The sequence below is a fragment of the Sminthopsis crassicaudata genome, chromosome 6, assembly GCF_048593235.1.
Source record: "Sminthopsis crassicaudata isolate SCR6 chromosome 6, ASM4859323v1, whole genome shotgun sequence".
In the NCBI taxonomy this organism is placed as follows: domain Eukaryota; kingdom Metazoa; phylum Chordata; class Mammalia; order Dasyuromorphia; family Dasyuridae; genus Sminthopsis; species Sminthopsis crassicaudata.
This window is the reverse complement of record NC_133622.1, coordinates 53285710-53389641: the sequence shown is the minus strand read 5'-3', so window position 1 is coordinate 53389641 and position 103932 is coordinate 53285710. Positions and strand designations below refer to the sequence as shown.

General features: G+C 32.7%; 1 protein-coding gene across 1 annotated transcript; it reads left to right on the top strand.

Annotated features, from left to right (window-relative positions):
* The first annotated feature begins 27231 nt into the window (after window positions 1–27231).
* LOC141547262 (transmembrane protease serine 11C-like) lies at window positions 27232–101204 on the top strand. The gene is made up of 10 exons (XM_074275744.1): window positions 27232–27249; window positions 33601–33718; window positions 40186–40304; window positions 47256–47323; window positions 55736–55899; window positions 70919–70957; window positions 79765–79936; window positions 83064–83323; window positions 88763–88905; window positions 100989–101204. The coding sequence occupies exons 1-10, from the start codon at window positions 27232–27234 to the stop codon at window positions 101148–101150; spliced, it is 1263 nt and encodes a 420-aa protein (XP_074131845.1). The 3' UTR covers window positions 101151–101204.
* The last annotated feature ends 2728 nt before the right edge of the window (window positions 101205–103932 follow it).

Genomic DNA, 103932 nt, shown 5'->3' with positions numbered 1-103932 from the left:
TATATATATACATTAATCAATCAATATACAATTATTAAGTTCCTTCTACATTCAGGCATTGTTATAAACACTGGGGATACAAAAAGAGGCAAAAGACAGCCTTTGCCCCTGAAACACTGTTGTGTCCCCTCAAAGAATATAAGTTCCTTGAGGGCAGACCAGTTTTATTTTTATTTTTATTTTGTATTTTATTTTTGTCTAGCACAATGTCTGACACATAGTAGGAGCTTAAGAAATATTGGTTTATCATATCATTTTCCATCATTTTAGTATAGTACTATTCTAATAGTAAAATTATACTTAGAATCACAGAATTTTGCATAAATGCTGAAATATAGCAAAACCATTGAAACATCAAATTAAAAGATGCACCAAAAATTTTAATCCAGTTTTAAATTTTAATGTATTAGGATCTAACATAAAACTATTCAATTCTATTTCATACAACAACAAACAAGGCAGTATACTAGACAATTGGGATTAAAAGACAAAAATGAAATTGTCCCTTCTACTTGCATAAATATTTTATTCTTACATAAATCTTATATAAGTCTTTGTGGGAGTAAATAGTGACATTTTAGTTCAATTTTTATTAATTGTCTACTCTGGGCAAGATAATATTCTGGGCATAATCTAGAATAATGCTAGTTATATTTTAATTCCTTTCCTGTCCTCAAGGATATAATAAGTGAAAAGAAAATGGAGTGACGGCTTTGGGGGGGGGGGAAGGTATATTATAAGACAGTTCTTCAGGTTCTAAAGTTCAGAGTCAAAGTAGGTAATTCTTCAAATGAGATCAGAAAACAATATTACCTGGCAAACCTGTTGATTTCGTGATAATTTTCACTACTTTAAGAAGCTTTATTTTTTTTATCTGTAAATCATTTTAGATGATTTCTACTGATCTGATATGTCAGTTTTCTCTGTGGAGTTTAATACTTAGAATCACAGAACTTTCGGGCTACAAAGAACTCTAGAGATCACCTAGTCTAACAACTCCCAGCTGTAGTCTGAGTCAGCTCTACAACATCTCCAATGGATGATCACCTCATTTATCCTTGAAGATTACCAGTGACAGGGACCTCACTGTTTCCCATGATAACCAATTCCATGTTGGAACAGCCATAATTGTAAGGAAGTTGTCTTAATTGAGCTAAAATTTATCTTTCTAGGATTAAACCCCATTGGTCCAAGATCTGCCTTTTTGAGCAAGTACAAATCTGATCTCCCTTCCATATAAAACATTACATTTCTTTGCATGAGCTATGGCCATAAAGCCTGCTCAGGTACTTCAGAACTCTGATGGATTTTGTTCTTATAATGAGAATCTATATGAGATATAATTTCTTGGGGGGCGGGGGCAAGAACCAAACCTCAGAGAAAGGAACTAATTAAAGAAATTCAATGAACCTCAGAAGCCAAAACAGAAATATGAGAACTAGTGAAAAAAGATTGGGGGAGAGTGGAAATTAAAACCCCCAAGATGGTTAAAGCTTAAGCCAGTTAATAGCATCAACTTTTTTTTAGGATCATTTTGTGGAAAGAAAGCACTTTACTTTCTTTTATATATTCCTCTTTTCCATTCCTATCTAACCACTAACATGGAATAAAGGCAGAATCCTGGATCTAGAGTAAAAAAAACTAGATTTAACTCCTCCTAATTTTTAAGTTTTGAGACCCTGAACAAGTTATTTAATCTCTATAATTATGTGCCATAGGGTTTAGCGGTAATGTTCTCTTTTCTCTAAAATATAATTGTTCTCTTGTAGCAGATTCCTTGAGGAGCTTCTGGAGGCAGTCTTAGTTTCAGTTCAGTTTCAATAATTACCTCAATGCAGCCAGGAGTTAAAGTGCAGATCTTTTATCGTCTCTTCCGAAATCTTATCTCCTTCACTTGGGGCTCAGCTAGTTTTCTGGAGGCCTTTCTCTCTCCTTGGTTCCCAAGAGCTCTTGTCCGAGTGTCTCCAGCCAGCACAAAGGCAGAAGTGGGAAATGAATCTTGATTCTGAATCTCCCAGAGAGTGGGCTTATGAATCTCCCGGAAGTCAATCCTAGTTGTGAATCTCTTGGAAGTCCATGAACAAGCTTTTCCTTTCCTCCTTATATATGCTTTCTAAAGGTGTGAAATCTAATGTGTGGACCAATGAGTGAACTCCTTTAAAGGTATGAACTAAGTACATTACCTTGTCTCAAGTTCTGACCCATAACATCTCCTTGTAGGATCAGATCAATCATACTGAACCATGCTAAATTAGATAATTATATCCATTCCAGTAATTTAGCACCTTGTAAGAATTCTAACACTTAACCAATTAGGTCATAGACCCCTTGGGATCTTCATTGCAGAAGATGCTCATGAAATCACATATGTGTTCCTGCCTTAGCACAGCACTTAGCACAGTATATTGCCAAAAGTGGGCACTTAATGTCTGTTGAACTGAAATATCACAGATATACAAAGACTGTAAATTTTGTAAAGTCCATAGAAAGTTTATTTACATAGAAATTTAAATAATCTGTTAAAAATTAAATAATAAAAATTATTTAAATAAAATATAATAATATTTTAAATATTATCAAATACATTTACTACTTAGCTTTAGTGCCAATCTCTATTATGAAACTCATACATTTTAGAATCATTGTAATAAACATCACTTCACTCTTATTCAACCAAATTTGGACCCTAATTTTTTTTAAAGAGATCATTCTATTTTTATGGAAAATATTCACTAAAGATTTAAGGAAATATATAAAACAATGAATATTTTCTAATTCTAATTTTTGGCAATACATATGACTTAAAATCAATTTTAAGAGTATGTTGCTTAATTTTGGATGAAATTTAAGATTTCTGGAAGAGTGTCCAAACCAACTTTTTAAATTGGTTCTCAGGTTTAAAAAGTGTCATTTGACTCTGAGGACTTCACACATTCTGCTGCCTTGTAATCATTCCATTTCTATAACTGAGGCAGGCTTCCAGCTTGGTATTCCCTGGTTATACAATTGTGAGGTCAACATTAAACCACTCATTTAAAGTAAGCAGTAGCATTCTTGTGCAAGTGTGTATGTATTTGTGTTGATTCCACATACAAATTTAAACATTTGGCTCCTCATTTACAACAGGAAATATTATTAGCTCAGGCCCCGCGCAAATCACTTAAACCCTGTTTGCTCAGTTTTCTCATGTGTAAAATGAGTTGGAGAAGGAAATGACAAAAAATTCCAGCATCTTTACCAAGAAAACTCCAAAAAAGCCCATTTTAGGCAACAATGTTAGAATTTAATTTCCAAATATTCAATACTTTGATTAAAGGAAAGAAAATGAAAAACCAAACAGATGATTACCTAAATTATGCATTACTTTCAAAATGGAAGGAGTTCCAGTGTTTCTAGAGCCTAGGTAATACCATAGTAGTATTATAGTGGCTTAGGAAGGTACATTAACATTTTCAAGATTTTAGGATGTCATCTGTGTACATTGTTCCACATAGTAAGAATTCATGTTCAAAATGATGGCTCTGCAAGATCATAAAAAAATCAATGAAAAAAATCATACTTGGCTTGCTATTTATTTCAATGTTCAAGAAACCATGATGTCACCTAAAGTGCTGAGGTATATAATAACCTATCCACACCTTAGTAGGTGACTTTATGAGCTGCTATATAGCCAGCTTGGTGATACTGGTGGCTTCTTGGTGACAAACCTCACTCTGTGTAGGTAAGTTATTCTATGTATGACAGTCCCTCATTTCTAATTAAAGCCTTTCTTGTTTGACAGAAACTGCCAAAGATTGTGCTTTCTTGGCAAAGCCTTTGAAATCCTATGAACACTTCTTAGAAAATAAAGCATCCAAAACCTATTTCAGTAGAATATGCTGATTAGTAAGGCACAGATATGAAATAATACAGCTCAGAAATAATTTTAAAGGGGCTGAAGCTTAAAGATTTTTCCCAAAATAATTTTAGTAGTTAAAAAATTCAGTTAAACAAAATAGAACATTGTCCTAAAGTTGCAGTTAATCAAGATTTTATTTATGAAAGTAACTAATTCATATGATGCTGTTCTAGATTCAGTGAAAAAGTGATTACATAGAATATGACTGTCATCCAGGAACATAAAATCTAAGAAAACAAAAATTATACAAATATATGCATATGTATAATATAAAGACACTATCTTAATGTTAGAATGCACAAAAATTACTTGTATTATTGCCAAGTCAAAATTAGAGGAAAGATAGCATAATATGAATTGTTCGAGTGCCAAACGTACATTTGCCTAAAAGACCATGAAGAACTCACACAAGCAAGTGCTTATATAGAGGTCAGAAGAAGCAATACAAAACACTCTCAAGGTCTCTCTGAAGAGCCTTGGTTTTGATCATGAGACATGGGAGACCGTGGCACAGTACTGCATGACATTGTGTGCCCACATCAAGGAAGACACTGTGCTCTATTATGATCAAATCACACTTCAGATATTATTAGCTATGTTAACCTGGGTAAGATACTAAGTCTCCTCATGTATAAAATAAAAGCTTGAATTGTACTTGAAAGTTCCTTCCAGCTTTAAAACTATGATCCTATAATCCTATTTATACTTATAAAAGAAGCCAAGAGTAAATATATAATTTGACTCAGTCATTCAATAAAGTGTATGTGTTAAGGATAGAATATCAATAGGAGTTCACTTTCTAAGCTAAAGCCAAAACCAAATTCTAACATTTCTCAGAAGAATTTGGGAAACTTCATGGAAGGAAAATATATGGAACATTTTGGAAGTATTTGTGATCTTTGCATAAGGGACAGGCTGAATTTTTAAAATAATTTCTATCTGAATATATGTACCAAGAAAGACTATGTGAAGGGATTGGTTTTATGCTACACTATTTTCTTGATTCAGGCTTTTTTTGTGTGTGTGCCATCTAAGTTTTTAAATTTTTCCTAAACTGAAATGGCTAAATATTTGAAAACAGGAAGACATTTGAGTTTCTCTTCCATAATGAGAAACAAAAGAGAATAATAGATTTCTTCATTTATAATAAAAATTAGTAACATATTTAAAATGCATTGTGAACACATGAAAGATCCTCAGAAATTAGAAGTTCTCAAATGTCATCCCTGATTACATCCCTCACTTTCACATCTAGTTCACTTGTACTGTGCCCAAATCATAAGAAGATTTAAAATGTATGCTCACCTTTATAGAGCATCTAAGGTTTATTCAGCAGTCTTGTGTGACAGGTAATGCAAGTATTATGGTTCCCATTTTATAGATGAGAATATGAAGGTCAGAGAGGGTAAATCAGGTGGCTGGCTGTGTCAGAACCAGTTTTTGAACTGAAGCCTCCTGACCTCCAAGCCAGTGTTCTTCTCCTACATCCCAATGCCATTTCATTAGCCTTCAAGCTTACTGTTATCTTAGAGGAAGTATTATATTAAGTGGAACTTCCCCAACATATTAAGCAATTCCATTTTCCAAAGACAAAGGCTGATTGTTTTCTTACTCTAATTCTAATGATTTGAATGACTAAGGTTCCCTGCTAGGTGTTTCATCATAAGACCTAGAGAAAAAAATCCAAAATTAAATGTTAGCACTTGTGAGTCTATGTTAATAAAAACAATGGATGAAAGGACTTTGAATGTGCCAAACCCTGTGATAAGTATTGTAGATACAAATAGAAACAGCTAGACAATCCTTGCTCTTAAGGTGCTCACAATGCCAACTTCCAAGAAAAAGTGTTTTGTTTTGTTTTTTTAATCGCTTCTCTGGATGGCTCCACAATTTGGCATTGTAGAGACATTACCAGAATTTTTAACTAAAGCTGCAGTTTATATATCAGGGGCTCAGAATAGGACACACATATTTAAAAAGTGAGAAAATGTAGAGTTCAATTCCAGAAAAGTTTTACTAAGCACTTGGTGGAAAATTAGAGGGCTCTGTCTTTTTCAATCAAAAGGAAGAAGGCTTAAATTAAATTAAAATTATGTGAAGAGAATACAGATAGCTCAATGTCCATATTGAGATTGTAACTATGAAAAAACACTAGAATTTGGGGTTTTCTATGGCAAAAAATGTCAGTAAAATAGGTATTTGTAACTTAATAAAACTCCTTTACCATGATAGAGAAAAAAAATCTTAGATATTCTAGATTATCCTTATTGAGTTGAGAAAATAAAAATATATTTTATTTTAGTAATATATTTAATTAACTGGGTTTAATTGAATTTGGTATTGAATTAGCATGATTGAAGTCAAAATCAGAACTGTATTTTACTGTAACACTGGGAAAGTCTACTTTTCTTTGTAGAATACTGGATAAGTATTATTTTAATAATACAGGATATCCCAAACATTATCAAACAGTTTTACACCTTAGTAGTGAAAAACTGCACAAAGACCTTTGGGAAAATCTATATATACTCTTTACCTTTCCCCTCTTCTCTTTCCCCTCCCGATATATCACTTCAGTTTTTCATTTAGATTGTCTTATCTCAGCATTGCAACAACTGTGAGTTAGATTGGTTTGCTATTGTGATTCCCATTGTATAAATGAGTAAACTGAAGGTGATAGATATGAAGAGACTAACTTTTTTTTTAAATTTTTTTCACAGTATATATGCATGAGTAATTTTTTTTATATTATCCCTTGTATTCATTTTTCCAAATTATCCCCTCCCTCCCTCCATTCCCTCCCCCCGATGACAGGCAATCCCATACATTTTACATGTGTTACAATAAAACCTAGACACAATACATGTGTGTAAATCCCATTTTCTTGTTGCACATTAAGTATTAGATTCCGAAGGTATAAGTAACCTGGGTACATAGACAGTAGTGCTAACAATTTACATTCACTTCCCAGTGTTCCTTCTCTGGGTATAGTTATTTCTGTCCATCATTGATCAACTGAAAGTGAGTTGGATCTTCTTTATGTTGAAGATTTCCACTTCCATCAGAATACATCCTCATATAGTATTGTTGTTGAAGTGTACAGTGATCTTCTGGTTCTATTCATTTCACTCAGCATCAGTTGATGTAAGAGAGACTAACTTTTTAACAGAGCTCATTAGAGATCCTCCTGCAGTTTAATGAGAAGAGCAAGGAGATATCTGCTAACATGACTAATATCTCCTTGCTCTTTTCATTAAACTATTCTGTATAAACTTTGAAAGCCAATATACATGAAAGAATGTAGAGAGACAGAATAACAACATACAAAAAAAAAAAAGGAACAGAGAGGCAAATTGTCTTAAAATTGTACATGACAGGTATTTGCTTTGATATTCATAGACAATCTTGTTAAAAGAAAAGAAAAGAAAAGAAAAGAAACTGCTAGATGTCTAAATTTAGGAACCCATAATAGTAATTTTTTAAATATCACAAATTAAATAGTGAAATAAAAAGTCAAAGCAGATCATTTTCATGGTGAAAGCTGCAAGATCCATTCATATTCATGGTTTAAATTCTATTTTATTTTGATGAAATATTTCATTTCATTCATCCTTGAAAGTTATTTCAAATATTCATATAAAATTCCTTAACTTTTGAGTGGATAAAATATAACTCTTGTTAGTAGTTGTTTTCAGAGTTTTATCAGGAATTTTTTAAATTAAGTTTATAGGTTTCAAATTTTATATGTGACATTTAAGCAAAAACAAAGTACTTCCATGTTTCCACTAAGTAAAGCTAAAGAAAAATCATACACTAATTTAAAATATCTCTGTTGGCATCGATCTTCAAAATGTGGGGGAAATTAGGTATTCATTGTAGTATGGAAGAGCTATTTGTCAGGTAGAAGATCACTTAAAATTTAATCAACTATATATTTATTAAATGACTCAATTTAATATTTTTCTTTAAAAGAGAATAACATTTCTCTGATGATTAACATCAATATCTTAAAAGTATAGTAGGCTTCCCCTCTTTCCCAGGCATTATGAATCTCTGCTGTAAATTATCTAAAACTTGCTCCATTTCATTTTTTATATCTTGTTTCAGAAAAAAAGACAGTTTTATAAGAATATCGATATTTTCATTGGCAGTGAATTTGCTAGTACACTACCATAGAAGCTAGCTTGCTAGGTTACTCCCAAGTAATCTGCTTTTAGTGTGTAACTTGGAAGATTTTGAAGCTGTGCTTGAACTACTAAAAAATTAATGCTAAACAAATTCGTGCCTTCTGTTCGATTGCAAAGCAGGATATTTTTCAATAATGCAAAAGCCAGTCAACAGTTCTATAATACATTAAAGTTTTACAAAGCATTTTTCAGACTATCATATTTGGACCTCACAACAACCTGATGAAGAGTATAATTATAATAAATAGTAGAATTTGTCTTATGCTTTATGGTTTGCAAAGCATTTGGCATATATTATGTACTATAAATACAAGAGAAACACAATCATGGTGCTATGGGAGTGCAGAAGAGGGAAGGAGCCCTTCCAGATATAACAATTGTGCAAGGAATCAAAGATGACTGAAGTCTGAATAAGGTGACTGACATTAACAGAAAAAGTGAAATTAGGACGAAGAGTCTGAAGGAGTGAAATTTCATTCCTCTTAGAGGAAACATAAACAAATAAAATAAAGTTTTAAACCTACCTCTCCTGCATTATTTCACATTATCGCCTTCTAAGAATTCTATACTCAGTCAAATTGAACTAATTGCATCTCTCAAACTTAATATGGCAACTTCTGCCTTTGTATTTGTACTGTTTCCACTTGTTTTTCAAAATGCTTAGCTTCCTTCAAGATTAAGCTCAGGTGTCACTTCCTTCTATAGCCTTCTCATCTGCCCTCCCCTCCACGTTCTCTTCTGCCTTAAGTTTTTAGTGCATTTCACCTGGATCTCTCCTTTTCTCCAGAGACTCCCTACCTAGAGTAAGGATGATGGTCATGAGGGTATGGTGGAGAGAGTCTATTGATTACCCCCAATTAAAAGTAATTACTTTTGTTAGGTTAGAAAATAGTCTTGCTGGATTAATCAATCAAGGTGTGAATAAAGCTTCAAAGCTGCTTTGAATCAATTAGGGGCATAGGAACTCGGCTCTAATTAAGTGGATCACTCAATCCCACCCTGAGGACCCTAACAGTAAGAAATATGTGGGAAAAATGATGAACCTTCAAGTATTTTGGAGTAGATAGGAAGAAGTGGAGACATCAAACAGTAAGCCAATAATGGAGAGATCAAAAGAGCAAATGATAGGTGTCCAGAAATAGAAAATTCTGGCTAGTGTTGTCAGGAATATTTACTTCCCTGGTTGAGTTGATTTACAAGAAAAGATCCCCCAATTCCCTTCATTATTCCTGTCATTTTACCAAAGATTTCCAGTAGCCTCAATTTTGTATCAATCACAAAGAGACCAGAGATTTGCTAGAAATACATATAAATGTCAGTTAAAGGAGAGAATCAAACCTCTGCTTGAATGTTAGGAATTTTTTCTAAGTAGAAGTTCTACCTGCTGATTATACTCCTAATTTTTTCATTAATGTAAATTCGCTAAGCCAGTAGAGAAGAGATCCTTATATATCTGAAGGGCCATTACGTTCCCCCATGATCAAAACAAGTTAATTATTATGATAAGGTGTTACACTTACAGTACAAATTTTATACTTGCATACATATTATGTTTCTATCACTCTGTGATAAGTTACCTAACCCCTTAACTCTTTATGCCCCAAACACTATCATTAAAATGTTTGCATCTCTAGAGCTATAACTGTATGCTGGCTTTCACATAGTATGTGCTTAAGAAATATTTATCAGATTTGTTTAATTGTATTTAACCAGATATGTTAAGTTTATGGTACCTGTCTTTAGGACACTGAGTGGAAATATCCAAAAACTCAATTGTAAATAGAGGAGTAGAGCTCATAGAGTTGCACTAGCAATCCAGTGTTGGAAGTCATCCACTTGGAGGTAATAGTTGATTTGTGGGAAAGAAGAGATTTCTGAGGAACAGAGTATAGGAAGAAAATAAAAGGCTAAGTAGTATTTCAGGTGGTTTAGGCAGATTTTAAATGTATGGTTATAACACAAATCCTTGAGCAGAACCTTAACAGAAACATGGAGAAAACATCTTTAGTAATTTATTTTTATTATAGATGAAGGTGCATATTCAAATAAGCATGTGCAAACTGAAAATCACAATTGTCAAAAAAAAAGTGTGTGCTTCTTAGAATAATTTATACAGTAATGAATTAATACAAATTTATTCATATATTCACTGAGAATTGATTTAAACATAACTCAAATATTCCAATAGACTGGGAACCTCATAAATTTGGATGTTCTCTTCACTGGCACAGATTACAATCCATCTAAATCATCTGAGTGAGTGACTCTATTCTTCCAAGATATTTGCCAAAAGGTATCAACCCAAAATACCATTCATCTTTGTTAACGTTAACCTACAATAAACTCCATCTTATTAGATTCAGTCCATGTTCTTCTCTGTCAACATCTTTGAATCTGTTTCTCTCCCATTAAGGTTGAGCATCTGAAAAATTTTAAATCCTGCCATCTAAATATTTATCCAAATCATTAACTGTTAAACAATATTGAGAAAATGAAAATTCCTGGCTCTGAAGATCCACTTCCAAATCAACATCAAACCTTTAATAGACTCCCTTTGGTTCCAGGCATTCCTCCAGTTCCCAAATTTGTCCAAGTCATACTACCATCTAGTCCACATTTTTCCATTTTATCCCATAAGAATGACATAAGAGATTTTGTCAAAGATTTTAATGAAATCTACTTCACTTATTCTTGAAAAGGTCATACTAGCACTTGGTTAGCAACATTTTTAGAAGAAAAGTGGTGAAGTAGAAAGAGCATTGGAATAAAATTAATTTGCTTGCCCAGATGATTAGGTGCAAGAGATTTTTAAATTTTTTTCTTCAGTGGTAAGGAAATAAGAGGCAAAAATAAGTCAGCAACTAATTTCAAAAATAAAGATAATTTAGAAAAAAAGCACCAGATTTAGAATAATAGAACCTGGGTATAAACTCTGATTCTGCTACTTACTACAGGGTGACATTGATCAAATCATATCACTTCTCTAGGCCTCAGAAAAAAATTGAACTCAGGGGTTTCCAAGGTCCCTTCCAGTTTTAAATCCAATCAATGATAGATATAGATATGGATACATGTGACTGAATATATGTACATATACACATATATACATATACATGTATACACGTATACACGTATATACATATAGGTATGTATGTATAAAGAGAGAAAGAGACAGAGAGACACACAGATCTATAACTTTGCTGGAGAGATATGGGGATGGTTGAGAAGAGGGGTTTAATGAGTTCCAGAAAATATAGGAACACATGACCTTTCAGGAAAATTTATAGCTCAGCATAAGCATACAAATCTATGAAAAAGCAACTTCTATAAGTCAAGAATTCAGTTCTTAACCATTAGGCTTGAAGATGTTAGCATTTCTACAAGAAAGAAATTGGACTGTCTTTCTTGGGCCCAGCTGGACCAACTATTGTACCAAGAATCACAGGCCTCCTAGCTCTAAATTAAGTGGAGAAACACTATGAGGAAGAAACTGTGTCAGAGTCATCTGGCACCCATCTGGGCATTCTACTGCCAGCCATACTGCCATCTGACCAAAAAAGGGAGGAGAGACCACTCTTGCCCATTACTTCAGGACCTGCTGGGTCAAGCTGCTTTTTAGAGAGTTTATGGCATTCTCTTCCCGACTCATGGAAGGCTGGATGCAGTATCTTAACCTTCTACATTCCAAGCTTAGTACTAAATTGGAGAGTCAGCCAACACGCTTTATTTTGAAGGGGAAGGCAGTTTTGAATCAAAGTAGTCTCATTCCATTCACAATAGAAAGCTACCTCCTCAATCCAGCTACATGATTCATGGGGACCCACTTTCCTAACACCTATTCTTCTGGCTGAAGCTGAGTTAGGGAGGAGCAGGTTGCTATTCTCCCAATTCCAAAAGGAAGAAGATAATAAGGTGACAATTGATAATTATAATATTGCCAAGGGTAGTTAAGCCTAAGCCATCAGGCTTCTGAAAGAAACTAAAGGGCAAGGCCAGCATCATATAAAACCTGGCAATGAAGAACAGGTATGCAACAAATGGAAAGAACGCTTTGCCAAGTCTAAAACTTTGTTGTCTGCCATTGCTGCCAAACCCTGGACTTTATTCACTTCTCCTGAGCTCCTGCAAAGCTTGCTGATTCTAGATTTATCCAAACCAGCTACCACATAATGCTTCTGACCCACTGAATCCATGAGACATTTGCCATCCCAACCAATGCAGGAACTTTCCGACTAAGACATGTTCTGGTTCTCTCAAAAGGGAAATTCCTCAAGAACTGCCAAGGAAGTCATTCAATTCTCTGTCTCCTGCCAGGGAAACTAGGGAAAGAGTGTGGCCATTGGTAATGACCTTAAGCTAAGCTCTCATCTCTTTTCAATTTATAAGTTGTCCATGAAAATAAAATTATTGAAACTAGATTCTATGCCCAGAATTTTATCCAACATCAAATTTGTACAGGATCCCACGATTGAAACTTACAATTATGTGAGTCCAGAGTTATGGCCTATGTGGAAAGAGGCCTTCATAATCCTCAGGTAGCAAGTATAAAGTTTTTCTAGAAATAGCAAAATCCTGGAAACAAAACAGATATTCAATTATTGAAGAATCATTGAATAACTTAGAATATATGAATGTTAGAGGAGCAAAAGAAAAAATGATTCTTAAAAAATTTTAATATATGGAAGAAATGTATGAAGTGATACAGAATAAAGAAATAATTAAAGAACAATTAAATAAAACAATGTTCTGTTCAGAGTTGTATAAAGTGCTTCCAATGTAGGAACTCTTCCTACCAATATATAGCAGACTTGGTGGATAAATTCCAGGGAATTGTCTGAGGCGATAAATAATCAATTTGCCCAAGATTGCATCTTTAGTAAGTGTTACAGATGGATATTTGAACTTAGGTCTTCCTGAAGAGAGAGAGAGAGACATAGAGAAAAACAGAAAGATATAGAGACCAAGACAGACAGAGGAGAGCTAGGAAGAGACAGAAAGGGAGAGAGAGAAAAAGAGAGGGAAGGACACAGAGAAAGAGAGAGACTATGTGGGAATAGATATATATGTATATGTATGTAAGTATGTATACATACTACTCTGTTGCCTCCATAAAGACAGCAATAACAGCAACAATGCCATGTTAAATCCATGGAAGACATTCAAAAAAGTTGCATAAATAAACAGGACAATTTGGCCACTCATATTAAAAACAACTGTGCATCTTTTATTTTAAGTTTAACAGTGAATAAGTAATAGAAGTTTGCAAATGCATTACCATCATTTACAATTTTGCCTCATTTTGTTTATTCATTTTCTCTAATTCATTTTTAATGTTTTGTTTAGATCTATCAGAATATTTGTCCTTGTCAATGATTCTTGCCTGTTATGTTTCTTTATCTTCAGAGTTAGTTTATTGTTTTGTTTTGCTGCTTCTCTTCTGAGAATATTATTTTGCCGTCATCATTTGATACAATGCCTGACACAGAGTAAGCATTTTAAAAGTGCTAATTGACTAATTCAATAAATGACTGACTCTCAGGACAAATGGAAGTTATTTCAGGAAAGCCCTCCACTCCAGAATTATATTGACTATAAGTCAGAGAATGGGTGATGGTTTGTTAGTAAGGTGTCCTTGCAAGGAAAAGATATATAAAGATAGGCTTTTGATTTAAATGGGCTACAACTATTTTGGCAAATTAGGGTTCCAAAATGATTGGATAAGTTATGATACATGAATATTATGAAATGTCATTGTACCACCCCCCAAAAAAAACAGTAGATGGAGAAAAATCAAAGAAATGTGAGAATAATTGTATATAAAGTGATTTGGAATTTTAAAATGGAAACATGAACTACCATTCTCAAGTGTATCAAAAGAGAAATGGCAATTTCAGGTAACGAACTTCATTTGGGAGCATGTTATATGAGAACTTTGTCCAGAATGGCACATCTTTTTAAAGTTGGAACAAACATACAAAACAGATCTTGTATTTCACTGAACATGATCAAAGCAAGTTTCAAAGGCATCCAAAGAATCAAGATTAAAGGCAAATATAACACATGTGTTTGCAAAATTCATTGTGAATTTAAGTAAATGCTCTGAATGAGGCCTCATGAAAATCACTCTAAGAAGAGAAAATGAACAAAAGAAAAAGTTGGGGGGGAGCAGTTTCTAGATAATCAAGATGAATCTCTTTGAATTCATAGTCTGTATCTAGTTGAGGATTTTCTTCATGAATTATGGGTAATAAATATTCAAATTTTAATTTTAAAAATTATTTATAAAATCTTTATAATCTTGTTGTTCATCTAGCCATATTTCTGAATGAAAAGTGATACCCTTCATTTATTTTTTTAGTTTTTGTCAATACAATGAGCTTTATTTCTTGAAAAACTCTTAAAGCTTTTTACAATTCCTTTCTTACAAGTGTAGTAAAGCTTCTGTCTATAAGACTTGTCAAACAAGTTTTAGCTGAATAGCCCAAAACTTTTTTATCCAAATCCTGCTTAGAAAACATTGAGCATAATCCAAAATACTCTAGATGTAATGGTGAATCTTAAAACTACCATGTAGACTGAGAAGAAAATCTCGCCTGTTATCCTATCACTAGATACCCAGGGGGGTAAGTTTTGACTTTTTGTGTTTTGTAGTTTGAATTAGTTGTATAAATATTAGGATTGTAATGTGATAGTTGAATTCTTCTCATCAATCATTTTCCCAAATATCATTAAAGACCAGAACTCTCATAGGAAAAAAAAAAGTTTTTCATAAAAATTACTCCTCTAGCTGAAATCTTTCTTTCTCTACCATAGAAATATTAGAGTCAAAATTTGACATCATAAAAATATTTAAAGCAAACTTTAGGCATGGAAGTATAGCATAAGTAACAGAGTAATATAAGGAAGAAGAAAACTAGAGATATAATTTGATATGACAAAGTAAACTTTAAAATTAGTATTACTATAAATAATATAGAAATTCTATTTATTCAAAGGAAATGATCGGCTTCATAATTTAATGGATATATACATATATCCATTTGTGAATAAAAATGAAAGTACTAGGACACTGTTATGTTTCAACATTTTAACATTTTAATTATTTTAATATTCCAGAAGAATTGAAAAAAATCTAGGTTTCCTATGGAACAGGGTAACTGAGGCTAGGTAGATAAGAGAAAGCAGAGTTTAAAAATACAGTTTTGTGATTCTTTTTCAAAAGTCTGGTGAAAGCATGGCCATGAAATGTATTTATCCCCATAAACTCAAACTGTTTACAAAAATTCCTGACAATGTTTTTGACTGTTATATTATAACAACTTATGTTAGAGGTATTAGAGTATTTAATTTACAAATGGCATTTTTTAAAAAGGAAAGTTTTCTTTCATAGCTCCAGGATAATTCACTTTCTCACCTACAGTGGTCATTTTTTTTGGTGGCAGGGATTGAAACAATAATGCATTGTTTAGAATTATTCTCAGTGTGTGAATTTATAAGGCTGGCTTTTAAGTGCCATTGTTTATTTCATACTAACAACTTAAATTATTAAAGTTATATATGTATAAGGATATTAGAGAGCTCCTGAATATAATGATATACATATACACAAAATATAATGCAGTTTTATGAAAGATGAAAGTATCATCTTGAAATGGTGTCAAGAATGGGCAGACTAAAATGTTTTGTTTGCAAAATTTAGTAAGATAAAGTGTTATCCTCAATAGGGTATCCCAGTATTCATTTCTGAACCAAAAAAACTCATGACAATCATTGTAATGTAATGAAAAGTATACAAGATTTTGAATCTGAAAGTCAGTGATATAACCTGGATTTCGCTAGCTACAGAAATGTTAAACAAGTTAACCTTTCTGAACCTATTTCATATTTTTATGTAATTTTTATCTTGTTTAATGGGGTTTTTTAAGTTGTTAAGTTGTACTTTTCTCACTCTTCTACCTCCTTCCTTCCCTTTATCCCCCACCCCTTGCCCTAGATTGGGAGAAAAGAAAATCTTTTTAACAAATCTGTATAATCAAATAAAACAAATTCCTGTTCCCAAAATGCCTCAGTTACCTCATGTGGAAAAAGGGAATATAATATTTTCACTTCTTATCTTACATAGCTATTGCAAAGAAAGCACTCTGTGATTTTGTAGAGCGTTATAAATGTGAGCTATTCTTATAATTCATCAATAAAACAGGTACTGAATCTCATTATTCTAAAACCTTCTACATTTCACTTCAGAATATATATGTATATATATATATATTTATGCACATGTATATGTGTACATGTATTTATATATACATATGTATATATATAAATAATCAGGTCTATACATATATAATGTAAAAGGTGAACATACTGATACTTCTGCTAAATTGAGAACTAAAAATAGAAGACATTTTCTTATACCCTTCCAACCAAGTATCTTTTACAATCCTTTCTTGATTTTATTTCTTCCAAAATATGTTTCTTTTTTAAAATATATTTCCCATTTTAAATCACATAATAAAAATACAAATAAATGGCTTTTGCTTATTTTAGGAAAATAATACTGATCACATGGATCTGTGATTTCATCAGTGTAATTATTTTAACAGTGAGGACCACAATTCTGACATTCTATGCTGTGTTTGTGCCTTTTAATAAATTTGTCACAATGGATCCACATAATATATTTGGGGTCTTCTTCTCTTCTTAATATCTCAAGGATGATAGAAGAATATATGTGATCTTCTCTGGATCATTCTGTACATTTTGGTATCTGTCTAAAATATACAAATCAGTGAACGAGGGCTATAGATTGTTCATCTAACTTCATTTTATAGTTTGGATAATAGACATGCTTCATTCACTTTGGTTTTTTTGTGTGTTTAATTAGCCCAAATTATTTTGAGTGTTTATTGATTTTATCCAGAAGCGTGCAGTGTTTGGAAGTTTGATGCAAAGAGCATAATATCATGCAAATATAAACTTCTAGAAAAAATTCATTCTTGAGAGACATGATACAATAAAAAGAAAACTAGATTTGGGACCAGAGAGCTTGGATTCAATTCCTAGTGATTTGATCTTGGGCAAGTAATTTAACTTCTGCTGACCCGTTTTCTCATCTCTAAAATTAGTTAGTTAGTCTATAATCTCCTGTTAGCTCTAACTCAATAATCCTGTGATGTATAGGAATCTTCCTTCAGCATGTACTGTATGTTGGATTTCCTTTATATAAAAATAGGTTTGCTAAAATTACTATAAACTTATTGATTCACATACATTAATTCCTCCAAAAGTATATCTACTTACGAGTAGTAAAAGATCCCACATTTAGAACACCCACAGTTAAGGTAAAGTTTATAGATAGAGTAAAATCTGGATGGTTCTTAGTACCCAGTGCTTCTTTTCTATCATTCTAATTTCCATCATTACAGGAGCAAATAAAGGGAAGAGATAGGGAGTAACCACAAGGAAAGGAAAACATAGGATTTAGATCCATTTCCTATCTTCCTTTGATGAGCATTTATCTTTTTCTTTTATATTCTGTCTGACATTTGTGATAAGAAGATTATGGGGAATTTTGCATAATTTTGATGTATGCATGAAAGATAACTGTTAAAAAGAGAAAGTTTAAGGAAATTCACTCTGGTGAATGAAATCTTAAAGCCAACAAACAATAAATACAAATTTGTAATCTCTTTTATATTTTAGTCAGCTCTAGTCTCTTTATTAAGAATGTAGAGAGTTCTGTTTCATTAGAAATCTATTTTCCCCCTATAAATTGTACTAAAATTCCCAAGTAGATTTATCTATCTATCTGTAGCCTTCTGGAATAGTATATTCCAAGTTCTTGACTATTTTATTGTCTTACATGATCCTGACTGTGGGTCCTAGGCAATTGAATTGTTTCTTATTGACTGCTTTCATTATTTTTTTCTTTAAGCTAAAAACTGAATTTTGCACAGAAGTTCTCTTTTAGGAGATCACACTCTAATGATAAATTGAAGAAATAACACAAAAGGAGGTTTTGGCTCCAAAGCAGGATGAAAAGCCCTTAGGATTCAGCAACAAGGCAAATACAGTAATATATCTTTTTTAGTTTTAACCCCTTTGATAAAACCATATTCATTTCTGATATTGAATCATTTGAAGTGAGAACTTTATTTTCTGACTTTTTTCTGGGAAAGCGGGCATATAGGTTAGTAGCTGTTGGCATTTTCTTAATCATCTTTCTTGTTTGTTTTGTTTTTGTTTTTTGTTGTAAGAAGTACAAGATTTTTTAAATACACTTTTGGTATCTGTCTCTCAGTTACTTTGAAAGTCAATCTCATAATACCTTCATAGTTGTTAACTCCAGTATAGATTACATCAAGGAGTATTTAGTTTACTTCAGCTACTTCTCTCATCTTGTTCTCCCTAATACCATTTCTATAAAAACTCCTCCATAAGTATAATATTGTGATGTCGTTAATGGTGAAAAAGTTTATGAAAAGAAAAATCTTTTTTTCATCCTCCTTAATTACTTAACTTTTGTTTCTTGCCAAGCCAATTTTCTGTTTTACAAGGATATATTGCTTATACTTCAAAAAATTTTACAAATTAGCTGATGTTCTAAACCAACATAACCCTTGTCTTCAACATCTCTCTAATTATTAAGAAAGTCAAGAGTTTACTTCACTAATGAATTTCTTAGATTCTTTTGCTGTACTTATTAGGATAGAGATTGGAATTGTGATTTTATTGGCGAAGGGTACTGACAGAAAGGGAAAATCCATTTGCCAAGGGATATCTGTGGCTGATTTGCAACAGTTAGTCTTAGAGAATTGTCATGAGCACTGAGAGACTAAACCACTTGTCCATGATCACAAAGTCAGTGTATGTCAGAGGGTCACTGGCTGGCCTTATTATTGAAATTTATTTACATTGGTTAAACTTCTCCTTCAAATAATTACAATTAGAGTCATATTATTTCTTCCATCTACATTCATTTTTTGTTATCACTTGTTTCAGTTGTTTCAATAATACACTACATTTTAAATTTTTAAAAAATTTCTTCTGTCTTTCTCTTAATTTTTACCATTAATCCTACAAATAAGTGGTCTGACTTGAAGAAGGATATTTCAAGAGTGACTCACATTAATTACAAGCTATTTCATGTCTGTTAAAATATAGTTAATTCCTTTTTTTGTAATGTTATTTGGTGCTCATTATATATATTATCTTCTAATTATTTTCTCAAAGAAAGTATTTATTATATTAATATTTTCTCATAGAAAACTTCTGTGTAGTATACTCTTGAGAATAGACCTTATTACAGATTCATATTTTCAAAACTTTTTTTGCCAACAATGCTTATTGTCACATTTAAATATTTGGTTTCCCTGCCTCAAGTTTCTCTCTCCTTCAACCTAACCTCAAACAAAGCTGTCAACATCTTTTAGGTTCAGGTCACTTCTTTGCTCAACTAAGACCAGTATATACATTATTCTCTTTAGAATCAAACCTAAATTCCTCTGTTTCTTTTTTAAACCTTGAAATAAGATTGCCCCAACTTATCTTTCCAGTTATCTTAAACATTATTCTACCTCCTACATCTAAGCAATCTGGCCTTCTCCCTCTTCTTCATATATAACAATAGGCTCTTCTTTTACCATTCCTTTTCACTGGCTGTTTGCCTAAGCTTTTCCTCACCAAGAATCTCTCTTTTCTTTCAAAAAATACCTATGTTTTTGTGAAGCCTTCCCTGATGTCGTCAACTGCTCTTACCCTCTCCCTCAAACTCCCTTGGATTTTACTATTTCATATTTATTTTTATTTCTTCTTTATAGTTATTGTCTTAACTTTACATATGTCCTCATTATTACCCCCACTGGAATTTTTGCAGTAGAGATTATTTCATTCATTCTGTTTCCGCAGTGTCTAGCATAGAGCTTGACATTTACCAGGTGCTTAAATAAATTGATTGACTATCTTTGTAACACTTAATGGGTTATTTGTAGAAATTCTCTTCCCGTACATGAAATGTCAAGGTAAAATTAATTTTATGGGGATATTTTGTCCTTTTCAATTCTTATTGAATAATGATAATTCTTATTATAAGTACTTCTATACAAATTCTATGTAAATGTCCTTTGAAATAGTTTCTTGTTGACTTTAGGTACACAATAAAACCAAATTCACTAACATTTTTATTTGCCTCTACAAGGAGAATCTGTAAATCATGCTGGCCTTCATAGCAAAATATCCAGATGACATAACTTAGCTCCTCTAGTAAAATGCTCTTTTGGTGGTTATTAGACAAGTATCTCACATTTAGAGTTCTGCCAACTAAATTAATGTTACAGATAGCCTAAAATCCATTTGATCTTTAAGAATCTCTGCTCCTTCTTCTATAATTCTCCCGCATTCACTACAGAAGCAATAAAAGGTCCATATAGAACTAAATATATTTTGTCCATATAGAACGCTTAAGAGCATTGGACTTGGAGTCAGGAAGAACTAAGTTCAAATATAAATTCAGATGCTTACTACTGGTATAAGCTTGTGTAAGTCACATAATCTCTGTTTACCTCAAACTTTTATCGGTAAAATAGGGATAATAATGGCACCTAACTCCCATAGTTATTATGAGATTCTAATGAGATTGTATTTGTAAAGTGTTTACTACAGTGCCTGGAACATAGTAAAAGCTATATAATTGCTAGCTATTATTATTATCATTTTGTAATTTTCTTGTTTCATGGATTGCCATGACCAAGGAATTCAAAAGCACTGACCAGATTCCTGTTGCTGAGACTCTCTGTGCTTGTCTTGGCTTGTCCCTAAAAAGCAAGTTTAGTTCATTTATCAAGTTAAAGATAGTCTTTTAAATTTTTCTCCAAAGAAATAGCAGCATTGCTACATAGGAGTTACCAAACATTATTTGTATCAGAAATCATGGACTTTACTCTTCAGCCCTTGAAACTTTCTAGTCCCCAATTAATAGAAGAGGAAATAAATTACTTAAATAAGCCCATGATGGAAAAAGAAATTGGACAAGCTATTAATCAACTCCCTAAGAAAAAGTGTCCAGGACCAGATGAATTTACATATGAATACTACCCAACATTTAAAAAACAATTAATTTCAATACAATGCAAACTACTTGGAAAAATAGGGAAAGAATGAATCCTACCAAATTCTTTTTATGGCACAGATATAGTGCTGATACCTAAACAAGGTAGGATCAAAACAGAGAAAGAAAATTATAGACCAATTTCCATAATGGATATTGATGCAAATATTAAATTAAATAAAAATTTAAAAATTAAAAATTTAATAAAATATTAGCAGAGATTACATCAAGTTATCCCCAGAATAAAATAGCATGACCAAGTAGGATTTATACCAGGAATGCAGGGCTGATTCAATATTAGCATAATTGGCTATATCAATAAGCAAACAAAAATCATATGATTATATCAATAGGTGAAAAAAAAGCATTTGACCAATTCAATACCCATTCTTATTTAAAAAACATTAAAGAGTATAGGAATATGTGGAATTTTTCTTAAAATTATCAGGAGCATCTATTTAAACAATCAACAAGTATCATATGTAATGGGGATGAACTAGAACCATTCCTAATAAGATCAGGGGTGAAACAAGTTTACCTACTGTCACCATTACTATTCAATATTGTATTAGAAATGTTAGCTTAGCAATAAGAGATGAAAAATAATTTAAAGGAATTAGAGTGGGTAATGATTAGAGTGGCAAATTATTATTCTTTATAGATGATCTGATGGTATTCTTAAAGAATTCCAGAGAATCATGTTAAAAAAACTATAGAAACAATTCACAACTTTATCAAAGTTGATGAATACAAAATAAAGCCACATAAATCATCACCATTTCAATGTGTTGCCAACAAAGTCCAGCAGCAAATGATGCAAAGAGAAATTTTATTTAAAATTATAGATAATGTAAAATATGTGGAAGTCTACCTTCCAAGGCAACGTCAGGATCTATATGAGCACAAGTATAAAACACTTTCGACACAAATGAAGTCAGATCTAAACAACTAGAAAAATAATAAGTGTTCATGAGTAGGCCTAGCTAATTGAATAAAAATGACAATACTACCTAAATTAATTTACTTATTCAGTGCCACACCAATCAAACTCTCAAAAAATTACTTTACAGAGCTAGGAAAAAATGGTAATAAAGTTCATCTGGAAGGATAAAAGGTCAAGAATTTCAAGGAAATTAATGAAAAATGTAAATGAAAGTGGTCTAGCTGTACCAGATCTAAAACTATATTATAAAGTGGCAGTCATCAATATCATTTGGTACTAGCTTAAAAAATAGAGCAGTCAATCAATGGAATAAGTTAGGATCACAAGACACAGTAGTCAATGACTATAGTAATCTAGTGTTTGGTAAACTCAAAAATTGTTGGAGAAATTAGAAATTAGTATGGTAGAAACTAGGCATTTACCCACACCTAATACCATATACCCAGATGAGGTTGAAATGCATTCATTATTTAGACATAAAGAATGATATTATAAGTAAATGAGAAGAATAAAGGATAGTTTACCTCTCAGATCTGTGGAAAAGGAAAGAATCTGTGGCCAAAGAAGAACTGGAGTACATTATTGAATATACAATGGATAATTTTGATTATATTAAGTTAAATACTTTTTCAGACAAGATTAGAAGGGAAGTAATAATAAACTGGGGAAAAATTTACATCTAAGGTTTTTGATAAAAGCCTCATTTCTAAAATATATAGAAAATTGACTCAAATGTAAAAGGATTCAAGCCATTCTTCAATTGATAAATGGTCAAAGGATATGAATAGACAATTTTCAGATGAAGAAATTAACACCATTTATAACTATATGAAAAATGCTCTAAATCATTATTGATCACAGAAATACAAAACAAGATAATTCTGAGGTATCACTACATAGTTCTCAGTTTGGCTAAGATTGATAAGAAAAGATGATGAATGTTGGAGGGGATTTGGGAAAACAGGGAGTTGTGAATTGGTGGAGTTGTGAACTGATCCAACTATTCTGGAAAGCAATTTGGAACTATGCCCCAAAAGCTATAAAATTGTGCATCCCTTTGGATCCAGCAGTGTCTCTATTGGGCTTGTATCCCAAAGAGATCTTAAAAGCGGAAAAGGGTCCCACATGTGTAAAAATGTTTGTGGCAGCCCTCTTTGTAGTTGCAAGCAACTAGAAAGTAAATGAATGCGCATCATTTGTGGTATATGAATGTTATGGAATATTATTGTTCTGTAAGAAATGACCAGCAGGATGATTTCAAAGAAGCCTAGAGAGACTTACATGAACTGATGCTGAGTGAAGTGAGCAGAACCAGAGGATCATTGTACATGGCAACAATAAGATTATGTGAGGATCAATTCTGATGGACGTGGCTCTCTTCAACAGTGAGGTGTTTCAGGCCAGTTCCGATGATCTTGTAATGGAGAGAGCCATCTGCCCCCAGAGGGAGGACTGTGGGAACTGAGTGTGGATCACAACATAGCATTTTCACTTTATAATGGTTGTTTGCTTGCATTTTGTTTTCTCTCTCATTTTTTTCCTTTTTGAATTGATTTTTATTTTGCAATATGATTATTATGGAAATATATATAGAAGAATTGCACATGTTTAACATATATTGGATTACTTGGCATCTAGAGCAGGAAGTGAGGGGAAGGAAGAGAAAATAAATTTGGAATACAAGATTTTGCAAAGGTGAATGTTGAAAATAATATATTCATAAATTTTGAAAATAAAAAGCTTTAATAAAAAAAATCTTTGGTTCCTGATTAGTAATTGTCTCAGGTAACTCTCTTATAGGTATACTTCACTTTCATTTACCAGGATTTTCTAGCCACCTTTCATTAACCACCTGGCCCTAATCACGTCACCATTTTTCAGTTCTAGATCCATAATTAAGTCAGACTATGTCATTACTCCTAAAAAAAATAAAAATTAAAAAAAAGGCTATTTCAGTTTATTCTCCTACAGCTCCACTAATTGTCTTTGTAACTTTCCAAAACAAAATAGCCCTGCCTGGATGCCATTCCCCTTTATGTTTATCCCTCCAGTACTGTGCTGGAACCAGTCCTAACCAGTCAATTATAAAATTTTCAGAATGAGCATTTATACCTCAGAAATTAGCAAATGTTAAAAACTAGGATTTGATTTATTATTGGTTGCTTTGTCTAGATTTAAGAAAGTGATGGAGAAAATCTTACTAATGCAGATAAAACTTAACAGTATATCATCAATATAGGGGTTTTTTTAAGTCTTGTTAAACATTCATTGTCACAAACACATCATTATCTCTTTTAGAATGTGAGCTCTATAAGAGCAAGGAATTAGCTTTCGCATTTTTTGCACATGCCTTACATATTACTTAGCGTAATGTAAGTGCTTAATAAATGCATTTTCATTCAGCCAGGGCAGTTGACTATGTTCTAGGAAAATTTAGTTGTTAAGAAGTTGTTTCTTATAGTAAAATAAAATCTCCCTATAATGTTCCACTGAATCCTACTAATTTTATGGACTTTCATAATGTGATTGGTTATTCCATCTCAATGTGAGTCTGGATTCAAAAGCTTTGAGAATAAATCCTGTTTACTGTTTGAGTCCTTTTAGGCACAACCTCACATGAGATTCCTTGTTCATAAGGAACTGTTTCTTCATCTATAAAATGTAAGAGTTAAACTAGATAAACTTTATGATTCTTTCCAGCTTCAAATCTATGACTGTATATTCCTATGATAACTACAATTTTCTTCTAGTCTGCTCTTAGCCTTGATGAACTGAATGCCCATTCTTTTGCTATTTTTAAAAGTGCTTTCAGAATGCTGATTCCATCTTCATCTTGATTACCCTTCACCAGAGACCCTGTAGTTCATTATTCTTCTTCTTAAAATGCAATGCTAAAAATTGAGCAGACTTGCAGAGGTTCTCTGACCATAAAAGAATACAGTAGAACGACTGTTTCTTATGGTCTTGTAGTACCACAATACAGAGGCAATATGGGCCTAACAGACTGACCTCTAGACTTCTATGAACTCAGCCTAAGTTTATATTTGCTTTTTCAGTGGACTTATTGTATTAATGGCTTATTTTAAAGTCATGGTCAACTAAAATCCCAAGATCTTTTATACATAAATTTCTACTAAGCTTAAAACTCTTAAATCAGTAAACTCTTTGTACTAAATACAAGTGATTTTAAAAACCCATTTCAGGGTTTTCAGCTAAGATTTTAAATTAAATTTAATTAATTTTTAATTTTATCTTAGTTAATATTTTTAAATATTCTAGACACTGTACTTAAGTACTTGAGATACAAAGACAAAAGCATAATAATCCCTAGCTTCAAAGAGCTTAAATTAATTGGAACATGGGAGAATATTAGACCAGAATGCATATATATATATATATATATACATATAAAAATATGTATATATATATATATATATATATATATATATAATAACTTTAAAAGGAAGAGAATATTAAAAAAGGGGAAATGAGGAAAGGGCTCATAGAAGAGGCAAAACCAAAGCTAAGTCTTGAAAAAAGAGGAATCCAAAAGACGGAAATGAGAAACAAAGAACTTAAAATATTAATATGGAGGTATAAGGAATGGCTTGTGCAGATGCCTGGACATTTGGAATGGGGTTTCAAGTCATGGAATAGTTAGTGGCAGCTAGAGATTAGATCATATAAAGAAGAGTAATGTGAAATAAGGCTAAAAGGTCTTAAAAACCAGTCTGGGGAGCTCACTAGTCAGTCTTATTACAGTCTTATAACACTTATTAACCACTTACTATGTTCTGGGAACTGTGTAAGCACTAAAGATCCAAAATAAAAAAAGCCACAAAATTCTCCTTGATTTTTAGGACCTCACATTCTGATGAATGAAACAACCTGAGAGTCTCTGTGCAGTCATTGAGCTGCTTGACAAAGCCATATAATTTAGTCTAAGGCAACTGGTTTCAGATTCCTTCCCTTTTCACATTCTCTACCTTGTGCGGTCCATACTTTTGTAGCAAACACTCAATCAAAATGCAACAAAAATTATCTTTATCTGGAAACAAGACTTTATTTTATCAGACACTGATAAAGAACAGGACATTCCTAAAAAAAAGATGTTTGAAATGGTTCTTGAAGGATAGGTGTGTTTGGATAAATGGAAAGGGGCAAAAATAGACTTGGAATCTGAAGTGAGTCTGTAAATATCATTTCAAGAAAGGTTAATTGAATATAAAAAAGTGTTAATGGAATCTTGCATGAGGAAAACAAAAGCTACTGATTGGCTAGGCAGTGATGAGGGAGGGGAACGTCCAGCAAATGTTATGCAAGCATATCACCTCTTAAATAGTTAAATAGATAAGTTAAACTGACAAGGCTCCAAATTCCCATCATTATTCTTAATTCAGGTAGCAGCACTCTTCATTGTTATCAGCTTACTAGTGGTAAACATCTGTTCCAAACCCCACTATATCATAAAATACAAAAGTTCCCTGCCTTCTGCCTCCTATAATTCTTTGAAGTAGGAAAAATCTATATTTCCCACCAGTTGCCTCACTGACAAGGGGCTGTATAACTTCAGAAAATGCTTTCTTATACCTAGAAGCTATTTGCAGACCACAGAGGGAAGGAACTGGTGAGGATGGTTGGAGAACAAGAAAAGCCTTCTAGATAAGATTTGAGCCGAGTAAACCAAGAAATCTAAGAAAAGGGGGGAAAAAGGTGTTTAGCTAGTGTGCACCAGCATGTCATGTATAAGAAACTAATTATATCAGACAGGCAGGATCTCAAGTCTAGGAGAGAAAAAAAGTGTAAGAACTTGGGAAAAGTGGGAAGTGATTAGATTATAAAGGGCTTTAAATGCCAAATCAGAGTTTTTATATTTAAATTTATGGTTTTTACATTTTATATTTATTTCTGAAGAGATATCACTGAATTATAATGAGTGGGAGCAGAGCAAAAGGGTCAGGGAGATATATAAACAGAGATTCACTTAAGGCAACTGAGTCAAGGATGGATTAGAGTAGGAAGAGATGGATCAAGGACACCAATTAGAAGGCTGTTTCAGTACTCAAGGTAAGAGGTAATATGGGCCTGTTCTAGAGTGATGGTTGAGCAGAAAAAGGTATGTAGTAAAAAAAATGCCATGAAATGACGAGGTAAAAATGACAAGATCTGGCAACAGACTAGATAAATAGTATGTGCAAATGGAAGTTAAAGATACCAAGGTTGTGAGTCTGGGTGAGTAGGAAGATAGGGATCTCCTCAATAGTAATAGAATAATTTAGAAAAGGGGAGAGTTTGGGTAGAGTTCTGTTTGGCACATGGTGAATCTGAGATATCTGTAGGACATCAAGTTTGAGATGTTTAAAAAGCAGTTGGTGATTCAGGAATGGAGATCTGGAAAGAAAATAGAACTATATGCATAAAAATAACAACTGCATAAAAATTGTTGAGCCAAGGAATGACATAGACCTGTTTCTTAAATCACTTTGTGAGCTATGTGGACATTGATGTATTTTCTAGGTATTTAATAAATGCTTGTTAATTGACTAAATGAACAACAACATGGCACCTCTGGAATCTGGCAATTCAGATATTTTTGCTACTTACTGAGCACAACCACTTTACATCCTAGAGCTACCAAAAGACTAACTTGAGCTCCCTCTAACAGCTCACAAAACTCAGAGTATATGGGCTCTATAATGGAATGAATGAGGTACAAGAATTATAAGAACAAGTGAGATTATTTCTTAGTTGAATTGAAATACCATAACTAAAACAAGAATCAATTTTAATCTATATGAATGTAGTTAGTGAATATTATGTATGTGTACGTTGGTGTTATTTTCCACACCAAAATCTCCTTGCACCAGTGAAATTTTAAGTCTGAATACTATGGTAGACCCTGAGGAATATACAAAAAAAAAAACAACTTACAATCAAAAGTAAGACCTATGCATAACAAAATAATTAAATTAGCAACATAAGGGTGTAGATGATTTAAAGGACAAATTGAGTAAATATAATAAGTAAATACTAGAGGAATTCATAGAAATAGGAAATAAATGTGGACTTAGGGGGGTGAGAAAAATCTCATAAAGAAGTAGAATTTGAAATGGTCCTTGAAGGATAGGTGGGTTTGGATAAATGGAAAGAAGCAAAATAAAGATTTGGAATCTGCGTCTGGAAATATAATTTCAAAGGAGGTTAGTTGAATATCAGTAAAGGTTTATAGTCTTGCATGGGGAAAATAAAAGGTGTAATTATCCTTTCCCTAATCTTAGCATTTTTTTGGTGTGCTTCCCTTCCCATTCACACTCTGTGAAAGGAGTAAAAGTATATTATTTATTTCTATTAGTAGCAGAATCTCAATGTTTAAAATAATGAGTGCATATTTCCCCCATGTCCAGAAAGTCTTTTCCTTAAGAAGAACAACTAGGTTCTTAGTACTATCTTCTAGCTCCTAGTAAATTCTCCCATTTCCAGGTCCCTAAGCATACATATATATAAAACCCCATATTCATCCTAACCAAACTGGACACTAAGAACCAGGACATTGAACAAGACAGAAAAGTACTGATAAACTAAAGCCACTGAATTTTAGCAAATTAAAATCTTTACTAGGCACTAGAATTAGGACAAAAGCAACATTTTAAAGAAGGCACAGAGGGACAAGAAAAGTGAAGAAAGAGGAAGGAGATTTGAGAGATACTCAAATCTAATGGAAAGTCAAGAATGAAAGAGATTAACATTCTGAGGAATGGCAAAGAAATGTACTGGAAAAGGTGAAGAAAGGAAATGTCAAGAAATAAGCTCTTCAAATTCATCTATACCTTAGAAGAAGCTTCATTCTTTATGGAAAGAGGGAGAAGTTGACTGTGGTTCTCAAAGCTGATGGTCATTCCACATAAAGACTCAAAATTTCAAATTTTGCTTCCAGTTTATTTTTATATATAATAATTTATAATTTATAGAGTGACATAAATGTACTTGGTATTTTACTAACATAAAATTAATTAATTAATGTTAGGAATGGACTTTGAAGATGAAAAGTTATGTAAATGCTGGGCAGAAGTATTATTATCATTACCATAAAACATAAAAGACACAGGACATTGCAAGCTAAAAGGACAAAGATGACAGTATGATAAAGCATAGGAGAAGATGATGGCAATGAGACAACTTCAGCAGGCAGAGCATTCATGGACCATTTTGCAAAACAGGTGGGTTGTAATGAGAATTGCACCAGGAAGACTGATGGAACTGATTTATTTTTCTTTTATTGACAGTGATAGCAGAGAAGGGAAATTTATGAAAAATCATAAATGTATAACTGGGAACTTTAAGGGCATTTTTATTTTGCACTTATATTTCAACCATTTTCTCCGACTGTCCCCAATGCTTGGAATGTTCTCCCTCCTCTGTTCCTACTATGTTCCTACTTTGGCTGCTTTAAGTCCCAACTGAAATCTCACCTTTAGAGAAAGCCTTCCCTCACCCTTCTTACTTATAGTGTCTTCCTTTTGTAAATTATTTCATATTTATCCTGAATATATAGCTTGATTGTTATATATTTGTTTGCTTATTTTCTCCTCCAGATTTGTTTACATTTTTATATCATTAGCACTTAGCATATAATAGATGCTTAATGAAGCAAAAATATTCTTACCATTTAATAATTATGACTCAAACAGAAATCTCTGTTTATGCGTTTAGATTAAAACATTGTTGCATAAGAATACAGAAGATCTTGTTATAGATGAGTAAAGTAAGAAGATATACAGGCAGACAGACAAATTCCTGGATTCTATATGTGAATTACTTAAAAGAAAATGTCTGGACAAGTTACTTAACCCTAATTGTTTCACAAAAAATAAAATAAAATAAAATAAAAACAAGACCTTAGATTGTCTACTTTTTAAAAATATTGATAAGAGGTTTAATTTGCATCAGAAATGAAACAAAGACTGGAGTGTTGAAATAGTATTTTTGTCTGAGAATCAAGGTGATATGATAAGGGTTTCTATGGTAACACAAATAGATAAGATTATGACTTCTAAGCTAGGCAATTTTGCACTTATAAAAGTGAAGAATAAGAACATTTTACAAACAAAGGACAATGCTGGAAAGCTGGGTTTGTCAGAAGAGAGAACTCAAAAACTCTCTCTCCCACCTCCAAGAAACAAATAGTTTAATCTAGTGCTTTTTCTGGTTTGATAACTTGTTTTAGAAAAAGATGAAAGTATGAGATTGAGAAGAGAGTATTTTTTTGAAGGAAAGTATTAATTATCTTCTAGGACTTTTCAGGAGTTATTTAAGTCAGTTAAATCCTAACAAACCAATGATATTTCTATTTTAGTAATTTCAGCTCTGATTAGAGTGGATTTTAAAGAAAAAATTTTAATTTATATAAAAATGTGAGCTATTTATTTAAATTATTCTTTCAGTCACTTCATTACTCTAAATAACTTATCAGAAAATTGTCATAGGCCAACACAGGTCACTCCAAAATATTAATTTGGCTTTTAAATACAAGTCAATATTGAGAAGTTGTTTGTGACCAATTCGAAAACAAGTCTCTAGTATTATATTGTTATAGCCTACTAACTGCATCAATCATAAATGACAAATCAAAAAACAAAAACCAAATCATATTGTGACCTCCCATTCCTACATCTAAAGCTGGAAATGACATCAGAGACCATAGTCATTTCACAGATGAGAAAACAGAAGAGAAAATGATTTGCTGTAGTCCATCTAGGTGGTAATCATAATGGTGATATTTGAATGCAGAATTCCAAAATTTTTTCCTACTAAAATAAACTGCAAAGTTAATAGTTTTAAGCAGATTATTTTGCTCCTCATTTAAAATTCTAGACTAGTGTTCTAGATGGATAAAACTTCTTGCCCTTATACTTTCTCATACTTTAGAAAGTGCAGAAATGTTATCAACTATTTAAAGGATTCTATAATTATTTTGTTTTGTTTTTTTTCTGGTTTTTAACAAATTGACTTTTTATTTTGAATCAACAAGTAAATGTTTATTTTCACTTTAATAACTCTCCTTCCCACTATCAATGAATGAATCTTTCTGAAACAGAAAAAGCAATTATATCATTGGATATATTCTTGTACTGTGCTAAGCATGAAGGGTATGACTTTACCTCCTTTAATATATTATTAAGTGCCTACCAGTTACAAAGTGCCTTTATAGACAGTCTAATACAAAGATTTTAAAAGATAGTGTTTTTTTCTTTGTTAGTAGGGATGATTGAGGAAAGAGAGAATAAAGGGGGAATGTAGATAATATAAAAATTATATCAATAAAATCTATCTCAGAAAAATGTATATTTCATGTCTTTTTTTTATTATTCTAGCTTTTTACTTACAAGATATATGCATGAGTAATTTTACAACACTGACAACTGCCAAGCTTTTTGTTCCAATTTTTCCCCTCCTTACCCCATCCCCTCCCCCAGATGGCAGGTCAACCAATACATGTTAAATGTGTTAAAGTATAAATTAAATACAATATATGTATACATGTTCAAACAGTTGTTTTGCTGAACAAAAAGAATCAGACTTTGAAATAGTGTACAATTAGCCTGTGAAGGAAATAAAAAATGCAGGCGGACAAAAATAGGGGTATTAGGAATTCTGTGTAGTGGTTCATAGTCATCTCCCAGAGTTCTTTCACTGGGTGTAGCTGGTTCATTACTGCTCAGTTGGAACTGATTTGGTTCATCTCATTGTTGAAGAGAGCCACGTCCATCAGAATTGATCATCATATAGTATTGTTGTTGGCATGTATAATGATCTTCTGGTTCTGCTCATCTCACTCAGCATCAGTTCATGTAAGTCTCTCCAGGCTTCTCTGAAATCATCCTGTTAGTCATTTCTTACAGAACAATAATATTCCATAATATTCATATAACACAATTTATTCAGCCAATCTCCAATTGATGGGCATCCACTCAGTTTCCAGTTTCTGGCCACTACAAAGAGGGCTGCCACAAACATTCTTGCACATACAGGTCCCTTTCCCTTCTTCAATATCTCTTTGGGATATAAGTCCAATAATAACACTGCTGAATCAAAGGGCATGCACAGCTTGATAACTTTTTGAGCATAGTTCTAAACCATTCACCAGAATGGCTGAATGTATTCACAATTCCACCAACAATGTATCAGTGCCCCTGTTCTCCCTTACATCCCCTCTAACATTCTGTATTATCTTTCCCTGTCATTCTAACTAATCTGACAGGGGTGTAGTGGTATCTCAGAGTTGTCTTAATTTGCATTTTTCTGATTAATAATGACTTGGAGCATCTTTTCATATGGCTAGAAATAGTTTCAATTTCTTCGTCTGAGAATTGTCTGTTCATATCCTTTGACCATATATCAATTGGAGAATGGCTTGATTTCTTATAAATTTGAGTCAAATCTCTATATATTTTGGAAATGAGGCCTTTATCAGAATCTTTATATTTCATGTCTTAAAGAGCTTCTAGTGTAATGGAATACTGGATATATGTTAGGTATGTTAAGGAATAAATATTGTACAAGGAGGTAAAGAGGTAAAAGAGAAATACAAAAGGATCTAGGAAAATTGGAAGAAAAATTCAACATTAATAGAAAGCCTTAGAAAGTCTCAAGATCATTATTCACCATTTTGTAAATAAAGTCCATTAGAGAAGGCATTGTTTTGGTTTTGTTCTTATATCCCCAGCAAATATACACACACATACACACACACACACACACACACACACTCATATATATTAGAAAAACATTTGTTCCTAAAATGTTTGTTGAACTGAATTGATCATCACAATGACCTCAACATAATGTTATACTGAGAATGTACTGGGCTATGATTTTTTTTATATCTTTCTTATCAATGTTAATAGATTACCTTGAAATTTCCCATTCAATAATGAATAATAATAATTTAAAATTTCTAAAACTTTAAGCTTCCTATGGACATATAAATCCCAATTTCTGGAGGTGGAACCAAGATAACTCAGCTGAGTTCTTCTTACATTCCCCTCTATCAATCCATATCATAATCCATCTATGAAACCCATAGGGTAGAACTCTTGTCAAGGACAAAACATAAAAAAAATCCAACAAAACCCTTCTTGCTAAAGGCCTTCCTTTGAATCTTTTAACAATATAGATACCAACATAATATTCAGGACTGCCTATCCATTATATATTATTATACATGCATATCATAATATATAATAAATATAATATAATTAATAAAATATACATATATGCATAAAAAAGTATGTATCTCATTCCACTTCTTGGGTAAATGTTCTCTGGTTTTTAAGCACACTCATTTACTGACTCCACAGCTAAAATAATATGTGATATGGAACGTCTTTATTCTAAATGCCAAAGTCAGCCTTTACCGTTGGAACTCCTTTGTTACACTTCTGTGTGTGTTTTTATCCCTTTTGCGCAGGACAGAGCCAGACACAAGCATGAAACTCACCAGATCTGGGAAAATCGCTCTGATTATCTTGGTGGTCATAATCGTGGCAGCATCATTGGAGTCATTGTTTACTTTGTGGTCTTGGTGAGTATCCATTTCATCAGCCTTCATACTCCTGTGAGTTCACTCTGATTCTAAAATTTTGGGTATCCCTAAAATACATTGGGGTTCTAGGCTGGTGTTGTGGATGTCCCAAAAGAAACCTTAGAAATTAAGGTAATTTCTAAGTCAAGAAGCAAAGTTTTATTTAATTTTAATGCCAATTAAAGCAGGCTAAAAACCAAGAGAGAAAGATAGCAATGATCAAGGAACAAACGGGTAAAATTAGAGGGAAAACTGTTAGAGTTGGAGTTGGAATTGGGGACTACAGAACAAAGAACAAAGCAAGAAAAAATGACACATAGGACTGGGGTTCACAAAGCTGGTAAGTTTTTGGCAATGGGGACTAGCAAGGCCTTCTTCTTTCTCTCATGAAACAAGTGCCCATTGTTTGAGTCTAGGTGTGAGATAATTTGGATGACAGACCAGACATCCTTGAAAGATTAGTGGAATAAAGATCTCAGTTCCCTTTCTTTCACACACACTCTCCAAGGCTCTGCTACATCACTCTCAATAACTACATTCCTAAAATGACTACATCATTCCCAAGGCCTGGTTTCCTGGGGTTTCTTATAAAGTATTGGGGTCTCTATTACTATTGGAGTTTCTACCATATTATTCCCAAAGCCTACACTATATAAAGATTTGGAAGGATATCATGTCAAAGATACTTCATGGATATTTCTCTTTCTATATTTGACATTTTAAGCTTTTATCATAGGCCGTTAGAGAAGCTAGGAATATTGGAAAGTGTGGGAAAGAAAAGAAGTTGACAAAATAAATTTGAGCAGAGCTAAGGCTATCAGTTTTGTACTCTAGAAGCCTAATGTTAATTTAACATACGCTTAACAATTTAATCTATTCAAGACACTGCTAAGGTTAAAAAAATAAATTATCACCTACATTTATGGAATTTACCTTCTAATAGGAAAGAGAACACACATATTAAAACAACTATGATGAAAGGAAGAAAGTAAAAATACAATTAGGAAGCATATAAAATTCAGTAGGAACTTAGAGATGAACAAGATTACTTCTAGCTGGAAATAGTAGGGAAGACTTCATTAGGAATCACAAAATCACAGAATTTTATTTAGAAGAGATCTCAGTGGCTATGTAATCCAAGAGATTAAATCACTGCTGAATGAACTCAGAGCAAGCACACCAGTTTAATCATTAAGCATTATGCTTAGCATTGGGGAGACAAAGAAAAAGTAAAAACAGTGCCATGTCCTCAAGAAACTTACATTTTTAATAGAGACAAAACACACATAGAGACATACACACACATATGAAGGCCAGAGCATTGAATTGTTTTTTTCTCTCAGAAGCAAACTTCAAGGATTTACTCCTTTTTCTACTTTGTTTACATATATATATATATACTTTTTTAAAATAAATATGTCCCAGTGGTTCTTTAAGAGTGTAAATGTTCCTCTAGAGAGAAGCATAAAATGGGATAAAAAAGAAATCTCTTGATATAGAAAAAAATAAATATTCAATATTCAAATATTCAATTGAAGTTGACTTTTTAGTTATAAAAGTCAGGGGCATGCTATTAAATGGTTTAATAATGGGGGGAGAAGATTACTTAATGACACATTTTAAGCTTAATCTCATGATTAACACTTTCCAAAGTCAACAATTAACAAAATATTAAATCAAGGCTTGGTTTGTAGTTTTGCTGATTTCCACCAAGTAAAGACTCAATCATCTCCCTTCCTCTGGTTAGAACTAGCTCCAGCACACTCCTGAAACCACCTCATATTTAAATATCATTTAATGTTTGCAAAGGGATAGATACATACATACATACATACATACATACATACATACATAGATACATACATAGATACATAGATAGATAGATAGATAGATAGATACAGATATGTAATCTCATTTGAACATCATATTAACCTTTTTTATTAGGTAAGAAACATTGAGAAACTGAGTCTGAGAGGGTAAGTAATTTGGCTAGAGTTATTCAAAGACTTCAAAGCCAAATTTCTTACTCTTCATGTCCTGAATTCATTCCATTATACTTCTCAATTTTTTTAATGTATAGAACTTAGTGTAGTACAAAGTAAAACAAATTGGAATCAGAAGAGATATATGAGACTCAGATTTTTTTAATCATTTAATTTCTTTGACCCTGAGCTTTCTCATCCTTAAAACCAAAATAATAGTAACCATTTCACAGGGTTTTTGTCACAAGGGTCAAATAAGACATAATTTATGAAATGTTTTATAAAACCTCTATTTTCCTTCCACTTTCCCTAACTAGCTTGTGTATATATATATATATATATATATATATATATATGTCTGTGTGTGTATATATATATACACACACACATACATACATACACATATGGGACAGCTAAATAGAAAAGTATATAGAGTTCAAATCTGGCCTCAGACTTACTAGCTATGTAACCTCAGGCAAGTCACTTAATCCTGTTTGCCTCAGTTTCCTCATCTGTAAAGTAAGCTGGGGAAGGAAATGGTAAACCACTCCAATATCTTTGCCAAGAAAACCCAAATAAGGTCACAAAGTCAGATACAACTGAACATATACTTATATATAGTCTTCTCTACATCCCAAAGAATAGAAAGGAATACACATTTATATAGCATCTACAATGTTCCAGGTACTAAGTGCGTTTTATAGTTATTACCTCATTTAATTCTCACAACAATCCTATGAGATAGGTCCTATTATTATCCCCATTTTACAGATCAGAAAACTGAGGCATATAGAGAGTAAGTGCCTTGTCCAAGGTCACATAGTTGGTAAGGGTCAAAGACTGGATGTGGACTCAGGTTTCCAATCCAGTATTCTAACTACTATGACAACAACAACCATAGGATATGAGCTCCTTAATATAGGGATTGTTTTCATTTTTTGTTCTTGCCAAGTGCTGAACATAGCACCTGTCGTAACAGATGCTTAATAAATCCTTGTTAACTGATTGAACCCAGAAGAGTAATTTTAATCAAGCAGAAATAAACAAACAACACTAAAATAATTTTCTTTTAAAATGAAATTTATAAATTATCAGTGCCAATGAGTTATTAAATATAGCCAATAGACTAACCCCCTCTTACACACACATGCGCACACACTTTATAGGGTAGCTCTTGATAAGATAAAACTTTCCACATATACGACTTTCCTTCCACCCAAGTTCATTTCAGCCAATTAGGCAATTGGAACATTTGTTTTTTGGAGGAGGCAGGTGGAAGTGGGTAGGGAAATCACACGATGTACTTGCTCTCCACCTCCACATTTTATACAAGAGAAATCAAGTTACAGTGAACATCAAGGTTATTTTTGAAGGTTAAAATAAATGGAACAAGGCAAGGACAATTCCATCCACTTTGTATTGGATGGGAGTAAAAGTTACCAAACACACGTATTTGTGTGTGCTATGCATATGTATATGCATATGTGCATTATAAATTATGTCAAGTATTTTTGATATCAATTAACTAAAATAACTGTCTTCTACATATCTCTCCAAATTGCTAAAACAGAATAATCTCTTAAAGCTTTGGTCAAAGATAATCATTTTGATTTATTATACCAGAAAAAAAATTAATAATAATAATAATAAAGGAGAATCAAGCAGAATGCGAATAAGTGAAAAGAACACTAAATTAAGAAATAGGACACATATTTTATTCCTACTAACTTCATGAGCTTGTTTGGATTATTTAACTTCTCTTGTACTTTTTCTGTCATTTATAAAATGGAAAAGTTACCCTAGATGATTTCTTTTAGTTTTGTCTTTCTGGGATTCTAGAATAAGATAAAAATTATGACTCCAAGCATCTTATAGTCTAAGGCAGTAGAAAAACTAAAGATACATTAAAAACTATAGAAACTATATTTAATTTAAACTATAATAATGCTTTATATGCACATTTGTGCTACAGGTTACAGAAGGAATTTCTTTGGTAAAATTATATTTTATCAAAATCTAACCTAGAGATTAGCTAATTTATAGTGGCAGTTATACTCCATAGAAAATTTTTAACTTTAGTGATTAAGCTACATGTAAATCTTTATCTTAAAAAAAAAGGAATACTCCTGGTTTTAACTACATAATTAGATCATCTGTATAATTCCTTAAATTACTACAGACTTGTAGGAACAAGTACAGTGACTCCTAAAAATGTTTAGAATAAGTGAGGAGTTGCTTCCTAATTGCTGGCTTCCTAATCCATCTTTTTAAAAAGTGTCCGGAGATTCCTAATGGGAATTCACCTGAGATTGTCTATGTAGGGTTAAAACATCTGACGAACAGTGAAAAAGTCCAAGCAATTATCTAAAATCTGCACCCATTTAAATATTTGGCATCAGTTAGACAAAATATCTATATGATTAACTGAATTTTATATTTTCCATCAAGATGCTTTGACATCACAGAAAGGCATTCTTAATTGGAACACTCCTCTTTTGAATGACACAAACTCAGCACCATTATTTGGGGTTTTACGACCTTTTAAAAAAAAACAGGGTTTTCTGGTTCCCCATTCCCAACTATAATCTTAGAATTAGAATTTTATATTATATTTATATGTGAATCTGCTGTTACCCATGATAGAATGTAAATTTTTCAAAAGCAGATATTTCTTTTTTAAATATAAGTAGGCTCTTGACATCTTCATTCAGCTGAGTGTGAGACTGATGTTTGCTGCCTCATTTAAATCATTCAAGATATCATCGGTCCTTTATGAAAGCTAAGGACAATGTTCTCTCTCTGATGACCAATCCGCTCCCAAGGATTAATCAGCATCTTTATATAAAAGATTTCCAGATCTCTGTGTCTTGTCCCAGTTTCTCTTCTCAATTTTAGTCCTCCTATTACCAATCTCCTATGAGACATTTCAATCTGCTATGCCAGAAGCATCTAAATTTTAATATGTCTAAAAAAACTGATTATCTTTAGACTCAAATCTAGTTATTTTCTTATCTTTCTTATTTTTATTAAAGGAACTTTCCCAGTTTAATCAATTGTCAAATCTTGCTACTTCCACCTCCACAGTGAAAACAATAATTAATAATAACAATATCTAATATTCATGTAGTGTTTTAAAGTTTGCAATATGCCTTGTAAATATTATTTTATCCTCACAACAATCCTGGGAGAAATGAGGAAACTGAGGTAGACAGCATTTGAGTGGCCTTCTCAGAATCACACACCTAGTTAAGACTCCACAATATCTTTCATATTCTATTATCTCTATTTACATAGCTACCACCTAAGTGCAAGCCCTCATCACCTCTGACTTAGATTATTGTAATGGTTTCATGATTGATCTCCTTTCCCACTAGTCTATCCTGACTCCCAAAATGATTTTCCTTAAAGATTTAGCTATTTCACTCACCCACTCAATCAACTCCAGTAGTTGATGAGTAAATCAATAAGCATTTTTTAAATGTTTACTATGTGCTAGGCATTGTGCTAAGCACTGAGGATAAAAAGAAATGTAAAAGTCAACTGAGCTCTTAAGGAGCTTACAGTCTAATGGGATCCCTAGTGACACTAATATCAAATTAAAAATCTCAGTTGAGTTTTAAAGCTCTTCACAAACTAACCCCAATCCTAGCTTTATCACCTCCTTATACATTATTTTCCCTATACTCTGCAATCCAGCCAAATAGGCTTCTGTATATATAATTTTATTGTTGAGTCTTCTTTTACAGATCATATTCTTTTATATGTTTTATATATATGTATATAATTGTTTGGATAGTTTCCCTGATTAGACAAAAGATTTTTGCCTTTCTTTCTATCCCCTATGCTTAATGCAGTTCCTGATGGGTCTGTGTGTGCTTTTTCACTGGTTATCATCCAAGCCTGGAAAGTATCCACTACTTCTTTTTGCCTCCAAGAATCTCTCCCTTCTTTCAAGATACAAGTCAAGTATTTCTACATGAAACATTCCCTGAGCTCCTCCACTGCTAGAGTCCTCACTTTCAAGTTAACTTGTAATAACAGCTCCCTATTTATTTGTATTTATTCTCTTTACATTTATTTTATGTGTTCATGTATATCTCTTTGTTGTATCTTCCTATATTATAAACTCCTTGCAAGTATGGATCATTTCATTCTTTTTCTTAAATCCCTACTACCTAGCCAGTGCCCAGAATAGAGAAGATGGTTAATAAGTATTTGTTTGATTATTACAGAAACATAATTGAGGTGGCATTGCATTCTAATATAATAAAATTGAATCCTGGTATATTTAATTTAAATTTTTAAAAAATATTTGAACACATTATTAAGTAGATCATAATTTTTAAAGAAAAATAACTTCTTTGCCAAAGTTATACTAACATTTTCTGAACATCCACCTTCTATTTCATATGCTGCTTCTTCCATGAGAATAGTAGTTAAATACAAAATGAGCAAAATAAATACTAATGTTTCCCTTTCTACTTTACAGGTAAAACACCTTTCTATTACCACATCAGCTTTAAACTTACTAATATTGACTATAAGAGTGATTTTGGCAAGCCATATTCTCAAGAATACATAAACCTAAATGAAAAGATAATGACTTTGGTAAGTTTGGGTTTTATTTTGCCTTTTTGCTTCTTCCAAACGATCCTTTTGGAAGTGATAGAAGTAAACTCTATGAATAAGAATAACAACATATTAATATAGCATTTTTATTCTTACAAAGTGCTTTCCTTATGACAACCAGGTACAAAGTTGGTACCTTGTACAAGTATCCTCATTTCCCAGATGATTAAACTAAGGTTCAAAGAAGTTAACTAAGTACATGACCTCACAGCTAGTAATTGTCGATACCAGGATTTGAGCCCTTATCTTCTCATCTTTCCATTATACCATGTTGCTTCTGTATGTAAAATAATCCAATGTAGTATTTTCAGTCCTTCTTTTTATATTTCCAGCTGAATTTGATCTGGGAAAGCTTTGTGAATCTAAATCATTAAGACATTTTAAAATGGTGATCCTATATAAATATAATGCTTTAGAAAATTTAATTCTTAAACACATTAAAGGATTTTAATCTCAGAAATGTTTAGTCTTTCTCACAATACAACTTATGACCTATCGATTCCTTCTCATCTTATGAGACTTCTAATTGTATTCTTCTATATATCCTCCACAAAAAGCCTACTGTGAGTGCTGGGAATCATCCCTCACTTTTATCATCTGACCAGCCTACATTTTCTTCTTATCAGATTATTCCTTGATGACACCCTTTACTCTTACTATTTGGAGTTATTCATTAGTTATAGGTTATATATTACTCCTATCTAATATGAACCTTTCCTTTGCCCTTTATATTGTGGTCATCTTTAGTTTTTCTGGTATTCCATTCAGTAGCACAAATAAAATGTTTGTAATGAAAAGTTGGATTTTTTCTGGTTATGGGAAGCTTGAATTTAGTAAAAGTATTTTGCAGTTTTTCAAAACCATGCAGACTACTTTTCTGGTATTCAAATTTAGGACCAGATGATTTTCTACCTATATTAGCTATAAAAATATGCATACTTTTGGACAAGCTCTATAGGGTCCTTCTTCAGATAAGGGATGAAATCTAAGTAATTGAATCATTTATCCATTTAGACTTTGCTCTGCGGATGATCAGACAAATTTCTTTGAGTCACTTTATTTTTCCAAGAGACTCTGTGATGTCTTGAGGGTTGCTGCAAATAATATGTCATCTGAAAATAGGAATATTTGAAAGATATCACCCTCCATGGGAAACCCCTTCTTAACCCAGACTGCACTGAATCTATTCTATCATAGGGGCAAATACATTTAATGAACAAACATCTCCCTGTTTTGTGCCGTGCTTGATGTTTATTATCAGAAGATAATACAACAGGGGTATTTCTGTTATTTCTTCTTCTGAGGAATCTTACTAGATTGGAGACACCTTGATATAAAAGATCTTACAAGGTGCTACTTGTTTTATTGAATCAAATGCTTTCTTTTCTATAATCAACCCACAATAATCACATTTTTAAATATTCTCTACATTTTTTCAATTATGAGATAACAAAAAAGAATTACATTTTTATATCATTTAGGAAAATCTGCTTATTTCCTATGAATATTCTCATAAAAGATACCCTCAACTTATGCAAAATTGACCCTCATAAAAAACTTTTTTTAAAAATGGAAGAGTAAGTGTATAGGCCAATAATAATTGGCTTCTTTATTTTGGATGTTAATAAGGCATGATTTTTTTCAGTGCCTTGGGTATCTCTGTTTCTTTCAAATACATGTGTGTCACCTCCATGATGATAAACTTGATTCAATCTGGCTGTCTTATTGATCTTTGTTCTCTTTAGTACCATCTCAACAACTTCTCTAGGCACCTCAGGCACTATAATGTTAGGTAGTTCCATTATCCTTGTTTTTTTTAAGTTTGTAAAAATGGTTTCCACAAATTTTTTATAAAAAAAAGTTATCATGTGCCTGTATTCCTCTTTCATCCTTGAATGCCATTGGGATGACTTTAGTTGGATCTCTTGCCAAGCTTTCTTTAATCTTCTATCTTTCTTTTATCTTCTATCACTTTTTTATGAGATGATACTGCTCATAAATATTCATCATATTATTTCTTAAGATTTTACAAAGGAGTTGTCTTGTAACCTAATGTTACCTATGGTAACAATATTTTATTCACTAAGTAATCAAATGTTTGTTAATTAAAACATTTTTGGACTCTTTTGGTTTCTGTGTTGTAAAAATTAAATTTATATGGGTTAACTTCTACATGAAATAGTTATGATTGGAGTTGATGTCATTTCTTTAGTTCATTTCCCAAGTATTTTAGTTTTTAATAGTTTATTCAAATAATTCCAAATATCTTTTCTCATTGCTATTCTCTCTTTATATTTATTATAAGTTATGTTTATAGCTTCTGCAAGTTGATATTTTGCCAGTGCACAGACAACTCTAGTATAACTATATCATTAATTATCCATCAGTTTTATTCTTTGTAATTTTTGCCGCTCATCATATTTACTACCTATGAATTTTTTCAGTATTCATGAAATACATGTGTGAATTTTCTATATATTTTACTAATCTTTGGCTTCTCTAATTTTTTTTCTCCTTAACCATACTTTGCCATATAGTTTTCTTTATTCTCATTTTTTCTACCTCTGAATTGAAGGTGCTGTAAATATTTTGTGTAAATGGAACCTTTTTATTTTTTTCTCCCTGGAGTATATGCTCATAACAATTTCTGTATCTAACAAACTTAAAATAATGACAATGAAGGAATAAAATATTCATATATATATATATATATATTTAACTCAGTGTAATACATTTCTTAATCCTGTATATAATACTGTATAGAAAAACACATTTAATTAAGACATAATTTAGATAGAGTCTCTAAGCTAAGATATAACATAACGATCTAGCACAATGGCCTAGCTAGGTGCTACTTGACTAATGCTGGCAATGTGCACCATCCTCTGATTTTTACTTGCTACTTTGATGTGCAGGGTTAAGTTCTAGGCAAATCTTCATTTCTCAACACAAAATGTTAGAGTTCCAGTTCATATATTCATTGGTTTCTCACCCTAACCTCAGTTTCCTAAAGAATAATCTTAGTGTGTGGTGCTCTAGTCTAGAGTTTCCCCAAAGAAAAGGCTACAAGTAAAAATAAAAGGTACTCAATGTACAAACACAAATCAGGTTAGGAGCAAAGAGTTTATTCCATTCAGAATAGGAAATACTAAGAAATAAAGAATCATAGACTAATTGGAACAGAATCAAATATCATTATTAGTAGAAGCAGTTGGAAGTCTATTTAAATTTTGGGCAGTTTTTTGGCAAATTTTTGTAATTTATGCAATTAGCCACTTTACATTTTACTTTTATTGAGTACAATTTGGGCAAGCAACAAAAGATATCATGTTTACAATGGCTTCTTTTTCTCTCACACTGCATCAGCCTTCTCTTTCCACCACTGGCATCACTGACAGAAAAGAAAACATAAAAAAAGGAAGTAAAAAAGTCATAGACCCTAGCAAAGATTCCCCTAGATACATTTCCTCTCTTTAACCTTAGACACCACAAGAGTAAAATCTATGGGATAGGAAAGAACTATATTTTGACATCCCTCACAGACAGTCACCCAAGTGGGTGGTGGATTCACAGAGGATGGCTCCATATCACATTATCTTAACAATTCAATGAACACAGTAGAAACCATTAAGGCATAAGAGGAAAGATGAGGTGATTCCTTTAGGATCAATGAAAATAATGAGTTTTCTTGAATTTTACAGAGACTTAAATTAAGTTGACGATTAGAAGTTAACACAAATCAATTGAAGCTTTTTTAATGATAGAAGAGCTTCATTCTACTAAATAGGAATATCATCTGTTCTCTTGATTATGAGATTTATAGCTGGAAATGGCCTTTACAGATAAGGAAACTGAAAGTCTGAGAAATAAAGTGTCTCACTGGGAAGGTCAGGGAATTAAAAGGCAGTGCCAAGATTAAAACCCAGATCTTCTGGGCCACTTTTCACTGTACCATGCTTCTGTAAATTACAGACTATAATATGATGACAAGAAACAGAATATTGTTTAAGAACTATTATGCAATCATCCTATTCAGACCAATTCATTTAAGAGAATTAGCAACCTTCTAAAATATTCGTTTAACCTAAAACTTCATAAATATATTCAAATGATCCTGGTATTCTGCACCAAGGAGCTTGAGCTTTCTCATTCCAGTTCAGGACTGAATTCTAGCAAAAGGGAGTTGCCAGGTATTACTCATATTCATCTTTAGGTCACTTTTACATTTGTCTGAGTAACTGAACTTGCACGCCTTTCTTTTCATTTTCATTAAGCATAATGATGCTCTATATATTATAGTTATTATCAAGTATATTCCTAAGTAACACCAGTGAAATATAATAATATACACAAAGTGGAGGTATATATCATTAACAATAAACTGTACCAGATAAATGTACCAAACAGTAACAATGAGGGAGGAATAGGGATTGCTCCTGTGATCTCATTGGTAGAGGAAATTCCTGGGTGAAGAAACTCCCTTTGCCATCTAAGTCACCGACACTTTTTCTGCAACTTATGGTCTTAGAAAGCTGCCTAGAGCACTGACAAGTATAGAGTCACATGGCCAAAATTGTCATATATGAGATCTGAAGCCATGGCTTTCTGGCTGTAAAGTCAGATCTCTACCTACTACTCCAATTATCTCCATTTCATCTAATTTCTTCCAAAATGATTATTTTGGAAAGCACAGGTCGGTGGTTCAATGGATAAAGTGCTGGGTCTGGGGTAAGGACGACTCATCTTCCTGAGTTCAAATCTGGCCTCAGACTTTTGCTAGCTGTGTGATCCTGCACTTACTCAATTTGCCTCAGTTTCCTCATTTGTAAAATGAGCTAGAGAAGGAAATAGCAAAGCACTCCAATATCTTTGCCAAGAAAACCCCATGTGGAGTCATAAAGATTTGGATGCATCTGAAGTATAACAAAATTATTTTGTGATTTCCCTTGGGGAAAAAAAAGAAAGAAAGAAATGAAGAGAGTGAATAAAAAGAATCATTATTTCACTGAGGACAACATTTTTGAAACACTGAAGCAAGAATATCAAGGAAAATGGGTGTATGTAATTGTTATTTTACAAATGAGGTTTTAGAGCTTCATAAAGTTATGCAACTTGCCCAATATTACACAGATGACAGCGGGAATTAGAGTCCGTGAACTTTAAATCGAGCAGATAACACTGTTGCACATGTCATCTGCTTAAGAGAGCCCAGAAAGATACATTTTCAGGACCCACAAATCACTACTGCTGCTTCCACAACTACTGAAAAATTATTACTCGGGTTATTGATCAAATATCAGATTGCTCATTGAACTTGCTTTAAAGCCAAGTTTTAGGAAATAAACTTGGGAAACCTATCTCTGTCTAAGCAGAGTAAGATAACTGAGTAAGATTAAAAAGTCCATCAGAAGGCTGACCCAGAAAGCGTAGTTTAGTGTTTTAAAAAACTACAACTTCTCAGCTAGGAAAGAGATAGAATATACCATCACTTGGACTGAACCAGTCAGATTATGCTTCTCTGGAAAGTTGGAGTGAGGAATGACAGGAATGGAGATGAGATCTGACCACAGAATCAAAACAGTTGGGATTTTTTGAACTTTGAAAGGAACTAAAACAAGCATCCAGCTGCTAGAGGTTCTTTGCTAAAGAAAACTAAGGCTGATGAATAATCATCTTTCTTTCCTCTCCCTTTTCCATCTAAAAGGGTGAAATTTTAAATCCTTTTTTTTCTTTTGGTTTACATTTCTTATTCATTTATAAGAACTTCAAATAATAATTTCCTTAGTCAAAGACACAATTATTCTCAATTAGATTTTGTTGCTGTCATTGTTTTTATGTTCAAAAAGAGTATGAATCAGTGAAATGGCAGTCATTTTAATGCAAAAAAAAAAATTTAGAGGTCAGGCATTCTCTTTTCTAGCCTAATAGCTAGAAGTAAATTTAGTTTCAGTGTTCTAAAGTTTTATTAGTATTTTATTAATAATCAGCATTAATAAACTTTGGAAATAATTAGAGATAAGGATTGGGGACACAAACATGTCCAAGGGTAACACTGCGGTTTTCTTTTTATCGCCAGTACATTGGGGGAAATGGCAGTTTGAGTGATTTCCATGCACCGTACTCCAATCTCCAAAGAGAGAAAGGATAAAGGAAAAGGGTTGTGACTAATGGGCAAATAAAAGACCCAAAGCCAAGGCCTATTAGGTAAAGGCAGACCTATCCTTCTCCATCAGAAAGGGACAATCCTCCTCAGCCAAATTATGCTTTTCATAGCAACATCTACTATATATACTGATGTTTTATGTATAATCATTAAAATTAGAGGCAACCAAGAAAAAACTTTGGGAAACTTGAAGCTATATTTTAATTTCCCTTTTAGTTTACTCTAATTAACTATTGATTCAACTAAAAAAAAAAAAAAGCTTTCACTGAAATGTCAACTGTTACAGATCGCATAAATTCAAGGATTTATATTTATTACTTTTTTAATTTATAATTTGCAGCTGATGCTCAATGACTAACAGGTTGACTTAGCAACCCATTGAATATGGAATGATAGTTCTGAAATATTATTGAATATCCACAGTCACAATTTCAATATTCCAGAACTATCATTTCTGGATTAAAGAGAATCTAAGTAGAAATCAGGATTGATGTCACAGGGTCCTTGTATTCCAAAGTGACAGGTGTATTTAAGACTTATATAGAAGATGATGAAACAAAAAGTAGAACCTCACATCTCCCTGATATGTCTTTGTGTGATATAACAAACAAAAGTTGGGTTTTTTTCCCTTCTGCAACATATCAGTATGCATTTTTGTGAAGGACATTTAACAATGGATATAAAAGTTAAAAGCTAGGTTTTCTAGGTATTTTAATTAGCACATTGTCATATAGTGTCATAATAGTCATTTTGTTTTCTTTCAACAGATGAATAAAACATTTCAAGCATCCAAACTGAGAAGGCAGTATGTCCTGTCCCACACTGCCAAAGTCAGGTATGTATGTAACATAGTCAAAATCAAAAATATCCGTGTATTAGTATCATCTACAAATAGATGTGGGTTTTCCTTTTCCTTTTCCCAGTGTTCTTTCTCTCTAATGTGATGAACATAGTGTTGTTAAAGAATTGAAACCAATCTAAAATGTGAGTCTTAAATCCTTCACTTCTTCAATTGTGCAAGAGGGAGCTCAATCAGTTCTATGAGGCTTGAAATTAACCCAAATGAGGCAATTAGATTGGAGCCATCACCCAGAGTAATTTTACAGAAGTTTATACCACATTTCCTGGAAAGCAGCTGTGAGAAAGGCCAGAACTAATAGGACCATTGATTTCTCCTCTCTCTGGGCTGACTTTGCTTCCCCTTTGCTTCAAACAAAAGGTTGCAAATTTTAGAGTAAAACAAGCGTCTAAGATCCCTGCTTACTTAGCCCCAAACTATAGAGTTTCTGAGATATCTAAATGTTGTAGAAGATAAAGCACTGGACTTCAGAATCAAAAAGATCTGAGTTTGTACTCCTCCCCTTTGGCAGTCTGGTGAAGTCTTTGGGCAACTTTCCACAAAAAAAAAAAAATTTAAATGCATAAAATAAAAAACAGAATTACAAAGAAAATAAATTGCATTAAAATAGAATTATTTTTAAAAATTAAGTTCACAATACCAAGTTAAGAACGCCTGAATAAATAACTCAAATAGGGCAAATGGTTTTCAAAGAAAATCAAAAAAGGCAATCATCAGTTAGTTAACAGTAGAAAGAAAGATATGGTAGAAGGTGTTAATAAAAAGACTGCAGGTGTCTTGAAAATAGGGGTTCAAAAGAAAGTTTAATTTAGTCATTGGGTACCCAGATCAGAGCAGAACTGGTTTTGGGACTTATTTTGTACTGAATTGGTAAATGATGCACATGCATATGCAAACACAGATACACACACACATACCTTGGGCTAAGACTGGTTCCAAAACTTAGGTCTGGACTGAGTCTACAAATAGAGATTAAATAAATTCATTTCATCTGCCATTTAACAGATTGCAAGGGTAGAAATGATTGGATCATTGATTTAGAATTAGAAAGGATTTTACAAGCCACCTGGTCTAACCCCTTTATTGTACAGACGAAGAATCTGATTTGCAGAAAGATTAAACAAAAATGTAAAATCCTTGGCAAACATTAAAGTATTATATAAATGCTAGCTAATGCTCAAGGTTCCACCCAGTGTCCAAGTCAGAATTCAAACTCAGCTCCCATGCCTCCAAATGCAGTCCTCTTTCAACTGAGTCATGTTGCCTCCAGAATCCAGCCAGACATTATAAATACCTATTTTGTGCATCATACTTTGAATACTGATCTCTTATTCTATTTTTACTGAATAGAATCCAGTTCTCTAAATGGGTGCTTACACACACTTATTTACCATTTGCAATTGGTCATCAGCATCACTCTCCATAAAACTTTATTAAGTCTGGTGCTTCACAAGGTGTCAAATAGCAAATCTTTCTGGATACATAACATTTGAACTTGGTACCTAGTGATATCGCACTCCCATGGCAATCTGAGTGCAGGGATGTTAAGGTAAATGTGTCACAAGTGGCTTTATTGTTTACTCTATGCCAACGAGCTCCACAAATAGAAAGAAATGAGAATGAAAAATAAGATTTGAGTTTATTGAACTGATCATTGCTGCTGTTGCTAAATAAGAAGGGAATTCAAGGAAATTCATTTTGGAAATGCAACAAATCCAGAACTTTGTAGAGAATAAAAAGAAAATTTTATAATTTATTGTTGTCATTTATTTATTTATTTTTAAGCATTTAAAAATATGTTTGATTTCTAAATTCTCTCCTATCCCTTCCCCACTCACTAGAAAAGCAAATAATATGTTACAACTTATGCATATGAAATAATGCAAAACATTTTCATATTAGCCATATAAAAAGAAAAATAAAAAAATAAAAAATATACATTTCAATTTGTATTCAGAATTCATTAGTTCTTTTTCTGGAGGTAAATAGCATTTTTCATTGTAAGTCTTTTGGAATTGTCTTGGAATATTGTGTTGATAAGAGTAGCAAAGTCTTTCACACTTGATCATCATTACAATATTGCTGTTATATGTACAATGATCTCAGTTCTGCTCATAAACTTTGCATCAGTTCAAATAGATCTTCACATGTTTTGAAACAACCCTCCTTGCCATTTCTAATAGCAGATTAGTACTCCATAACAATCATATGCCACAACTTGTTTAATCATTCCCTAACTGATGGCCATCTTTTTTATTTCCAATTCTTTGTCACCACAAAAAAAAGTTTGTAGATATAGCTTCTTTTCCTTTTCCTTTCATCTCTTGAGGTATAGACTTAATAGATCAAAGGGTATGAACAGTTTTATGGTTCTTTGTATAATAGTTCTCCAGAATGATAGAGTAAGTTCACATTTCCAATAATTCAGTAGTGTACCCATTTTCCCCTTATCCCTTCCAGCATTTGTAATTTCAAATAAGTATGAGTTGGTAACTCCGAGTTGCTTTAATTTGCATTTTTATAATTAATAATGATTTAAAGCATTTTTCTTGTGATTATAAATAGCTTTGATTTCTTTTTCTGAAAACTATCTGTCCATATCTTTTGACAACTTAGTAATTAGAGAATGGTCCTTATGTTTATTTGACTCATTTTCCTATATATTTGAGAAAAGAGACCTTTATCAAAGAAACTTGCTGTAATTTTTTAATATTACTTCATTGTATAACAATGCCTTTTATTAAAATGTAGTTTCTATGATTATCTGTTTTAATTAGATATATTTTTGCTTTTGCTTTTTTTGAGATCATGATTACTACCCTGCCTTTTTTATTTCAGCCAAAGGAGAATCAATTCTGCTCCATCTCCTTATTTTAACTCTGTGTGTCTATGTGTCTATGTTCCAAGTGTGTCTCCTGTAAACAAAATATTGTTGGATCCATATTTTGGATCTATTCTGCTATCCACTTCCATTTTATAGGTGAGTTTATCTCACTAGTATTCACAGTTTTAATTACTGTGTATTTCTCTCCATCCCATTTTTCTCCTGTTTTTTCTTTCCTTTTTATATCCTATCCCTCCTCTAAAGTTTGGTTTGCTTCTGACCACTGCTTCCCTCAATCTTTTCCCTCTTTTATCATTCCCCTCTTCACTTATTCCCTACCTTTACAATTTCCCTGTTGGGCAAGATGGATTTCTCGTATGTATATTTATATATGTATATGTGTATATAGTCTCCCATCTTAAAATCAATTCTGATGAAAGTGAGGTTCAGCCACTGCTGGTCTTATTTTCCCCTGAAGTGTAAAAGCTATCTTTTTATATGATATTATTTTCTCCATTCTACCTTTTCCTTTCCCCTTCTCCCAAGATATCCCTTCCGCACACCTTTATTTTTGAGGTCATCCCAACATAATCAATTCACTTTTGTGCCCTGTCTATAACTTCCTTAATAATGACAAAAATCTTAGGAATTACTTGTAGCATCTTCCCCATATATGAATGTAATTTATTTGACTTTGTCTCTTATTATTTCCCTTTCATGTTTACCTCTTCATGGTTCTCTTGAATCTAGTGTTTGAATGTCAGACTTTCTGTTCAGCTCTGGTCCTTTCATTAGAAATACTTGAAAGTCCTCTATTTCATTAAATGTCTATTTTCCCTCTGAAGAATTACCCTCAGTTTTGTTATGTAGGTTTTGGTTGTAATCTTAGCTTTGTTGTCTTTAAGAATATAATATTTCAAGCCCTCTGTTCCTCTAATGTGAAAGATGCTAAATCTTTTGTGATTCTGATTGTGATTCCACAATGTTTGAACTATTTATTTAAGGCTACTTGAAGTATTTTCTCTTTGACATGGAAGCTCTGGAATTTGGCTACAATATTCCTGAGAGTTTTCATTTTAGGATATCTTTCAAAAGGTGGGAATCAGTTGAGTCTTTCAATTTCTATGTAAAACTTCTGGATGTAAGATGTTGAGCAGTTTTCCTTGAAATACAATGTCTAGGCTCTTTTTGGTAATTCTCAAATTATTCATCCTTGATTTACTTTCAAGGATCATTTTTCCTGATGAGATATTTCATATTTTCTTGTTTTTACTTAATTTTATTGTTACTTGATGTCTCAAAATTATTAGTTTCCAGTTGCCCAATTCTTATTTTTAAGAAATCATTTCCTTCAGTGAGCTTTGTATTTCTTTTTTCCATTTGGGCAATTCTGCTTTTAAATTAATTCTTCAGTGAATTTTATAGTTTTATTTTATTTGGCCTATTCTGCTTTTTTAACGAGTTTTTTTTTTCTTCCATGAATTTTCATGTCTTTTTTTTTTAACCATTAGGCCAATCTTAATTTTTAAGGTATGATTTTCTTCAGTATTTTTGTGCCTTTCTTCTTTTCTTCCTTCCTTTCTTTCTTCCTTTATTTTTATTTTTTAATCAATTATGCAAAAGTTCTCCTATGTTTGATGATTTATTATCTAACTTCTTAGACTAAAGCATTATATTAATATTATAAAAACCAAATGGTGAAAAACAATTACATATTTAGCAGCTTTTACTTGCCAGGAAGTTTGAGCCTTTCATTCTATTGACTTCCTTTTACATCAGTTAGTTTCCCTGTAGTTTTTATTACCTTTTATCAAACAAGTAAATCTAAGTGATCAGTGCAAGAGAATAGTCCAACAGGAAGAACTCAGGATGGAGTTCATAGACCTGAGCTACAAGGGGCAATAATCTATCCGGGAAAGGGATCGATATTGGGTATGATGGGAATGTTTTTAATGATCTATGTCTAAAGATCAGGAAATGTCAGAACGATAAAGATTATGTAAAAAAAAAAAAAAAAAAAAAAAAAAAAGAATCCATTTATCCCTAAATTGTAACCTTTTTGGCAGCCAAAACTGGCAAAGGAATAGAGAAGGACTGAAAAAAGGGGGGATGAGAATTACAAGTAATTAAAAATTGCTTTAAGTCAAGGAGTCAATGTATTTATATTTTAAATATTTTTGTAATTGTATTTCAATTTTTTATAATCTTCTGTATTTTATTTTATGCATTTAAAAACATTATTCCAAGAAGAGGTCTATAGGCTTTATTATACTCTCAGTTTAAGGACCCCTGCTTCAGGTCATTATCTTTCAGGACGTGAGAAGGCATTTTATCATTTAATAATAAAGATCCATTTTTGTTTCTTCAATGTGTATCTAAAATATGTGATCTAGGAGAAAAGGTCAGAATGACACACCTCATATCTGACAAAATCCCTTAATGACTAGAGTAATATAATCAGTGTTTGACAGAAATACTCCATAACTCACATAAGATTTGTCCATTCAGATGTGAAAAGATGGAGCTATTACCTCTGAAGTAACAATATAGGAAACAAAAGACAACGGGGTAGGAAAGAACCCTTAAGTTAAATGCAATTACAGTCTAACACTGTACAAGGAAAGAGAGAAAATATTTATATTCCTGAGAGAAAAGAAAAAAATTGACATTGCATTATTTCATGGGATATTTGTTTATTTCACATTATAATACAGACAAGTATTTCCAAAAAGGCCACCTTAAAAGTAATTGCACAATAAGTAGTGCACTGGCCCTGAAATTGGGAAGACCTGAGTTCAAATAGGACCTCAGACACTGTAATACTGAGCAAGCCATTTAATTCTCATTGCATCAACAACAACAAAAGTAATTTCAGCTTATGTACAAACACTAGTCACTGAGGATCAAGAATACTTTGAAAAACTTGATAAATACCTCTATATTAAATCAGTATATAGTATGATATTTGGTGAATTCAGTGAAAAAGTGAGAGGAAGATGAGTACATAGAAAAGCATGATTCAGGAAAAGGGAATGAGAGAATCCAAAAAATCTCATGTCTTCATATCACACACTTGTTTTAAGAAGAGAATTGTTAGGTCCTAGGTATGTCAAGTACCAAATAATATGACAGAAAATGAAATAGATTGTATCTTAACAAACAGAAAAAGACTTGCTTTTGTAAGAGTTAACTAAATAATTTCTTTATGTACAGAGTTCTGTCTTGTCAGGGAAAATATCAAAATAATTTTTTTAAAAAAGGAAAGCAAGTAGGAAGAATAATAATGAGAAAAAGATATCCAGTATGGTAGTATGTCCCTGTAGCCCCTGACATCAGTAAGATTGAAGCGGGTAGATCAGTTGAGTTTGAGAGTTCTGAGTTGCAGTGAACTAAGCTGATCAGGTACTCACACTAAGTCTAACACCAACATGGAAAACTCTCAGGAGGTAGAGGTCCATTAGATTGCTTGAATCTGATTAGGTTAGTAATTGAACAGGTCAGGTTCTTTCATGGGATTAATAATGAAATCAAACCTGTGAATTGTCTCTTCGTCTGTGAATTATAGCTTCATGTCCAGCCTGGACAAGAAAGACCCAATCTCAAGAGCAAAAAAAGACAGTGTTCAACTGAAGCAATTTAATCCTAAATTACTAAAACAAGTATTTTCAGTAGCAATGAAAAATGGGAAATGGATGGCAGAAATATAGGATATCAATTATAATTATTTTATGTGGATTTTAAAGGTTATAAATATATTATCATGACAAGAATATCAAAAGACACGAGAAAAATCAGCAAATATTTGTTGTATTTTAGCATACAATCAAGTGAAAAAAAAATGGAGGAAAAAGGAAATAACAGTTTAGAATAAAATTTTGTTTTATAAAACCTTATGAAGAATGATGGATGATTGTGAGCAGTATTATCTCTTAAATCAGACATAAGTAGTGGAGGATCAAAGCAGTTTAAAGAAGTCTTGGCAAGAGATCTAAGCAAAGTCATACTACAGACATAAGAACAAAAAAAATGGAAGGAAATCAACAAAATAATAAAAAATGCAAAATATCTGTAAAGTTGTTATAACTATTTTTACCAACCACAGAACAGTGGGGTTACCACATTTAAAACCTAATGTCATGGCACCAGAATTGTTTGTAAAGGAAGTAAAAATGGAAAATAAGAGAGAAAAATGGGAAATGGACAAAATTTGCACCACATGTATATAGAAAAGATTCATACTGGAGCATACACAATGGTATGAGCATGGAAAAATGAATCTATATTTTAAAATATCTAAAAGGATAGCAAAGGGATGGGGAAAATCTCAGATCTTTTTAAAATCCTCCCCATTCCTAAAAGGTGATTAAGAAAATACCAACAAAGTAATAGGTCTACTCTCCCAAATATTCAAAATCTTTTGGGTCATCTATGCTTGAATGCAAGACATTTACCAAAAGGCTGTTAGCGGAGAATGAAGGGCTGTTCACAGTAGTATTTGTTAAGGAACCAAGAAAGTGCAGGATACAGAAGGGCCATACCATGGGAAAATCATCTCAGAAGATGAGATAAATCAAGTGGAAGGGAACTGACAAGCCTTAAATCAATTGGTCAATTAGGGGATGTCTACCCCAAGTATGTGAAGACCTGGTACAATAGACAAAGAGAACTACTTGTTCCAACAACTATGAAGGTAGCTGAAGTAGGTGCTATAGGATATTCAGAGCTTAATCAAACATTGAAGACATTGAAGAAGAGGGTCTTCCAATGCATCCCAAGACATCACCAGACCAACTTGACCTTTGTCCTGACACTGGACTTTAATAATTCAGGAAGAAAGAAGCTGATCATTGTAAAACTCTGCCTCATTTAAATTGAATTCACTCACAAGTCATCACCTGTGATGGAAAGAGTTATAGATAACAAGTAAATAGTCATTGGATCCTTGTTTTATCAGAACAAATCAAGGAAGTCCCTCATTTGGGAGACTTTCTATGATGGACTTGTAAGAGAATATGGACAAATCACATAAAACAAGCAGGAACAGGTAGGTTTCAATATGCATTGTTTGAGGGAATTCCAAATTGATTAGTAGCCAGAATCCATTTCCCTGTTTGAGAATGCTTTCTGGTTAAATTATCTCTAGGCCCAAGTACAAATTACAAAATGTTCTAAATATTGTGAGAACAATCATTTTTTGTTCCTTAACTACAGGACATAGGACAAGAAGGGTGAACAGTATATTAGAGGAAACTTCCTATGTTCTGACTTAAATGTACCCCTTCCACCAAGATATGAGCATAATTGCTTAAAAATCATCATTTAGTGGCCAACTTTCTGAGACTGATTCCATATTCAGTAAGGTTGAGACTTATACAACAAACATCACCAAATACATATTCATATAGTAAATCTTTAATAAATATTCATTGATTAGCTTCTTTATATTAACTCTTCCCTTGATGAAGCGAACATTGATGGCCATGTCTATTGCACTCTTAATCCCCAATAACAATGGTAAGACCATAGCAACAATTTGATTCATGTTTCTATTTAATTTCCTGCAGAGAATCCAATGGTAAAACAATGGTGGATGTGGTGCTGAAGTTTAAATCCTGTTACAATAATAATGCAGCAAAATTTCGAGACAGGGCAAGAGATATTTTACTTCAGAAACTGACAGGTGATACTGGGTCATTGTGCATAGACTCTTCCTCATTTAAACTTTCAGGTAAGATTTTTAAAGTTCTATTATTTAGTTAGAATATATTTAGCTTTGCTTTGTATATGGGAGCAGCAATTTTCCCATTAGGTATATTGGCTTAGTTAACAGGGATTATCTTTAGCTCAGAAGCAGTTTAACATATATAGAAAGATGATATGAAAGAGGGCCAGTAAGCCCTGGGTTCCAGTCCAGTCTCTATCAGAAAGGTTAAGATTCAATGGCTATGTGTCCATAGGTAAGGCTTTATCCTTTAGGTCATTCTCTTAAAAAAAAAATAGAAATTGTAGAAATTCTAACTTACATTGGTAGAGGGAACTTTCTGACTGGAAGTCCCCAAACCATTGAAATCACATGTCTAGTTCCTCTCCCTGTCCAACTACTATGGGAATAATGTTGTATATCCCCCTCAAAAAATATCACTAACAAAAATGGAGCTGGTATAAAATCATTATTATCTATAATATGTATATATATATATATATATATAGACATGTGTGCATGTCAATGTTCCCAATTATATTGCTCAGACACCCCACCCCCAATTCCTTTATCATATTAAAATTATTTGCTGTCATTTCTATTTCTCAATTCAAAGAATGCTTTATAACATTCTAAGAAAAGAGTCAATCTTAAACAGATGCATAAATTAAGCTCTCAGAAAAATTTGTCTAAGAAAAGAAAGTATTCTCCCTTCTTTAAGAACAAAGTTGGCTTAAATGTCCATTATTTCTTATTACCCCTAGGACAAATTCTGAACTTCTCCATTTAGTATTTAATGCAATTTCTAAGCTGACTCCAGCTAATGTTTCCAAGGACATCAAACATTATTCCTCTTCATATGCTCTATACTTCAATCTAACTGGCCACAGAACTCCAAACTCAGCATTCCATTTCAGGTCACATGCCCATGAAGCTTCACTTGTCAGAATTAGCTTCCTTCAAAGTTTGTGTAATCTGCCAGCACTGATTAGAAGCCTTTCTTGAACTCCCTAGTTGCTACTGCCTTCTTCCTCCTCAAATTATCATATTTATGATTTACATGTTTACATGCTATATCTCCCCTAACACAGTGTAAGCTCTTTGAGGGCAAGATTGTTTGTCATTTTATTTTTTCTATCCCCAGCATCTAGCCAAGTCCTATGTATGCAGTAAGTACTTGAAAATGCTTTTTAGATTGGACTGGCTAGGATTAGTACCTGGTACTTCATACAATAAGGTGGTGGGTTTCATTCCTTTATAGACTTTTGGGGATAATGTATAACACTAATTCTGACAAATTCATGAACAGTAGAGTATGAAAGTGTAAATTGTCCACTACTGTTAGGAAAAAAAAAACTCTAAGTGCATTATTTACTGGTGGTTAACAATATCACATACAAACAAAAGAATATTATTACTACTCTTGTTACTATTAATATGGCTTTAGGAGATATCATAAGAGAGGATGAATTATTTATATAGCAAAAATTATAAAATATAAAATAAGGAGAAAATTAAAATTATAAATAATGAGTGTCAATAGATATTATCTCTTGATATACATAAATTGCAAAGAGTTATAATGGTAAGAGATAATCTATATCTATTGGGGAGGCATATATTTAAAATGACATTTAAAATATTTCTGGGGGCAGCTAGGTAGTGCAGTGGGTAGAGCACCAGCCCTGAAGTCAGAAGGACCGAGTTCAAATGTGACCTCAGACACTTAACACTTCCTAGGTGTGTAAGTCACTTAATTCCAGTTGCCTCAGAAGAAAGAAATAAATAAAGAAAGAAATGTCATGTGAAGAAAGAAGAAAGAAAGAAAGAAAGAAAGAAAGAAAGAAAGAAAGAAAGAAAGAAAGAAAGAAAGAAAGAAAGAAAGAAAGAAAGAAAGAAAGAAAGAAAGAAAGAAAGAAAGAAAGAAAGAAAGAAAGAAAGAAAGAAAGAAAGAAAAAAAGAAAGAAAGAAAGAAAGAAAAAAAGAAAGAAAAAAAGAAAAGTTACTTGACTGTAGGGACTATTTCATTGTGTCTTTGTATTTCTAGTGGTTAGGGATCTGGCACATATTAAATACTTAGTAAATACTTCATAAATTGAATAATTGAAATTAAATAGCAAAGATCAGGATTTCTTAAAGTCCTTTTCCATTTGTGAGCCTTTTCAGCCAAAAAGTTTTTACATTAACCTAGATATAAAGATATATAAAATAGGTATGCAAATCAGACATTTACTGATAATACATCATAAAGACATTTATTTTAAAACAATTCTTTGATTCATACATAATTTTACCATTTGTTAAAATCAAAAGCAAATTTGCATATTATTGAAATAAATATACTTGCTTATTTTTACATAAAGAATTAAATCTTGTCAGAATATTTTTTGCCAATTTTTTATGCTGGCTACATTTAGTTATATGGCCCCATATGGGGTCACAACCCACAGTTTAAGAAGTTTTGGTGTAGACTATACTTTATCCTATTTTCCTGTAAAAATCAATGAAGATTACATGATACTGCAAAAGAAATGGTTGAGACTGATTCTGTCAACACTGTGTATCTGAGTTTATTAGACTTGTTCAGTAAAAAACCTTTTGCCACTAAGGTGCAACAAGTGCTCAGAAATACACACACACACACGCACCATATATTTTGCTGAGACAACTGGAGTTGGATGACTTGCCCAGGATCACCCAGCTAGGAAGTGTTAAGTGTCTGAGGTCATATTTGAACTCAAGTCCTCCTGACTTCTGGGCTGATGCTCTACCCACTGGGAAACCTAGCTGTCTCCAGAAATATTTTAAGTGCCATTTAAATACATACCTCACCAATCTGATATAGATTCTCCCTTACCACTATAAATCTTTTTGCCTTTGCAATTTATGTGTATCAAGAGATAATATTTATTGACACTCATTATTTAAAATTTGAATTGATTCTAGACTGTTTTCTCCTTATCTTTAGCAGTGGCAGTCAGAGAATATACAGAATTTTAACAAAACCTGATTCTCTTCATGCATAAGTGGGTGTCTAACCCACTATTAAGATGTGGTTTAAACACAAGAAGCAATTGATTCATTATGGTTTTAGTTGTGCTCATTGTTTTAGCACTCAGATGAACATTAAAAAAAAAGTGACTGTCATTTCCATGGACAAAACTAGAGATCCGGAAACTAAGTGACAAAAAAGTTTTATTATGACTCCGGGTGTGGTTGCAACCCTGGGCAATAGCTGTCCAAGATACCATCAGCGCTCAATAGTTGTAACTATAGGATAAATGGTATGTTCAAGACAAGAAGGAATATGGGTTATAAAACAAAGAGGGATTCAAACACATGCTTGAATCCAGGTCTTGCTGGCTCTAAGAACAATTCTTCATCCACTATTCACTCTATCAAGAGACCTCTTAAATTCTCCATGTTAAATTCAACTAAAAGTTGGAATAGAAACTATACCTGTAACTTCATTGTTAAAGGAAATAACTTCTATCAATGCAGACTGTCATTTTTCCTGCAACTTAGAATCTGTTGAGAATTGTCTAGAGCTCTGAGAGATGAATGATTTGGTCAGAATTGGTCTTCCTGGCCAAATTCGTTCTGGTCTATCCATTCTGTCATGCTGCCTTTTCCACTAAATGTAACAGCAAATCAAAGAGTAAGTAACATGCACCCGTTCTATATATCTACTGTATCTGATCCTGCCTAGTGGAGAAAACTCCATGAAGGAATCAAATAGACTTTCCTATATAGTCTTATAAGTTTCACATTCCAAATTCAATTTAATAAGCATTTATTAAGAGTGTTATATGCAAGGCACAGTGCATATATGAAGACACAAAAGAAAAAGTTCTTGCCTTTAAGGAATTTACATACTACACAGAGATATAACATGGAAAGAGATAAAGAAAGTCAGGATATAGGAAGCTAGCTGATACAATGGACAGAGTGCTGGATCTGAAGATAGGAAGACTCAGCTTCAGATACTTATTAGTTATATCACCCTAAGTAAGTCATTAACCATGTTTGCCTCAGTTTCCTCATCTGTAAAATGATAAAAAGACAATGTAAAATGATAAAAAGACAATGTCAAACCACTTCAGTATTTTTGCCACGAAAACCACAAATGTGGTCACAAGAAGATGGACATGATTGAAACAACTGAACAACAAAAGGCAGGATACGTCCCAGAGAACAATTTTAGAAAAATGGGAGATGAAGAAAGGCTTTGCATAAAAGGTTGTAATTGATCTGAACTTCAAAGGAAGCTAAGGAGTCTAAGAATTGGAAGCAAAGAGTTTGTTGTAAGAATGGAGACAATTTAAGCAGAGACCTGAGGTCCAGAAACAATTCTGAGATCAGGTAAAGGCAATGGAACTATTTGAATGCTAAGAAGAATAATAGAAAATGAGTTAAAAAAAAAAACACCATAGGCCAGATTGTAAAACACAAGTTAAAAAACTTTGAATTCTATCCTAGAGGCAAAGAAGAGCAAAAGATGATTTTTGAGCAAGGGGAGTGACATGATCAGCCATGTGCTCTAGAAGGGAATACCATACATGCTCAATTGGATATAGAAATCTATTTTACTCTACATGAAAAAAGGAAGAGAAAGGGATAAAAGGAAGGGTTATGATAGAAGAGAGGGCAGAGTGGAGGAGGGGTAGTCAGAAGCAAAAACACTTTTGAGAAGGGACAGAGTGAAAGAAAAGAGACAATAAAAGAAGCAGGGGAAAATACAGTTAGCAAAAGTGTGGGAAAATTGAAGCAAGTTTCTCTGATAAAAGCTTCATTTCTCAAACATAAAGAAGAGAACTGAGTCAAATATATGAAAACAAGAGCCATTCCCCAACTTATAAGCCATCAAAAGATAATAACAGTTTTCAGATGAAGTAATGTATAGCCATATGAAAAAATCTTCCTACACTATTAAGGAAATGTAAATTAAAACAATCCTGAAATACTATCACATAACTATTGGATTGGTTAATAGAACAGTAAAGGAAATGACAAATTTGGGGGAGATGTGGGCAAAATGAGATATTAACACACTGTTGACGGAGCTGTGAACTGATTCAGCCATTCTGTAAAGCAAATTGGATCTATGCCCAAGGGCTATAAAACCTCACATACCCTTTAACCCAGCAATACCATTACTACTTCCATATACCAAAAGACATTAAAAAAGAAAAAGAAAAATATCTACATGTACAAAAAGTATTTATAGCAGCTCTTATAGAAATTGAAGGGATGCCCATCAATTGGGTAATGGCTGAATCAATGATTATATGTAAATGTGATGGAATGCTATTGTATTTTATCATATAAATAAGAAATAAAGAGCAGAATGCTCTGAGAAAAACCTGGAAGCACTTCCATAAGTTGATGCAAAATGAAATGCACTATGTACAGAGTAACAACAATGTTGTAAGATGGTCAGCAGTGAATGGTCATCATAACTATTCTCAGAAATACAATGATTCAAAACAACTCTGAAGGATTTATGTTGAAAAATGTTATACTCAGAGAAAGAACTGATGATAATCTGAATGCAGGTTGAAGTATCTTTTTTTGCTTTCTTCATTTTTCTTGAGGGTTTTTTGTTTGTTTGGGGGTTTTTTTGCCTGTTTTCTTTCACAATGTGACTATTATGAAAATGATTTGCCTGACTATATATGTATAACCTATATTGAATTGTTTGCATTCTCAGTGAGGCAGGGTTGGAAAGAAAGGAAGGGAAAGAATCTAGAACTCAAAATTTTAAAAAGAAATGTTCAAAAAATGTTTTACATGTACCTGGGGGAAAATAAAATAATCATTTAAAAAATAAAATTAACTATAAACACAATAAAAATAAAATGTAGCTGAACTGGAAAAAATAGCCAGGTCATTAAAACTATGAGATAGTTCATCATATATTAAAGGATAATATCTGTAATTCATCTCCATCTCACAAAACTGCTCCAAAGATGAAGATATCAACCTCACTTTGATATAAAAGTCTTAGTGATGGTGCTGATTATTGTGTTATGTTTGCCATATCATCTAGAAAAATGTCAATAATTAATGCAGTTATTCCTTTAAGAATCACTTTCTATGTAGAAAAGATATACCAAGGGCTTGAAAGTATATAGAAAACAGTTTGAATAATATATAACTTTAAAAAGGTTACTTCACCTAACCTTCTCTGGGTTAAGCTCAATGTTCAAATTATAAAGAAGATGTTACAGTTGATACTAATGCTATGTTTCAAATATAAATATACCACATCTCCTCAACTAGGCTTATTACTTCTCAAAAAAAAAAACACATCCAGAAACAAAATCTGGCTCAATCTTCTGTCTTTCTAATTTCTGCCAATAATAAAAAATCTTGATGTATCTTCATCTCTTCCCTCTCTCTCTTTCTCTCCCAATTCCTACATCCAATCAAGCATTAAGACATCCTTGATTTCACTTTTCTCCTTTCCAGTCTCTTGCCTCCACCCTGTCACAGGCCCTTATTACCTATATTAGAACAATTGCAAAACCCTCCTAACTAGTTTTTCTTCATTCCAATTCATTCCATCCTTCACATCCTTGTCAAATTAGTCTAATTGATTCATATATCCGTTTATATTACCATTTATGTTATTTCTCTGGTCAAAATCTGGCTCCCAAATGCCAACTGAAAAATTTCAACTTGTTTGTATAGTATTTGAAGACCCCAAGAATTTTGTGCTACACTGTCTTTTCAGCATTATCACACTCTTCCCCTCTAGGAAGTCTACATTGAAACTCTAATGCCCTACTTGTTATCTCCTTTCTCTTTACTTACTTTACTTACCCCATGCTCTGTTCATCTCTAATGCCTGATAAATCTTTCCCTTTATCCAACCATCACTCTTATCCCTTTGTCTGTTGAAGTCCTAGGCATCCTTTGGAGACTAGTATAAATATAATTTCCTCCATGAAATTAACCCTCATTCCCATTTGGAAATGAACTTTCCTCTTGGACCTCATAGAGTATTTCATTTGAATCATTTGTGTGTTTATCTCATATTATTATATATCATAGCTTTCTTTCTATTTGTTATATTCCCATAAGAGCCGGTGAGTTTTATGAGAAAAGAGTGAGTTCTATGAGAAAAGAGCCCACATCTTATTTTTTTCTTTCCCCTCAACAGCTAGTACTTTGTGCTGAATATAATTAATACTGAATATTTATTAAATGGATAAAATATATATGAACTTGATTGAATCAGTGTCAAAAGTTTTAATTTTTTCCAGTAATAGAGAGGCATTTGTACTGATTTATAACCTTATCCCTTCATACTCATGACTAAAGGTACAGGTTAATGATTCATTTGACAGCATCAGACTAATACAGTCTTTTGCCATCAAATCTTTTCTCCAACTACTAGTATTTCTTTCCCCGAATCAACAGGCATTAGTGATTAATGAAAACAAAGCTGTGTAATACTAAAAAAAAAAGTTAATATTAAAATTGTTTTTATTTAGAAAGAAGAGAATAGATCTATATTCTGATACTGTTTTAATCTAGTCTGTTAAATATGGTTTCAATATTTTATTCTTCCTTCATTATTTATGTATTTTTAATCATATGCAACTTCCTCAAAAAATGTGAGGATTGAGCATCATATACAGTACTTAAAATACTTTATTAAACATATTTTATACTTTTATATTATATGTATTTTATTTATTTTATATTTATGTTATATATATATATATATATGGAGCATCTTGTAAAAAAAAAATTCCCATTATTAATGCAGATCTGCTACAATTCTGATCTAAGAATTATCTGAGAACAATTTGAAAAAAGTGAATTGTCCGAAAGGAAATAGCCAGCTTGCGATGAGGCAGGCTTTGAACCCAGGCCTTTCTGAATCAGAGGTTGGCTACTTCAGACTACCTCTTAAATACATCTTGTCAAAACAGAAATAGAAACCACTAGCAATGAAATTCTGGAAAATGTTTGGGTTAGAAACAATTTAGATGTACTGTGAGTCTTTTGGAATTGTCTTGGATTATTGTGTTGCTGAGAAGAGGTAAATCTGTCATAGCTGATCATCATACACTGTTCCTGTTATTGTTTAGAGGTAACTTTTTATCTTCTCATTTTACATATAAGAAAACTGAAGCCCACAGAGTTTATCCCCCATCCATAGTAACAACTATTGAATGGCAGATTCAGGATTTGAACCTTTGCCAGATGGAATAGTTTTACTTGTTCATTGGAAAAATCCTTAGCCCCCTAATCTTTAATAACTATGAAACTATTTTTGAGAACAAAATTATATTTGGGTGGACCAGGATTGTGGTTGAGTTAAGCCCCTATATTTAAGTCACTGTGGTCTCTGATTAGTCATTTGATTATGTTAAACCTCAATAAAAGCTCTTCCCCTATTACTAATTAGGATTATAATAATTGCTGTGGTTAAGCATTTCATCTCATTTACCTCCCAATCAATTCTTTTTAAAATCATAATTTTTTTTCAGTATAAAATGACAAAAACCAAAATGATTTCAAAAAGAAATATAACTGGAAGATACATACACACATATATACACATATGTGTATATTTACATGTGTGTATATACATATATACACATGTGTATATATGTGTGTACACATGTATACATATATATGAACATATGTTTCATGGAATGACCTATTCTCTCTCTCTTTCATATGTATATATATACATATACTATATGTATATACATATATACATATAGTATATGTATATATGTATCTGTAAAATTCTATTTCAGTACAAAATAACAAGGTACAAGGTATCCCAAAACTCTTAGTATATTTTAGCTTTAGTAGCTTTAAACTGTATCTTGCTCATGTACAGTTATCTTCCTCACCAGAATTCAAGGTACTTGAGAACAGAGATTTGTTTTCCTTTGTATCCAGAGTACTTAGGACAGAGATTGTGATATAGTATGTTCTTAATAAATGCTTATGGACTCTCTAATAAATTCACAGGTCAGTAAAAAAGAGGGAAAGGTTCAAAATTATTTTTCTCTCTTGTCCTTTGACATAATCTCCTTGGAGGCAAGATGAATGGGCTTAAGTGATGTGGAGAGAAAACTAAGCTTGAAGTCAGCAAGACCTGAATTTGAATCCTATCTCAATCACTTACTAACTATATTATTCTGGGTAAGTCATTTAACCTCTCTTAGCCTCAGTTTCTTCATCTGCAAGAGGGGAATAATAAAACACCCACCTCAGAAGGTTATGATCAGGATCAAATACATAAAGTGGTTTGCAAACTCTAAAACATAGTATAAATGCTATTTCATTTTAACTTTCTGTTTAGAAGATTCTACACACAGAAGGTGCTCAGTAAAATACTGCAAACCAATTTGGAGGGAAATTCATAAAGGTCCAAGCCTTTGCATCTGCACCTGGATTAGAAGGCAGAGACATGCTATTGAGCCAAGAAAAACAATAATATTGAAACCCTTCCTTCATTCTTTTTCTCCTTTGACTTAATTGTCTTCAACATTGGTAAAGGCTGTCTGACAAAGTCTTGAGCTAGGCAGAAATAGTATAAAGTCAACTTAAATGCCAAATAAAAGCATTTCTCCTTTTGACTTTACTATATATCATATCATACCATTGTGTAGCAAGGTGAAATTAGATTGATGGCATGATATTTCTGCAGGAGCAGTGGTTAAGGTGGAGCATTAATAACTTTTCATCAAAATATATTAGAAAGATCATTTGTTTCAGCACCGTCTTAAAATAATTTAGTATACATTTCCTACTGATCCCAAAACAAAATACAAAATGTCATGTATAACAAAAAATAGCTTCTGGAAGGTAACTATGAAAGATCAAACATGGAAATATACTAGCTTGCTGTATATCTGAGTCATGTCAACTCAGCTGCCTGAGTTGTTTTTTTTCTCTCTGTTCAGACAGGCTAGAGAGTTTTTTGGTGGAGAGTTCTTTTGTCTTCTTGTTTAGTTTTGCAACCTAAAGTAGGAGTGAGTAATTGATTAAAGTCTTTATACTATAATTAGCATGTAGAACTGGTTACTCCCTCCAAGATTTATTTCATCTGATTTTATGATACCAAAGATAACAATAAAAAATGAACCCACAATGACTTTTACAGTGTTTAATTTATAGGGCAACTTGTGATTTCTTTGTTGTAGGACATCTATTAAGTGCAAATGCTGTTGGAATTATGGATTTCTAAATCTCAGTAGAGAGAATAATGATGATTCATTTGCTCAGCTACTTACACTCTTTCCATTTATATAGAACAACTCTAAGACTATCACCCTAAAGCAGTCATGTCAAATAACTGTAATTTCACTTGGTGATATTCCCTGGAATAACTTCTCTCTCTATGAATTTCTAGACAATGTCAGACCAGATATTATATATAAAATATTTTGCAAAATTTGATTGTCTAAGTATAAGCTATTATTATTATCTTTAATAGTAGTTCTGGTTGTAACAATAATTAATAGCAATAACTTATTTACATTTATGGCTACAAAGCATTAAAAATAATTATCGCATTTGATATAATAGTTCTCTGAAGCAGATAGGATAGATCTTATTAGCCCATTATGCTAATGAGGGAAATGAAAATCATAGATGACATAACTTGTCTGTAGTTAGCATTTATGGCAAAGCCAAGTCTTGAACTCAGTTCTTCTGATTGTATCTCAATAAATTTCCATTAATCCTGAATGTTATGATAATGGAATACTCTTATTGACATCTGTAGAATGAAAGTTCCTTGAAAACAAGGTTTGCCTCATTTGGTTTTGTAGTATTAGCATTTTGCACATCTCCTTTCATATGTCAGTTATTTTTAATAAATACTAGTTGAGTTAATCAAATATTTTGATGACTTGACGGTTAATACAGCATTTACAGATTATCAGTTTTCATGGAATCATGGAATATATCTTCAAGATTATATAGTACATCTCTCTTATTTTAAAGAACTTGTTCATGTCTAATTTATTTTAAAGACTTATCTTAGAGACAGCTAACATAAGGACTACTACCAAGGCTTTAATAAAATCAGAAACATTCAAATAATCTTAAAATACTAAAGCTACCAACTATTACATATTTTAGTTATTATGAAACATATTCTCCTTTGGTATTGAAAAAATCAGTTTCTTTGAGTTTCCTCATTCTTTGGATTTTTGATTAATAAAGTATTGACTTAATTATAGGTATATATGTGTGTATGTATAATAAACTAGATAATGTTTAGAACTTTTTAGATGGAACAACAATATTTACCAGCTAATTGGATATGTGGGATGAGTGAGAGTAAAAACAGTTAAGGACAACACTAAGGTTCTTAACTTTGATTCAGTGATTCTGCCTTTAATAGATTTTGAAAAGTTTGGAAAAGTGGTAAATTTTCAGGGAAATGGAGCTCATTCTGTTTTGAGAGAGAATATGTGAAGTATGCTGGATATTCATCCAGACATGTTCAATAGACAGAATGTAATGTTGTCTATTGATTTTGATCTTTGCTCTAACAACCAGATAATCTGACTCTACCCAGATATTTGATTCAGGAAAAGTATTACTGCAAAATCACATGTCTTTTAACCTATTTTTTGTAATTTTACTCATAGCTTATACTGTTCTATATCTCCCAATGCTCTTCTCAAAGAAACATATAGTAACATATAGTCATAAAACTTTTATTATGATCCATAAAATATTTGGGTCTTTTTCCTTTCTTATTTTTGAACAAAATTAAATAAACATATCTTGTCATCCTCTTTATGATCTACCTTTGCAATAAAATTACAAAATTTGTGTCAATTAAAAAAACTTACTAGAATATACTTCAACATATACAATGTTCTTAAAATCCCACTATCACATGATTGAGATGTTATTAAAATCTGAAGAATGAATATTGATTTAAGATCTCATTAGCAGAGATCAGTACTTCTGGCACCAGTTCATATCACAAACCATCCTCTTTCATCATCTGTAATACTTTCTCACATATTTTTTAAATTGTATATAGAGATATATCTAATGAACTGGCATTTCTGGAAAGTATCGTATTATTTCAGATCTACCAATGCAACATATAAATTGTTAATTTGGTATTTCTCTCTCCCAACATCTCCATTTAAATACGATTGATTTTTTATTATTTTTATTATTTTAAATATACATCACTAATAATAAACTATAGCCTACTTACAGCTCTATTTTACCCTCTAAATTAACTCTGAAGAGACTGTGGTATTCTATGTTGCATACAGAATCACAGGGAGAATGTTAATATTAAAATGATGTGTTCTTGCATAAAGGAGGCGACTAGGACTATTAAAAATAGCATGTAATGTATAAAATGTGATCCATTCATTTCTCTTCCTATTGAGTTTAGGAAATTGTTTTTGTTCATCTATCATAATTGTCCCAAATACACATATTAACAAAATAATTCAATGGGCTACCCAACCAATTTATTGTTATAATTTGGACATGATAGTATTTTTTTAAAAGGATGAGTCCCCTTACCTCATTCAGGTTCTATTTCTGACCTAGAGCAGTTACCCCCTTTCTTAGGCAACCTGGTAGCTCCTTACTCCCAGAGAGATTATCATATTAATATACTTTAGCATTAATTAGTATTAGTGGACACATCTTTCTGTACTTCAGAACTTTAAAACTCAAGATATTTCCTTGCCTTAACCACCCTACTGGTTAAGATTATATGCATGTGCAATTATGTCCAGACCAAGCTGATTTTTTAGGCAATTCCTATATGCTAGTTATTATAGTCAGATCATTTCATTACTACTCATATTTTTCCTCTTACCTATTGTATTTTGTTTCTTATTCCCTGACCAAAATGATTTTTAATCTCTTGGTTTTCCTATGTGCATTGCCAAACTCATTACTTTTAATTGTTTCTTGATTTCATTAAGGGTGCCTTATATGTCCTAGAACTGGATGCAATCAAATAATATCTCTACAAAGAAAAACATCTAAAGAACTTCAACATTTTTAGGGAATTTCTGCTTAAACTCTGCTAAGGAAATTTTCCATGACAGTGGCAAACACAAAGACAGATAAATAGGTAGATAGATAGGCAGGCAGATGAAAAGAAGGAAGGAAGGAAGGAAGGAAGGAAGGAAGGAAGGAAGGAAGGAAGGAAGGAAGGAAGGAAGGAAGGAAGGAAGGAAGGAAGGAAGGAAGGAAGGAAGGAAGGAAGGAAGGAAGGAAGGAAGGAAGGAAGGAAGGAAGGAAGGAAGGAAGGAGGGAGGGACAGAGGGAGGGACAGAGGGAGGGACAGAGGGAGAGGGACAGAGGGAGAATGAGAGAGAGAGAAAGAGAGAGAAAAAGAAAGAAAGAGAAAGAGAGAGAGAGAAAAAGAGAGAAAGAAAGAAAGAAAAGAGAAAGAGAAAAAAGAGAGAAAGAGAGAAAGAAAGAGAGAGAGAGAAAGAGAGAGAAAGAAAGAGAAGGAAAGAAAGAAGGAAGGAAAGAAAGAAAGAGAAAAAGAGAGAAAGAAACAAAGAAACAAAGAAAAAACAAAAGAAGGATGTTAATTAGAGGTAGATTTTTAGATATCGAACTATATACATACATATATATGAAAATACCTCTACAGTTTAATCTATATTCATATGTGAACGATTTTGACTAATGCATAGGAGACATCTTTTTTGAGAAGAGCCTTTTTTTTAAATACAAAGTATAAACACATCAATATACTGTATTCACAATACTTTTCAGATAATTGTGTGACTGTGAAAATGTGGTCTACAGTACAGAATTGTTTGCAAAGCCTGCCTGCTGTTCTTTGTCTTAGAAATGGCATCAAAGTGTACCTAAACCATCTCAATATTTTATAGAACACAAAGAGTTAATAAATAATGATGTCTTCTTGGTCACTATTTATTGTAATTATGTCTGTGCCATTCTCTATTTTTTTTTTGGAATTTTAGGATTTTTTGAGATAGTTTAAAAATTAAATACATTGTTAATTATAATTAAATTTGTATTTCTTCTAATTCCAGTGTTAATTATTAATTAAATTTGTATTTCTTTAAGAGCAGATTTCTTTTCTATGTTTAGTCAAAGATGTTTTTCCCAACCTTTCTTGAGTACTAGTTCTACTTTCCTCATAAAACATAGCATAGATTGAGATAATAGAGTTAGAATATCCCAGGACAACAGAATCCTAGATTTAGAAATGGAAGGAACTTTCAAAATTATTAACCCCTCATTTTTCAGATGAGGAAACTGAGATAATACAGAGATTTTAAATGATATGTCCAAGGTCACATATGCAGTAAGCATTTGAGGTGATATTTGAAATCAAGTTTCCCTGACTCCCAAGTTCTGTTCCCTTTGATTTTTCTACCATCATTCATGATGAAAGCAAATTACATAAAAATATTGAGTAATCTGTTCTATTTCATATCCATTCACATCACAGAAGCCATACAATAAGAGATACTGTTAAGTCTGAAAGAAAACTCAAGGGATATCTTATTTTTAAAGTGTTACAAAAATTATAATTAATGTTGCATAAGAGGAATAATAAGAAGGATACTATGCCTGAATATAAATGTAATGAAGGAAAGTATTGTATAATAAATACTGGAAAGGAAAGCAAGAGTAATTATGTGGAGGACTAGATTCCAAAGGAGTAACATTATCTCTTTAGTCACTGTGTATAGGATCTTATATTTAGAGAAAAAAAAATAATATTTGTAAATGACCTGAAAACTTATAAATGGTGATTTTAATATCTTTTTTCCCCATCAAGCTTAGCAACATTGAGCAAATGGGATCTGGAAGAGATATCTTAGCTCAGGCTGCAAAATTCCCAACAAGTGAGCATCCCACCAGCAGCACAAGAAGAATATCTTAGAATCGCAGTCTTTCAGGGATAAAAGAATAAATTCAGGAATTTGGGGAGATTAGATAGGATAATGAATGTTTTGACCTAGTATTTCTATAGATGAGAGAAACCCTTGCAACTTTACTAATTTTTTCTTTTTTTTTTTTTCAGATATTGATATGGAGCCAGCAGAAAATCTTCTCAATATGTGTAAGTTTGATAATAAATGAATAATGTAATATAAAACCTAATTTCCTGAAGACCAAAGGATCTATAGTCTGGGAATCAAGTGCTATGTCACACAGATGTTATATTGATAGACTTGCTTTTAAGTCTATCCTATCTAGTGGAATTGTATCCTATCTAGTGTAAAAACTATCTAAAGGCAGAGTATTTTTGCATTTGGATAATTTTAAGATGAGAAATTGGCATTTAAGAAAGCAAAACTAGGTGGAATAATTTGGAGGGTAAGACTATAAGAAGGTATCAATACATCACTACTAGCTTCTCCTGATAATATTCAAGTCCTAAATGTTTCAAATGTTGAGAAACAAACATAAAGACATATACATGCACACACATACACACATGCAGGCATCTAGGTAAGTAGCTAAAATATCATCCTTACTCTTCCACCAGCAGTCTTCTCTTGGGAAATCTTTTCCACAGAGTTCTCTCTTCTAGAGGAGTAAGCCACCGAGAGAAAAAAAAATCCTCAATCCTTAGAAAACTGACTGGACAATGCTACTTGTTGAGGACAATCAACCCTCAAAGCCAGGAGACATAGACCCAGAAGCTTAGTCTTTAAAATAAGCACAGCCACCACCACTAAAACATTCAATTCAGGAGCCAGAGAAGATACTAGCTTTGTATTTCTTTAGGCTTTGGAAGAACTTTTTTTTAGTATGGGTTACTGAAATCCTGTCAGGCAAATCTGAAAGACTATGGAGAAAGGCAGAAGTACTTCAAGAGTAGAGACATAATTTATTAAAAAGGGAAGAAAATGAATTTAACTGCAGATTAGGGAGCTTGGTTTCAATGCCTAACAAGATTCTGAGACACTAAAAAGATAGCTAACATTTAGAAAAAGAAGCAGTAATTTGCAAGAACAATTCATAGCAAAATAACCTTATATCTACTTTTTGACAGAATTACTAAGGAAGATCGGGAGAATTAGGGTTTTCTAGGGCCAACTTTGTAGCAAGAATACCCTAGAAATCTGTTTGGTCCGGAACTTTTAATATTTTATCACTGATTTGGATAATGGCATAAATGACATGCTCATCAAATTTACAGATAACACAAAGGTAAAGTAGGTAGCTACTACATTGGTAAACATAGTCAGGAACCAAAAATATCTTGGTGGATCAGAGATCAAAATTGTATGCAATAAATTAAATTCAATAGGAATAAATGTAAAGTTTCACACCTAAGTCCAAAAAATTAACTTCACAAACATAAGATGGGAAAAGCATGATTAAACAAATAAGGTTCTTTTTTTCTGAAAAAGATCTGAAGATTTTAGGCAACTACATATTCAGTATGAGTCAAAATTGTTATATAGCAACCAAAAAAAAAGCAATTCTGACCTTAGATGATATCAAGAAAAATATTGTACTCTGGGCCTGGTCAGACAGTATCTAAATAATTATGCTCAGTTCTGAGCCTGATGATTTAATCAGGCTATTAATATCTATAAACTTGAGAGATTCCAGATGAGGGCAATAAGAATGGTAATGCTTTGAATTAAAATCAGAAATGGATTAGCAGGGGATATTTAGCTTACAGAAGAGTAAAGTGCAATCAGTAAGAGAATCAGGATACAATATTTGGGTTCAAGGACTCAAAGAGTTATCTAGAGAATCAGTTTTATTCTGATTTATCCACAAGGACAGAAGCAGAAATCATACAAAAGTAAATTTAGGTATAATAGGAAAAACCCCAAAGAACCATAGATTCTTGCTTAGAATAAACCTTAATGATTATTAAGTTGAAACCCTTCATTTACGAGATAAAGAAACTAAAGCAGAGAGATAAAGCAGAGAGATTGTTTACCAGAGCAATAGGTGTCTGTGGACAGATTTGACACAAGTCTTCCTGGCTACATGTTCAGATCTCTATCAAGTATATAATGCTGTCTTTAATTTTTTAAATAAAGCTAGTTATCTTTTAGGTAAATTATGAATAGGATATGACTAAATTAATCAGAAAGTCAAAAAAAGACTAAATGTAAAAAGGAAAATATATATGTCATATCTATTTCAACATCTATACAGAGAGATCAAGAAAAAGAGAGCAGCTCAAAACTTTCTCAATGACATATTTTGTACTCTCCATCATAGTAGGAAAGTAATCCATTATAGATATATTTATAGATACATATACAAGTGCACATATATGCATATATATATATATAGTATACATGTATATGGATATTACATGTATGTGCATGTGTACATGTGTATATACATATATGTGTCCTTTTTTTTTAATTGAAGTGTCTATAATTTTTACTATTCCTGAAAAAATATAAACATAGCAATTATATAAGTGCACTTAGGGTTTATTTCATCTCCTGAACTACATCTTCAAGTGTTTTTTTTTTAATTTATTGTTACAATCTAACATTCATTCTTTTTAAATTTTGAAATTAAAATTCTCTTCCTCCCTCCCATACCTTTCTCCACCCAATGAAAAGGCAATTATACATGTGAAATCATGCAAAAATATTTCTATATTAGCCATATTTTTAAAAGCAAGAAAAAAAATCAAGTGAAAAAAATATACTTTAATTTACATTGAGTTCATCAGTTTTCTCTCTCTAAAGATATATAATATAGCATTCTTTCATCATGAATCCTTTGGAATGGGATCATTTTATTGATCAGAGTAGTCAAGTCTTTCACTGCTAATCATCATTACAACATTGTTGTTACTGTGCCCAGTAATATCCTGATTTTTCTCACCTCACTTTGATAAATCAGTTCATATAGGTTTTATCATGTTTTTCTGAAACTACCTGCCTCATCATTTCTCACAGCACAATAGTATTCTATCACAATCTTACATGACATCTTGAGTTCAGCCTTTTCCCAATTGATAAGCATCCCCTCTATGACCAATCCTTTGCTACCACAAAAATAATTGCTATAAATATTTTGTATATATAGGTCCCCTTTTGATTTCTTCGATATCTTTCAGATACAAAGTGGTAGTATCACTGAGTCAAAGGATATGCATAGTTTGATAGCCTCTGGGCCTAGTTCTGATTTCCATAATGGTTGGACCAATTCATTACTCCATCACCAATTTGTTAGTGTACTTTTTTTCCCCTCATGTCCCCCAACAGTTGTCATTTTTGATAGGTATAAAATGGCACCTCAGAGTTATTCTAATTTTCCTTTCTTTATTCAATGATTCAGAACACTTTTTATAAGACTCTTGATAGCTTTGATTTCTTCCTTTGAAGACTATGTCCTAAGACCATTTATGAATTGGCAAATGGCTCTTATTTTTATAAATTAAACTCAGTTCTACTTTCAGTACATATTTGAGAAATGAGGTTTTTATCAGAGAATCTTGCTGTAAATTTTTTTTTACTATTACTTCATTGTCTATAGTATCTTTGAGCAAAATGCTGTTTCCCCATTATCTATTTTAATTAAGTCTATTTTTCACTTTTGTTTTGTCTGAGATCATGATTATCACTCCTATGTTTTTTTTAGTTCAGCTGAAGCATATAGATGCTGCTCCAATTATTTTAACTCTACGTATATGTCTTTCTCTTCCAAGTGTATTTCTTATAACAACATATTGTTGGATTCTGTTTTTTAATTCATTCTTCTATCTGCTTCTGTTTTGTGAGTCAGTTCATTCCATTCACATTCACAATTATGATTATAATTGTGTATTTCCAATCATTCTATTTACCTCTGTTTATCCTCTCTCTCTTTTTATGCTGTCCCTCCTCAAAAATCTATTTTGCTCCTGACCACTGCTTCCTTTAATCTAGCCTTTCCTTTTATTATTCTCTCCTTCTCTCATCCCATTCCCCTCCTATTCCCTTACTGAATAAGTTGTATTTCTATAAACAATTAGGTATACAGATATAATCTTCCCTCTTTGAACCAATTCTAATGAAAGGAATTTATCACCACCACATATTTTTTATCTCCAATATAAATACTATTTCTTGCATACCTCTTTTTTATACAAAAAAAAAAAAAAATTCTCCATTCTACCTCTTCCTTGCCCCATCTCTCAGTCAATCCTCCTTTAACACCATTTCATTTTTCTTTCTTTTTGGGAGTGGGGAGGAGATCATTTTAATCAACTTATCCACAAGCTCTCTCTCTCTATAAACTTCTTTATCCTAATAAAGATAATATTTGGAAACTGCATGATTCCCCATAATCAAATGTAAATAGTTTAACTTTATTGAGATTTTTAAGATTACTCTTTTATCTTACCTTTTGCAGTTTACCTTTTAATTCTTCTTTTAAATTTGCCATTTGAATATCAAATTTTTCTATTCAGTTTTATCTTTTCATCAGGAATGCTGAAAGCCCTCTATTTCATTAAATATCCATTTTCTTCCTGAAGAATTATATTCATTTTTGCTGAAGGTGATTCTTGATTGTAATCATAGCTCATTTGCCTTCTGGAATATCATATTTCAAGTACTCCATGTCATTGAATCCTGTGTGATCCTGATTGTAGCTCCACAATATTTGAATTGCTTCTTTAAGACTGCTTGAAGTATTTTTCTCTTTGTCATGAAAACTCTGAAATTTGATTATAACATTCTTGGGAGTTTTCATTTGGAGAGCTCTTTCAAGATGGAAATGGTATATTCTTTTAATTTTTATTTTATCTTCTGACTTCAATATATCAGGATACTTTTGATGGGGTCAAGGTAGCAATTCCTATTTCAAATTAAATAAGTGACAAATTCACAATGGCCAATCTCTTTGGCAAAAGGTAAATTTATTTAGGGGAATAGGCTACAGATAAAATGAAGGGATACAAGAGACACCAAAAACAGCAAATATGAACTAGATTTGGGAGATAGACTAAGCAGTTAGCTTATAGTAAGGAGAAAAATTCCATTAGAGGGAAGGCACTGAGAAGAGAAAGTAACCTCATAGTGGGGGGCGGAGGGGTTAATCCTGAAAAGAACTTAGCAAAGATTTTCATCATAACCAGATCTTTTATAGGGGAAATATAGCCTTAGAGATTTCCCAGGCATAAAGGCTTGAACTCAGGAGAGTCAAAGAGCTAGATGGAATGCACCTGGCAACCTAGGTCCCAGACTTGTCTAAAAATATGTCAATAAAGATAGTCTAAGAAAGCTAACTTCTTTGTATGCAATAAGGTTGATAGAATTTACATTAGGATTGTCTCCACTTATGGTAATAAGACAGCCTGAGAAAGCTAAGTTCCCATCAAGGCTGTCTCAAAGGTTGTTGTGATTGTCTTTAAAGATGCTAACTAGATTGAAGACAGAATGGATGAATTAATAATAGATTCTAACTTCCCATCCTTAAACAGGATAAGCTGGGAATTTGCTATATCTGGTAATAGCCATTTGGGTTTCTTTCTGACAGAGAGAGTATGTCACATCACTTTTCCTTAATAGTTTCTTGAGATATTTGAGATATATGCTTTCATGTCTCTCAGGTAGTCCAATAATTCCTAAACTTTCTATCCTTTCAGATCAACTTAATTTTTTTGCGGCTTTGCTTATAGTTGTTTTCACATAGTTATCTTGAGTATATGTCTTTGTCTTCTTTGCCACTGTAGGAACTCTTTATGATCAAATTATGTTTTGTTGTTATAGATTACTCATTTTTTCAGCCTGTCTTGATTTTGAACTTTATGTTAAATTTGGGCTCTGTTCAACTGGTTGGGAAGGCAATGTCCCAAGCTCAAGTTTTTTTGTGCTACTGTTTTCAGAGCTAGTTCTGGGGGGTCTGCAAGTTTTTGGTGCTCCTAAGGGGGTGTGATTCTGGCAAAGATATAATCACTGCTCTCTTGGTCTGCATTTTGGTCTTTAATCAGGAAGGATTTCTTACAGCTAGCAGCTCTAACACTTTCTGGGCCTTAGAACTGTGAACAAGTCTTTGTTCTCTTGTGATTAGCCTTCAGCACTCTTTTCCTAAAACTGTGACCCAGAACTGCCTTTGGGCAATAGAGTTACCAACCAGTGCCAACAAAGGGTTCCTTATAATCTCTTTCTGACCAGTTGTTTGACTCCCTTTCTATTTCTGTCTGCTGACTTCACATGTGTGAGATGGATAGGTCTCTATCTCAGGGTCTCAAACTTTTCCTACCCACCTCCTAAGTCTTCTTAAGCCAGCAAAATGCCTCATGCTGACCTTTTGTTGACTCTGCCACTCAAAATTTTTATTTGAAGCATTATTTTAAAGTTGCTTGGAGAATATTGAGAGAGTTCAGTTGGGCTGCCTATAATCCGCCATCTTTCCTCTCATATATGTCCTTTCAAATGATGATGTTGTGACAACTAACATGCTTCTAAAGCATCTAAATTAAGGGAGACTTAGAAAATATTCTAAGGGCAATTGCAGGTGCCATAGAAATGGCACTCAGTTCCTGGTAGCAATTCACCTTAAGAAATAAATGTAATAAAAGAAGGTTCAGAAGAAATGTATTGACAATAACAAAAAAGATTAATAGACAGAACAGAGATGAGTAAAAGAAGAATGCAGTTCAAGGCTGATCCAAGGAAATTAATCATCTCAGAGCTCTTGAGCAAGGGAGAAACCAGGAAGTGGGGTTGCCTAAGGTTGTTCCTCCTAGCAGAGAAGTAGCTTTATTTTTATGGTCTCCCTACAAAAAGTTGAACAAAAGCCAATTTCCTTTAGGGATTGTCCAAACAAGGGAGGAGATAGGGAGGAACCAAAATTAAACCAAGGAGCTTGGTATTAGGTTTTGTAAGCATCAATGATAAAGGAGTGGAAGAGGGGGATAATCATTGAGTCAAAGGAGAAAATCTTGTCCCTCAAAATGAGCAACTAAAACTAGGCTTCAGTTGTAAAATTCCAACATACAAGCCCTCTTTCAAATCTTAGATGTAGATTATAGTATTATAGAATTATAATTAGTAGATTATATATCTACTATATATATATATACAAATAATAGTATATAAAATAGCATAGTATAATAAGTAGATTATAGTATTAAATGTAATCAAAAGGAGAAAGATAGAAACCTAATTATATCAGAGTAAAACAAGAGGATTAGATGAAAATCTTGAAAAAATGTTATATTCTGCAGCCTATTACTCTTGCCCAGCCCGACATAAAGAAACATACCTGTGGATACATTACAAAAGTATGTAGCTATGTATAGTTAAAATATTGCTCTACAAAAACAAGCCATCACCTAAAATTACCTCAAGGTTAGCCCAAAAACACATCCCTAGAGATATAAATGCCACTTCCTACATTTTTATTTTAAATCTGATTTACCTTCCATTAATAGTTTGAAACCAGTAGTCCCAGACTCTTTTAACTGGAGATGTGATGGGTTCTACATTGTACTTTAAATTCAATTATTATTGATAATAGCTAGTATTGATAGAGCACATTAAATAAATCATCTTATTTGATCATCATGACCACCTCTGAGGCTGTTTTCTCATAATCCCCACTTTACAGATAAAGAAACTGAGACTAAAGGAAGATAAGTGACTTGCCCAGGCTCACACAGATAATAATTATCTGATTCAGAATTCAAACTCAGATCTTCTTGTATCTAAATCTAGCACTTCCCTACATTACTCTGCCCAGTCACTCCATGGCTATCTGGTTACTTCATATTACTGATGACTATCACCAATAAATGATAGCTTTATAGTATCCAAAATAGATTAGGTTATATAGAGGAGGTAATTAAATAGATTAAAAGAAAAAGAGAGCTACCTTATCTTTCCCATTACAGCAGAGAGAGCTTAATGCTGTCAAACTTGAAATCATGCCTCTTGGGACCAAATTAAGCCAATCAAGCCCAACCTTGAGGCAAAGATAAATTCAATTTTGAAAATGGGGTTTCTGAAAGCATTTTCTTAGTTATATCTTTTAAAGCTGATTTAAATTTTCTTAAATTCTGTTTTGTAAAGTGAGTATCTAGGCAACTAAGCATTGCCGCCTTCTTAATCGTTTCTCTTATGTTGTTCACACTTCATTTTCAAATAGTTCAAGGACAACAGGGAGGGGATGCCATGACACACAAGTGAAGTGGATTTAAGGGAGGGTTGGGCAAGGTCACCAGCTTCACTTTCTCCACTAGAGACAGCTGGGTCCAATGGCCATGATCAGGACAACTGGAAATGGCCCTGGATGCAGCAGGAGACTGGAGCTTTTTAAGCTAAGGTTTCAAATTGACTAAGGCAGCACCCTTTCAGTGACTAAGGCTAGATAGGAACTGAGGCAAAAAAAAAAAATGACTTCTTTCATCTAATCCAAAAAGTAAATAAATAAATCTGGGGAGTGTTCCTGACCAAAAAAGAAATGATTGCTATTTACATTCCCTTTGAGTCGATCAGGACTCAGTGACCAAGTTGGGGTTTGACTTAGACCTATTGCTGACCAATCAAAGAGACTCAGAGACTTCTTATGGCTCATATAAGCAAAAGGAATCCATAGAAGTAAAACTTCATTTATGTGAAATTACTTCTGATTATATCATCCCATATCTTATCCACCCCTTAACCTGATTTGCTGTGAAGCTACATTCCCAAAATAGAAACAAATTTTGTTCTTTTTTTGTTAAATAAAAATGAATGAACTTGAATTATTGGAAAATCCCAAGTCTGAAATAAGCATAACTAACCTCCGCAAGACTTTTGACGTTTCATCAGCCGTTTAAGGAACAGATTTCACTGTAAATGGTTTAATATAATAATACAAGCATATACCAATACATTATATCTATTGGGAGAAATTTGCTTCTGTCTTCAAATGTAAACAAGCTTATTTACCTCATTTGAACAGGTTGTGGAAGACGAAAAATGAAGTCTCCTGGCAACAAAGTAACTGGAGGCTTGGATAGTGTAGAAGGGGAATGGCCCTGGCAAGCCAGCCTGCAACAGAATAATATTCACAGATGTGGAGCCACTCTAATTAGTAACAACTGGCTTCTCACTGCTGCACACTGCTTTGTAAAGTAAGTATGAGCTGTTATAAAGACTCTAAAACCATTCAAGGTACACAAGCCATGGTACATAAGTTCGAAGATACTATGATACTACAGATAGGTCTAGTCTCCAGGGGTCTATTCATTCATCTCACAAGCACTTACTCAGTAACTATTAAGTACTAAGAGCTGTGATTTCCAGAAGGGAGAGGATGGGGATGGGGAGGAGATCAGAATAGGGACCATGTTAGAAGCAGCACTGAAGCAGAACTTTGAAGAAAACTAGGGATTCTACAGGGCAGACATGAGCAGGGATTCCTTTCTAGGCAGAGAAAAAATAGCCTGTATTCAGACACAGAGAAAGGAAATAGGATGACAAGAATGGAGAATAGCAAGTAGACCAGTTTAGCTGAAACATGGAGTAACTGAAGGAAAAGAAGTTTGGAAACTATGAACGTAGATGCCAACAGAGGAATTTTTTTTAATTTTATTATTGATATAATTGAGAGATACTAGAACTTTTTGGTCAGGGAATTGACATGATAAAATATCAAGACATTAACTTGGTTTCTGTAAAGAGGATCATTTGGAAGGGAAAAGGTGGGAGATCAATCAGGATGTAATTACAATAATCCAGAAAAGAGAAATAAGGGCCTGACCTAGAGTAGTGACAATGAGTAGAGAAAAAGAAATGGATTTGAAAAGTACTAAAGAGTTAGAATTAAGATTTAGCAACTGGTTAGATAGATACAAATGAGGGGAAAGGAAGAGCCAAAGGTTAAGTCCAAGATAATTAACCTTGGAGACTGAAAAGATGGTAGTGCCCTCAACAGAAAAAAGAAAATTAGGAAGAGGGAGTGATTTGGGAAGATAATAATGTTCTTTCTTGGATATGTTGAGTCTGAGATGACTACAAGACATCCAGTTGGACAATAGGTGATTAGTGAAGTGGAACCAGAGCGGAACAGGTGAAGCAGGTCTAGCAACTTATCTAAAGTAGCATCAGAAGATCAGCACATACTTCTAAGGGAAAATGGGGAAAAGCCTGGTTCATTTCTGAAGGAGATATGAAAAAGACCAAGCTGCATTATATACATACATACATACATATGTGTGTGTGTGGTGTGTATGTGTGTATATGTGTGTTTATGTGTGTTTATATATATATACACACAACTTAGATTTCTTTTGTGTTTTGTAGCTTATGTGGTCTTACAGAAAGAATTTAGAACTGAAAGAAGGCCCTTCATTTTACACTTGAGAAAACCAGGGCTTAGAGAAGTAGCGATTTAAGATCACTCAAGTAATAAGTGGCCAAACCTGGATTCAAATCCAGGTTTTTCAGATGCCAAGGACAGGGATTCCCTCTCCTAACTCCAACTTGAAACTGAGTATTTCTTTCCACAACTCCACACTAAATTCTGAATACTGAGCTTATTTGCTCAAGAGTTGAGTAACTATTTTCAAAATAGAGTAAGAAGTTATACTGTAGTGTTGCTTTTTAAACTTTTACAATTTTTATTTTTTCCTTATTTTTTAAGTTTTACATTTAATGGTTCTATGATGATTTTTATAGATTTGAGCTTTCATTCATAAGTTAAAAAATTTTTCTTAGGAAATAGAAGTATAAAATGATAGAGTAGAACAGATATTTAATCCAACCACATGGTTTTTTTAGATGAGGAATCAAAGAGATTAAGTGACTTGCCCAAAGTCACTTTTCTACTAAGAGAATTAAGATTTGAGGTCAAATCTAGTATTCTCTCAATTATATCACATATTCAGTTCCTTTCTTACTATATCTTATGCATAATTGTTATTTTCTATTACCTGTAATCACTAGAGGAATTTAAGAATTTTAACTGTTTGTATAGTTTATTTTAAAGGCAAATTATAAAATTATCATTTTTTCACTTAGCAAGGATCAATAGAGCATTATCCCCCTCACATATCACTTTCTCTCTCTGAAAAAAAAAATTACAAATAAAAACAAAAACCTTTTAAGAAATATGTATAGACAAGAAAACCAATTTCAATACTGGCGCATCCAAAAATATATACTATTAATTTTCAATTAAGTCCATCATCTGTCAAGAATTATATAATGTGTTATACCATTGTTCCTCTGGAATCATGGTTGGTTATTTTATTGAACAGCATTTTTAAGTTTTCACAATTCTTTGTCTCGACAATGTTTTTATAAATTGTTCTCCTGGTTCTGCCTCACTTCACTCTAAATCAGTCTATACAAGAATTCTCGGATTTCACTGAAACCCTTCATTTTACCATTTTATAGCATAATAGTATTTCATTTATTCTGATGATCTACTTAATCATTCTCTAATTATTGAGCATCTCCTTAGTTTCCAGTTCTTTGCCAATGCAATACGATTGCTTGCCTTCTTTCTTTGAGTTTTTCAGAGTATAGAACCAGTAGTGACATTACCAAATCAGATTCAAGTCAATAATCATATATTAAGTGCTTACCTTGTACCAGACACTGTACTGGGGATACAAATAAAAGCAAAAAAAAAGTTATGTCCATCAAGAAGCTTATATTCTTATGAAAGAAGACACATAAAAGAGAACTGACAGGAGAAGGGGAAAATATGCCCTCTTGGCAACATGACAAAGTCCAGAGACAAAAGCATGGTTGTGTTGGGCACAGTTCCAAACTGCTTTCCAGAATTACTAGACCAATTCATCAATCCATCAACCAAGTACATTAATATGCCTATTTTCCCCATGTTGTTAGTTTCCAACATTTGTCATTTTTGTTTTTTGTAAATTTGACAATCCTAAGAGTATGAGATGGTACCTCAGAATTTATTTAATTTGTATATTTCTAATTATTTTTGATTTGTGGAATTTATTGTGTAGCTATTGATAGTTTGGATTACTTCTTTAGAAAAATGCCTCTTCATATCATTTGACCATTTATCAGTTTGGAGAATGATTATTTTTATAAATTTGAATCAATTAATTGCTCATAAAGCTTGAAAATGAGACGCTTATCTGAGAAAAGCAAGACTTTCTTACCCCAGTAACTATGGCCTTTGAATTTATATAAAACGATTTACTGTTCAATATAGTTTACTTCTGGGTTTATAATTTTTAAAAGTAGTCCATCTTTTTGGTATTTTTATTATTGTTTTAGTGCCAAAGATCCTCAAGAATGGAGTGTGACCTTTGGATTCCTTTTAAGTGAGCCAAAACAGAAGCGAAGTGTGAAAAACATTATCGTTCATGAAAAGTATGAATATCCAGGTCATGACCATGACATCGCCATTATAAATCTATCCAAACCAGTACTATATGAAACCAATATTCGAAAAGTTTGTCTTCCAGAAGAAAATTACAATTTTCCTCCAGATTCTGATGTGGTAGTCACAGGATGGGGATCATTAAAATCTGATGGTAAGTTCTTTAGTGCTCCTTCTATTTCATAGTAGCTCTAAACAAGATTTTTAAATGATGTGTTTGGGTTCACAGCACCTGAGCCAAGTGATACCACCTTACACATCCCTTGAATAGATTTAATGTGATTCCATCAAAATGGGTGTTGCCTAAAATGAAGATGATTACAACATATCCACATTTTACACCCTCTATAAATTTTATCCATGCCTCAGATGAAGCCAAAAAAAAATTTTTTAATGTACCTTTGCTGCCAGGTATCTGCTGAGTTCTGATTGAACCTGTAGAATTTCTACCTCTGCACTTTGTCCACTTTTCTCTTTATGCTTTGCTTCTATTTCCAGGTTTCTGTGTGTGGAAAGAAAAAAAAAAGCTTCCAAAAGGCTGAGTCCAATAAGTCATATTTTCCAGATTTTCAAGGTTGCATAATTTTTAACTAGATCTCTATAACAAAGAAACTGTTTCTATAGCTGCTTTTCCTAAGAAAAATGCTTTGAATTAGGAAAGTTGGTGTTTTAGTCTACAATCCTTTCCCTGAATTTCTTTTCTTGCTTCCAAGGGGCCAGCTTGGAGCTACTGTTGGAACAGCTAGCACTATGTAGGAAAAAATTCTTATCCATATTATACCTCCTTTTTTCATTACTCAAAATAAAATCTGGCAGCCTCATGGCTAATAATAATATATGTAATATGTGATATATAATATATAATCACAATATATAATATATATTAATAATAATAATAATAATTCTTGATAAAATAGTACTGTCTTATAATATTACCCCTCCTGGGATCATGTCTCACCTGAAAGAATGAGTCTAAGGCACCTTGACTAGTAGGAAAGCTATTTTTCAGCAAAATTCCCTCTGGATAGTTTTTCTCAAATTACAGGATACTTGAATTACCTACATGTGAAGCTAGCCTTTAAATGTTCTATCTTCACTCAAAAGCTCTAACACAAGGAACTAAAAGAAAAAAAGATTCCAGGTATAGTAGAAAGAGCCCTGTATGAGGAGTCAAGACACCTGAAATCTAGACTTGGCTACAGCAATATTTCTGCCAGTGGTTCTACTGTTCTTCCAGTATTCCATTTTCAGACTTGATGTTAAATGTAAGTCTTCCCTCTCATTTATATTTGATCATTTACCAAATTTACTATGACTCATACCACTGGAAAATTTCTGGCATCTATCCTCTTTTCTCTCCTCTTAGCACAAGCACCCTAGTGTATAGTCTTATCCCTGGGTATCTGACCTGTTGTCAGATTCCTAGCAAGTCTTTCCATACTGTCAACCTTATAATCCATAATATTGCCGTATGTTTGATCATAATTACAGCCATAATCCACTTAGATATGCATAAATCTTCACAAGTTTCTACTCCAATGTTTCATTGAAGTGTGTATGAATGACAATAGATTTTCAAAGACTACTCCAGCACAGTTTAGTTTGTTTAGAAACCTAATGCCTATATTTTATGAATACTTTCTTGAAGAAAATTGTAATATGTTGGACATAAGAAATATCAAATAGCATCAGATTATACATACACACATGCACACGCACATACACATGCACATAATTATTTGATTCTATGATTTGGAGGAAGGATGATCTAGAACCACTTAACTACTTAGTGGCAAACCATTTAACCACTCAGGCCCTAGGATTGTCTTTAAGGGTAAGCATTGGAGTTGGAGTCAGGAAAACCATAGTTCAAATCTTGCTTTGGACATAGTCCAGGCAAGTCACTTAACTGCTCTGTACCCTGGTCGATTTTCTAAGATTTAGGCACTAGAACTCGGAGTTAGGAAAACCTGTTAAGGACCACCTTTTCCTTCTGGAAACTTGTATTAAAGTCCCTAAGACTAGTCCCTCCTCCAGTAAAATTCCTTTGTATTTTATATGTATATATATATATATATATATATATATATATATATATATATATATATATATATACACACACTTTAGAGTCACATGTGTGCATGTGTTTTTTCTCCAGATAAAATAAGAGTTCCTTAAGGAATGAATGTTTAATTTTTGTCTTTGTATCTTCAGCAACTAGTTTGCTACCTATCACATAGTTGGCACTTAAAAATTATTCATTCAACAAATAAATGCTGGACATATATAGGATGTGCCAAGTATTACACTAGGTTCCAAGAATGCAAAAGCAAAATTAAAACACTGTCTGACCTTAAGGAGCATATATTCTACTTAATTAAAAAACAAAACAAAACAAGAACACTGATAATTAAATACAAAACAAATACAGAAGGGACAGCTAGGTAGTACAGGGGATAGAGCATCTGTTCTGAAGTCAGAAGGATTTGAGTTCAGGCCCAGCTTCAAACATTTCATATTTACTAGCTGTGTGACTCTGCCAAGTCTTTTAAACTCTATTGCCTCCTATACATGTATATATATATGTGTGTGTGTGTGTGTGTGTGTGTGTGTGTGTGTGTGTGTGTATATATATATATATATATATATATATATATATACACACACACAGAGAGAGAGAGAGAGAAGAGACAAACACAGAGACAGCCAGAGACAGAGTCAGAGAGAGCAAGAATAATTTTCATATAGAAAAGTACTAATAAATGAGAGAATAAGCCTAAGTCCAATATACGAGGTGGCAGTGGCCTGAATTTTGAAGGAAGCTAATACTTCTAGAGGGCAAGCATGAAGAATGAGTGCTTTCTAGGCATAAAGAACAGCTTGTGCAAAGTCATGGGGAAAGAAGATGAAACACCCTGTGCCAGAAACATGTAAGCCAGTTAACTAAAATATAAAACACATAAACGTAATACATGCAGTAATTATGCAAACATAGGATAAAGCCCAATGATAAAGAAAGAGAGAGAGAGAGAGAGAGAGAGAGAGAGAGAGAGAGAAAAGTTTGTCTTTTATCTTCAATGTCATAGGGAGCTTCCAGAGTAAGGAAATGACCTAGTCAGATTTGTGCTTTAGGAACATCAACTTGGTAGCACTGTGAAGAATGGATTACAGAGAGGGAAAAAATTGAAGGTAGGGAGACCAATGAGGAGGCTACTGCAAATAGTTGAGATGCCAAACATTTGAAGTAAGATGAGTGACTGTGAGTGAAAAAGGATTTCAACAGGTAGATAAGTGGCCCTCCAAACATAGGTATATGATCTGTACAAGTGATTGGAGTAGGACAATTATGACAGAATATTGCCCATATGTTTATCTGTCAACACTATTTTGCCTTCTTTTGTTTGCTTGTTTTTCTTTCTCTGAAGGGAAGGACCAATGTTGTAGGGGGACAGCCTTTTTTCTGTTTTGTTTTTTGTTTTTAATCTAGAAATGACTAAAATCAAAACTAAAATCAACAAAACATCTTGTTTTGTTTTGTGGTCTAATCTATTTCGATAGGAAATAGAAAATAAAGACTAAGGAATGATTAATCACTTGATTTAGCTAAAACATAAAAATATGAAAGATAGTAAATTGAAATACTGCTGAAAAAAAGTGTGGAGCCCCAGCATGAAAAGCTTAAATGCCAGGAAAATTGAGAATCACTAAATATGAACAACCTTGTGACGTAGGAAAGACAGCTTTATGAAGGATAGACTAGAGATAAAACTATTTAGAAGATGATTACAATAGTCCAAGACAGTGGAAGTTATCTAGCTTTATGAGACTAGGAATGGAAAGTAAGAGACAAATGTTAAAGAAATGATAAAGGTAAAATCAACATAAGGCTTGACAATTGATGGAATAGGGATCTAAAAAAAAGAAGTCAAAGCCGACTATGAAATTCTGAAGGTAATGATGACATCAACAAAAATGATGAGTTTGGGGAGTATGGCAAGTTTTAGGGAGGGAGAGACCCAGAGAGAGACAGAGACAGAGATAAAAAGACACAGAGATAGACCCAGAGACAAACCTAGAGAGACAAACACAGGATGTATCAAAGATATTGGCTAAACCTTTGAAATCACCAAGAAAAAACTATATAGAGAAGACCAAAGATGGAGCCTTAGAGGATGCTATATGTGTGGGACAGAAAGACAATGATAAATCATTAATAGGGACTGAGAAATAGCAGTACGCATTAGAGAATTATGAGATAGTTGCATCACATAAGCTAAGATAAAATATAATAATACAGGAAGAAGAGATAGTTAGAAGTAGTAAATGCTGAACAGGTAAAAAAAAAAAAAAAAAAGGACTGACAAAGGTCACCAAACTTAAAAATCAAGAGTTCATTGGTCATTGTCATGAGGAATTTCTGGATGTATAAGATAGTGACGTAGGTATATTGAGAAAAGGTTACATAAAAACAAAAGATATCAAAAAAAAAAGTTAAAATATTTTAAAAGAGATAATAAGTGATCTTTGGGGGAAAAGTTCATTGATTATAAACCTCTTGGGAGCAGATACTGTTCTTCTCTCCATCTTTGTATTCTCAACAGCTAGTACAGTGCCTTAGCCATATTAAGTACTTTAAGAGATTTATTCATCTATTGAATTGAAAACCAGGTATGTTCATTTGTTTCATCTATAAAATTTATAAATCTAGCATATATAAATCTATAATACTAGCATATATATACATATATATAATTTTCTAATACATTACATTGTCATTATTGCACAGTTGAGAGTTGTGAAAGATGTCAAATCTTACCATATTAAGTATCCCAAATAAAGAATTAGACTCAATAGAATAAATATTCTTAAAAACTATCTACCCTGCAAGACTAATCTTCATACATTAATAATATAAAATGATTTGATAGACACAAACACAAAAATAACATTGTTTAGCATTTCTCTGAGTATCAATAAGTACCAAATAAAAAAAGACAGACATTTACCTTGATAAGAAAAGGATGACTGTGCAAAGTCCCAAATAAAAATAGGTATTGCCCACAGATGGCAAAATCAACCAGATATTTATTTGAAGGTAATATTGTACTGGTTGGACTTTACAGGACCTTCTCAGAGAACTAGGAATCCATACAGAAATTAAAAGGTCATCAAACCATCATTAAAATGCTTATCACATGCCAAAACCCTTCTTAAATCTTGGGAATATAAATGTGAGTTGAAGTCAAGGATGATTAATTAACATATTGGAGAAGAATTGTTGAGACATAAATAAAAATACAGTAAGGAAAAAAGTACCAAAATTTTAAGAAATGAAAATAACGTAATACTTTTTATGAAAATAACATAATACATTGCTTATTTCTCAGCACTGCCTCAATTTGTTCAGAAGTAAGACTTTCTTCGTCACTAAAAAGTGAAACAAAAAGTATTAAAATATAATATAATATATAAAACAATATAAATATAATAAAATTAAAAAGAGTCCATAGACTGTGAATATGTACATAAGTATATTGAAATACCAGAGGTTTGCATTGACTTGAACAAAACATGTATCAATTTCTTCCTTTAGGATCAAGTCCTAATATTCTCCAAAAAGGAATAATGAAAATTATAGATAATGCCACATGCAATGAAAAGGAAGTATATGATGGAAGCATAACAAATGGGATGCTGTGTGCTGGATTCTTAAAAGGAAGAATAGATGCCTGTCAGGTAGGTAAATGTACTAGTAAAATTAGGTAGTAGGAATATTAATATTTTGCTTATGGTAAAATATGATTTTATGAAAATCATATTTGTGTTGTCGTATTTATAGTTTTCTATGCCAAATTAAACAGACTAGTTATTTTAAATATTTGAAAAATAAAGACATCTTGAGTAATATTTAACATCAAACTAATAATCATAATAATTATTATTATTCTGATATCAACATAATCAACCATAATATTATAGAGCAGGATAAAATTCATACACATATTTTTAGATATATGCAAGATGTTTCATTTTATTTTTAATCTAGAGTACCTGTGCCAGCAGTGCAAAAGTTAAGATAGGTCTACAAAAATTATAACAAGTAACCTTCCAGGAACACTGATTTTTGTTTCAGAGTTTTTGTTTGCAGCATTCAGGTAAGGCTTTCATAAAACCAAGGCTCAGAGAGGTAAAGTGTAGAGGGGCTTTTTAGAAGTATGTGTTGGAAGTGAGTAAATGCATCAAGCCATATACAAGCTTAGAGAGACATAGTAAAATTGTGTGTATGAGAATAACCTCAAACCTGGATAATGCTTTTGTCTTTACTGCCCCCACATTCACCACCTCACAAGCCCTTAGGGTAATATAACATCATATATAATAGATTTTTTTTAACCCAAAGCACAAAGGACACATACTTGAGGTTACAAACCAGTAAGATGCCCTCTCTCAGGATCTGTGCAATCACTTGACTTACTGTGCAACCCTGGAGTTGAGGTCCCTACACAAGCAGAATTTGGAGTTGACATGATGCTGAATAACAGTCCAATCTGGCAGATCCTGCCTTCCCTCAGCCTCTGCACAGGACACATGACTTGCAATACCAGGAGATGTTCAGGAGTCTCTGCTCACTTCCTCTTGATGAAGCTTGAAAATTTCTTCTAAACACTTATCTGTTAACAGCTCATGGGGAGGTTTATGTATACACCAGTTTTCCCTCCAGACTCTATTTACTTATGCAATTACCTCTGGAATTTTCCTGTCATGATGACCTAGTATAGAAAATTCAAAGAAAAAGGATACTTTCAATATCTACCAAAGAATTCCATCATATTATATTAGCGAATAAGTTCTTTGTAAATTGCTCTTTTAGTTTTGCTCTCTTGTGCTTTCTGGAGCTTTATGGCACAGTGATTTCCAAAGTAAGGTTGCTGCTGTATCAAAAAAAAAATCTAATTATACTGTTCTTATTTTACTGATACCCTCAAAATACACTTTCTGGCTATTGAATGGGATCCCAATAATTCTAAACAATGACAGCAAAAAAAGAATCCATGAATCTGGACATAATATTATATTAATTCATTTGCCATGAATTACCCTTAATTGAATTTGGACTCCATCTTGGATCCCATTCAAATTGAGGTAAAACTATTTCATATTTCAAAGATGCAAGATTTCACAAGCATTGGTACTCTCTCAACTGTCAAAAATAATAACCACTCTTGACTTTGATATATGATCTTTGTGAGTTGTGAATACTAGTTGCCAACTGTCAAGAGATAAGCTTCTCCAAATTTGGATAGGTAAGGCTTTTTAAAAAAGAGAATCTTATCAGTCCCAAATGCAATGTTTTTCAAAATTTATACTTAGCTGGAAAAAATATTTATTATTTGGGCTCACCTTCCTAGCAAAATAGGTTATAGCTTTTAGTCAAGGGTATAATGAAATTTTATGACAAACTAACTTTATGAGATTCAAAAGCATAAAGACAACTTATAAGTGGAAGGAAATGAAAGAAAAGGTCCTAAAGAATCGTATATAAAATATGCTGCAATCATCAATTACTCAATAGGCATTCATTAAGTACCTACTATATGCTCAGAACTGTAAAAGACATTGGAGATAGACAAAAGAAAAATAATCCACTCAAGGAATTTACATTCAATCTAGGCAGAGAACATATATGTGAATATATACACACATGCATATGTTTATGTACATACAAAATAAGTACAAAATTTTTCTAAGAGTAAGTAGTGCTTGAGCTAAGTCTTTAAAGAAACTAGGGATTGAAAGATGTAGAGGTAAGGAAAAAGTGCATTACAGAAAGGGGAGTGTGGGAGGTTGGGAGGCACGGTCAATGAAAAGTCAATCTTGTGTGGAAAAAATAACAAGAAGGCCTGTTTAAGTGGATTATAAAATGTGTAAAAAGGAGTAACTTATAATAAGACTGAAAAAAACAAACTGGGGCCAGGTTGTAAAAGGCATTAAAAGCCAAAAAAAGAGAAATTTCCATTTGATCCTAAAAATGAAAAAGAGAGTAAAGAGCAGAAAAATAACATGATCAGATCTACATTTTAGAAAACTCCTTTTGGCAAGTATGTAAAAAAATTATTAGAGAAGGCAAAGACATGAGGCAAAGAAGTCAAGTATCTTTTGTTGTATAGTCCAGACTAAAGTGGAGTAGGATCTGAAGTAGAGTTGTGGTATGTGAGAATCTCACTAATGAGTTCTTCCTTACCTTAACCCTGCTCCTTCTCCCGGTGGTAGCTAAATATGTCACAGTCTTTGTCCCCTCCTAAGAGGTGGTATTTCTACTAGATATCCTACAAAAAGGTCTTATGGCCCAAAGTCCCATTTATTGCCTAGCCCCGATTTAATTGGTATTCAAAAATATTTGAAGGTACTTTCCACGCTATTTGCACAGAAATTTTTTGAGTTCTTTACCTAATTACTAGAATTGCTAGGGATGCTCCTAATAGGTCAGAGGATGTCTCAATGGCCTTCCGATAGTACATCATGTTTGTATGTATTCTAGTGACAAATAAGAATAATTGTGTATGCATATGGTTGCCACATCAATAAGAATTTGCCTGCATTAACATACAGACATATTCACAAAGTATAAATGGGTCTCCCTAGTACAAGAAAAGGTGAAAGTAGTCAAGGAAAGTCTAATAGTGAAGATTAGTTACCTCCTGCCAAGACATATTGGGCCATCTATAAATACTGTCCTCTAAGTAATAGAGAAGGTAAATTAGGCAAAATTTGGGGGGGGGAATAAATTCTGTTTTGAATATAGAATTTCCTACTATGTGGATTTCAAAATGTAACCTCTTCATGGCCACTTCTTAACTGAACCAAATGTTAATCATAGATATAATACTTAAATATTCTAAAATAAATAAACATTAGAATATGACAGAAATTATCAATATCTTAAATACTGGTATAGCAAAAATAGCTTTAGATGGCAAATGTTCAAAGAACACCATAATTCAGTTATATCAATTAAATGATTAACTACTACTTAGTAACTGTTTTTTACTTATGTAAAAATTTGAGGGTTTCCTCAGAATTAATTATTGTGCTTGAAGTGTCTTACTGGATTCTTCTGGTAACCATGCACTAAGTCTACCGATTCCTGTCAGAGTGGTGTCTTGTGAATTCGTACATCACTGGGCATCTTCCTGATAGCTGTCAGACGTCCATTTGTATCTTCCTGATATATGTCCTTTTGAATAAGGTACGGGGCTCCACCCTGGCTTTTCAACAGTTCTGCCTCTTCTGTGTTGTTGGGAAAGTCTCATATTATTGATCTGACTCAATGTGGATTCTGAAGGAAACTGTCTGAATTTTTTATTTTAGCAGGTTGCTGAAACTAGCAGAAGTTATATAGCTTACTGAGACACACCAAGCTACACGTTAGTGAGACAAATACTGAGATAACATACAGTACTGATTTGGGAATAAGAGAGCATGGATTCAATCCCAGTGTTGCTGCTTCCTAAATGATCTCTATAATTCTTGCCAGCTCTATGTTTGTGTCTCCCTATGATTTGAATTACATTTCTTTCTTTCTTTTTTCTTTCTTTCTTTTTTCTTTCTTTCCTTTTTCTTTCTTTCTTTCATCTATCTATCCATGCATCTATCTATCTATCTATCTATCTATCTATCTATCTATCTATCTATCTATCTATCCTGCGTTTCATTGATCCTGTTGGAAAGAGTTTTCTCTGTCTCTGATTATTGACATCCTTTACATTAGCACTTACTTTTTCCCTTTCCAAAAGCACCCAATTCATCCTGTAGTTCTCCAAATCATAGGGAGAAACAAACATTGAGCTGGCAAGAATTATAGAGATCATTTAGGAAGCAGCAACACTGGGGTTTATATGAAATCATGAATCTACTACATACAACTTTTAATATGAAATAAAGATTGATTTATGATTTCATTGGGATAGGAAATTCCCAATACAAAAAGTCTTTGAATCCAATCATAATCAGAAATTTTTAGGAAATGTAAATATCTAAAATAGTATTCATACATATTATGTTAAAATAATAGGGTAGACAAGGACTAGAACTTGACTTCATTCATACAGGAAATTCCCAAATAAAAAAATTCCCTTAACAATGCAAGAGAACAACTTCTTTGCAACTTAGAATCTTAAAATAGTTTCATTGAGCACTGAGCATTAAGCAACTCTTTTAGAGTCATTATGTATCAGGGACAAGACTTGAAACTAGGTAGATCTCCTTAGCTTGGGGGCTTTCTATCTACTATGCCACATTATGATATCAACAATAACTAGCACTTATAATATTTTAGGGATTGCCAAGAACTTTTTGCATGATCATGGTCATATAGCTTGTAGCCATCAGAGGTAGGATACATATCAAGTTTTCTGTTGAGTTCACATCCAAAAATCTTCCCAGTCAAAGCCAATTCCTATTGTAGTATCAGTAAAACATTCTACTTTAATATTGTCTCACAAGGGTTATTGCCAAAGCTGCTGCAGTCACTATTTTCAATATAACAGAGAGGCCTTGTTTAATACTGCTAAATACTACTTATAGAAAAATTCTTGCTCATCCTCTCAAAGGGAGGGGTGATATAAAGTCTTCTGAAAGGACTGGTTCATACCACTAGGAATCAGTGTCTTGGAGAATCCTACTGTCAGAATAATCTGACAACAGAAATTTTGTTGTGGTGTTCTTTGAGAACGATAAATTTACTAGAAATATTGAATCATAGATTTAGAGTTGGAAGACCTTTTAGAGGTCATTTTACAGATAGACAAACTGAAGTTTGGAAAAGTTAGTTGACTTTGCCCTGGGTCACACAGCTAGTAAGTGTTTGAGGTAGATTGGGAATCCCTGTCTTCCTGACTTAGATCTTACAGGATATCCATTACATGAGACTGCCTCTCCTAGTAGGGTGTTTTCTAATTACAATTAAATTAAGATTAAAATGAGAAATGGAAGTCATTCTCTCTTGACCTGACTTTGTACCAACTCAACTGAAAACTAGAAACATGCTCTGAGAGAAAATAAGAAGCTTAAACTACATCAATTAAAGCTTTAGTAGCATCCATATCATGGGAAATAATCAACTCAATACTCTTGCTAAGGGGAAGGTTTTAGCAAGGTCCCAAGTGATCCCACTTTGCCAATAGCTGATTAATTAAGCTATTGTCCATGTCATCAAGTTTAGAATTTCCAATATTTCATGAATATTAATTTTTTTCTAGGATCCATAAAAACACAAATTTGTAGTGTATTAGAAAGATCCTTAAAGATTCTTTCACCCAACATCATGTTATGGATGACAAAATATATTTTCCAAATTTAAGTTTTCTTAAACTAGGTTTGTCTTCAGTATTAATACATGAGGACCATAGAATCATAGATTTAAACGTGGAAGTAGTTCAACTTATATATTTCAAAGGAGGAAACTCGGGTCTTCCCAGCTTCAGTCTTCCTCTATTTATGCCATAATATCCCTACTCACCTTAATATACTTCAATAATTCAATGGAACCTTAATCTCACTGACAAAAACAACAGTGCAGACCACAATCCAGACAAGTTTACTCATCTTAAGTAATTTCTATTCATCTTATCCAAGAAGTTCTATCTAGGGGACTAATTATTTACTGGAGGCCTTCCTCTAGGTTAGGACTTCTTAAACTTTTTCCATTCATTACCCCTTTTTGCCCAAGAAGATTTTACATAATCTCTTGCATAAAGGTACACAGATCAAACATTTACTGATGATAAATCATAATTTTGTGATGCCCATATTCATTTATGGGGTCATGACCCACAGGTTAAGAAGCTTTGCTCTAGGTTATTAAACTATAAAGTTGAGTTCAAATATTGATTCTGCTATTTAAGACCTGAGTGATTAGGTAAATCTTTTAACTTCTGTTTCTCATAAGCTGATGAGGAATTAATAGATCCTAAAGAAAGTAGAAAGAAGGCAGATATACAAATTGCAACAGAGATAGAAACTAGTTATTATTTGGTTGTGAAAAAGATTGATATAAGGAGAATAAGATGATAGTAGCAAGGTAAAGTGGCAAGGAATTTGTGGTAAATGAGGAATGCTTGTGAAGGGGGGACCGGTGGACCCTGGAAGGCACATGACTCCAGTGACAGCAGCATCATAGCGGTTTTAGAGGCAATTTTCATTCCCCTGTCACTGTGGTATGTAGGAGGTACTCATGAATGTGTCTGTCTAAGTTTGTGGCTATGGGTTAATTGCTGTAGAGCCCCCACATAACATTACTAGGATGGGGAAATAAGTAAATAAAGCTGTGTTGAGTCAAATCAAGTCAACGAGAATTTATTAAGTGCAACTATATTCGAGGCATTGAGCTAATGGCTGCAGATACAAAAAAAAAGGGCAAAAAAGTCCATACTCTAAAGGATCTCACATTCTAATGAAAAAGACAAACTCCAAACGACATGTACAAACGAGATAATACAGGATGATAATCAATAGGAAAAAGGCACTACCTCTAAGGATGATCAGAAAAGGCTTCTTGCAGAAGTTGAGACTTGAGGAAAGCCAGGGGAGTAAGGAAGCAGAGGTGAGAAGGGAAAGAGTTCCAAGCAAAGGGGATGAGGACAATGAGTTCATAGAGTATCTAGTCAGATCCAGTTTAACTTTGCTTTAATTGAATAGTGTTAGTTAAGATTACTTCCTGTTCCATATCCCTAAAACCAAATGCATAAGAGACAGAAGCAAAATAGAGAGAATATAACTAGCAGGTTACCTATCTATCTGTGTGAAAAATGGTAGTCTTCAATTCAATTAAAGGGATATCCAACAATTTGGGAATGACTGAATAAACTATGCTATTTGAATTTAACTGAATATTATCCTGGCTTAAGAAATGATGAAAGAGATATAGCCGGATTGCTGACTATCTTGGAAAGTTAAATGCTGCCTAGAATGATATATATCTGCCCAATAAGTATCTAAAGTAACAAAAATAGAAAGCCAATGAATATCATATGTCAGGAATATTTGACTATAGTACATCGTCTGACCCTCTTATCCTGACATTCACAGCAATGGATCTTCCCTAAAATTGGCACAGATGTCCTATTTCCCTTACAAAGATATTCAGTCATATAGCCTACCAGCTGGAACCACCCTTCTCACTATATATCTTTCCTATGTCCCACAAGTTTTTATTATATTCCACCCCAACCTATAGTCAACCAGTCAATAACCATTCTTAATACTTCTATGTGCCAGGAATTGTGTTAAGCACTGCAGATACAAAGAAGGGCAAAAGATAGTCCCTACCTGCAACTCCCAGTCTAGTAGAGGACAGAACATCAAAAACAAACAAACAAACAAACAAAAAAACCTTGTGCAAACAATAAAATGGAAATGATGAACAGAAGGAAGTCTCTAAAATTAAGAAGGGTTGAGAAAGGTTTCCTATAGAAGTTGGGCTTTTAAAGGAGACTTGATGGAAGTCAAGAGGCAAAAATGAGAAAGGAGAGCATTCCGTGCATGGGGGACATTTAGAGAAAATGGTTGGAGAAGGCAGATTAAGTATTTTTTTAGGAATACTAAGCAACCTATGACATCTACATCTTAATAAATCCCAGTTTATAGTTGCATGGGGGACATTTAGAGAAAATAGTTGGAGAAGGCAGATTAAGTATTTTTTTAGGAATACTAAGCAACCTCTACCATCTACATCTTACTAAATCCCAGTTTATAGTTGTCGGCTCTGCTGAAAGTATTAGTATAAAGGATTTCTCTCACCATTTCCCCCTTTCTAGTGTTTGAGGGACTGCTCAGCCTGTGTTTTGAAATAGCTATGGGAAGTATAGTGGAAAGAGTAGAAAGAAACTAAGAGATAAAATCCAACCTCTGCCACTTACTTGTGTGACCTTATAAAGATACTTAACCTCCTTGTCCCTCACTTTCCTTATCTATAGAATAAAGGGGTTGGACTAGATGGACAGCTCTCATTCTAGATGGACAGGGGAGACATTGTACAGGATATCTCTGACTCAAGGAGGCAAAGAAGGCACCTCCAATATTTATTGGACCTATAAGGATATATATTCCCAAGAAAAGGACATTTAATCCAGCACTCACTACACCACATCCCAGAATCAGCAGAGACATTTTCTTGATATCATCCCATTGTGCCATAATGTTGAAGCCCAGAAGGAATTCTGGGATAGGAAAAGGTTTTAAGTCCATAACCTGATGGGTACAGCTCTGTCAGGAGTAGTCATAATAGGGCCCACCCATAACTATGTTGGCATTTCAGCACAGGGCAGAAGCAGGAAACACATTCCATAGCACTGATTTCATCAGCATGAGGATGCTTTTCAGAATGTCAAGCAGTTACTGACTTCTGAATTTGGGTTAATACATTTCAATGATTGGAAGCTACCAATTAACATACACTACCTCATGGTTTTAGAGCGACGTTTGGTCACATAAATAACAGATGACATTGAGGAAAGTGCTTTCTAAGTTATTAAGAATGTCATCATCAGAAAAGAACTTTGTATACTTCAAGAAGTCCATTTATACCATCATGCTTTTCATCTTTGATCTTAATCTTCTCATAAGGTTCATTTTTCTGAATAAGGATATAGCAAATTTATAAATAAAAATGCAGAACATCAAAATATGAAATCTTTTGTACTCTGTTCATGACAACAAATTTCCATCTATAAGCGTTGAAGAACATGGAAGGTATTGCCCTGAACCAGCCAAATCCCTACTTATAGTTGTCACCTCTACTAAAAGTATTAATAAAAAGGTCTTCTCTCACCAATACCCCCTTTCTAGTATGTGAGGGATACTGCTTAGCCTGTGTTTTGAAATTACTATGGGAAGTACTATGATATAGGAGAAAAAGTGGAAAGAGGTTAAGGACCTGAGATAAAATCCAACCTCTGCCATTTACTTGTGTGACCTTATAAAGATGCTTAACCTCCATGTCCCTCAGTTTCTTACCTATAGAATGAAGGGTTTGAACTAGATGGTCTATGAAGCTTTTTCAGTTAATGTATACTAATAGAGGGCCATGAGGAATGCAATCTTTTCATGAGTTCTAATTCATTCTTTGATTTCTGCCAAATTTATCTTCCCCAAGTGAAGAGAATGCTTCCCAATTTCAGAGACTGTTTTATTTGTATCATTGTAAATGGTACAAATACCAGGAACTTTATAAATGCCTGTAGATTTATTGGCAAGTCTTCAACATGAATTATCACACGCATAAAGTATGCACTCTATGGAAAAATCATTTGTTATTTCAGGAGGTAGTCATTATATTATCCTGGCTACACTACATTAGACACGTACAGAACTGCTTACATTAAAATACTCTTTAAAAGGCATATTGTAGCCTGAAATGACTTATTAAGTAGTTTTAATTATATAAACATATAACATTTTCTAAGCTACTTAACATAAGATGCCAGTTACTTAATTTTAGATGATTATTGCCTAGGTTTTGGTCAAGGTTCCAAATTGGGTTTGGGGTTCAATCCAGGAAAAAACATCTTGAAGGTGGTAGATTCCATCCCAAAATGAATCAAAGCTCTTGCTGTCTCATATCTGTACCATAGCAATCACAATCCAATGGCAGCTGTTTACAAAATATTGATTGCTGTACACTATCATTTCAGATACTTGACGGCACTTATTTCAGTTTAATTCAGCTAATTTATGGGTGGAACATAATCTGAATTGATATTATTGCGTGCCTAAACAAATGTTTTACTCTAAAGAATTACTAAAGGGTCTTCTCAAAACTTTTATCCACATTTAGATGAAAGCTTAAAAAGACTAGTAACACTTTGATCTGGATGCTGATTTTTGCTTATTTTTACTTTAATGAATAGGGAAGGGAAGAGAAAGCAATGAAAAGAAAGGGAAAAGGTGAAAAATAGAGAAGAAAAGAAAGGGGGAGAAGAAAAAGAAGGAAAAATAGAAAGTAAAGTGAAAGAAAAAAAGTCTTTGCTGAGAACTAAAGAGCCAAACTAAGATGAATTCCTATAATATTACTGAATTCAAAAAGTCAACTTCATATAATGTCCTAAGTACAAATGGATAAATCCCTGGCATCTCTATTAATGATACATATTCTCTGAAACAGATGTATGGGTATTTGGCAATAAAAGCAACAAATGAACTTAATAAAAATATAATAAAAAGGGCTAGTAACTCCATTAGGATAGTAAAATTTACAGGTATGAGATGGGATAAGAGTAAGAGAGGGAACATGGTATAGCAAAAAGAGTGGAATCAGAAAATTAAAGTTTCAATCCTTCCTCGACCACTTACAAGCAACAACTTTTCAGAGCTACCGTTTCTTCTTCTCTTAAAAAGAGGATGATAATATCTATGCAATACCTACTGTATATGGTTTTTGCAAGGTTCAAGCAAGATCACATATGTTAAGTACTCTCCAACTTTAAAATTATGATAAATGTCAATCATTATTATTGCCCACCTCTATAAAAACCGGTGTGGGCAGTCCTCACAATGATAATCAGGTCTGGCTACTCATCCCTGCTTTAGCAGAACAAGTAGGTTAAGGACTCAAACATTGTGGTTTGTCACCGATAGAATACCAATGTCTTATGCATAGACCTGATTCCTTTGGAATCTGCCCTTTCCGGTCCACATCCCAGAAATCATGCTTTGTAATTTCTGGGAGAATAAAGATTTCTTTGAGGAGGTAGATGAACTCTTGGCCTGTGTCACCTGTGTGTACTCAGTGGAATGGGGAATCTGGCCAGGATAAAAAGAGACTTACCATTGAATAAGTATGGCTTCAAACTAGAATAAGGCAGTTTCTCTCCCAAAGAGCAGTTCTAATGCATTTCCACTTACTATCATTACACCATGCCTAATGAAAACGCTTGTAGCCTTTCTGTTAATTGATTTCAAAGTGGTACTCCTAGAGCTGAGGTTCTGAATCTGGAATCCACAAACTTTTAAAAATATTTGTTTAACTATATTTCAAGAGAATTGATTTTCTCTATAATCTTACACATTTCTTTTATGCACTTAAAAATTATTCTAAGAAAGGTCCATAGGCCAAGCTGACAGTGTCCAGAGCCTCTTCTCCTCAAAAGTTAAGAACGCTTGTCTTATAATTACTTGACAACAACAGAATTATTAGAAGCATTTCCAATGGAGCAGCAAAGAAATTGTTTTTCAGGTAAAGCTCCTGATGACTTACAGGACCCACAGGCTAAAGGAAACCAATCATTTTCTCTGGCCATATCAGAAGCTAAAATAGAGCCAAATGATACTTTTGTACCTATTAGTATAACTTTTTTTTTTTAAAGACTCCTTAGACTCTTCTATTTAAATGATTATTAACTTGGGATAGTAGAAGTTCTTGTTAATACCTTATGCCTTTTGAGTTGTAACAATCAAATTAGCAGATTTTTAGCAGGTTGAAATATTACACATGCATTCCTTGCTGGCTTCATGGACAATAACATGACTTATTAGATGATATACTGGGGGGAGGGGGGAAAGAGCATTGCACTTCATGGCAGCTAAGTTCCCTTCAAATATTAAATTCTGTTATTTCATTCTAAGACATATTTAGGAACCACTAAATTTGAAGAAATTGTTTTGAAAAAATTCTACAGATACAGAAAACCACATAATTTAGGAATTCATCATGCTATGGATATATCTGGTTTTCCTTACTCTTATGACTCCATTTCCTATTGTCTTAGTAAAAGGAATAAAACATATGATGAATGATAATACTTGTGTGTTACTTTTCTTTCTAGGGTGACTCTGGTGGACCATTGGTTAGTTCAGATTCTAGAGGCATCTGGTTCCTTGTGGGAATCGTGAGCTGGGGAGATGAATGTGGTCTTCCAAATAAGCCTGGAGTCTATACTCGAGTCACTTACTATCGAAACTGGATTACATCAAAAACTGGAATCTAGGTCAACAATTACTAATAGATTAACATGGGTTATATAAAATCTTTTAAACGGCTAAACCACATTTAATTAAAGATAAGTTCCTTTTGCATGGTAAGAACACAGATTTAAGCATATATAATTCAAGACTTAAACTTGTTTATCCATGCCAATGATATGTCTTTGGGTTTCTTAAGAGAAAAAAATGTCATTTTAAAACATAATCTTTTTCATAAACTATACCTTAGAATAAGTTTACAGCATGAACTTAATGAACATTTAAATGTTAAAATTGTATTTTAAATATACTTTTTAAATTTCTACTTATTTACTTCTTTGGCTAACAGGGGTAGAAAAAAAATTCAATATAACAATCTATTAATAGACTACTTTGAGATGTAATAACAGATAAAACCAAATAATAATATATAAAAGCACAACCATAGAGCTAAGAGCAATATTACATTACTATATGTTTATGAAAAGTTATAGCTAAACAATATTATTCACAAAGAAATTCAAGTTGTTCATGTTATAATACATGGAAATAAGCAGCATATATTAACTAAGACACTTTGGAGACATATTTGACATTCCTAATATATTACTTTAATATGTCTCTCTATTCTATACATTGATTTTTTCATCTGTTAAATGAACAGATTACTTTTGCTGCATATAAAAGAACTAAATCTAAAAAATAATTTTGAAACTCACAGGACTTAGAACTTGAAAGGACTTTACCAGTGCTTTAATACCAATTGCCCCTCATTTTTATAGAGGAGTAAAATAAAGCCTAGAAAGATAAAGTGATTTGCCAACTAGTAAAAAGCAAATCTGAGTTTCAAAGCTGGGTCCTTTGGCTACAAATTTTGTGTCCTTTTCATTATGTCATATTACTTCTAACTCTTTTCTAAAATATTGAATAGTCCACTTGGAATATATTCCTATCCTGACAAATGGTTTAAATAGACTACCTTGAATGATAATTTACAAAATTGAATTTATTTTATGAAACAAAGTAGTTGGCCTTTCTCATCATAAAGTCAGCTCAACTTCACTTAAAACAATATAATCATAAATTATTATGTTTTGGCTTTTATCCAACCAGGAAAAAAAAACTATTGAATAGTATGGGAGGATACATATTTTAAAAAATCATAGTTGAAGTGGTGGTTTTAGGTTTTAAAAAATGAACTGCATATATTGTACAATAACAATGCAGGCAAAATACTACCATGATGATTACAAATATAGCAAAAGCTTATATTGGAAGACCTCAAAAATGTTTTTAACTGAATCTTCTATTTAGCTGACAGCTTTTTTTAATATCCTTGTTGAAATTCTTCTAAAATAATCAATTTTATTCAATATAACACAGTGAATGTAACTCATTATTTCTTTGATGACTCAGAATCCTTTGCAATTCCTAACCTTGAAATTTCATTGTACATTCCTCTAATAAAGATGCCTTTAAAGGATTAAGAGATTGGGCTGAATCTTTTCTGGACTCGGAATATATTTTGAACAAAATCATGTGATTTTTTTTACTAAACCCTTACGATCACTTTGTTTTCTTATCATTTATTATTTTCTACTAAAAGTAAATACAAAAATAAAAATGTCTGGTTGAAGTCTCTAATTGCCTAAAATAATAATTCTTGTGTGCTATGGTAAAAATAAATTCTATAGAAAAAATGTTATTGTAGATTTTTTTCAGACTCTTTTCCCTATGTAACTCTCTATAACAAAGAAGGTTACAGTTTTTTCAGATTGTAGAGTGGTAAGAATTAACCTATAGCTAAACTGTTTATTCTTCAACTTCCAATAAAAAACTCATTCTTTCCTAGGCAAAATCCACCTAATTTCTCAACTCACAAACACAAAGAACAAAAACAGAAAAAAGGAGAGTGGGCAGAGGGGAAAGGAATATTTACACATTTTCCTTTATGTATAAATGACTCTGCCCTGTCCCCCCCCCCCCACATACACATTTTCTATGGAGTTCATAGCATTTACAAACTGTCTATCATCTCCATTTCATCTCTGAATTTAAGAGATTACAAATGTAATTTTAATGACTTAACAGTTATTTTTAAAGTTATGTTATAACAAATAAAGTTAGATGCCTTTTGGAGTCTATTACTAAAGGGATTTTGCCTATAATGCTAATTACTATGAAAATCACCTTGGTGAGTTCATGTATTCTCATTTTCATATTTCAGTTTCATACACTCAAAAACAACCAAGTAATCAGTTCCTAGCTCATTATGTTGAAAAAAGAAAGTTTAATATACACATGTGGAATTATTCATTTAAAAGAATTACTGAATTATATTAGAGTAACAAGAAAGAAGAAACAAAAATGAAATAAGGGTTATATAACTTACAAGAATTAGGTAATATTTAATCTAGAAGCAGGGGGGCTTGAGATCTGTCACACTTTAGAGTTGAATTGCACAGAGCAAAGATAAACTTCTCCTTTTGTGTTTTACTGTTAATTTCAGCATTATACACATATAATATATATGTATGAATTAAAAAGTAATGATGCTGAATTATTAGGTAATGATCAGCAGAGAACTGAAATGAAATTTTTACTGTTTCAGGATCAGCAGCCTAAATAAACTTAACCAAAAGAAAGATTATATTATCACAAATTCAATGGAAAATGTTTTTAGAAACAATAAAGTATAAGGGTTTTTTGTTAGATTTCTTTTGTTACTTTAAAACAATTCCTATGTATTCATATTCCTTATGAATTTAATATAGTCTCTGATTTTAATTAAAATATTTTAAAATCTTT

What these genes read in the sequence shown, in the direction of transcription:
- LOC141547262 (XM_074275744.1), top strand. An exon ending in TTACTTTGTGGTCTTGGTGA is followed by an intron (nt 33,719 to 40,185) that starts GTATCCATTTCA and finishes TCTACTTTACAG; the next exon opens with GTAAAACACCTTTCTATTAC. An exon ending in ATGAAAAGATAATGACTTTG is followed by an intron (nt 40,305 to 47,255) that starts GTAAGTTTGGGT and finishes TTCTTTCAACAG; the next exon opens with ATGAATAAAACATTTCAAGC.